This window comes from Bufo gargarizans, chromosome 6, assembly GCF_014858855.1.
Source record: "Bufo gargarizans isolate SCDJY-AF-19 chromosome 6, ASM1485885v1, whole genome shotgun sequence".
In the NCBI taxonomy this organism is placed as follows: Eukaryota; Metazoa; Chordata; class Amphibia; order Anura; family Bufonidae; genus Bufo; species Bufo gargarizans.
The window spans coordinates 43,427,945-43,569,096 of record NC_058085.1 but is presented as its reverse complement, the minus strand read 5'-3'; the positions used below and the strand labels follow the sequence as shown (position 1 = coordinate 43,569,096).

The window sequence follows — 141,152 nt, the reverse complement described above, 5'->3', positions numbered from 1 at the left end:
GATCGGAGCCACGCTACTTCACTGTGGGGGCCCAATTGGTAGCCAGAGGGAGCCGCATCCCACTGCCTAACCTTACAGATGCGCCATCTGAGGGGTTAAATGATGGGGTTCAGCGTGATCGCCGTTCCCAGTCATTGCGGCCAGGTGCCTGCTCTGTTATACAGCCAGTACCCGCCGCGTACCGAGTGAACTCAGCGCAGCGTCCCGCTCTATACAATTCTCAGCTCATAATGCCATACATGGACAGCATTATGCATTAAGGGTTTTTCCTATCCTCTGCATAGGTCATCAGTATCTGGTCAGTGGGGTTCCGACTCCCAACACCCCTACCGATCATCTGTTTCAGAAAGCAGCGGCGCTCGCAGTAGCACCACAGCCTTCTCCAGATTTTCCTATGCCACGTGATGTCACATTCATCAGTCCCCTTTGAAGTGAATGGGAATGAGCAGTGATACCAAGCACGACCACTATACAATGGATGGCGCTGTGCTTGCTGAGCTGAGATAAGGCCACAACACTACTGCGAGCACCAGTACCTTCTCAAATAGCTGATGGGCAGGGGGTTCCAGGTAGAAAACCCCTTTAAACATATTCACTAGAGACCTGATAAAGAGACCGGTTTGGTCTGAAAACATGTGGTCATTACTTCAGTGTATCTTTCCTATATCAAGCTGGCACCCAGTGAACTCTTTTGCTCAGTGGTGTACAGTCAGACCACGCACTTGCTATGAGGAGAGATGGGCCTGGCCGTATATTGCATGGGCAGCCTAAAACTTTTCCATTAGCTGAAAGGATACATATAATTAAATCAATTACAATGCATGAGAAAAGAAAAAACATCTCATAAAAGCGTCGCTGAATATAATAATGACGGTAATGACTTGTATCTCGTGAAATTCTCTGTACTGCATACGGAAATGATTATATAATGCCGTACATTTTGTAGCACGGTTGCAATTTGTGAACACAAAGTAATCTTACAGGTAAAGTAAAAACACAGAATATATTTAGTAAACACAAAGTATGCGGGCAGGGAATGCAAAAAGCACAAAATACATTTTGTTAACCTAGAGTTACAGGCAAAAAAATATAAATAAATATGTTTTGTAATCACAATATACTGTACATTATGGGAACACAAAGTAAGCACACAGGTTTTTGACTGAAAATACTTTAGAATCAGTCGTCGTAAACATGAATACGAAGTACTGTGACGCAGTACATTCCAAGAAGCAGCACCTAATAAAAAAAAACACATTCGCCATACTTAGCACGACAGCACAATATGCATTGCAGGCTGACCTACGCTATACATCACACCGTGTGCTACAGTAACATCCCTAATCACTCAAAAATAAACACAATCCAACAACAAAGCGATGCAGACCATTGATAGGGGATTGGGGTGTGGAGAGAAGGGGTTGGGATGGGAAGTCACATACCCAAAGCTTTATTGAGGACAGACACAAAAAAGGGGAGAGGGGAAGGAGAGGGGGTAAGTCTTCTTCTTCAGCAACGTCCAGGCTGTCCAAGATGGAATAGTCTCTAAGCAGGCTGTGTCATAAGCCTACAGCAGTCCAGGACAAACCTGCTCTCCATCTTCAAAATGAGACGATTCCTGGCTAGCCAGATAGTATCCTTAAAACAGTTTATAAGGCGCCAGGCCACCTAGATTGCCCCAACGGTATAGTAAAAAGTCTAAAGGGCATGGAACTATGCACTCCTAAAACAGGTAAAAAGATTTTTTATCCATGAATGGGCACCTAGGGCAGTAGTGGGTTTACACAGGTTGTAGGTGTACATGAATGACCTGAGGGGCAGGCCCCACTGGATAGCCATTCATGACAAGTTCTTGTGACTGTTGGTCAACCTGTCTGAGGACACATTAGTCCATACAGTCTCTGACGTGTCATCAGGGAGCACTGGAATAGATTATACCAAGTTCTTTGCTCTGTTTAGCTTGTGAAACGACCTGGCTTCATGTCCCAGTTTGCAGGGCGGCGCAGGACACCACTCTCGAAGTAACACCAGTGCAACCAGGTGGTCAGTTGGATTGAAGCAGATAATGCTTCCAGTAGGTTAAGCACCACCCTGTCTTCCACAAAGTCCAGTCTCAGTAGCCAAGAGTCTGGTCAACAGAATCCTCACCCTGATACTCCTTCCACCCACCATGGAGAGTCTTGGCAAACAAGTGATCCCACACTCGGATAGTCCGAGGAGCTGTTTTCATCGCCATTCCTTAATTTGGGTCTCTCGCCTAGCCCGCTTGAAGAAGGACATGAGAAGATCTTGTGCCTTGATTCCCAAACTCTGGAGCATCCACAGTCAGAAGAAGATGACGGTGGGGAATGGCAATTAGTGTTTTACGAGGTGGATGATGAGGATGAGACACAATTGTCAATAACTGAGGTTGTTGTTAGGTCAACAAGTCAGGAGGTTGACCAGAGTGAGGAAGTGGAAGAGGAGGTGCTGGACAATGAAGTCACTGACCCAACCTGGGAAGGTGGCAAGCCGAGCGAGGACAGCAGTACAGAGGGGGAGGGGTCCGCAGCACCACAACAGAGTGGAAGAGACAGTGGGGTGGCAAAAGGGAGAAGGCGAGCCACACCAAACAGGCCCACAACTGTTCCCCAGAGAACGCCCTTGCGGCAATCTCCCTTGCCAAGGGGTAGGTGTTCCGCAGTCTGGCGCTTTTTTAAGGAAAGTGCGGACGATAAAAGAATTGTCATTTGCAACCTGTGCCGTACCAAAATGAGCAGGGGCATGAACACTAGCAACCTCACCACCAGCATGATCCGCCACATGGAATCAAAGCACCCTGATAGGTGGGCCGAACGCCTGGGTCCACAAAAAATGTCTGCTGGTCACACCACTGCCTCATCTTCCCCTGTGTTATGTGCTGGCCAATCCCCTGTCCAAGACGCAGGCCCGGATGCCTCCCGCCCTGCACCTGGACCTTCGCGAACACCATCAGCTAGCACATCCACTTCTGTGTCCCAGCGCAGCGTACAGATGTCTATACCCCAGGCCTTTGAACGAAAGCGCAAATACCCAGCCACCCACAGGCCATAGCACTAAATGAGCACCTTTCCAAATTGCTGGCCCTGGAAATGTTACCATTTAGGCTTGTGGACACTGAGGCTTTCCGCAGCCTGATGGCGGTGGCTGTCCCGCGGTACTCTGTCCCCAGCCGCCAATATTTTTCACGGTGTGCAGTCCCAGCCTTACACCAGCATGTGTCCCGTAACATCACCTGTGCCCTGACCAACGCAGTTATTGTGAAGGTCCACTTAATGACTGACACATAGACAAGTGCTTTTGGCCAGGGACGCTACATTTCCCTGACGGCACACTGGGTGAACGTTGTGGAAGCCGGGAGGGAGTCGTGTCCTGGGATGGCACAGGTGCTACCGACGCCAATGATTGCTGGCTCTACTTCCATCAGGGTTTCCGCCGCCACCTACGTTAGTGGCTATAACCCCCCTTCTCCTCCTCCACTTCCACCTCAGAATTCTCCTCTTGCAGCACCAGTCAGACGTTAGTCAGTAGCTGGAAGCAGTGTAGCACTGCAGTGGGGAAGCGACAACAGGCCGTGCTTAAGCTGATCTGTTTAGGTGACAACCAGCACACCGCCGCAGAGCTGTGACAGGGGATAAGAGACCAGACTGAGCTGTGGCTCTCGCCACCCAACCTACAACTAGGCATGGTTGTGTCTGATAATGTCCTTAACTTGGTGGCGGCTTTGGAGCTCGGTAAGCTCCCACACATACCATGCCTAGTGTTCAACCATCCCACGTGTTCAACCTAGTGGTTCAGCGGTTTCTCAAAATCGACCCCAATTTTCCTGAGCTACTGGTGAAGGTGCCCATTTTCGCAAGTCATCGACAGCTTCTGCCGGTCTGGCAACGCTGCAGCAGCACTTGCAATTGCCAGCTCACCGACTGTTGTGCGACGTGAGCACGCGCTGTAACTCCACGTTCCACATGTTGGCCAGGCTTTGTGAGCAGCAGAGGGAAGTATTGGAATTCTAGCTGCAACATGGTCATCGCCTTTCCAGTCAGCTTCCCCTCTTCACAAGCGACGAGTGGGCATTGATGTCTGACCTCTGTGAGGTTTTAAGCAACTTTGAGGAATCAACACAGATGGTGAGCGGCGATAACACTATTATCAGCGTAACCATCCCCCTTCTTTGTCTACTGAAATGCTCGCTGCTCACAATTAAGGATGACTATTTGCATGTGGAGGAGGTGAAAATGGGGGTTTACAGTACACAGGGTGATAGCCAGACCACCCTCAGTTTATCTTCTCAGCGCAAATTGGATGATGAGGAGGAGAAGGAGGAGGAGGAGCAGTAGATGGTTGCCTCCGCTACAGAGGGTAGTACCCATTGAAGTTTTATACCATCTGTTAAGCGTGGATGGGTAGAAGAGGAGGAAGAGGATGAGGAAATTGAGAGTCATCCTACTGACGAGGACAGCGAAGTCTTGTCTGTTGGGACTCTGGCACACATGGCTGACTTTATGTTAGGCTGCCTTTCCAGTGACCCTCACGTTGTCTGCATTTTGGCCTTCTCAACCCCCGCTACAAAGAGATCTTCTCATCTCTCATTCCTGTGGTTGAGAAGACGAGCAAAATGGTGCAATACCAGAAGGTCCTTGTGGAAAAATTGCTCCAAAAACTTCCAGCTGACAACGCTGGCGGCAGAGTCTGTAGTTCCTTGGCCAATCAAGGAGGGGAGATGAGGGGAACACACAGCAGTTCCAACAGAGGCAGGGCAACACTCTCCAAAGCCTGGGACAGTTTCATGACACCCCGCCAGCACCCTCACCCTGATACACGGCCTAATGTCACAAGGAGGGAAAAATTTTGGAAGATGGTCAAGAAGTATGTAGCAGACCGTGTTAGCATCCTCAGTGATCCCTGTGTGCCTTACAACTATTGGGTGTCCAAGCTGGACACGTGGCACGAACTGGCGCTCTACGCCTTGGAGGTGCTGGCCTGCCCTGCCACCAGCGTTTTGTCAGAGCAGGTATTTAGTGCTGCTGGGGGCATAATAACTGATAAGCGCATCCGACTGTCAACTGAAAATGCTGACCGGTTGACTCATAAAAATTAAAAAGGCCTGGATTGCTGCTGACTTCTCTACTCCACCAGAGGAAAGCAGCTGAACATAAAGGCACTCTTTGGGTCCATTCACGGGTCTGGATCTGTTCTCGACCCATTCATTCTCTATGGGGCAGGAAGAGATGTGGACAGCACACAGTGTGCTGTCCGCATCCGCATTTCTGAAGCGCGGCCCCGATCTTCTGGTCAGCTTGGCAGCAGGCCCTCGCCCACAAATTTTTTTAGATAGTCAGCTCGGCAGCAGGCCCTCAGCCACAAATATTTTTAGGTGGTCAGCTCGGCAGCAGGCCCTCGCCCACAACATGTTTTAGATGGTCAGCTCGGCAGCAGGCCCTCACCCCTAATGTTTTAGACGGTCAGCTCAGCAGTTTCCTAACAATTTTTCCTCTAAAATTTTATTTAGGGTTTAGGATTTTATCTTAGGTTTTGTGCATATTATTGTCAGTCTGTAAAAGTGGTGTACTACTCGGACAATATCGTTCGCAGCAGCGACCTGAGAGTCCAAGATGCATCCAGACATCCTCCCCATACTGTTCCCAAACCATTTCAGTGGTGTTTCCATCAATTTCTGACCTTTTCCTGTAAACTAGACACCATCCCCTCTTGAGAACAGGGGGTGCCTGGTTTACTGCTCGGGTTCTCCCATCGACTTCCATTGTACTCGGGTGCTCAGTAGAGCACCCGAGCATCCCGAGGTGTTCTACTCGAGCACCCGAGCACTTTGGTGCTTGACCAACACTAATAGAGAGAACTTGACCTCAAAATGTCCTAGGTCCTTGTGCGGTGATCCCTCTGATCTCTCCATTCTACTGGATAAACTCAGTAAATTGCTCTATAACACGAACAAAAAGGTGAGGTGAAAGAGGGCAGCCTTGTCTGACCCTGGAGACCAGGGTCAGACATCCTGCCCAGGCCCAGCTTGCGCAAAGTCTTGCCCATTAATTCACAAGAGTCTCAGTCAAAGGCCTTTTCCTGATCGAGGCTGACCAGGGCCACATGTACTTGTGGTCTCTGATGCATTGTACCGTGTCTCTCTTGAGAACAAGAAGACTGTCTGTGATCTTGCAGCCAGGGTGTCACGGACATATCGAGACATATAGACATTCCCGCGACAGGTGGCAGGAGATCTGTGAGACTGGCAACACGTGGTTTGATCTGGCATGTTTTCCTTTTGGATCAAATGACATCTGTGTTGTTTATGGTGCTTGCCACACCTTCTATCCCCAGGTGTTGCCATTGTGGTCATTTAACCTTCCCAGTTTATTGTTGTTTCTCCCACAATGCTGTGCGGTTTATAGCTTCTGTTGGACTTGTGGTTAGCTTGTGTTTGGTTCTCGGCTGAGTTCCTGGTGCTACCAAAGCAGGGTCCTATAGGGTGAGATAGGATTCTAGGTATGCGGTGTATGAACCTGCACCCGCACCCTGGAAAAAGTCTATGGTGTACCAATATGCCTTAGACTTTTCCTGCCATTCATCAGCGCACTATGAACAGCACAGGCAGTGCACTGAATGCAGGCAGGCTATTATAGTATTATAGCTAAATGATAAAGCACATGTAAGATATACTATATTGGTATTCAGGTTAAATTGCCGTGTTGGCACTTTGCGATAAATAAGTGGGTTTTGGGTTGCAATTTGGGCACTTGGTCTCTAAAAGGTTCGCCATCACTGCACTATCTCCTGACGAAGCTGCACCATGAAGTGAAAGGGAGGGTTACACAAGTCCCGATTTTAGGCTAGCTGACTTAACATAGTAACATAGTATATAAGGCCGAAAAAAGACATCTGTCCATCCAGTTCGGCCTGTCATCCTGCAAGTTGATCCAGAGGAAGGGAAAAAAAAATGTGAGGTAGAAGCCAATTTTCCTCACTTAAGGAGAAAAAAATTCCTTCCCGACTCCAATCAGGCAATCGGAATAACTCCCTGGATCAACGACCCCTCTCTAGTAGCTATAGCCTGTAATATTATTACGCTCCAGAAATACATCCAGGCCCCTCTTGAATTCCTTTATTGTACTCCCCATCACCACCTCCTCAGGCAGAGAGCTCCATAGTCTCACTGCTCTTACCGTAAAGAATCCTCTTCTATGTTTGTGTACAAACCTTCTTTCCTCCAGACGTAGAGGATGTCCCCTCGTCACAGTCACAGTCCTGGGGATAAATAGCTGATGGGAGAGATCTCTGTACTGCTCCCTGATATATTTATACATAGTAATCAGATCTCCCCTCAGTCGACTTTTTTCTAAAGAGAATAACCTGAATTTTGATAATCTTTCAGGGTACTGTAGTTGCCCCATTCCAGTTATTACTTATTACTTTAGTTGCCCTCCTCTGGACCCTCTCCAGCTCTGCTATGTCTGCCTTGTTTACAGGAGCTCAGAACTGTACACAGTACTCCATGCAGGGCCGTCTTTACCAAGGGGCAAAAGGGGCAGCTGCCCTGGGCCCAGTTGCTCCTGGGGGGCCCAAGGCAGCTGCCTCTTGAGCCCTGCTAGCTACTGCCCCGGGTGTCAGGCTGTCGGCTACACAGGCATCATGATCGTACTGTGTTAATGATCTTAATTCTAGGACCTTAATGAGTTTTGCTCTAGGACCTTAATGACATCATCACCATGTGACCAGTAACCTAGCAATTACTGGTCACATGGCTATGAGGTCATCACATGTCCTGTGGAGTGTTGCAGAAGTTAACTGTGGAGCTTTTTTGTGTAAAGATTACATCAGAAAAAGGTGACAGGGGCTGTTATGTTAATATACTGTAAACTACTGTATAGTGGGGTGCTGTATACTGTGTGGTGGGCCTGTATACTGTGTGGGGGCCTGTATACTGTGTGGGACTGTATACTATGTGGGGGCTGTATACTGTGTGGTGGGCTGTATACTGTGTGGTGGGCTGTATATTGTGTGGTGGGCTGTATACTGTGTGGTGGGCTGTATACTGTGTGGTGGGCTATATATTGTGTAATGGGCTGTATATTGTGTGGTGGGCTGTATATTGTGTGGTGGGCTGTATACTGTGTGGGGGCCTGTATACTGTGTGGTGGGCTGTATACTGTGTGGTGGGCTGTATACTGTGGGGGGCCTGTATAGTGGGGGGGACTGCTATACTGCTGTACTGTATAGTGTGGGGGGCTGTATCGTGTATAGTTTGGGGTGCTGTATACAGTGAGGTGTTGTATACCGTGAGGTGCTGTATACTGTGGGCTGCTATACTGCTCTACTATATACTGTGGGGTACTGTATAGTGTGGGGTGCTAAACTGCATACTGTGTGGTGCTGTATACTATAGGGTGCTATACTGCATACTGTGGGTTGCTGTATACTATAGGGTGCTATACTGCATACTGTGGGGTGCTGGGGTGCACTGTAACACTAGGGTGAGCCGAGCCCTGGTCTCCTTCCTGCAGAGCGGTGCCCACTTCCAGCCCAGAGCACTGATCCTGAGCCGCTGGAGTCTTCAGAACTGGAAGTATTTACAGTCATTCACTGGACTCTACCAGATGTGTGGATTTTTTGTGTGTGTGTTGTGGTGGAGGGCGTGATTGCATGCTAAGGTGTGGAAGGCGGGATCCAGGGGGCCCAAGTAAATTTTTGCCCAGGGTCCAATCAATATTAAAGACGGCCCTGACTCCATGTGTGGTCTGACTAGTGATTTGTAAAGTGGTAGGACTATGTTCTCATCACGGGCATCTATGCCCCTTCTGATGCAACCCATTATCTTATTGGCCTTGGCAGCAGCTGCCTGACACTGGTTTTAGTTTGCTGTTCACCAAAATTCCTAGGTCCTTTTCCATGTCAGTGTTAGGCTACATGCACACGACCATTGTGTGTTTTGCAGTCTGCAAATTGCAGATCCGCAAAACATGGATGGCGTCCGGCACGGACAGCCATTAATATAACTGCCTATTCTTGTTCTCAAAACAGACAAGAATAGGACAAGTTATATTTTTTTTTTGGAAAACCACGGAACAGAGCAACTTCGGCTCGGATGCAGGCCAAAACAACGGTCGTGTGCCTGTAGCCTTATCCAGTGTTTTACCATTTAGTATGTACGGGTGACTTGCATTATTCTTTCCCATGTGCATAACCTTACTTTTGTCAGTGTTAAACCCCATCTGCCACTTATCTGCCCAAGCCTCCAATCTATCCAGATCGCTCTGTAGTAGTATACTGTCCTCTTCAGTGTTACTTTACGCAGTTTATTGTCATCTGCAAAAATTGATACTTTACTATGCAAGCCTTCTACAAGATCATTAATAAATATATTGAAGAGAATAGGGCCCAATACTGACCCCTGAGGCACTCCGCTAGGGACAGTGACCCAATCTGAGTGTGCACCGTTAATACCCACTGAAAGAATATCATCCTTCTCTCTATGCACCGTGATTCCTTTCTGTGTCCCCGAAGAAAAGTATCTGTGTGACCTGGCCAGGAGTCTATTTTCAGTCTATCTTCCCTAAAGACAGACACTATCATTTTTCATTCTATCTTCCCTAAAGACAGATTCTAATATTCTATCTTCCCTAAAGACAGATTCTAATCATTCTATCTTCCCTAAAGACAGATTCTAATATTCTATCTTCCCTAAAGACAGATTCTAATATTCTATCTTCCCTAAAGACAGATTCTAATATTCTACCTTCCCTAAAGGTAGCTGACAATATTCTATCTTTCAGAGTGTCTAAAGCGGATTCAAAATAGAAGTAACAGAAAATTTTACGGAAAGCATCGGAATGTCCCCAGTCTTTAGACAGGAATGTTCCGTTACTTACCAAATTCCTGTATTTCTATTACACGGACGAGCTCCCAACTGAAAGAATATCATCCTTCTCTCTATGCACCGTGATTCCTTTCTGTGTCCCCGAAGACAGACGTCTGGAGAACGTGTCAATGACAGATGCAGAATTAGGTCAGAAACAGTTCTATTTATTGTTGTCGTACAGGGCCTTATATACTTTCAAACATACATACAAGAATAGCTTGAGTTCTTATTACAATAGTACCAGTCCCTTATTGAGAGAGAGAGGCATCTCTCATTATAATAAATGCTGACTAGAAACTTTCCTTATAAAGACAGAAGGTAATTGTATACATAGTCACCCTTCAATATGATGTCACCCAACCTCTTGTCCTTCATACAGATCACACAGCTAATTCTGTTTAACCCTTCAACCACCCTCTGTTTTCTATCCCTCAGCCAGTTACTTACCCACATACAGACGTTTTCCCCCAGTCCGAGCATTCTCATTTTATATACTAACCTTTTATGTGGTACAGTGTCAAATGCTTTGGAGAAGTCCAGATATATGACATCCATTGATTCGCCGCGGTCAAGTCTAGAACTTACCTCCTCATCAGGGGTGTAACGATCGCGGTCGCAGAAGGTGCGACTGCGACCGGCGGGGGGAGGGGGCCCGCTACACTCACATGTAATAGGAGCGCTCTGGCGGGGCCCGGCATGAAGTACTGTGAGAATGTCAGACCCCGTCAGAGCGCTCTTCAAACATGAGGGGCCGCAGGAGGCAGGGGGAGCGCAGAGGCAAGGAGGGGTGGCGCACTCACCCAGCAGTTCTTGTCACTGCCGGGCTGTTTGTTTTCAAAGTGAAGCAGGGAGACCTCTCCACTCCCTGATTCACATTTCTTTTGAGCTCCGGTGCTCCCCCTGCTGGGCGCTGCTGGCTGATGTGGGAGCACATCATCAAGGAAGAGGTTTTTTCCCCCCATAAAGCTGCAGACTGGAGGCAAAAGGGGGGCAACAACTAGAGTGAGGGGGCACAAATGTGGGCATCTTTACTGAGGGGGCGGCTGTGAGGGGGCACATATCTGGCCATAACTTCTGTGAGGGGACACATATCTGGTCATAACTGCTGTAAGGGGGCACATATCTGGCATAACTACTGTAATGGGCACATATCTTCCTATAAATACTGTGAGGGAGTACATATCTGACCATAACTACTGTGAGGGGACACATATCTGGCCATAACTGCTGTTAGGGGGCACATATCTGGCATAACTACTGTAAGGGGGACATATCTGGACATAACTACTGTGAGGGGACACATATCTGGCCATAACTGCTGTTAGGGGGCACATATCTGGACATAACTACTGTGAGGGGGCATATATCTGGCATAACTACTGTGAGGGGGCACAAAAGTGGGAATAACTACTGTGACAGGAAAAAAGTGGGACATAACTGCTGTGAGGGGCCACAAGGAGGACATAACTATTCTGAAGGGACCACAAGGTGGGCTTAATTACTGTGAGGGGCCACAAGGTGGGCATTAGTTCTGTGAGGGGCCACAAGGTGGGCATTAGCACTGTGTGGTAGCACTTAGGGGAAATGTCCTAGATTACCCTGCTATACATTGGCACGGCTCAGTGTTACAGGACCAGCACGGCTCCCCCTGCTGGTGATTTCACAGAGGCAGTCACCATCCCTTCCTTATGTGATTATTCTTTTTAATCCCCTTAGTGTTGACACGTGGTAGGCAAAAAACAAACACACAGATCAACAATGGACCCTTCACAGACATTGTCACAGATGAAACACTGACCGTCTTATCACGGACGTCATTATGGACATGGACGTGTAAGGCATAAGCTGTACACAATTTTTCTGTACAGTGTCTCCATTTCGAAACTACCATTTTGAATTTTTCATTTCAAAATGAAGTACCAAAAAAAAAAGCTTTATCTCCCACAAATATCAAAATTATATTTTGCCTCTCAAACATTTTTTTTTTGCATCACAAATGAAACTGCATTTTATATCAGAGAAAGGAATTTTATGTTGTATTTTTATGAATTTTGTGTTTAAATTATTTTGATGTTTTGTGTTACAAAATGGTCATTTGGTAGGTGTTTGAATTATACAAAAATAAAAAACAGCTTTCTTCTAGAAACAGGCGCTGTTCTTGTGCTTTACTGCACAGCTCCATTGAAATGAATGGGACTGATTGCTATGCCACATACAACCTGTGGACAGGTGCGGCGCTGTTTCTGGTAGGAAGAAGACATGTTTTACAAATCTGGCATAATCCCTTTAACTGTGGACTTTCTCACTAATGATGCATCATATATGGTTTATCAATGATCTTGAGTTGGAATATGGGTGATATTTGGCTGATACTGCAACGGGGGTGCCTCCCCCTAGGGCCCTTTATGTCGCGTGTCCCAGGTGTAGGAATTGCCAAGTGGTATGTTAAAGGGGTTGTCCAGGTTCAGAGCTGAACCTGGACATCCCTCCATTTTCACCCCGGCAGCCCCCCTGACATGAGCATCGGAGCAGTTCATGCTCCGATGCTCTCCTTTGCCCTGCGCTAAATCGCGCAGGGCAAAGGCATTTTTCTGAGTTCCGGTGACGTACCGGGGCTCTCTATGGGGCTGACAGGAACCCCGGTGACGTCACCGGCACTGATGGGCGGGATTTGGCTCTGCCCTAGCCAGTAAAACGGCTAGGGCAGAGCTAAAGCCCGCCCCTCAGAGCCGGTGACGTCACCGAACACACTGCTGGGCGGAAGTTACCGCCCGGCAGTGTGTTATTGTAAACACAAGAGCCTGTGCCCTGCGCGATCTAGCGCAGGGCACGGGAGCGCATCGGAGCATGAGCTGCTCCGATGCCAGGCTCAGGAGGGCTGCCGGGGTGAAAATAAGGGTATGTCCGGGTTCAGCTCTGAACCCGGACAACCCCTTTAAGGCCTAAAATGTCTCTTTATGTGTGTCACGATGCTCCTACCTGGATACCGCTTGAACCCAGATTTTGGCTCCGAAACAATAAATAAAGGGAATAATTGAGGGATTAAGGAAGAACTTGAGTCCAGACCTCGAGATGAAGTTCAATGGCAGCTTTACTAGAGTAAACATTTTTCCAAAACAGATTTCAGGCTTTATCTTGGTTACAGCAGGCGTTAGCATTAAAATGGCAGGCAAACTCAACTCTGCTCTCTTTCTCTCAATCTGCTGTACTGACAGCTTCTTCTGTATGCTGCGCTTTCTCTCTGTAGTCTGTCTCTAGATTATGCCAGGGAACTTTCCTCCTGGCTCCTAAGGCTTCAAGCTTTGGCCTCCATGGCCATCTTGGAATATGCCCGTGCCATCAGGGAAGAACAAACCCATTGATGGAATAACCTGGTCATTCAGTATGTTCAGGTAGTCGCTGACCTCATTCTTGGAGCACATACTGTTGCTGAACCTAGACCTGACAAACTGCAGCAACCCCAGATCATAGCACTTGCCCCCACAGGCTTGTACAGGAGGCACTAGGCATGATCGGGGCATCACCTCATCTGCCTCTCTTCTTACCCTGATGCGTCCAATAGCTCTGGAACAGGGTAAATCTGGACTCATCAGACTACATCACCTTCTTCCATTGCTCCAGAGTCCAATCGTTATGCTCCCTAGCAAATTGTAGCCTTTTTTCTGGTTTGCTTCACTGATTAGTGGTTTTCTTATGGCTACACAGCTGTTCAGTCCCGATCCCTTGAGTTCCCTTTGTATTGTGCGTGTGGAAATGCTCTTACTTTCACTATTAAACATAGCCCTGAGTTCTACTGGTGTTTTTCTTCAATTTGATTTCACCAAACATTTACGTGTTCGCCAATCACGATCATTCAGGATTTTTCCCCGCCACATTTCTTCCTCAAATACGATGGGTCCCCACTATCCTTCCAGTTTTTAATAATGCGTTGGACAGTTCTTAACCCAATTTTAGTAGTTTCTGCAATCTCCTTAGATGTTTTCTCTGCTTGATGCCAATGATTTGACCCTTCTCAAACAGACTGACATCTTTTCCACGACCACGAGATGTGTCTTTCGACATCAGAAATGAGAAGCAACTCATTGCACCAGTTGGGGTTAAATAACTTATTGCCAGCTGAAAGATAATCGCCCTGCAGTAATGATCCAGTAGGAGGCTCATAACTATTTGCTTAGTTAAATCCAGGTGGCGACAATTTATTTTGGAAAGGCAGTGTAAAATACAAGGCAGTCCCCGGGTTATGTACAAGATATGGACTGTAGGTTTGATCATAAGTCGAATTTGTTCATTAATCGAATCAGGCACTTTATTTAAGCCTTAACCACTAGCCAAAGGACATGATATTAGATATTAGGTTACAGAAAGCAGTAAAACCTCAAGTGTCTCTACAATCATTCCATACTCATTAAAACTAAATTGCATGGTGTCCTATATAAGAAATGCAACTTGGACACGTTTGTCTTAACGTATTTATTTTTTCTGGACATGTAAATGCTTCAAATATTGTACTGTAGACTCTTGTACGGTGTAGAGTACAACCTTATTATCTCGACTTTATCTTCCAAGGTGATTGTATTTCTTTTCTTGGCTGTATCACCAGCACTTGCATCAGATTTTTGTTTTGGAGGCTTTGTTGCAGGGTGAAAATACACTGTATGTACAGAGATGGACACGAGAGTCAGAGGACAGGGTACAGTTGTCAGAGAACCCTGTGATGGTTCCTTTAATGAATAATTAAACTGTTGCTCAGGCTAATAAAACTTGTCCCTAAAGCAGTCTGATTGTCTGCTCTGGAATGTTTTTTGCTCTATAAAGGGATTCAGAGCTGAACCCGGACATACCCTTATTTTCACCCAGGCAGCCCCCCTGAGGCTAGCATCGGAGCATCTCATGCTCCGATGCGCTCCCTTGCCCTGAGCTAGATCGCACAGGGCACGGGCTCTTTTGTTTATCATAAGCTTCCGCCCGGCAATGTGTTCAGTGACATCACCGTCTCTGATGGGCGGGCAGTAAAACGGCTAGGGCAGCGCTAAAGCCCGCCCATCAGTGTCGGTGACGCCACTGGGCTTCCTGGCAGCCCCATGGAGAGCCCAGGTACGTCACCGAGACTCCAGAAAATGCCTTTGCCCTGCGCGATTTAGCGCAGGGTAAAGGAGAGCATCGGAGCATGAACTGCTCCGATGCTCAAGTCAGGGGGGCTGCCTGGGTGAAAATGGAGGGATGTCCGGGTTCAGCTCTGAGATATGCCCCCATTGTCTGAGATGATACAACCCCTTTAATTATATGGCACTGTATTTTTTTTAATAATGTACCATAGCCTTCCAAAAGGCTGCCATTATATATATATATACATATATATATATATATATATATATATATATATAAACAGGGGCGTAGCTAAAAGCTCATGGGCCCTGGTGCAAGAGTACTGCTTGGGCCCCCTGTCCCTCAGTGCTTGTTGGCAAGGGGCAGGGGAGCACATATCCTTCCTGCTGCCTGAGGCAAACATTGAAACGGCACCCCCTCATGCCAAATTCTTAACCTAACCCCTTCCCTCCAGCCAGAGGTGTAAATTGACCAGTATGCACTTTCCATAATGCCAGTGTCTTATGTGGCACAAGGGTATTTGGGCCATCTCAGGCTCCTGGGCCCGGTAGCGACTGCTACCTCTGCACCCCCTATAGCTACGCCCCTGTGTATATATATATATATATATATATATATATGCAGTATTGTGCAGCCTTCTGTTGCCGACTGCCATGATGTGTTTCACCAGCACCTCACCTGCACATTACCTATATCTCTCCACTGTCTTGTAAACGGACCCATTAAAGTCGTGGAGGGCACACCGCACATGCACAGCCGCCCGCCATTCATTTCTATTGAGCTGGCGAAAATGAATGGAGGGCGACTTTCATGGCCCTGGGGCCCATAGACCTCTAGTTGCGCCACTGCTAGTGAGCCCTTCCATAATGTAAGTGCTCACTAGCCTGCAGGAGGAGGGGGAGTGAAGCGCTGTGAGCACTGTCCAGTACTTACCCCTCCTCCTGCTCGCTCTTCTCAGGGCCCGCGCTGCTGTGTCCTGGCTGCCTGCAGTGTCAGGACGTACAGAGCGCACTCTGACGCTGCTGAGGTCAGGTGACTGCGATGCTGTCCCTAAGAAGAGAAGACAGCCAGGACAGAGAGAGTGGCGACAGGAGAGGTAAGTGACTATTATTTTACAGTCTGATCTGAGGTCTGATATTGAGGTCTAATGGGGGGTCTGGAGAGGTCTAATGGGGGTCTGGACGTCTGACGGGGGGCTGGAGGTCTGACTGGGGGGTCAGGAGGTCTGACTGGGAAGGTATGATTGGGGGGTCTGGAGGTCTAATGGGGAGTCTGGAGGTCTAATAGGGGTCTTATATTGGGGTCTGGAGGTATAATGGGGGTCTTAGCTGAGGTCTGATATTGGGTTGGGGTCTTACATGGAGGTCTAATGGGGGTCTGATCTGAGGTTTAAAACTGGGGTCTTATATGGGGTATGACAAAAGGGGGTTTGGTCTGAGGTGGGGGGGATTTCATTTAAGGTTTTATAAGGGGGTCTGATCTGAAAGGAAGGGGGTATTTTTTATTACTCGCGCACAATATAAAGGGGTGTTTGTGCAGGATAACATTGGGGAGCACAGTAGACACAGTATTGGGGGTGGCAGAATGGGGTGTTGAGAAGGTGGGAGGATGATGGAAAAGTAGGAAAAGAAGATGTCTGTTAAACTCTGCAGAGACGAGGCGCGGCTGAATGAAGTCACCATGGTGGTCTGGTCTGAGAGGAGAAGAAGAGGAAAGAGAATATCTACATCAGAGCAGAGAAGTCACTGGATGGAAGAGGTACATATGTGGCGCTGTATGACCCTGTATGTCCTGTAGCGCTGTATGTAATGTTTTCCAAGTATGTCTGAGGGGTTGTCCGCTTTTTTTTGTATGAGCGCTGCCTTCTCTGCTCTGTCTACCTGCTCATCACTGCAAATGCTACGGCGAGCAGGTGAACAGAGCAGAGAAAGCAGCTCTCATATGAGCGCTGCCCTCTCTTCAAACAACTGGAGGCACAGAGGGCATTACTACTATTCAGGGGGCACATAGGGCATTACTAATGTGAGAGGGCACAATGGCCATTTCTACTATGGAGGGGGCACAGTGGGCATTATTACTGTGAAGGGGGGCACAATGGGGATTATTACTGTGAAGCGGGCACAGAGAGGGCATTACAACTGTGAAAGGGGCACAGAGAGGGCATAACTACTCTGAGGGTGCACAATGGGCATTACTACTATGGAGAGGGCACAGAGCTAAGAGGACATTACTACAATGAAGGGGGCACAGTGGGCATTATTACTGTGAAGGGGCACAGTGGGCATTATTACTGTGAAGGGGGCACAGTGGACATTATTACTGTGAAGGGGAAACAGTGGGCATTATTACTGTGAAGGGGCACAATGGGGATTTCTACTATGGAGGGGGCACAGAGGACATTACTAGCACAGTGGGCACAATGGGCATTATTACTGTGAAGGGGGCAAAATGGGCATTATTACTATGAAGGAGGCACAGTGGGGATTATTACTGTGAAAGAGGCACAGAGAGTGCATAACTACTGTGAGGGGGCACAATGTGGGCATAACTACTATGAGGGGGCACACATCTGTACAAAACTACTGTGAAGGTTGTACAATGAGGGCAATATTACTGTGAGGGGGTACAATTTTTTTTAAAGTATTGGGGGGGCAGAAAAAGGACCCACCCTGGGTGCCAAACACCCTAGGCACCCCACAGTTCCTACCCCAAATATTAATGGGATGGAATAGATTGCAGCATTGGTTTACAGGTTTTGTTTTTATGACGTTTATTGTGCAGTTAAAGATAAATACTTGGCAGTACATTTATGTTTAGTTAAATTTTTTGTTACACATTTTATTAGAAAAATGGTGAAATCGGTGATTTGAAATTTTGTTATTGTTTTTGACTCTCTTTACATTGTAAAACGTTTTTTATTTTACTTTTTTGTACCCCCTATGGGGTTTAAACATGTGCCCCTTGGATCTCACATACCATAGACTGCAATAAAATAGTATTGCACTATATGGCAATAGCTCTATGTTCCTATTAAGCCCTGCCAAATATAAGGCTTAAAGGGGTTGTATCATCTCAGACATTGGGGGCATATCACAAGGATATGCCCCCAATGTCTGATAGGTGCGAGTCCCACCTCTGGTGTGGCTTAGGTGCAGGTCCAACCTCTGGCTCAGCTATTTCCATCAGCCCCATAGAAGTGAATGCGTGGTGTGCTTCCCATTCATTTCAATGGGGCTGCTAAAAATAGCCTAATATGCCGCTTGCTCCCATAGGAATGAATGGAGAAAAGCTTTCTCCGGGACTTTGCTGACTCTGTTCTAAGTATAGGTGCAGGTCCCAGAGATGGGACCCACACCTATCAGATATTGGGGGCATATCCTAGCAATATGCCCCCAATGTCTGAGATGGTACACCCCCTTTAATAGCAGGTTAGGGAGCCTTCACAAGGCTCTAGGCTGTCATACTAACCAAACGGCTCGTTGTAGGATGGGTTGGAGGGCATTTGTCATCAGAGGGAGCTGCCTCCCTGTAAATTACCTCTCAGATTTCATGGTTGCACTTGACCATAGCATCTGAGAGGTTAAATGTCCTTGATCGGAGTTGTCACCCACTGCCTGGCACCATCTATGGTGCCCGCTCAGCTCTGGAACTTTTGCCAGATTTAAACACCTGACATCTGATGTACATATATATACAGCCGATGTCTGCAGGGGTTTAAGAACACATGCACCCTCGGCCAAAGGCAGCATGTATGCGTACTGGGGGGGGGGGGGGGGCAATGTAAGGCCAGATTAATGGTATTTTTCTTAAATAGACTGCTGTAATTATGGCCTCTCTCTGTATGATACCCTACAATAAATCCAGCCTTATACATCTGCAGGCTGAACACTCATTTGCGAATGGGAGCAAGCAGAAAGTGACTGGTAGATGGCCTGCACTAGTTGTTGTCCAGCTGAATCTCGGCACTGATGCCGGAAACTCCCGAAGATCCCCATAGGGTTCCATTATAGTCAATGGGCTCCGGCGGTGAATAGAAGTATCGGGCAGGCGGTGTCAGCAGAGAATTGGATTGACAGATATGTGAAACTAGCCTTAGCTACCAAAAATAAAAGGATTGGGCCTGTTGAAATCCAGCTGCCATCAAGGGTGATTGGGGAGACCACCATACACATTAGATGGTCGCCCGATCCCGCCGACATCGGCCAAAATGCATTTAATGTCTATGGTCAGGTTTATACTGAAGGACTAGAGGGATGGGATGGATTATAAAACACTCAAAAAATGTAATGTTATTTTTGTAGACACAAAATAGTTTTTTGTGTAATTATATAGTATTTTGTACCTGCAAGTCCAAGGGTCTGTGGTATAACAATGCTGGTCATAATATATATATAAAAAAAACACCATCAATTTCTGTTATTCAAAAATAATTTTATTCTGTATCACAGTCATTTTTAATTATTACATTGACTTTTGCGCACTGTCTATAGCAGCTTGACAATTGCAGTGCAGAAGAAATTAGTGAATAAAGATGTGAAAACATATATCAATAAGTTATTTTAATTCTTAATGCACTTTTTTGGGAGTGTTCAGCTCTTTTTCAAAACTTTTTCACATTGTAAAAATCTTTTCTTACCGTGGTGCACTGAAATGACTGATAGTAAAAGAAGAAGCAGGGACCTTGGTTGGACTCTCTCCCCCCCCCCCCCCCCCTCCAATAAATATCCTCTTGTTTTCCTTGATATCATGTGCAATGATGATGAACTTCAAAATGGTCGCTCTTTCTGAGGGGTGTTCCTATCCTCTGGGTACATCATCAGTATCTGATCGGTGGAGGTCTGACACCCGGGACCCCTCACCGATCAGCTGTTTGTGAAAGGGATTGAGCTGCGCCTACACCATGTGACCGATGAACGTGATGTCACATGGACTAGATTAGGGGTGTCCAACCCGTGGGTCTTGAGCCACATGTGGCTCTTTGCTCCTTCAAGTGAGTCTCTAGCTGTGGAGTCAGGAAGCAGTCAGACGGCTCACTCTCCACCCTATGCTCAAATCTCTTTTCCTGATCGGGCACTGTTACTGCTTTGCAGCTCCAGCTCACCCTCCGCTATGTCCTGATGCACACAGTGTGAGAACATAGTACGTGGAGACCAGCACTATGACCTGACGTTGTGCTCATCAGGTCACAGTGGAGAGCGTGTCAGACCTGCAGAATGGCAGGAGCCCAGTGCCTGATCAGGAGAGGGAAGAGATTTTTTTTAAATGATAGAACTGAGCATGGGGGTCTGATCTAAGCATGGGGGTCCTGATCTGGGCATGGGGGGGTCCTGATCTGAGGGGGTCAGATCTGAGCATGTGGTTCAGATTTGAGCATGGGGGGAAGATCTGAGCATGGGGGTTCAGAATTGAGCATGGGGGGCAGATCTGAGCATTAAAACCTAAGTGCATCTTGTAGGGCGAAAAATACGGTGACTCGTGTGTAAATGTATAGCTTGTGGCTCCTGGTAGTCATTGTTTTTTTGGCTCTATGCGTCTGTAAGGTTGGCCACCCCTGATTAAGCTGCAAGAAGGCTGCAGTGCTGCTGTAGGCAGTGGTGCCTCCTCAAACAGCTGATCGGTGGGGGACCCCCACTGATCAGATACTGATGACCTATCCTGAGCACAGATCATCAGTAAAAATATCCTTTAACGGTTCGAGGACATGGCGTTTTTCTGTTTTTGCATTTTCATTTTTTACTCCGTGCTCTCCCAGAGCCATAACATAGATCATAATCAGACAGGGGTGCCTAGGGCCCAGCAGTAAAATTCATTCTGGGGGCCCACTGTACAGCTATATGCAAATATTACCAGTACTGTTGAGCGAATCAAGCTTCAGATCCAAGATCCAAAGCCAATTTGTTCAAAAAGGTTGTTTTAATGGTGTACGGAGACCTGCCTCTGTACAGCATTAAAATGTATTGGCTTTGGCAAGACAAACTTCGTTAAGTCCGAAGTCGTGCGAGACTTTGGTGAATAACTTCAGGCCTCAATTGTACAACTTTAAAAACATTTTAAAACAGGAATCCAAAGTCGGCTTCGGTACCGGCAGATACCTCGATCTTTATAAGGTTCCAAACCAGGTTCAGTGACCACATATTAAAGCTGACACAACTCTGTAATTACCCCATAATTTCTGGATTCCCTTCTTGACAGTATAAAATCACATCACTCACCACTTTGGCCACAGAAAAGGTGGCACCACCCTTTCTGAGTTATACCCATCTTGTAAATCAAGTCCAGACAAGCTCGCCACATTTGCACACAATGTGGTATTTATATATGGACTATATTCAGGACTAAGAGCCAGTTTTCTACTGCATGATGCACCCAGGAGTACAGAATGGAGAAATAGGAAGGGGACAAATAGAATGCCACATATATTAATATGCATGTACACTGGCCGCTCTTAGTCATCCATGGAAGAGGTTGAGGTGTCAATACACGACTCTTAAGAAGCAGGATTCTCTGTTGACCTTAAGGTCTTATGAATCTTAAAAGGCCACACCTGTGCTTGGGTTCCATTTTTTGAATAGGGCTGAGTTGCACACACATCCTATGAACAGGTGTGGCAATGTTTATGAAAGAATGGTTCATTTTTACAGCATAGTTTCAAGAGTCCCAGAGTCTTTTACGCAAACCTACCATTATGAAGAAAATATTTTCAAAAATTTAAATTCTACTTGTATAGATATGCGAGATACCGTAGCCCCTCTCCATATTTTTACATACATGTTTAAATAATCCACATTTGAAAGGCCTTCGTTATTGGTGCAAATCGTGCAGTCTCAAGCAAACAAAAATAGGTCAGTGGTAAGCTATCTAATAGAACAGACCTGCCATCGTTGACCTGTTTCAAGGCTTAGAAGGATCTTCTTTTGACTAAAAACTGAACCCAGAAGGTGCCATTGTTTAGTGAACCGTCTTATAGCCCAACACAGACTTGTTGTATCCACTCACCATCTTTGCAAATGGCAAATTCCAGTCTAGGTTTATTCAACATACTCTGACATGCATCTCCTGCAATCTCTGGATGAGGCAGGACAAGACTTCTTGCTGTGATGGTCATCTCAAATTAGATGTTTTCTCCTGGCCCAAAACCTTTGAAGGAAGGCAAACTTCTCTTCATGTTTTTTTGACCAACAATATCCATGGAAGAACTGCTGCCAAGACAGCCACAAGAAATATCAATAACAATATCATTATTAAAGATGGAGAGCGGCAACAGTTCGCCCTGGCATCTATGTGATGCGTTTCGTTACTGGTCACCACTTCATCGCTGCATTCCATTGGTTGTCCTTGATCACTGATGATGAAGACTTGAGAGCTACACGAATTACCTATTAGATCTGGGCTAGTATCAACAGAACATGTGCACCTGCAAAGGTCTTGTGGACTATGTGACCCGCTTGTCTCAGGAATGGGTATGACCAAGGTGTTGGGGTTCCCTACTACAGTGGAATGGGTTAGACAGGAAGGACTGTGAGGAACCTCTAGAATCTGATTGAGTTCTCCAGCATTTGGCGGCAAAATAAGTCCCCTCTTGCTGAGGAATGTCACATAGCGGCACAGTGGACATATGATATTCTTCTTTATGGAACCCTCTTTCTTGGCCGTCATGAGATACTTTACCAGGCAATCATGACAGAAGGAATGACCACAGCTCAACCTCCGCTCAGAGATGTTCGGATTCTGTAGACGCTCGTAACATACAGGACACTCATTTGTAGGGTTGTCCTTACCACTGTCTTCACCCGACATGGCTTTCAATTTTTTCCTACAAAGCAAAAAAAGAAATGGCCTATGAGATGATAGAGTGTTGGCATAAAATCATGTCATTATAATATGGCTGTATTACTGTATTATGTTATACCATAGTCTACTTTCAGACATATACTAAAGGTATCCAGCCCAGCCAGATATTGCCATGCACTGCCGGACATCATTAACTATAACTGTATCCGGTATGCATTTTGTCCAGTAGATACCCGGCGTTCATGCAGGAAACCATCTGAATCCCTGTTGGATTGTATTATAGTCAATAGGGTCCAGTGGTGCATAGCCATAACTGGCTAGGCCGGATATGGTGAACTTTGGCAGAATGGTCATCTGCTGGTATAGCCTACCGGATACCTTTAGCTAATGTGTGAAATTAGCCTTACTTGTATTGTGGTTTGCACTATATGGGGTCATGTTTGACTGGCAATGTTATGAGGTGGCCAACACTGTTTTGGGGATTACTGAGTAGACACTGCCTGGTCCAGAGTAGAAGAAAATTCTGCTATTATGGGATAATATGGGGTGAAACATTAAAGGTGTTGTCCAGTACATCACGAGGACAGGCCATCACCTTCTGATTGGGGGAGGTCTGACAGCCGTCATCCCTGCCAATCAGCTTTTTTTAGAGTAGCTCTATCACTGAAAGTAAGACCAGAAGTATACAGCTGTGTACATTGTGTAGTGAAATGAGCTGGCTTCTGCTTCCATTCACTTCAACTGAAGCAGCTCTGCATTTACCAGCTCTGTTCACTACACTATCGACAGAGCTGTGTGGTTCCAGAACCTACTTTTGGCACTGGACTTCCTGCGTGGTGTTGGATCCCTGCTAAACAGATATTGATGGCCTATCCTGAAAATAGACTATCAATATCAATCCAGGGAGTTATCTGATTGCCTGAATGGAGTCGAGAAGGAATTTTTTTCCCCTTAAGTGGGGAAAATTGGCTTCTACCTCACAGTTTTTTTTTACCTTCCTCTGGATCAACTTGCAGGATAACAGGTCCGAACTGGATGGACAGATGTCTTTTTTTGGCCTTATATACTATGTTACTACTATCTTACTAATATACTTTATAAGTGCTGGACATCCCCTTTAAGGGGTATTGTGGCTGGTGCTGTTATGACATCACTATTAAGGCAGTGTTTGGGGGGCACCGTGGCTGGCACTGGTATGGCAGTATTTAGGGGTCCTTCAGCTGGCACTGTTTGGGTATTTTGTGTTTGGCACTATATAATGCTGACACACCGTAATACAAGTCTCAGCTGCTGAGTGATTGGGCCTCAGCTTGGCAACTGAGGTTCAAGGGGGATAAATGTAAAGTTATGCATCTGTGTAGTAATAATATGTGTGTATCATATGTCCTAGGGCAGTGATGGCTAACCTCCGGTACTCCAGCTGTGGTGAAACTACAACTCCCTGCATGCCACATTCATTTCTATGAAGTTCTGAGAACAGCCAAGCAAGTGTGCATCTTGGGAGTTGTAGTTTTATCGCCGGAGTGCCAGGAGGTTAACCATCACAGTCCTAGGGGATGTAACACTGGAGAGTCACTTGTAGAGGAGGATTTGCGTGTACCTGTAGATCATAGCCTAAATAACAGCATACAATGTCAACCAGCTGCTTCTAAGGCCACCAGGATATTCTCATGTATTAACTGAGGCATGGACTCGCAAGACAGGCATGTAATATTACCACTTTACAAAGCTTTGGTGCAGCCTCATCTGGGATATGCAGCTCAGTTCTGGGCACCAGTCCATAGAAAGGATGCTCTGGAGCTGGAAGAAGTACAAAGGAAAGCGACCAAACCGATAAGGGGCATGGGGGGTCTTAAGGCAGGTTTACACTGGCTAAGCTAAAGCCAATTGTTGGGAAGGAAGCGCTCCCTCCCAACAGTCGGCTGCTTGTTCAGTGAAGTAGACTGCGGCATTTACATGCAGCTATCTCCTTTACAGTATGAGAAGAAGGGATCACTATTGCGATCGCTTGTCCTCATAAAGCTGCACTGTTTCTGGGCAGCAGAAATGATAACTGATGTGCCTGCACGAACTACAGGATCATCCGATAAACAAGCATTTCACTCATTCATCGGGTGATCGGCAGCACATTTAGACGGGCAGATTATTGGGATTCAGTATTCTTAGGAACGTTCCTTCTTGATAATCTGCCCGAATATCAGGCCGTGTAAATCCACCTTTAGTTATGAGGAAAGATTAAAATAATTACATTTATTTAATCTGGGGGGGGGGGGGGGACATGATTAACCTATACAAATACAAACCGGATTCCCAAAAAGTTGGGACACTATACAAATCGTGAATAAAAACTGAATGCAATGATGTGGAGGTGCCAACTTCTAATATTTTATTCAGAATAGAACATAAATCACGGAACAAAAGTTTAAACTGAGAAAATGTACCATTTTAAGGGAAAAATATGTTGAATCAGAATTTCATGGTGTCAACAAATCCCCCAAAAGTTGGGACAAGGCCATTTTTTCACCACTGTGTTGCATCTCCCTTTCTTCTTACAACAGTCAACAGACGTCTGGGGACCGAGGAGACCAGTTTCTCAAGTTTAGAAATAGGAATGCTCTCCCATTCTTGTCTAATACAGGCCTCTAACTGTTCAATCGTCTTGGGCCTTCTTTGTTGCACCTTCCTCTTTATGATGCGCCAAATGTTCTCTATAGGTGAAGGATCTGGACTGCAGACTGGCCATTTCAGTACCCGGATCCTTCTCCTACGCAGCCATGATGTTGTGATTGATGCAGAATGTGGTCTGGCATTATCTTGTTGAAAAATGCAGGGTCTTCCCTGAAAGAGATGACGTCTGGATGGGAGCATATGTTGTTCTAGAACCTGAATATATTTTTCTGCATTGATGGTGCCTTTCCAGACATGCAAGCTGCCCATGCCACACGTACTCATGCAACCCCATACCATCAGAGATGCAGGCTTCTGAACTGAGCGTTGATAACAACTTGGGTTGTCCTTGTCCTCTTTGGTCCGGATGACATGGCGTCCCAGATTTCCAAAAAGAACTTCAAATCGTGACTCGTCTGACCACAGAACAGTCTTCCATTTTGCCACACTCCATTTTAAATGCTCCCTGGCCCAGTGAAAACGCCTGAGCTTGTGGATCTTGCTTAGAAATGGCTTCTTCTTTGCACTGTAGAGTTTCAGCTGGCAACGGCGGATGGCACGGTGGATTGTGTTCACTGACAATGGTTTCTGGAAGTATTCCTGAGCCCATTCTGTGATTTCCTTTACAGTAGCATTCCTGTTTGTGGTGCAGTGTCGTTTAAGGGCCCGGAGATCACGGGCATCCAGTATGGTTTTACGGCCTTGACCCTTACACACAGAGATTGTTCCAGATTCTCTGAATCTTCGGATGATGTTATGCACAGTGGATGATGATAGATGCAAAGTCTTTGCAATTTTTCGCTGGGTAACACCTTTCTGATATTGCTCCACTATCTTTCTGCGCAACATTGTGGGAATTGGTGATCCTCTACCCATCTTGGCTTCTGAGAGACACTGCCACTCTGAGAAGCTCTTTTTATACCCAATCATGTTGCCAATTGACCTATCTAGTGTTAATTGGTCTTCCAGCTCTTCGTTATGCTCAAATTTACTTTTTCCAGCCTCTTATTGCTACTTGTCCCAACTTTTTTGGGATTTTTTGACACCGTGGAAATTTGAATCAACGTATTTTTCCTTTAAAATTATACATTTACTCGTATTAAACACTTGATCTGTCATCTACATTCTATTACAAATAAAATATTGACATTTGCCATCTCCACATCATTGCATTCAGTTTTTATTCACAATTTGTTTAGTGTCCCAACTTTTTTGGAATCCGGTTTGTATAATGCTTATGAAAATGTGTAGAAATCTAGGACCTCTCCACTCCCCTTTTTCTAAAGTTCACATCCCCACCTATCCTTTGGTTGAACTTGATGGATCAAGGGATGGAACAAGATTTAAACTTATCCCCTATCCACAGGATAGGGGTTAAGTGTCTGATCACTGGTCCGACTGCTGGAACCCCTGCCAAACACCGGAATGAAGGTCCTGTGCCCACCTGCAGGAATAGATCGATGGTTGATCATGTGCGCTGCCGCTACACTCATCTCTATGTCGCTGGCAGAGATAGCCTTGCGCTGTAGTCAGCTTCTCTTTGGTAGGCCAATAGAGATGAATGGAGCAGCAGAAAACATGGTCAACCTTCGGTCTAGTCATGCAGGGCCTCCATTCTCATGGTCCCCGACTGCTGGGACCTCCACTGATCAATTACTTATCACCTATCTCATGGATAGAAAATACATTTAAATCATGGCACAAACCCTTTAATATCTGTCTGTCAAATCATACAACACCATATTCGCTATAAAAAACAAAACAAAAAAAACTGCTGCTAAACTCGTGAATTTAATCCTATCATATTTGTTACTGTCTGCTGAGCTATGTATCTAAACCTATCATGTGTGATACTGTCTGCCAAATTATAATATATCTAAACCTATCATGTGTGATACTGTCTGCCAAATTATAATATATCTAAACCTATCATGTGTGATACTGTCTGCCAAATTATAATATATCTAAACCTATCATGTGTTATACTGTCTGTTGAGCTGGTGTATCTAAGCAGTACTGCAGAACACCGAACAGGGTTCCTGCAAGTTCTTCTTGTTATATAATATTATGCAATGTTATTTAATGCTATTTTATATGTTCATACTTTAATAATGTACCCAGCATAGCTTTTGTATGGATGAGATGGAGTTAATTACCCTGACTGAGCCCATGCAAGAAGTTAGGTGTGGATTCTGGATCCACCCCTAGCTCGGTCTAGAGTTAGAGGAGGAAGTGAGAGGCAACTCCATGTGCTCCACTCCTCACAGGACAAGACCAAAGTTCTGCAGAATCACCTCCTCTGAGGATTATCTACCTAAATGAAAGACTTCACCATTTCTACAGTACTCCAGAAAGAGAGAGATAAAGCAAAGAACCAAAAAGGTCCAGAATCTGCATGGCTGAGCACTGGAGTCAGTAAGGTATTTTGCCGATAAAGGCTGGTATAGGCTTTACTGTTGTGAGAGGAACATTGCTTATCTTTAACCCTGTATACCTCAGTTGGAAATTACAGCCACCATTGCAACAGTAATATTGCTGGTCACAGATTCTGCAGAGAGAGACTCTGGGAAGACAGAGAGGAAAGAGTACTACAATTCCCATTTTACTCATTTCTATACATTGCTATCTGGGAGGATTTACAATGTGAATTATTTGTGATTGTGTATGCCGTTGGATGTAGTACAACTCCCATTATGCATGTTAGTAAACATAGACATTTACTTTCTACAACTGGCCTGGTTACTGACTCCTGCACCATACGCCGGCCATTGCTCCCTACACCTCCTGCCTTGCACCGACACCAAACCACAAAACCAAACTACTATCAGGCCGGAGTCCCAACATCTGGATGTGCCCTGAGGTAATAAAACTGCCCTGGCCCTTTGGAGCATCGGTGTGATGATGGCCACTGTGATTGCAGCATGCTTGCAGCATATTTTCTGGCATCACAAACAGTATCCAAAATTCTCTGTGTCCTACCAAGCAAGTGGCCTTACTACTATGTTACTGACCCTTTTTGTGCTACCAAAGGGTGTTTTGTGGAGTTCAGACTTATCGTGGGTATCCTCACTCACCACAGCTCACAGGACAGCCATAGTGACGTGCTACTGGCTGCACATTGGATATTCGCCATCCAGGTCTAGCTCCACCCATCCAAGCGTGGAAATCAGCAAGAGTACCCCCTGCAGGCAGCGGGAAAATCAACAGCCTGCCTACTGATAAGAAATCACAGCCCAGCAAGGTGAACCTAAGTATCTACAACAAGTTCCCAAGGACAGAAAAAGAAACCATACCGTGTCATAAGTTGAAGGCTGTTGCCATCTTGAAAACAGGCGGGCAGAACAACTACAAATATCCTGCAATGCAGGACTGAAAAACAGAGTGCCAGCTGATCTGAGTAAGTACCACTGGGGCAAATCATTATAGAAACTATTTGGGACCATCGCTAACCTTCTTGCAAGAGGCCCTGAGGGCTGTCATCCATGTAGACCCCCGAGAAGCTGAGAACCAAGACTAAACCTTAAGGGAACAGTTCAAGGAAGGTGCTGCAGCACCTAGACACCCCTTTTTTAGACTTCAAGGAACTAGCTATAAACATCCTAGGGATCGACCACAAGCCTGAAGCTGCCAATGACACCAATCCATTGCCTTCTCTTGTGCCTGCAGAAACCAGCCATGCCATCAACAAAGGGCCCAAGTTCCTATTCCAGATGCATTCGCTGCCCTGAGTGACCAAGTGTCCTTTCTAGCAGAAAGCTAAGAGAAAATTTCGGAAGCAACTAGGCCAATTAGAACAGCATACACCGACAAAGAGAGGCCCTCCACAGCCTAAGAAAATCCAATGAAAATGCTGATGCCTTATCCAGATTGACAACGAAGATGGATTTAATTAACTCATGATGGCTAGGAAGAATCAAAATTCCTCCATTCTACTCTAGGTTCCCCCAAGAGAACACCAATCAGGTCGAGGGCAAAACAAGGAAAGCCTTTAAGGCTGGGTTCACATCTGCGTTTGTGTTGTTTCGTCTTTCAGCTGGACAAAAATTTCTACACAAACCATTTTATGTCCAGCTGAAAGCCGACATATATGCCAGAAAGCAGCCAGATCCCTGTTGGATCCCGTTATAGTGAATGGGGATCAGGCGGTGCGCAGTGGTTTCTGGCTATTCCGGATATGGTATCACCTGGCAGTCTGTTCCTTCACCGGAACTACTGAAGTTCACAGAGCGGATGTGAACCTGGCCTCATTCTTAGCAGTAAGTCGCTCCTGAACTGTCAACTAAAAAAAAAAACTCTGTATTAGGCTCCAGTCCGAGAGCCATGTTATAGGAGAGATACAAGACTATTTCTCAAGTGGAAGAATGTCTGAGAGAATCCAGTGAAAAAGAGCAAACCCAGACATTTCCTGGTGACAAAAGAAATGTCTGTTTATCTAAAAAAGATCTACTGCTTTGAAGAACCCTTGACCCTACCACCAATGACCAACTACATCAAGTGGTAGTACCTCGGAGGGATGTCAAGATTGTCTTAGAAATGTACCACAACAGATCCGGACACTTTGGCACTCAGAAAACTGAAGCTACCATCAGACATTTATTCTTTTGGATTAGAATGCAGCAAGACATTGCAACTTGTTGCTGTAATTGTCCAACATGTGCTTTGAGCAGGGGAGAGAAAAAAGATAAGCGAGCACCATTACATCCAATCATGAGTAAAAAAAAAACATTTGAAATTGTGGCCAATAACCATGTCAAAGTTAAGCCAAGTAAATCTGGGTACACCTATGCCATGGCCATCATTGACTACTACACAAAATTCGTAGTTGTCGTACCCATTAAAGACTTAACAGCCCAAACCACAGTAGCAGCTCTTTGGAAAATCTTCCTATTACCATATGGCTGTCCAGAGAAGATTCTCTCGGGTCAAGGATCTGCCTTTGAATCTCAATTGTTCCAAAAGTTATGCACACTCTGCAAATGTAATACCACTATCTCCTACTGTGGATTCTGTGTCATCTTGTGCATTTATTGCCAGATCCTGCATAATATGTAGCTGTATTTCTGATTTTGTAACTGTTAAAGGGTAATGTACCTGGTCTACCAGCAGATGGAATGGAACCTGCTTTCCATTCTAGCCCTCTCTAGAGAGGGAGGAGTTTAGTTAGTTAGTGTCAGTCTGACCTACCCCTTCTAGGGGATAGGTCTGGAGTTGAGAGTACCCCCTGTAAGGGGAAGGCAGTAGGCCCCTCATCCCTGTTGGACAGGCCAGTGGAGCACCATCAGCTCTGCTGGAACAAGAGAGATAAAAAGGTTCCCTGGACAAAGACAAAAGATCAAAGATACAGATCAAGATAAAGACAGAGTCAGACCACCCCAAGCTAAGTACAGCAGAAAGAAAAGAAAAGTTTCTATTTAATCCAGTTAACACAGCATAGCTAGAGAAAGTGACAGATGTATCAGAGCCTAATGCAGGCATCCTTAAACTGCGGCCCTCCAGCTGTTGCAAAACTACAACTCCCAGCATGCCCGAACAGCCTACAGGTATCAGCCTACAGCAGGGCATTGTGGGAGTTGTAGTTTTACAACAGCTGGAGGGCCGCAGCTTGAGGATGCCTGGCCTAATGTGTTTGCCTGCCAGAATTTAATGCAATAGCTTGCTGGTGATCAAGATAAAGTTGGAAGATTGTTTCCTGATGCAAGCTTATTCAAGTAAAGCTGCTATTTTCAACATTAATACAAGTCTCGACTCAATTCATTCCTACTAATCCCTTCTACAACTACCCCTTGCTCTGCAGCAGGTTTGGGTGACCACGTCTGTGGTTCCAGGATATTGAGGTGGGAGCACCGTGACACGTGCACCGCCACAACACCCAAAGAGACATTATAGGCAACCCTTACACCACTCTGGCATTCCTGCACCTGGGTATCACCAACACCATTTATTTAGGGGGACCCAGTCCCTCGTTGCTGAAATGCAACTGACGTCATGACAAAAAAACACTTAAACATCTTAAAGGGACCCCTGGCCTATGGTCCTTCATACCCGCCACATTTGGCGCCTCGAACAGGATCTGAATACGTTAAAACTGTGTGCCATTGAACTCTATAGCCTATTGGAGTTACAAGACTGCCTTTAAAAATGACTTAGATTTGTTTATTGCGGAGCGGCAAGCACAAAACCAAGCGCGCCAGCATCCGAAGGGTTAATCAGCCATCTTTGACTTTGATGGCGCAGCTTCTTCTTGCCAAAACAGACCAGGAAAATTCAGGAACACCCCCAGTTAAAGCGGGAAAGCCTAGCCCTGCCCACCGGGAGCGATGTTACTGTGCTAAGAGAGGAAGTGGAAGCCCCTCCCAGGAAGCCCCTCCTTCACTTCCAGTCCCAGCCTGTGCTAAAGATGGCAAAATGGTGCGTCAACGACAGCAGGAATGGGGCAGCATGTCCTGCGGTGATGAAGACCCCAAAACAAAGGCAGCGCCGGAAGAGATTTTCCTCTCAAGTCCAGCGACCCCCTATAGAGGTACCTCGGGCATTCCCCGAGCCAGATGGCATGGCGGAGGCGGTCGGAGATTCTCCACTCCACCGCCCAGAAAGCATGGTTCATTTGAAGGACTGAACCCAATGGTCCCCAGAGAGATTACTGCCCGGGCCTGCAACATGTGGGAATATAGAAAGGCCATGGAATATTTGGCCGTTAACGTGTGGGACCGGCCTCAGCCCTGGGACCCTATATTTGAGAGGAGAACCGGGAGTATTATGTGGTTCTCGGTAGAACGGGGGTCCGGGTTCGTGCAGGACAGTAAAACAGCACGGGAACTTTATTTAAATAGGTGTGCTTGGTGAAGCGGCCTTATCTGCCGCAAGCCCGTCATAACCTTTACAAGGGGGACATGGTCGAGTACACCCCCATGGAGTAACTGCAGGGCCTATTCGTGGTGGCAATGGTCTGCTTACCAAAACCAATGGTACCCCTGACTGCACCCGAAGAGTAGCCGGATGATCCTCATATCACCGGTAGGGTGCGTTGCTTGCAGGAAACCAGCAATGGAGTGCTCCTCTTCAGGGAGAGACCCCAGCCAGAGCCGGAGTTGCTCATGCCGGGCCTACCAGCGCCCCCCAACATCTCTTCCACAGCAAGCATGTGTGGCTATAGAGTCGGTAACTATCAGCCCGACAGTCATCAATTGTCAGATGCCGAGGAAGATGGAGGCAGCGCAAGATTCTCCTACGAGAGAGGAAGATTATTTGCCGGAGCCTCTACAGCTGGAGATACTGGACCCCTTCGGGATGGCCAGAGCAGCTACTGCGATGAAGCAGAGGATGGCCACTACTGTGAAGAAGGTGACCACCCGGTCTTTACCCAGCACTGCCACAGGAGGGCAGTGGTGCTCCACCACTAAAGCTCGCCTGGATTACCAGAGGCAGAACCAACCTCTTATGTCCTTTTACAGCAGCTCCAGTAGTGAAGAGGACCTGAGGCCCTTCCCATAGGGAACCTCTCGCCAACATCAGTCTGCCACTGAAAGAATACTGACTTTTGGGAGCCACCCCGTGGACAGCGTATGAAGTGTGAGGGCCTGTTGGCATGTTTTATCTGTTTTATGTTTTTAGGTTGCCCTGGTTCAGCCCTCACCTGGATTATCATGAGAGTCAGGACTCTCCCCATCATCAGTATTTACATCCCCGTTGCGCATGAATTGCGCCAATTTTTCCTTTTTCCCCCTCTTTTCAGGTTGTTTGGGAGCCCTTTTACTAAATGGTTCTCATGACCTGTGCTTCTATTCCATTGTTACCCATGTGAATTACAAATTACTTTGTGCCTTATGTGGATTACAAATATTACCTCATTTGGATTACAAATAAGGACATTGCTGTTCCCATGGATTACAAAAGACTTTGCTGCACTAAAAGTTCTAGTTCGGAGCACTTTACCCTCAAGCACAGAAGAAAATGGACTCTGATGTAATTTTATTGCCGTATTGCAGTAGTTTACTAGCTTTTATATATGCATTGTGATTTGCACAATTTTTTTCTATTTCAGCAACGTTCAAGTATATTGCTCATTGTGTGTATTCTTTTTCAGGTGCCGCAAATTGATTTTATATGCATTTTGTATGGATTATGGTCCTTGCACTTTATTCAGGTCACCAGTAAGCACTTTATGTCTTTGCTTAGTTTTATGGACTGCCTCTGAGGACGTCTGGTACGTCACAAGCAGATCTAACATCGCCGTTGCTTATTATGGACTGCCTCTGAGGACGCAGAATACTAATGGTTCCTGAGTGACATAGCCTATTGCTACACCAGAGAAACCAAGAGGTAGAACGTCACAACCAGGTCTAACATCGTGTAGGGTAACCCGCTGCTATTATGTATGGAGAGATTGGAGTGCTTAGCCTCATCCTCGTTGTGTATATGTTTGAGAGCCTTGTGTTTAGCCAAGGTTATTTTAGTCCTAAGGCCTTGTGCACCACCTTAAGGAAAAAATGTTTGGTTAGCTACCTGTTTAATCATCAAGGTGACCGTGCGAAAAGCTATTTATACACCTTGGTGCTTGGAAGGGATTACAGGATGAAGCCACGCTTCTGTTTGTGGGCGTATCATGCCATGTGGAGGGATTACAGTACGCGACACCCCCACGCTCCATATGCGACTATGGCCGAATCGTGGAGTATTGAGCACTTTGTACAGTAAGAGTTGAGTAGTACTTAATAAAGTGAAGTACACTTATTGAGTGGTAGCCGTCTTATATGTCAGTCTTTGTAAGTCTGTTCTTTATGCAGCACTTTGTATTTGTTCAGGTACCCGGAGAGCATATATATTTACCCTAAGCACAAGCCGAGGGCAGCTTAGTTATTAAGTGCCGGGGAATGTAATACCCCAAATGGTATTACCACCCTTTCTCGCCCCCACTATGTCCTACTGTGGATTCTGTGTCATCTTGTGTATTTATTGCCAGATCCCTGCATAATGTAAAGCTGTATTTCTGATTTTGTAACTGTTAGGCCTCCTGCACACGACCGTATGGTTTTGCGGTCCGTAAAAAACGGATCCGCAGAAAATATGGATGACATCCATGTGAATTACGTATTTTGCGGACCGAAACAGCTGGCCCCTAATGAAACAGTACTTTCCTTGTCAGTAATGCAGACAAGAATAAGACATGTTCTATGTTTGAACGGAACAAAAATACTGAAATGCGGAAACGAAAAGCATACAGAGTGACTTCCATTTTTTTTGTGTGGATCTATTGAAATGAATGGTTCTGTATACAGTCCGTATACGGAACGCAAAAAAAGGAACGTAAACGGAAAAAAAAACGTTTGTGTGCAGGAGGCCTTAAAGTGTAATGTACCGGATATACCAGCAGATGGCGGCAACAATGGCAGAGCTAGTTTACCTACAATAGAACCTTCTTTCCATTCTAGCCCTCTCTAGAGAGGGAGGAGTTTGGATAGTGAAAGTCAGTCTGACCTACCCCTTCTAAGGGAGAGGTCTGGAGTTGAGAGTACCTCATCCCTGTTAGACGGGCCTCGCCAAGGCCAGTGGAGCACCATCAGCTCTGCTGGAACAAGAGAGAAAAGAGCTAAGAGCCTCAGAAGCCAGGATGAAAGGTTCCCTGGACAAAGACAAAAGATAAAAGATACAGATCAAGATAAAGACAGAGTAAGACCACTCCAAGCTAAGTACAGCAGAAAGAAAAGAAAAGTTTCTATTTAATCCAGTTAGCACAGCAGAGCTAGAGAAAGTGACAGATGTAGCAGATCCGAATGTGTTTGCCTGCCAGAATTTAATGCCAAAGCTTGCTGGTGATTAAGATAAAGTTGAAAGATTGTTTCCTGATGCAAGCCTATTCAAGTAAAGCTGCTGTTTTCAACATTAATACAAGTCTGGACTCAATTCATTCCTACCAATCTCCTCTACATCTTCCCCTTGCTCTGCAGCGGGTTCGGGCGACCACGTCTGGGGTTCCAGAATATCCAGGTAGGAGCACCGTGACACATGCACCGCCACAACACCCAAAGGGACATTATAGGCAACCCTTACACCACTCTGGGATTTCTACACTTGGGTACCACCAACACCATTTATTTAGTCCCTCGTTGCTGAAATGCAACTGGCAACAAAAAAAAACCACTTAGAACATTTTAAAGACACCCCTGGCCTATGGTGCTTCCTGCCCGTCGCACAACTGTATACCATCCAAAAGGTAATGGATTGTTTGAGAAAATAAAACTTAGCATGTGGAAAGCTGTTCCACCACAAAAGAGAATTAATTGCCCGCTTCTATTACCTGAGTTAGGGCTGAATTACACTAGCTGAGGATCATCTACGGCCAATTGCTAACAAGCCTTTGTAGGAACGCTTGCTAGCGATGATCTTCCAGTGTAAAGGTGCCACCGATTACCCAATAAATTAGCATTTTGCTCATTCATCAGGTAATCACATCTTTTATGTGGTCACAATAATCACTGTTGCCGGCAGCAGATCATTCTGCCTAATTATGCTCTGCTGCCGGGAAATAATGAACCTGTATGGGGACGAGCGATGGCATTGCACGTAAATGAGCGGTCTCCTTCACTGACAAGTAGGTGATTGTCGGAAAGTAATGCTTCCTTCCCGACAATCGTCTGCTAAATCTACAACAATACCGTCTATTGTTCCTCTGGTTACACACCATATTACCTGACGTTCGCTCAACAAGGAAAATTACCTGATGACATTCCCCTAGATGCAGCCGTACCAGACGTAGTCAACCACCTGCCTGAAACAGAATGGGTGAAGGAACACCAACGCTGTCTAGAAGATGCTAGGCAATTGTTGACACTAGAACTAAGAAAGTCTATCGGAAACAAATGCTAACCTCAGGGGGCTGCCTGGATAATATTATGGGTATGTCCGGGTTCAGCTCTGAACCCGGACAACCCCTTTAAGTGAAAGACCTCACCATTTAGAGTACTCTAGAAAGAGAGACAAACAGAAAAGAACCAAAAAGGTCCAGAAACTGCATGACTGAGCATTTAAAGTCAGACAATAAGGCATTTTGCTGTTAAAGGCTACTATAGACTTTACTGCTGTGAAAGGAACATTGCTGATGCATATTTCGTACATGGTCTGACCTCAGTTGGAAATTACAGCCACCATTGCAAGAGTGCTATTGCCAGCTATAGATTCTGCAGAGAGAGACTCTGGGAGGATAGAGAGGAATGAGTACTACAATTCCCTTTCTTACTCATATCTATACATTGCTATCTGGGAGGTAATAATGTTGGATATACTACAATTCCCATTCTGCACATTAGTAAAGAGAGACATTGACTTTCTACAACTGGCCTGGTTAGAGTGGGTTCAGATCACGTTTTTGTCATCAGTTTAACATATATGTTGGGGGGAAAAAAAGGATAAAAAAGCGCAGTCGTAGTACACCACACTGTAGTATCCTGCAGAGTCTGGCAAAAAAACATATACGTTAACCAATCCAGTTTTTTTTTACAATGGAGCTCTATGGTGATGGAGGATGCCACTGTATGGCATCAGTCTGAGGCATCCTTTAACGTATATATGTTTTTTGCATACATTAAACGGATGGCAAAAACGTGATGTGAACCTAACCTTACTGACTCCTAATCCATGCGCCGGCCAATGCAGCCTACACCTCCTGCCACGCACCCGCACTAAACCATAACACCAAGGGCTTTCGAACTACCATTAGGCAGGAGCGCCAACATCAGGGAGTGCTCCAAGTAAGAAAAAAAAAGGGGTTCACCAAGGGCGTAACTAGAAGTGCCTGGGCCCCACAGCAAATTTTTGTATGGGCTCCCCCAGCCCCCCGCCCAATTTTTTATATACTATTTTTACCCCCACCTGTCCTTTTTATTTTTTATAAAAATCTTTTTTATTTATATGCAAATTACCTTCCTAACGTGCCCAAAGGGCTGTCCCTCCGACCGAGCTGCGTCCATTATCGCCAAGCCCAGCGCCGTCCCGCTATTAATTATTCACTGCTGTCCTCGTCTTTTCTAGTTTTTTCTAAGTGTGCCGTAGTCTTGCGCATGCGCCGATGTTACTCACGTGCGGGCCCATGCGGTGTCCTGGCAGCAGCCCTTAAGTAATGTAATCGCGCATGTGCCAGAAAGCGGAGAAAGCTGACGCATGCATGATTACACTACTTGAGGCTGCTGCCAGGACACCGCATGGGCCTGCACGTGAGTAACATCGGCGCATGCGCAAGACTACGGCGCACTTAGAAGAAAAAAAAGATGAGGACAGCAGTGAATAATTAACAGCGGGGCGGTGGTGGGCTTGGCGATAATGGGCGCGGCTGGGCACAAACGGCTGGAGGGACAACCTCTTGGGCACGTTAGGAAGGTAATTTGCATATAAATAAAAAAGATTAAACTTGACTGACACGCTGTCGGGCGCCGGGCCCCTTGTCAGCCCGGGCCCCGAAGCAGCCACTTCCCCGGTAGTTACGCCACTGAGGTGCACCCTCCTAACACTGCCCTGGCCCTAGGGGGCATGAGTGTGAAGACTGCGATTGACTGTTAGGCCCCTTGCAGACGAGCGTGTCCGGATTAGGTCTGGATGCGTTGCAAATGCATTCAGTAAAAAATGCATGATTTCGCAGGCAAAGCCATTCAGTTTTGCCTGTGATCGCGTTCAGTCGTTCAGTTTTTATCACGCGGGGTGCAATGCAATTTAATGCGTTTTGCACGCGCGTGATAAAAAACTGAATGTTTACAAACATCTCTTAGCAACCATGCGTGAAATACGCATCACATCCGCACTTGCTTGCGGATGCGATGCAATTTTCACGCAGCTCCATTCACTTCTATAGGGCCAGCGTGGCGTGAAAATCGCAGAATATAGAACATGCTGCGATTTTCACGCAACGTAAGAGTGATGCGTGAAAACCAACACACATGTACACAACCCTATTGAAATGAATGGGTCCGGATTCCATGCGGGCGCAATGCGTTCGCATCACACATTGCACCCGCGCGGAATACACGCTCGTGTGAAAGGAGCCTTACAGCAAGAGCAACTACTACTCCCATCCTCTGCTCCATTCCTCCAGGATTTGCGGCACTATCATGTACAATACTGTGTTCTGAGCCATGTGTCTAAGTCTATAATGTGTGATACTCTTTGCTGAACCATGTGAGTACCTAAACTAAACCTACCAGGTGTGATACTTTCTGCTAAACTGCTATATCTAAGCCTATCATGTGTGATACTTTCTGCTGAGCTGTGTATCTAAGCCTATCATGTGTGATACTTTATGTTGAGCCTGTATATCTAAGCCTATCATGTGTGATACTTTCTGCTGAGCCATGTATCTAAGCCTATCATGTGTGATACTTTCTCCTAAACTGGTATATCTAAGCCTATCATGTGTGATACTTTCTTCTGAGCCATGCATCTAAGCCTATCATGTGTGATACTTTCTCCTAAACTGGTATATCTAAGCCTATCATGTGTGATACTTTCTGCTGAGCCATGTATCTAAGCCTATCATGTGTGATACTTTCTTCTGAGCCGGTATATATAAGCCTATCATGTGTGATACTTTCTGCTGAGCTATGTATCTAAGCCTATCATGTGTGATACTTTCTTCTGAGCCGGTATATCTAAGCTTATCATGTGTGATACTTTCTGCTGAACTATGTATCTAAGCCTATCATGTGTGATACTTTCTTCTGAGTCGGTATATCTAAGCCTATCATGTGTGATACTTTCTGCTGAACTATGTATCTAAGCCTATCATGTGTGATACTTTCTGCTGAGCTATGTATCTAAGCCTATCATGTGTGATACTTTCTTCTGAGTCGGTATATCTAAGCCTATCATGTGTGATACTTTCTGCTGAACTATGTATCTAAGCCTATCATGTGTGATACTTTCTGCTGAGCTATGTATCTAAGCCTATCATGTGTGATACCTTCTGCTGAGCTGGTATATCTTAGCCTATCATGTGTAATACTTTCTGCTGAGCTATATATCTAAGCCTATCATGTGTGATACTTTCTGCTGAGCTATGTATCTAAGCCTATCATGTGTGATACTTTCTGCTGAGCTATGTATCTAAGCCTATCATGTGTGATACATTCTGCTGAGCTGGTATATATAAGCCTATCATGTGTGATACTTTCTGCTGAGCCATGTATCTAAGCCTATCATGTGTGATACCTTCTGCTGAGCTGGTATATCTAAGCTTATCATGTGTGATACTTTCTTCTGAGCCATGTATCTAGACTTGTCACATGTTATACAATTTTAGAGGACCACACAGAAGTGCAGCCCCCCATCATGTGATGCTGAGCTAATATCTCCAAGGCTATCATGTGCCATACAGTTGATAAGTGACCAGATCCTATGAACACAATATAATACAAGCTACATAGCAAACATAAAACTAGATCAAACATCACAAAGTAGAGTAAACTACATTGGTCTTTGATAATAATACATATTAGATCATGGTTTAAACCGAGTTTCTTCAGCACAGCCAAAATATCAGGGCGACTGTCAATCATTAATAGTCGGGACTTACTGGTTGTGGCCCTGGAGAGTCAAAGGTCTGTCCTCCTCCCGAACTTCTTCTCCGTCAGGAAAATCTGAAAGCAGAAGACAACTAAAAGTAAAACAGGGAGTTTTCAATGTTGTGCGAAAGGCATTTTCCTAGTCATCCCATGCAGCGATTCCAGGTACTGACGTGAATAATCACTGAATGCTGCTTAACCAGTTTTTTTACCTACTGACTTTGGCATGGAGCTGGCTGTCTATCCATCTTTAAGTAGTAACGTGGCTCCTCTACCATCACTTAAATTTGCCCTGGTCACTCATTATTATTTTTTTCCCTCCGGACTGGCGTCGTGCCCATCATTGTCTGAAGAATTACAAGCATAGTCAAAGAACATATAACTTACAAGGTTCCGTCATGTACAAGCGATGGACTGAAGATAAGAAATTCATGGCAAAGACACGTTAAGGCTTCCTACACTCTGGGAGATGTTTGAGGAATCTTCAAAAGAAGATTATAAAGTAGGTGGAGCAGGGAATTTGTCGAGTGACTTTTTAACCAGATCGTTGGCGATTCTTGACGTGACCCATGCTTTCATGATGTTATGGCACAGCAGTACAGATAGGCCCATACCTCCACAAGGTCTTGAATAATAGACTGAGCTTTGGTGTAGCAGTAGGGGTGACTGGTGAAGGGTATAGCACTGATCATGCCTCCCAAGTGTCCCACTTTTGGAGGGACAGTTCCTCTTTTGACCCAAGTACGTCTGTCCCTCTTTGATCCTTAAATGTCCCTCTTTTTGACTTGGGGAATTAATAAAGAAATGTGCATTAATAAATTTACTAAATTGTTCCTTACTAAAGTGTCTGTATGGTTTCTACCTGTATATTAGACCAGAACTTCATTATTTGGTGCAATTTGGACTTTAAAATATCTATAATCTGATGATTTAATGTGCTAATAGTCAAATAGATATTAAAGTGCAAAAAATACCCCCTTTTAATGCCCCCAGTTGAGCTATTGTCTCCATAGTGCCCCCATAATGTGCCAGTATAAAATACCCCTAGTAAATGCCCTCATAGTGTTCCTCTCCCCCTTCTTCCTAGTGCCCCCCATAATGTACCAGTATAAAATACCCCATATATAGTACCCCAGTAGATGCCCTCAGTGTCCCCATAATTTGCAAGTATAAAATACCCCTTCTTAGTGCCCCCCATAGATGAGCCCATACTACTTCTCTCTCCCCTTCCCCATAGTACCCACCATAATGTGCCCCAGTATAAAATACCCCTATACAGATCCCCCCCATATAAAATACCCCTTCTTTGTGGCCTCAGTAGAAGCCCCCATAGTGTTCCTCTCCTCCCTTCCCCCATATAAAATACTCCTTCTTTGTGGCCTCAGTAGATGCCCCCATAGTGCCCCTAATAATGTGCCAGCAAGAAGTGCCCCCATAGATGCCCCCATAGTGCCACCCAATAATGTGCCAGTAAAAAGTGCCACCAATAATGTGCCAGTAAGAAGTGCCCCCATAGATGCCCCCACAGTGCCCCCCAATAATGTGCCAGTAAGATGTGCCCAATAAATGCCCCCCAATAATGTGCCAGTAACAAGTGCCCCATAGATGCCCCCAATCAAATGGCAGTAACAAGTGCCCCCATAGATACCCCCAACCATGTGCCAGTAACAAGTACTCCCATAGATGCCCCCCAATCATGTGCCAGTAGCAAGTACCCCATAGATGCCCCCCCAATCATGTGCCAGTAACTAGTGCCCCAAAGATGCCCCCCAATCATGTGCCAGTAACAAGTGTCCCCATTGATGCCCCCAATCATGTGCCAGTAACAAATGCCCTCATAGATGCCCCCCAATCATGTGCCAGTAAGTAGTACCATATAAAAAAATAAACACTTATACTTACCTCCATCAGGCCTAGTGCCTGCAGCCTATCAGAGGAACGGGGTAGGGAGACAACTCTCCCTCCCCTGCCCCACCGCAGCACATCTATCTGTATCGCTGCCCCCCCCCCCCCCCCATGCTACGCCACTGGCCAGCGTGGCTTAAAGATCCAGCTGCCTTGGGCCCTCCAGGAGCAACTTGCCCCGCATAAAAGACACCCCTGGGCCTAGTATGAAAAAAACTGCCATGATGCGTGCCGCACATATTGTCTCTCTTTGTGATTTTCAAAAGTTGGGAGGTATGCACTGATGGTTAACAAGTTACCTAGCCCTAAAGACTAGCTGATATTAGCCGGTTTGCCCAATGATTTTCTAATATGTAAGTAAGCCTTAAAGGGTTTGTACACCTTTAGGGAGCTCCTGGGCAGACCTACAAAGGGAAGAATACTCCCTGCTCCTGCTCTCCCCAATTTTGGCTTCTCTGCTTCACTCCCAGGATGTATAATTCCGTTTCGATGCTGCTGAAGCCAATCGCTAGCCGCAGCAGTGACCTGCTCCTCTTGCATCATGTGACCATGTGATATAACATAAGGGGAGCAGGTCACCACTGCAGCCAGTTGCTGCATCAAAACAGAAGTTTACATACTGGGAGTGCAGCAGAGCAGCCGAGGCCAGGGAGAGAAAGAGCGGGGAACCACCGCCGGCAAACAAGTAAGTATGCTTGCCTTCGCAGGTCTGCCCAGGAGCTCCCTAAAGACAGCCCCTTTAAGACTTACAAGCATATTAAATAATCATTGAGCAAACCCGCTAATATCGGCTAGTCTTTAGGACTAGTTAAATTGTTAACCATCAGTGCCATAACCTTCACCCAACACCCATAAATTACAGTGTCAAAATCCGAAGCTGAACTTGGTTTTGTGCCTCATTAACGTTAATGCACATAACCAAAGTGTCACTTCATTGACGCGAAACAGAGCAAGTCTCTCAATATATGCAGCAAGATGGCAAGACCACTGCGGAGCCCATACATTTTATGGTAATACAGAGGCTTATTGTTAGGCCTCATGCACACGGCCGTTGTTTTGGTCCACATCCAAGCCTCAGTTTTGGCGGCTCGGATGCAGACCCAGTCACTTCAGTGTGCTGTCTGCATCCGTTGCTCCGTTTCGTGGCCCCGCAAAAAAAATATAACATGTCCTATTCTTGTCTGCGCTTTGCGGACAAGAATAGGCAGTTATATTAAAGGCTGTCCGTGCTGTTCTGCAAATTACGGACCACAAAAACAGGAATGGTCGTGTGCATGTAGCCTTATGAAGATTTCAAACTAATTAGTTTTAGGATACAGCAGTCCAAACCCGATTCAGTCTTTAGTAACAATATGGAATCCTTTTTTTCTGTACAGAGCTGACATGCTCTACTAGTGTCACGGATGTAGTAGGGGTGAAAACCAAAAGACAACAAGACGGAAGGGAAAAGACACTAGGCCTCACCGCTAGGCAAGGAAAAGGGTCACCACCTATAAAACCCTGCTCCTGGCCCTAACTTCTATCCGTACGGGCACCTCTCGATGGTAAAGATGCCCATACACAGGAACCTAGAAAACCCTGGTGGCCCTCGGATGCCCTAATGGTAATGACAGGGCAGAGACAACCCGCTCCTTCCCTGGTGAAGGAACCAGCGTCTCGCTGAGGCCTAGTAAACAGCAAAGGTGGGGGGGGGGATACAAAATACAACAAGCGGAACACTTTACTTCTGAGGCTGATGGATGATGGATGAACAGGACTTTAACTAGAACCACACTCCACCTCTTCCAAAAATCAAATGAAGCTATCCAGAGCAAGGAGTGATGGGTAAAGTCAGACTAAATAGGGGGAGGTAAAGGTCACATGATCCAAATCTGAACAGAAGGTGTGGACATACAAGCAACACACAGACAAAGTGAAACCAAAACCAAAAGAGGCTGTCAGATCACTAATGTGCAGATAATCTTTCAGACCTTCTAAAACCTGTCACCGGTGTGACAACTAGCTGCCTGTGGATTTCTTGTCCTTTCCGTCATCTGAGGAGCAGAGGGGCTCCTTATCTCTGCTCTCTCACATCATAAACACTCATTACATCTCAATCCTTATCTTACTGATAAGAATGTGGCTTAAAAAAGTGTTTATGACCTCTCAGTAGTTTAGGGATAAGGGTAATTAGATGACCAGCACAAAGTGAAAGTGAAAGTACCAGTCACCCAGTTAGAAAAATTATTTGTGACTAAACAGCTCAATATTTTTGATAAAGGCTAATTGAAAATATGATTTTTAGCCCAAAAATAAGTTAAATGCAATCATAAAAAAATTGACTCCAAATGTGTACATAGCCTGTAACTTTTTAACACTTTGTCCTTTTTAGGTCTAACATTCTGTGCTGATTAATTTCTTAATACATCTTTATAGGGTGTGGAGCTACCGCATAGTGTTAACGTTAAATAATAAAATGTTGGTTTCCTGCAGTCACCACTAGAGGGAGCTCAGGAGTTTGCTGTATACTGCATGACCACTGACTTAAATTTATAAATCGTATTCATTAAGCTCCTAAGCTCCCACTGGTTGGTGCTGAATTTTATCTTTATGGGGCTGTCCAGAAATTAATTTTGTAAAAACGTATACTCATCTGGTAAATCCTCTCCAGCGCCATGGCTCTAGTCCTCTAGACCTAGTTGACATCGGTAATGGAGGCTCTGTTCCAGGCCTTAGTCACAGATTCCGTCAAAAAGACAGGACAAAAAAAGTCTTCCATGCTGAACTTTTTGGTCCGGTAAAAAAAACTGGTTCCCATATAGAAAATGTACAAATTCCAATGTAGTCATTGGAATCTGTTCAGTGCCGTTCATGTCAGCTATGTGCCGAATCTGGCACTTCCTTTATTTCCGTTACAGGAGCAGAACAGAAATTACTAGCAGTGATGTCAACAGGTCCTCCACTTGTCCTGTAGTAAAGACATGCTGATGTGAACAATCACTGGCCTCAGTGTTCTTGTGTTGTACATGTTAGCCTCTAGTCTCACTACTGAGATCAGTGATTGGCTGCAGTGGTCATGTACACATGTATGGCATGTAATCGCTGGGACCCACTGGAGTAGCAGCACTGGACTGGAGGGAGATTTACCCGGTGAGCACAATTTTTAAAATTTTTCCAAATGCTTTTAATCTCGGACAATCCCTTTAAGTTATAAAATTCTGCTCACCATTAGAGGGGGCTTAGGAGTTCTGTCTTTTAGTTTTTTTTTGTTTTGTTTTAATGTCTTTTTTATGTGTAGTACTTCACACATGCAATTTTCTAGAGTTTTTCAAGTACTATGGAGAAGCCTATTGGGAAAATGACATAACTCATGCTGGACCTAGAGCATGCTGTGTTTTGCAAAAATGATAAAAATGCTCAACAGCAAGGCAGTTGTCCATACTTCAGTGGGTGTCCACATGCAGATTAAGGCCTCATGCACATGACTGTATGAATTTTGCGGTCCACAAAACACGGATCCGCAAAAAATACAGATGACGTCCGTGTGCATTCCGTATTTTGTGGAACGGAACAGCTGGCCCCTGATAGAACAGTCCTATCCTTGTCCGTAATGCGGACAATAATAGGAGCAGTTCTATTTTTTTTTTTTTTACGAAAGGGACATATGGAAATGGAATGCATATGGAGTAACTTCCGGGTTTTTTTGCGGACCCATTGTAATGAATGGTTCCGCATACGGTCTGCAAAAAAAAACAGAACGGACACGGAAAGAAAATATGTTTGTGTGCATGATCCCTAAGGGTCCATTCAGACATCCGTAGTTCTGGGTCCGCATCTGTTCCACAATTTTGCGGAATGGGTGGAGACCCATTAATTTCAATGGAGCCGCAAAAGATGCCGACAGCACACCGTGTGCTGTCCACATCCGTAGTTCCGTTCCACAGCCCCGCAAAAAAGGTCCTATTCTTTTCTGGTATCCGTGTTTTGCGGATCCGCAATTTGCGGACTGCAAAACACTTACGTACGTGTGAATGGACCCTTACTCCGTGGCAAATACGCGTTGGATTTTTCTGCTATGGGGGTGTAAGGTATATCCATGCCGGATGGAGTCTCTGAAGATTTTCAGCACTGTTTCACTCTTTAGAATTCATTGAGTGAAATTTGCGTTAAATCCACAATGTCCAAATTTGCGTTAAATCCAAAGTCTGCTCTAAAACCCGCCTGTAAAACAATGTCCGTGGCAAATCTGCAGCTGATATTACCCCTAAAGTTGATATTCCCATTCACCTATACACACTGACGCTACCTACTGGGGCACACCTAGAGCTTGTATTGCGGCAATAGCCAATAGAATATGATAGAGGAATTTGTTATTTAAGCAATTTTCTAGCATTTTCTGTATGTTACCTGCCTTTCAATGCCGCAGTGTTTTGCCAAGAGCTCACACTCCCTAAACAATTAGATTTATGTAAAAACATGAAGAGGAAGCCACAAGTCTATTATATTTGTAAAGCGATGGGTGCCCAGGCGAGGGCCGGTGACCCATGTCCGGGTAAATGTAATAATCTCCAGATCTTTGTATAGTGTTGTTGACCTGAACTAAGCTTATAGACAGGGCGGAAGTATTCGGTTTACTTTCTCCTTAATTTGCCAGCTGCAGATTCTAGACTGCAGCTGATCCCTATCGACGACGCTACTGCTCAAAAAGCATAATTTTTTTTTCAAAAATTACAAAAAATTGCAGGTCTTTAAGCCATCTTCTTCTGACAAAGCTTTCCTGTAGTCTATTTTGTAATATTTTTTCCTGGGAAGACTGGGTGGCAAACCCTGTAGCATCTGTAATGGCAGCCATATTAATTGGGACAATATGGTAAAAAGGGGTTGTCCAGTTTGGACAGCTGACTTAATTTTTGCAGTCACCCAGGGATAAACTGATTGTGGAATGATCCTTCACAGGACCTCTCAGTCCTTTGGAGCTGAAATCCCTGCCTGCACTGGACCTCGATAAAGGAAAATCTTCCTTTACGTAAAGCCACTGTCACGACGAGGTGTGGGAGGGAACACCACACCAAACACAAGAGGGGGGGGGGGGTATCTGGCCTAGAAACTAGGGAGAGGAAAAGGTCACCACCTAATGAATCCTAACCCTAGCCCTGACTGCTAACCGAATGAACGGACCTCAGTGGTAGGACCGTTCACTCACTGGAACCTAAAGCCTGACTTACCCTGTAATGCCCTGAGGTAGTGATAGGGCCCAAAAACTACCCGTTCCTTAAGCAGAAGGAACAGGGGTCTTGACTCAGACTAGATACCAGAAGGCAGGGGAAACAACACAAAACAAATACAAAGGAATAAGACACTTAACTGCTGAAGTAGAAGAAAGGAACACCAGAGGAGACAACACACACCAGCTCTTCCACTTGCAAATAAAGCAATTCACCGCAAGGAGTAAAGGTAGTAGCCAGACTTAAATAGTAATGACCACTATGCTGCACCTGACTGGTCAATACCATCAACAACAAAGTGAAAATTAAAGAGGCTGTCAGATGACATCACGTGCAGACAGCCTCTCCGACCTTCTAACACCTAGCCTGGGACTGACAGTGACAGCCACCCTAATAAGCAGAGCCATAGCTAGACTGTCCTTCCCACAGGGCAAATGTTCCTCTCTCCATTAGGACTGTCACCCACTGGTGGTGGTAAGCAATAGCCTGAACATATGGAGGCCAAAAAGTGATTTCTTAGAAAGTACTGTGAAGGACTATCCAAGGATAGAGTACAGTGGAAGTATCACCAGTTTTCACCAGTATTTCCCTGTAAAGACAGCCCTGTTCCTAGGAGCATATTCTGGCTCTGTCTATTTTGGCACTGACTCAAAAATCCTAATAATAACACAAGGATCTTTTAATGTTTTTTCACGTGAGTATTTCCTTGATACTCACTAAAGCCACACCTGCAGTTACTGCTTAATCATGTACCGTACATTATATGATTACAAACTTTAAAGAGAAGCTCCAGAAGAAAAGCTCTCTGAGACCTATCTGGGAAAAATGGGGAACTTAGCCAATGCTAAGCTGCTGTACTTTTCTTAAGGACACATAATTTCCCAATAGCTTTGGATTCCAGATATAAGACCCGCACCTATCAGATATTTGTGGCAAATTTGGGTATGTGCCATAAAAACTTTACATGTGAACAGCTCTTTAAGGATTCTTGTAGACTAAGAAGTGACCTAGACTTAATCAAAGTACTCCTGGGTATGGAATCCCAAGTGGAAAAGAAGTACAAGATCCGATACTGGATCGTGGTCCGTCTTTTTATTATTTGGGACCATTTTGCAGTGTACTAAAGTACCAAAAAATCCTCTAGCTTTGATGGCACTTCCACTTGTTCTAGAATACCTTATTTACCTTCTGCATCCATGGATGCTCTATAGAGAAAACGGCATAAACCCCCTCTCTTCTACCTGTCAACTTTCTCTAAAGCCATGTCCTCTGAGACCCAATAATAGGGACAAGGTTTTCAGAGAGTTTTTTTTTTTTTTTGTGATAAACTATCCTCTTAAACAGCTGATCGCTACGGTTCTGGAAGTAGGAACCCCACTGATCAGATAATGATGAGGAGGATAAGTCATCAGTAAAAAAAACTCTTGGAAAAGTCCTTAAAACCTCCCTATACAATGCATACAAAGTAGACCATAGCTGAACAGAAGATTCTGCAACTTATTTGTCTCTCTAGAGAACCCCCTTGAGTTTGGAATGGTCTAATATGTATTTGCGCAGGGGCAAAAAGTTATATTAGGTGGATATGTCTTGTGGCTGCCTGAAAAAGAGTATCTAGCCCAAAGGGATTAACATACTTTTTTGGTAAACATCACTTTGACCTCACAGCTCAGAGGCAGTCCACAATGAAAATGACCAATATACCTGAGAACAAACCAGGAGAATTCCATTATTGAAGTACATTGTGTGACTCTCATTTACACATCAATCACGTAGATGTGTACATAATGTATCGGTGTTGCGAGATTCTGAATACCTGTGGTGTCTTCTCTTTCCCCAGCTTTACCTCTTCAGCCCATGATACTGCTATACTCTATAGAGAGACACTTCTATTGTCCAAAGCAAGAGGTGGGTGACTCTTGGAGACAATACAAAAAATTGTAAATTGTAGTGAAGACTCACAGGGTGTAGAAGTGCTCCTAAAATCCCTGCGAGTGAGATTGCACTGATTGATGCCACGTTTGGACACCTAGCACTTCACTTCATCTGATGGCCTGGAAAAATATAAAAGTCCAGTCAGATTTCCAGGCTATGATCTCACAGGTCTCATTATTTATAGTCACTTTGTGCTCACCTTGTTTGTCATAATGACTTTTGAGGGTTCAGTGCTCTTATGGGGGTTCTCTACTGATGGTCTAGGGATGTGTATTTGATAATTAAACTAGCCCTACCAATGGGTTCCCAGATTTTCTAATGTGCCTCATATCTGTTTAAAAAGTGGTGTAAATTGGTGCTATTTTGTGTGAGGGCAGAGTCTCATGGGAAAGAACGTGGTCTAAGATGCAAAATTTTTCTTCAAAAAAAAAAAGCTAAATTTTCCCACCATTCTGGCACAAAATTCTGTCTCAAAGTAAGCCAACCAATAGTTGGTATATAGCTAGACAAAATGTCTATCCTTGAAACATAGAATGTGTCGGCAGATAAGAACCATTTGGCCCATCTAGTCTGCCCAATATACTAAATACTATGGATAGCCCCTGGCCCTATCTTATATGAAGGATGGTCCTATGCCTATCCCATGCATGCTTAAACTCCTCCACTGTATTTGCAGCTACCACTTCTGCAGGAAGGCTATTCCATCCATCCACTACTCTCTCAGTAAAGTAATACTTCCTGATATTACTTTTAAACCTTTGCCCCTCTAATTTAAAACTATGTCCTATTGTAGCAGTTTTTCTTCTTTTAAATATTCTCTCCTCTTTTACCTTGTTGATTCCCTTTATGTATTTAAAAGTTTCTATCATATCCCCTCTGTCTCGTCTTTCTTCCAAGCTATACATGTTAAGGTCCTTTAATCTTTCCTGGTAAGTTTTATCCTGCAATCCATGTACCAGCCTGAGCCACTGTGATAAATCGGGTGCAGGTCTAGACAGCCTAAGTAGTAAATCTGAGCCCTAGTATGTAGCCCAAACTGGCAAGTTTTGATGACACCGGCCTACCATCTAATGTAAATAGGGGCCTCCCGACTCTCCCCTGACAGCAGATGTTGGGAGAGATAAGGATCAGGCATGTTGGACTTCAACAGCCCAATCCTTTTGCTCTTGGGGGAAATAATCCACTGCCTGAAGTCTAGCAGTAGCTTCCTCTCCTCTTCCTACTGAGAATACATACATGCTTGGATATGCTGAGCCTGCACGTGTATGGAGTAATCGGGATTTATAGCTATCTAATGTGTATGGCTGGCCTTGGGCCAACCTAAGATGAGCCTTCTAGAATCTAGTCACCAGTGCACAAACCAGTTGCCCTAACCTCTGGCAAGGAGTGGCTATTTGTCCTCCACCCTTGTATAACCATCTGGGATTGGAGTGTATTAGAATAGTGGGGACTTTTTATTGTGTTTGAGTATGTACTTTGAACCTTCTAGGCCCTTGTGGGTACCAAGAAAAAACATCTTAAGTGATGAGGAGCAAAGTCATCAACTTATGCATAGAATATCAGGGTGAGTGTTACAACCTAGTGCCCTTGTCTTCAGATTTGGACAGCTGAGCTGGAGCATCAGTGGTCTTAGAAAGAGCCATCATTTTCAGACATTTCAACATGTATGGAAATAGGGTACAGATGGAGAACCAGGTAGATGGAGAGATTGAGACCTATACGGAGAAGATTAATAACATGGCAAGACATCTCAGTGAGACATCATCACATTCACAGAGACCCTATCCCTCTGGCAGCCGAGACTCCATCACAGTGGGAGATCAGTCATACTCTGTGGCTACTTTTGTAGAATTTAGATTGACCACCACAGGGGATAAATTACTGGAGGAGAAATGACTACAAAGCAAAATTAAGGGTTCAGGAATACTTTTTGTATTTTGCCCAAGACATCCTAGAGATTTCCATCCAGACCATTGAGGTCATGTTATCTGAGCCAAGAGCATGCGGGAACTGAAACTATCATTCTCCACTTTGTACAAGTACTTTCCATTTACTCTAAGTCATAGAGGGGTCCCCGACAAATGAGAACCTTCCTTTAAAGGGGTTGTCCGGGTTCAGAGCTGAACCCAGAAATCCCTCCATTTCACCCCGGCAGCCCCCCTGACAGGAGCATCGGAGCAGTTCATGCTCCGATGCTCTCCTTTGCCCTGAGCTAAATCGCGCAGGGCAAAGGCATTTTTTGGAGTTCCGGTGACGTACCGGGGCTCTCCATGGGGCTGCCAGGAACCCCGGTGACATCACCGGCACTGATGGGTGGGATTTAGCGCCGCCCTAGCCAGTAAAACGGCTAGGGCAGTGCTAAAGGGCGCCCATCAGAGCCGGTGACGTCACCGAACACACTGGCGGGGGCGTTATTGAAAACAAAAGAGCCCTCGCCCTGCGTGATTTAGCGCAGGGCAAGGGAGCGCATTGGATCATGAGATGCTCTGATGCTAGCCTCAGGGGGGCTGCCTGGGTGAAAATAAGGGTTTGTCCGGGTTCAACTCTGAACCCGGACAACCCCTTTAAGTCAATTCAGAGAATCATTGCAAAGAGTGTCTCTCATTTTAGAGGACCTTGGACTGGTGTCCAAGATTAGAAAAATATGGCTAAGAAAGCTAAGGGCTGTATTAGATTAAACAAATGCTCGTTAACAATGAACTGGCCCACAATTGGCCAGTGTAATATAGGCTTAAGAGTAACTTCAACTGATACTGGAGATAGTAAAGTAAACTATGTTGTGACAAATCTAATGAATCCTGCATGTGTAGTAAGTGATATGTATATAATTAGAATTAGGCAACATTCCAAAACCATTACTCTAATATTTATCCAAAATATCCATTTGCCTGTGAATCATCACTTTAGAAATAATTTGGGTTACATGTCTAAGGTCCTCATACAGTAATAGTACTAAGAATCTAGAGTGTAATTTTAACCTAAATGAGATCATGATGCTGAGGAACATGGATGAAGTTCTTCTGTGGGACTTCAGAGAACTTCCATGTTCTTTGCCTTTGATGGTGGCCACTGGATAATATTAATAATAACATACTGAGTAACAATGTGCTCCTCATGATAAGAGTGGACGTAGTATAAACAGAGCAATATAAAAGATATCTGCAGGAAACGGCTCCTAACAACTCACAATAGTACAGTCTCCAATCCTGGACTTCTCTATTAACCTCTCACAAGGACAATTTAGCAACACCCTGAGAGTAAGCCTAAATTAACATCACAAAGATGGCTGGTTTCTGTCTTCTGGAGGAGGAAACTACATTATGTAATCAAGGATTAGCATTATACTGTAAAGAATGTCCATAGATTGAAGTCAGGCTTCTGTACAGTCCATACCCAGGGTGGCCACCAGATGTGCCATGGAGCCTGACGCCATTGAGATGCTTGTCTCAACCGCCCGTAGTTTCTCAAGCTAGGGGTCAAATAATTTGGAGTTCTACCTTGTTGATACTTTGAAGATAATATTAGAAAATGTAGCACCTTTCACAGCATCTTGCCTTCAGGAAAGCACCTGTGCTGTTTATGGCAGCCTGTATTCTGTCAAAGAACTTATTATAACTTGCTGTCAGTACCACTTGAACAAACCATGGACATATTAAGCTCCGTTTTCCTCTCTGTTTTTCGTAGATTCCACCATGAGTGGTACCTTACAGACCAGTTATAAGTCAATGAGGTCCTTCAGGAGCCACTGGTGCCTGTAAAGGATTTGGAACGCTGTCTATTTAATTGTTCTGCAGAACAACGGAATTGATGAATGCAGATGTGAATAGAGCCTTACAGGCTACAATAAACAGCACCTGCAAGGCAGCAACAGGGGACAATCTATTTTCATACTGGTCATCTTGCCTGATATAGTGTAAAAGTAATATTAGCAAAAATCTGTAAATGTCAGTATTATTTACCTCATTATCAGACTGTAAGATATATTATCTGTATGTATATATTTCTTATTTCTACTATTAATATAATTCTACTATTAATTAATCTTTACCTTTTGTGTCACCTTCATCTCCTCATAGACTGTAAGCACTTACGAGCAGGGCCCTAACGCCTCGTTTTAATTGTTGACCTGTTTGCTGCTATGTTATTTATGACTCTGTTTGTACTTGAACGCCCTGATTGTAAAACGCTGCAGAATATGTTGGCGCTAAATATACACATTATTAATTATAATAATGATAATAAAAAAATAATACTATTAATAATGAATTATAATTAAATTAAAATCCAATTATTAAGTTATATATACTATAATTATGTGTATTAATTAAGAACTATTATTATTTCCCTTATTACTAGATATTTCCATTAAAAATGTTTGATGATAAATTATTATTTTTGCAATGGTAATAAAATAAAGATAAATTATATGGACTATAACTATAATAAAAAATAGCAACATTTAGAATTCTAATAATTACAATTAGAAGAAATAATTTTATTATTTTATTATTTTTTCTATGCAAATCAAAGAAAATAAGGCCAAAAATGATACAGAATATAACTATAATAAAAATTATATTAATTTATTAATTAATTAGTACTAAGGCAGGTAGCTTCCCTGTCCATTCATTGACTGCTTCTTTTACATTAAAATATAATTCTTAAAATAATAATAATAACAGTATCACATAACATAATAATACTGGTAATTATCCTGCTTAGATAATAATTGCCTCCTTTAATATAAATTAGTATAATAGATTACAGTCATTGTGAGTGTTTGTAGGAAAAAAGACAAAAATATGAATAAATACAATAATAAAATAATAAAACTAGTACAAAATACATTTTACTTATAGAGTATAAAAAATAAAACTATATATATATATATATAGAATAATAAATAAAATGATTCATAATTATACATATATATAAAACCTAGGCACAAACATATAATGAACTGCTATATACTGTACCTGAGCTTTGACTCCTGTCTGAGTTTCCTCTGATAGACTCTTTGCAAGTCCTGAGATTTTTGTCAGTCCTCGGGCTCCACCTCTCTCCTGGATTATAGGGGTGCGGCCTGTATTGTCAGAGATATTTCCTACTCACATGTGTACTGACAATGGTTACACATGTCATCTTACCATAAGCACTTCTGTCTGATGTGTAGTTAGCACTCAGGTGAAACCCAAGGGAATAAAAAAAAAAAAGTGATCTTCGATTGTGAAGGGGTTTTAGATTTTAAAACAATAAAAAATTGGATAAGAAATATGGGATGAAAATGCAAAATAAATCATATAATGAGGCGAAAAGCAGGGCTGGCCTTAGGGGTGTGCGACCTGTGCATCAAATGCCCTTGCTGTAGGGGACCCCTAAGATGATCAGGCTCCTGAGGCTTATAACTACCATGAATCATAAAATGAATTGCATAGTAGTTTTATAATTGGATAGGTCATCCTGGGACCATCGCTGACCAGACGTTTGCGGAATCCGATGAGTGCTGCGGCCTTCTCGCACCTCAACAAGCACAGGGCCATTCATGATATAGTAGTTGTGCTTGGTATTGCTGCTCAGCCCCATTCACTTGAATGGGACTGAGCTGCACCTAGGCCACGTGACCAATGAACATGATGTCACTGGCCTAGGAGGAGGCCTCTTCAAATAGCTGATTGGCAGGGGACCCGTGTGAAAGACCCCCAATCTAATATTGATGACCCATCTTGTGGATAAGCCATCAGTATCAAAATCCTACCAAATATTTTGGCACTGTTACTTGGGTACCACACTGTAAGTACTATTTGGTGGTGGTAGGGTACTGCATAGGGCACCATCCAACATTAGGCCAACCCTTATGAAAGGGAACAGGAGGTCACATACTGGCAGTGGTAAGAGCAATATTCCAGAGCAGTACAGAACATTTCTAAGATGGATGTTGTGATGTATCCAACTGGTGTGAGAAAACTGTGATTGTTTATTTTTTATGCAATTTTATTTAATACTACATTTTTCCATTAAAATGACTCTATCTCGTTCAGATCCCACAAAGACGGGTTCAAACAAGACTTTACGATACTCTCCGATTTGACCTTCATTGGAAACAAACTAATAAAGCAGTAAAATGTTTCCACATTGTGATATGTGTATTAAACATAAAATCCCCAAGTGATGTTACAGTCCTAGTTACAAGTTTAACGAGTCATATTGAATCAGGTCTATCTGATGTCACATCAACTCTGCTATGTTTTATGTTTGGTTACATTACAGATGGAATGAAAGATTAGAGCCATTGCCAAATGTAGGAGATAACAATGTTATGCAAGTTGGAAACTGCATCATGACATCTTTTTACAAGTATAACTTGGAGTCTTCATCTACAGATTAGATCAGGGGTCAAAAGCCAACTCACGGGACCATGAGGAAGCACAAAATGGTGTGATGGGGAACGGTAGGCTCTATCAGGGTTCCCTGGGACTGGATTGTGGACACTGACTCACCAGGGACTGGAAACTTTTCCACTAGTTGTCAAAGGAATGGAAAGCACTCCACTAGGTCACCAAAGAGTGACCCATATCCCAAGTTCACATGCAGTCTGAGTCATTGGAGAGTCATTGCTTTTCCACTAATTTAACTCTGGGGTTGATGCTATCCTACTGAATCACAAGCAAAGACTTTTCCCACTGAGCCAATATGGAATGGTTGAAATTTCACTGGAAGGAATTGTAAACCATCTCACTGAGAGTGGACATTATTTCACAAGGTCACCTTCGAGAAGAAATCATCCTATTGACCCATCAGAGTGAGGGCAGTATTCCATAGTTATTTGGGAGTAAACATAATCCCATTGAGCTACCAGAAAGTGGACACTATTCCATAGAGTCACTTGGGAGTAAAAATCATCCGACTGAGCCACCAGAATGTGGGCAACATTCTATAGGGTCTGTAGGTAGACTTCATCCCGCGGAGCAATGAAAGTGTGGACATTATTCCATGGAGTCATCTGGCAGTAGACATCATCTCAATGAACCACCACAAAGTGAGCAGTATTCCACAGGGTCACCTGAGAGTAGACATAATCCTTTTGTGCCATTAGAGAATAGACAGTTTCAGTGGGTCACTTGGGAGCTGGTAGCTTTTTTTATAGCTACCAGAGAGTGGACACTATTCTATAGGGTTAAGTGGGAGTAGACATTATCCTACAGAGCCACCAGAGAGTAGACACTATCTTACTAATCCACCACAAAGTGGGCAGTATTTCATAGTGTCACTTGGAAGTAGACATCATCCCATTGTGGCATCTGAGAATGGGTACAGTTTTAATGGGTTGATTGGGAGTTGGTATCATTTTATAAAGCTACCATAGAGTGGACACTATTGTTATACGTCACCTGGGAGTAGACATCATCCCACTGATGTCATGCCTTGCCCTGTGAATGTGCGGAGATCTGCCAGGCTGTCTGCACAGGTTGGACTCGTCTCTTTGTTTTGGTTTGAGTTGAGCTGGATCCACCTTCCCTCAGGTGTACTGGGTTGATTGTTAGCGAGGCTATTTATTCCTCCTTCTCCCAGTGGCCTGTGCGGGTTATAGTTCATTCCTGTGGGCTTTGCATGTGTTGTGGATTGTCTGCTCCAGCTCAGCTCAAGATAAGTCCTCTCTGTTTCTTCCCTTGTTGTCTTTTGTCTAGGCCTCTAGTGAGACGCTTGCTTCCGCCTGCTTGAGGAAGCAGGTCACCTTTTCCCCTTTCCCTTCTGCTCAGGGTTGTCCCAGGGTATATAGACGTAGGCACGAGGGCATGTGCATATCCACCATATGCACATGTGCACAGCAGTATAGGGAAAGCTTCAGGGATCGCTAGGAGGTGACCCTTTCTCCCTAGCTTTTGGGCCTAGTATATTGTTCTGTTTACTTTACTGTGTTTGGTTATTTCCCTGCTGATATACCTTCCGTGACAACTGAGCCTTCAACAAGAGGACACTATTCCATTTAGCCACCACAGAATGGACACCATTTTAATGGGTCACCTGTGAATGGTCGTCATACTATTGAACCACATAGGGTGAACCTAAATGAGTCACCAGTGGATGATCATCATACTAGTTAGCCAAGGAGGGCAAACACTGTTCTAGTGGGTAACTTAGGTAAGTGACACCATCCTATTGAGCTAAGAGAAAGTAAAAACCCGGGAGCAGGTATCATAACATACCATGCACCTAGGAACAGACACTATCCTACTGAGCCACCAAATTGTGAACATTTGGTTGGCACAGGGTGGAACTAATCCCATTAAGGCATTACAGAGAAGATGCTATGACACACGGTCATTGCTGAGTGAATATGTAGGAGCAGATGACTCTGGACTTCACCCTCCATGGGATTCATAGCACTGCCAGTGGTTACGTGGTGGAAGTTTTATCACTGCCCATGATATCTGAAATTGAAAATATAGAAAGATTCCATTGCCTACACCCAACTGGATCATGGATCACTCTGAACTTAATATAGTTGTCTAGGGTATATTTTTTTATATGGTTATAAATATAAATGTAATATCATGTTACAGAACTTTAAATACTTTGGAAGGACAATAAAAGTATTATTTTATTAAAGGTCAGTACTCATTATTAATTCCATTAGTTTTGGGGTTCTCAACTTCATATCAGAAATTATGATTGCTGGTCTTGATCTGGGACAACCAGATGATTGGGGAACTTGAAACTCTGCAACATAGTACTGCCATACTGACATAGTACTACCTACTGTATTGTATGTAGGGAATGGCATCCTGAATTTGTTTCACTGCTGGTGTCCACAAAAGTAACGTTTCCTGAGAATTTCCTGTAGTCATTTTTTTGTCTTCAGAGTTCTCCTTGGTGAGTTCTTGATTTCTTTTAGATCTTTTTAACTTTTATTGACAAATCCATCAAGTTTAGGCAAAGACTCAATCTTTCCAGTATTAAACCTTCTTAATCAAGACTTCTGCAATTCACCCTGGAATGCTGAATATCAGATGTCTGAAACGCGTAGGTTTAGTTTGGCTCTTTGTGCAACCACTTGTTATGTCTGAAAATCCTTGATTAAAGCCCCCATTTATGGATCCTGAGATGCTAGAGTACTAGCTTAGTTTTCCACGTTCACAAGTGGAGTCTGTGCAGCACAGATCCTGGAAGCACAAAGAAGGGGGGGGGGGGGAGCGACAAACTCTTATTTATATAATCTATTCTCACTGCACTGTAACCATGCATGTATTTTCACTGCACTATAACCATACAGAAGACATGCATGTATCCTCACTGAACTGCAACCGTATACGAGGCATGCAAGTATTCTCACTGCACTACAACCATGTACGAGACATGCATGTATTCTTACTGTACTGCAACCAAAAACAAGACACGAAGACAAAAAACAAGACACTCACTACACTGCAATCTTATATGTCATGCATGTATTCTCACTGCACTGCAACAAAATACAGACATGCATGTGTCCTCACTGCACTGAAACCATATACAAGACAGGCATGTATTCCTGGAAATAACTGTAAAAGTAGAAGATGTTAACTAGGAAAATGTTTAATAAACAGGGATCTCTAGTTTCTGATAATAAAACGCATTAGCTATGTTTAGATTCAACAGCCATAAGTTACAGGGAGGTCAGCGGCAGGCAGCAAGGACGGGGAGGTCCATGGAAGAAAACCGAGGTCTATTATTAGTCTTTCTAATCTCCCCATTATCTTATAACACAGCATGTTATATTACAGCAGAAGACTGGCTGCAGACTGGTTACTGCCTGACAAGCTCCGACTCTGAACTGGAGAAACCCCAACTCACTCATGATGACAAACCAAAACAATCCGAGGCACAAAATACCAACCAACTTCACAGCAAAAGCAACAATTCAGAGAATTTTAGGTTACATATGCACTCACCTAAAGAATTATTAGGAACACCTGTTCTATTTCTCATTAATGCAATTATCTAGTCAACCAATCACATGGCAGTTGCTTCAATGCATGTAGGGTTGTGGTCCTGGTCAAGACAATCTCCTGAGCTCCAAACTGAATGTCAGAATGGGAAAGAAAGGTGGGCTACAACAGCAGAAGACCGCACCGGGTACCACTCATCTCCACTACAAATTGGAAAAAGAGGCTACAATTTGCACGAGCTCACCAAAATTGGACTGTTGAAGACTTGAAAAATGTTGCCTGGTCTGATGAGTCTCGATTTCTGTTGAGACCTTCAAATGGTAGAGTCCGAATTTGGCGTAAACAGAATAAGAACATGTATCCATCATGCCTTGTTACCACTGTGCAGGCTGGTGGTGGTGGTGTAATGGTGTGGGGGATGTTTTCTGGGCACACTTTAGGCCCCATGGTGCCAATTGGCCATCGTTTAAATGCCACGAGCTACCTGAGCATTGTTTCTGACCATGTCCATCCCTTCATGACCACCATGTACCCATCCTCTGATGGCTACTTCCAGCAGGATAATGCACCATGTCACGAAGCTCGAATCATTTCAAATTGGTTTCTTGAACATGACAATGAGTTCACTGTACTAAAATGGCCCCCACAGTCACCAGATCTCAACCCAATAGAGCATCTTTAGGATGTGGTGGAACGGGAGCTTCGTGCCCTGGATGTGCATCCCTCAAATCTCCATCAACTGCAAGATGCTATCCTATCAATATTGGCCAACATTTCTTTCACAATATTTTTATTCAGTTTTGAACAAAATAACACAGGCAGCTAGCAATAGCATTTTATACAGATAACGCTTCCGACATTGATTGCCCGTATCAAGTTAAGGGGAGGAAAGGGGGGAACAAATGGGTGGGGCAGGAGGGACATAGGGAATATAACAAACACAAACATCAATAACCCGGCCATGGTCCAAAAATTATACCCTCTGCTCAGTTATGTGTTATGCATGACTAGAAGTTACAAAACGCTCACTGGTGACTCAAAGGTCTCTTGATGACCTTCAGCTCATTTGCGCTTTGGCGCCACCCAACATGACACATACAGATCACCTACTCCCAAAGATTTCCCCGACACTCTCCTTTACCCATTGGTAGTGGGGAATTTCACTCTCCACTCCCCCCAGTTATTCAAATAGTGTTTAAACCTGCCCTGACACGAAGCCAGGGTGCCTTCCATTTCACAATGGAAGCTAACCCGATTGATTACCTCTGAGATGCACGGAACTTTATCAGATTTCCAGTACTTAGCTATAAGAATTTTAGCTGACGTTAAAATATGAAAAACTATCGTACGATAGGCCTTTGGCACTAAATGCAACCCATTAAGTAATAAGACCAAATCTGGGGTAAAGGGGAGAATTGAGTTAGAAAGCAAGAGAAGCATGCTGGACACTTCCTTCCAAAAGGATTTCAATTTTGCGCATTCCCAGAAAATGTGCATCATACCTCCCCCTTGTTTCCCACATCTCCAGCACACGTTTAACACTTCCGGGTATATATTGGCCAACATTTCTAAAGAATGCTATCAGCACCTTGTTGAATCAATGCCAAGTAGAATTAAGGCAGTTCTGAAGGCAAAAGGGGGTCCAACACTGTATTAGTATGGTGTTCCTAATAATTCTTTAGGTGAGTGTATATAGTAGGGATCTGTTGACTCGCAGTGGGGTCGGCAATGATAGACTCTAAGACTTCTAAGATAAAAAATCCAAATGGTGCTTTATTTATCGTCCAGCACAACACATACAAGTTAACCATCACGAGTGAAGCCACAGTACATAATGCATAACACAAAACATCAAATAAACACCTGTCCATCTGGGCTCTAACTATACAGAGACTTCTCTCTACAGTATGCCTTTAGCATGTCAAGAGGATCTGGCTTGGCACGGTCACCATGCTGTGATCCTGACTGAGGTTCTGAGGCCTTTATTGGGATCTCCTCAGGCTAGGGGGAATAGCTGTGCTGCTGTGCTGAAGTACGGGTGTGGACTGGTAGGTCCCACTGCCAAAGCTACACACCAGTACAAAAAAAATCCAGTCCACAACAGAGTCTGAACAAAACAGCTCCAGCAAACTATCCTTTGCTGAAGAAAAAATAGCCTTCTGCATTCTTATTCTCTAACCCAGCTGAAGACTCTAGGTCAGTGGTGGCGAACCTATGGCACGGGTGCCAGAGGTGGCACTCACAGCCCTCTCTGTGGGCACCAGCACCCTGGAAAAAGTCTATGGTGCACCAGTAGCCTTAGACTTTTCCCACCATTCATCAGCGTAGGGCATGCTATGATCGGCACGAGCAGTGAACTGAATGTAGACAGACTATTATAGCTAAATGATAGTACACGGAAGATACACTATATTGGACTGTACTATTCAGGTTAAATTGCCGTTGCAATAAATAAGTGGGATTTGGGTTGCAGTTTGGGCACTCGGTCTCTAAAAGGCTTGCCATCACTGCTCTAGGTGAATTACACACCCAGCACATTTTCACACATCTTGTTATAATATAAAAATATAAATGTTGAACACAGGGGTCATTATTATAGTAGTTATATTCTTGTACATAGGAGCAGTATTATAGTAGTTATACTCTTGTACATAGGAGGCAGTATTATAGTAGTTATATTCTTGTACATAGGAGCAGTATTATGCAGTGTCCCAGGGGGTCAGTAGTGTATGCTGGGCTTTGTAGTGCAGATCGACTCACTAACCTGGGATCCACTGTCGTCTTCAATTGGGGCAAATACTGGAACAGGCAGGTATTTAACAGTTCGTGACGCCAGTGTCAATTAAACGGTGACACGCCGTGTATGGTATTGTAGAAGAATGAAGCAAGCATAGGATAGCCAACAAAAACTGGAACATTTACTGAATATCAGTGAATACAGCTGGTTCTTGAAAGTACAGAATGGCCGGTCTTAGCAAGGCATTATACAGAGTGTTGATTACAGGAGATGCAGTACAGGCGGCTTGCTCACTATTCCTGACTGGTCCTGCTACATGTGACTTTCTCTCCAAGGTCTAATGCCCTTTATCTGGCGTACCCTTGAAGCTGTCCTTATCTAGTACCTCCTCTGTTATCTTGAGTACCTCTTGCTTTATCTGATCGGCTTCTGTGGTATTCTGTGTCTTCAGGCTGATTAGCTATGCCCTTCTGACTTCTATGCATGGACTCAGGAGGGAATCCTCTCTGCACTGAGTCTGGAAACTTCTCCCTTCCTGAGCTAGGCCCTAGCCTATTTATACTGAACTGGGGGCTCCCTCTGCTGGCTGTGATAAGGATTGCCGGTAACCGGCCTGACTGGCTTAAAGGGAACTACACACTCAAATCTAGCAGTGTCGGGTAGCCTACCCGTATGCTGCAATTATAGTAGTTATATTCTTGTACATAGGAGCAGTAGTATAGTAGTTATATCCTTGTACATAGGAGAAGTATTATAGTAGTTATATTCTTGTATATAGGAGCAGTATTATAGTAGTTATATTCTTGTACATAGGAGGCAGTATTATAGTAGTTATATTCTTGTACATAGGATCAGTATTATAGTAGTTGTATTCTTGTACAGAGGAGGCAGTATTATAGTAGTTATATTCTTGTACATAGGAGCAGTATTATAGTAGTTATATTCTTGTACATAGGAGCAGTATTATAGTAGTTATACTCTTGTACATAGGAGGCAGTATTATGGTAGTTATATTCTTGTACATAGGAGGCAGTATTATAGTAGCTATATTCTTGTACATAGGAGCAGTATTATAGTAGTTAAATTCTTGTACATAGGAGGCAGTATTATAGTAGTAGTTATATTCTTGTACATAGGAGCAGTATTATAGTAGATATATTCTTGTATATAGGAGCAGTATTATAGTAGTTATATTCTTGTACATAGGAGGCAGTATTATAGTAGTTTTTTTCTTAACCAAATCTCTTTTTATTGAGATAGCAAATAGTTAGAAAGTGCCACAGTACAGCATACGCCATACGCAGATGGCATCCGATTAGTGCAATCAAATATAACAATAGTCAAACAAATGAGGGGGGGAATAAACACATATAGACAAACAGGACAACGGACAGGAATAAAGAAAACACATACAAGAAGAAGGGAGGAAGGGAGGAAGGTAGAGGGAGGGGGGAGGGAGGTGGGTACAATAATGGCAGTGTCGGTCAGATCGTGATATGGTTGTTCAAGACGCCGGGAGGCGATAGGCTTTCCAGGGACTCCATATGTCCAGAAAACGTGTGAGATTCCCAGTGAGCCAGTTCTTCAAAACAACATATCGGATCCACTTTCTCTTGCCACATCAGCAGCGTAGGTGCAGAGTCGTTCTTCCACAGCAGAGGGACCAGCAGGCGGGCAGCAGTTAGAAGTAACATTGACAGGTTGTTCTTAGAAGGGGTGAGGGACATATTGGGGCACCAAAGCAGGACTAATTGCGCATCTAGACTTATAGGGGAGCCACAAATGTGCCCGATTCGGCTCTCAATATGTGTCCAGAAGGGACGGATAAGACTGCAGGACCACCATATGTGAGATAGGGACCCCTTCTCTGTTCCACACCTCCAGCACTGATCGGGTATTTCGTGATTAAGATTATGGAGGAATTCAGGTGTTTTGTACCAACGTGTAAGTAGCTTAAAGAAATTTTCCTGTATTTTGATACAACGACTGAATCCGTGAGAATTGGAGAGGATAAACGCCTTTTCGGGTTCTGAGAGGCGGTACGAGAGCTCCCTCTCCCAGGCCACCAGAAAGGATAGTACTGGGGGTGTGGAAGAGAGTAACTCCTTGTAGAGAGTTGACAAGGGCTTCTTCGGGGGGATCGGCATATCTAGTTTCTTTTCCAGCCAGGTGGGTTCTTCCGTGCAGAAGGGAGGGAGTTTCAAATTCGCAATATCTTTGCGAAAGGCAGCAAGAGCCAGGAAGGATTGCTTTTGAACCTCAGGTAAGGCACGAATCGTGTCCCATGCCAAGTCCCCAGCTGTAGATACAACTTCCTGTAGTGTGTGGTTAGACAACTGATACCAAACACCTGAAGGGGCAGTGGTCTCAGGGTGAACTAAGTTTTGTAATAAGGGAGGTGGGGGCTTGGGAATCTCAGATCTTTAGATCTATAGAGTTTAGCCCATTCAACGAGCATGCCCTTCCAAATGGGGGAGACAAAGGAATGTGAGGGCGTACAGCTACGGACCCCCCACAGGACGAGATAGTCCTTATATGTAACTAGGCCTCGCTCTAGAGCTGTGCATAGGTTTGGGGGGCTTCGGGAAAGAAGAGAGAAGCACCTATTCAGGTGCATGGCAGTGTAATACAGGTGGACATCGGGAAGGCCGAAGCCACCAATCCTCTTTTCCCTCGTCAATGTGGAATAAGCTATCCTAGATGGTTTGTTAGTCCATAGGAAAAGGGAGAATCTCCGACGCAACTCTGTAAAATACGAACGCGGGAGCCATATGGGTAACGTCTGCAGCAGGTATAAGAGTTTGGGAACAATGAAGGTCTTGAGATAATTCTTCCTGCCTATCCATGAGATGAAGGGAAGTTTAACCAACTGTAGATGGGATTTAATTGAGTTAAGCATAGGGGTGTAATTAAGGCCGTAAAGGTCATTCAGATTCGCAGAGATGTGAATCCCCAAAAATGTGATGTCCCGAGCGGCCCAAGTGAAGGGGGTGGAGCGTTTAAGCGACGCAACAAGAGCGGGTTTACAGGTGACATTCAGGGCAAGGGATTTGCTATAGTTGATCTTGAAATTGGAGACCCATCCGAATTCTTCAAATATAGAGTGTAGCCGGGGGAAGGATTTCTCAGGGTTGGTGGTCATAATAAGGAGGTCGTCTGCAAATGCAGCCGTGAGGTGAGTGTGGGAGGCTCTCTGGAGACCTTCAATATCGGGATCTTGCCTGATTTTGCACAGGAGAGTTTCCATGACTATCACGAATAGCGAGGGGGAGAGAGGGCAACCCTGCCTAGTGCCATTAGTAATGGCAAAGGCGGGTGAAAGAGTGCCGTTGACTTTGACCCTGGCAGAGGGGGCTGAGTATAGAGAGAGAATAGCTGAAATAAGTTGGTCAGGAAAGCCAAATTTCGACAAAGCCAGTGACATATACTGCCAGCTCACTCTGTCAAAAGCTTTCTCTGCATCAGTGCTCAGCAGAGCTAGCGGAGTAGAAGTAGACTGTGCCCAGTTCATAGGATGAAGGAGGCGGACAGTATTCTCATTGCCCTGTCTGCCAGAGACAAAGCCAACTTGTTCTTTGTCAATAACATCCGGGAGAACTTTTTGAATCCGTTGAGCCAGGATCTTAGCCCACCAATTAATGTCCGTATTTAGTAGGGAGATAGGGCGGTAGCTGCCACATTGCAACGGGTCTTTATTCTCCTTATGAATAATGGTGATGTGGGCTGTAAGTGACTGGGGAGGGAGGTTGCCACCACCCAGGAGATAATTACACGGTTCCATTCCCGTGTAGGGAGAGTGGACAGCTAGACTGTCAGAAAGACGGGGGCCATGGTCCGACAACATGATGTTGCCTATTCGGGTGTTCACAATTTGTTTGACATGCTCAGAGGAGAGAAAGACATAGTAGTTTTATTCTTGTACATAGGAGCAGTATTATACTAGTTATATTCTTGTACATAGGAGCAGTATTATACTAGTTATATTTTTGTATATAGGAGCAGTATTATAGTAGTTATATTCTTGTACATAGGAGCAGTATTATAGTAGTTATATTCTTGTACATAGGAGCAGTATTATAGTAGTTATAATCTTGTACATAGGAGGCAGTATTATAGTAGTTATATTCTTGTACATAGGAGCAGTATTATAGTAGCTATATTCTTGTACATAGGAGGCAGTATTATAGTAGTTATATTCTTGTACATAGGAGGAAGTTTTATAGTAGTTATATTCTTGTACATAGGAGCAGTATTATAGTAGCTATAATCTTGTACATAGGAGGAAGTTTTATAGTAGTTATATTCTTGTACATAGGAACAGTATTATAGTCACTGGCATACATACAGGAGTCGCAGTTGCAACCAGGCCTGGCACTCCAGGGGGTCCGGCCGCCTGTGGACCCCTGGCCCCTGCAGTAGTGCTATACCTGGGGCCCAGTGCTCCTTGTTTCTGCATGGCCCGCCCCTTTAATATACTTACCCTCCCCGGCCAGCGCTTCACTGTCCTGAGTGCATACAGCGTCAGGATGTAGTGCGCACACTATAACCTGACGCTGCAAGCTGAGAAGAGCGACTTCTGCCGGAGAGGAAGAGTAGCCGCGGTGCAGAACAGGTAAGTATGTTGTGGCCTGGGGATCACTCTGTGGGCTGCTGCTGATTTATCTGAGATGATGGGGGCTGAGTGGGGGGCTGATGGGGGTCTTTGGGCTGATCTGAGGTCTGATGGGGGCTGACTGGGGTCTTTGGGCTGATCTGAGGTCTGATAGGGGCTGAGTGGGGTCTGATGGGGGTCTTTGGGCTGATCCGAGGTCTGATGGGGGCTTGTATATAGTGATATGGACCATGCTGGTATAACCTGGGCATCTCCTGTATATAATTATATATGTACAGCTGGTATAAGTTATACATCTTCTTGTATATAGTGATATGGACCATGCTGGTATAACCTGGGCATCTCCTGTATATAGTTATATATGTACAGCTGGTATAAGTTATACATCTTCTTGTATATAGTGATATGGACCATGCTGGTATAACCTTGGCATCTCCTGTATATAATTATATATGTACAGCTTGTATAAGTTATACATCTTCTTGTATACAGTGATATGGACCATGCTGGTATAACCTGGGTATCTCCTGTATATAATTATATATGTACAGCTGGTATAAGTTATACATCTTCTTGTATATAGTGATATGGACCATGCTGGTATAACCTGGGCATCTCCTGTATATAATTATATATGTACAGCTGGTATAAGTTATACATCTTCTTGTATATAGTGATATGGAGCATGCTGGTATAACCTGGGTATCTCCTGTATATAATTATATATGTACAGCTGGTATAAGTTATACATCTTCTTGTATATAGTGATATGGACCATGCTGGTATAACCTGGGCATCTCCTGTATATAATTATATATGTACAGCTGGTATAAGTTATACATCTGCTACATACAGAGTTCTAGCATCAGACACATCTCTAGAAAAACTGTTAAGAGGAGACTGTGTGAATCAGGCCTTCATGGTAGAATATCTGCTAGGAAACCACTGCTAAGGACAGGCAACAAGCAGAAGAAACATGTTTGGGCTAAAGAACACAAGGAATGGACATTAGACCAGTGGAAATCTGTGCTTTGGTCTGATGAGTCCAAATTTGAGATCTTTGGTTCCAACCACCGTGTCTTTGTGCGATGCAGAAAAGGTGAACGGATGGACTCTACATGCCTGGTTCCCACCGTGAAGCATGGAGGAGGAGGTGTGATGGTGTGGGGGTGCTTTGCTGGTGACACTGTTGGGGATTTATTCAAAATTGAAGGCATACTGAACCAGCATGGCTACCACAGCATCTTGCAGCAGCATGCTATTCCATCTGGTTTGCGTTTAGTTGGACCACCATTTATTTTTCAACAGGACAATGACCCCAAACACACCTCCAGGCTGTGTAAGGGTTATTTGACCATGAAGGGCAGTGATGGGGTTCTGCGCCAGATGACCTGGCCTCCACAGTCACCGGACCTGAACCCAATCGAGATGGTTTGGGGTGAGCTGGACCGCAGAGTGAAGGCAAAAGGGCCAACAAGTGCTAAGCATCTCTGGGAACTCCTTCAAGACTGTTGGAAGACCATTTCAGGTGACTACCTCTTGAAGCTCATCAAAAGAATGCCAAGAGTGTGCAAAGCAGTAATCAAAGCAAAAGGTGGCTACTTTGAAGAACCTAGAATATGACATATTTTCAGTTGTTTCACACTTTTTTGTTATGTATATAATTCCACATGTGTTAATTCATAGTTTTGATGCCTTCAGTTTGAATCTACAATTTTCATAGTCATTAAAATAAAGAAAACTCTTTGAATGAAAAGGTCTGTCCAAACTTTTGGTCTGTACTGTATATATATATACATACACATGTGCGCGCGGCGTGTGTGTTTGTGCTTTAGGGTGCACACCCTAATGCAATAGGCTGCACACGCCTATGGTTAAGTCCCTGACCCCTGACTTTCAGTCCCACCCTCCTCTGACCCTCCACTCACCAATCAGGCGCTGCTGCTGCTCCCCCCCCCCCCCACGCCACCTGACACGCTACGTCGTGCATAATGCTACGTCGTGCATACGTTTATGGAGCCCCAGCCTGCCCTGGAGGACCTCACCCGTACCACGCTAAGCCCACCTGCCGTCGATCGGCTAGCTGCCCACTGTATAATATGCCCTGCTCAGGGCTCATGCTGCCACTGTTACTGCCGCATTGCCACAGTGTCCCAGGCCTTTGCACATTGCTATACACATGGGGGTATGTGCAGTGCATTGCACCCTAGTGTCTGTAGTATAGAATCTGTACTACAGACACTATGATGCAATGCTCTTCCCAGTCTGCACATACCCCCATGTGTATAGTAGGAGTGTACATACTAGGGTATACAGACTAGTTTTATTAAAATGTAAATAAGCCCCTCCCTCAATAAAAATGAGTCCCCGTTTTCCTACAATTTTTATAATTATGTAACTCTTAAAATTGTTTTAATATGGCCTTTGTACATAATTTTTCAAGTAAAGTCATATAAACCCCTTTTTTTGTCATTTTGGTGATTTTCCCAATTCATCGATAAAATTATGGACAACTTATCGATTATTCAAATAATCGTTAGCTGCAGCCCTAACCGTGTGTGGTCTCTTTAGAACTTACAATGGTGGGCACGGCCGCGCCGCTGCCAGGCCCCATTGGACTAATGCCACAGTCAGTGCACGAGGGGGGGGGGGCGGAGCATGTGTTGCCTAGGGGCGGGATGGGGTGGAGCATATGTTGCCTGGGGGAGGGCCTGCCCATGTGTTGCGTGGCCTATGTGTTGCCTGGGGGATTCCCCACCCCCCAGCCCCTAGCAGGAAGTTGCAGGAACCTTTTTGCTGGTGGCGGTGACGGCAGTCGACAGCAGGAAACCTCCCAGAAGTGCGCGCCATTCCGTGTGGGTCCGGAATTGTCTCTCCTCTCTGACCCAGCAACAAGGTAAGCCAAAGGGAGGGGGGCATCAAATAAAAGTATTTGATGTATGTATTCCCCATGTGTTGCCCGCCTGCTCCTTACCCCCTCTCTGTGAAAGCCCCTCTGCCCACTATACATCCCCTTCACCCCCCTGTGTGCAGCCCCTTCACCCTCCCTGTGTGCAGCCCCTTCACCCTCCCTGTGTGCAGCCCCTTCACCCTCCCTGTGTGCAGCCCCTTGACCCCCTTTGTGTGCAGCCCCTTCACCCCCTGTGTGCAGCCCCTTCACCCCCCCCCCCCCCCGTGTGCATCCCCTTCACCTCCCCTGTGTGCAGCCACTTCACCCCCTGTGTGCAGCCCCTTCACCCCCCCTGTGTGCACCCCCTTCACCCCCCTGTGTGCAGCCGCTTCATCCCCTCTGTGTGCAGCCCCTTCACCTCCCCTGTGTGCAGCCACTTCACCCCCCTGTGTGCAGCCCCTTTACCCCCTCTGTGTGCAGCCGCTTCATCCCCTCTGTGTGCAGCCCCTTCACCCCCTCTGTGTGCAGCCCCTTCACCCCCCCTGTGTGCACCCCCTTCACCCCTCCTGTGTGCACCCCCTTCACCTCCCATGTGTGCAGCCACTTCACCCCCCTGTGTGCACCCCCTTCACCCCCCCTGTGTGCAGCCACTTTACCCCCCTGTGTGCAGCCCCTTCATCCCCCCTGTGTGCACCCCTTCACCCCCCATGTGTGCAGTCCCTTCATTCCCCCCTGTGTGAAGCAATTGCCCTGTTGCCCCCTCCTGGATCCACCACTGGAGTCCCTTTAAATACACCGTCTGTTCATAGCTATTTCATTTACAGTGTATTTATCTGTACACAGTGGTGGAACTACCACAGTCGCTGTCCCGTCAACCCCTGCTGATGCACAGGGCCAGATTGGCACGGGAAATCCTGGTAGGCCTGAATAACTTCAGGGCCGGTGCACAGCCGCAACAGGTGGGGATGAGCAGTTAGTAGGTGACCGACAGTAGGGGACCACACGGCACAATGCTCCCCTCTTGCGAATCACTGCATGTAGATTGGCAAAGTAGAACGTGGTCTGACAGGAAGGAACGTGGTCTGACAAGCACTTCCTTTTAGACCGCATATATCAGTCTGCTCGGCCATGCTACAAAGAGTTGGAGGTGAGGGTGGAGAGACACATGGAGGAGCTGGGGACGCGTATTCAGGGCTGCAGTTTATGGTGGAATTATGAGAATAATTATCATGTAATATTAGGTTAAGTTTTATTGTACTTTATTTACAAAAAACTAGTTTTTCCAAGTATGTCATCCTATCAACATGAGTGGTGCTCAGAAACGTAAACAGAAAAGGGAAGAGAATTTGAGAACTGGGAAACTTCCAAAAATAAGCAGCTACTTTTCCACTCCAACAGCTGCTAGTGTTCCTCCTGTACAGAGTAACACTGAAAGTGAAATGTCTGTGGAAAGTGCTGTTGATGTCACAGAGGTGGAAATCAGCGAGTGCACTTACTCCAGTTCTTCAGATATAGCGAGCGATGATATCCCAGATGAAGGTAGTAGCACAAGTCTACCAACTAAAGAAATAGTGCAGACAACCGAAAGCACCAAATCAGGTGATGATTTTGAATTGTTGAAACCTACAGAGGCTTCTATAGAAAGTATTGTTGTGGGAGAGAAACATGTTACTGATAGGGGACATTACCCTATTACAATAATGGATTCAAATATCAAAAGATTTATAATAGCTCATGGCCCGTGCCGACCTCCAGGACTTTTTCCACGAGATGATGAGAGAAGGTGCTTTTCTGAAAGCTATTATGTACGAGTTACGATGTGGCAATGCTACTCACCTAAACTTAACGTAGCCTACTGTGAACCATGCTGGCTGTTTGGGGACCGTAAAAAGACAGGATTTGAACCTGCATGGGCAAAAACAATACAGAAATGGCAAAGGCTTTCTGCAAGAATTCAGGCTCATGAGTCTTCCAAAACTCATATAGAAGCCTGTGTAGTGTATAGTGGAGGAAGAACAAAACAATTGATGAGGAAAATGAAAAGCAAATTAGACAGGAAAAAACTATTGGAGGCAAGTATTACATAGAATTGTTAATGTTACATCGACAATGTAGCTAATCTTGCCTTCTGGGGTCATAGAGAAAAAATTGGCGAGGTCAACAATGGGAATTTTCTCTCCATTATAGAGCTGCTCGCGGAGTATGACCCTGTTCTAAAGCAACTCCTACAGTTACCCAAAAATCTGTCAAATACTTAAGTCCTAGAATACAAAATTAAATTATACAAATACTTTCAAATAAGGTCCGGAACATCATTGTGTCGGAAATATAATGGATACTACACAGAATATATCAAAAGTTGACCAAATGAGTCAAATATTCAGATATGTTTGTGTGGAAAGAGATGAAAGCCAGAGAGCAACTAGTGTTGAGACCAAAGAGTTTTTCCTAGGGTTTCATGCCGTTGAGGACCAGAGTGCTGCAGGCCTTGAACATGATATTGTCTCTTGCATAGAGAGCAACGGCCTCAATATAACAAAATGCCGTGGCCAGGGGTATGAGGGTGCAGCGACAATGAGTATTCAGGTGTTCAGGTTCGAATTGCACAGAGACAAAAAAATGCCTTGTATGTACATTGTGCAGCTCACAATCTGAACCTGGTACTTCATGATTCTGTTGAGAACATACCAGAAATTTCTAGTTTTTTTTTTAAGTCATGCAAGAATTGTATATTTTTTTGGGGGAAAGCATAAGCAGATGGAACATTCTTTCATCATTCTCTACAGAGTCCGCACTTACATTGAAAAAACTTTGCCCCACTCGATGGTCATCTCGCCATGATTCACTGCTTGCTCTACTCTTTCGTTTTGTAGACATTATGCAAGCTTTAACAAAAATAAACTTGATGTCACCCAAGCCTAAAGAAAGAGATGATGCTGCTCGCCTTGGGACAAAACTAGGATCTTTTCAATTTGTTTGTCTCGTTGTCCTGCAAAGCAAGATTTTGGACACCATAAATGTGGTTTCTAAATTGTTGCAGTCAGAAAATATGGATTTATCCAGTGCAGCACATCTAATACGAAAGGCAGCTCAAGTCCTTTCGAAATATAGGGATCATTTTGATGGAACAAAACAAACCGCGGTAGAACTGGCAGAAAAGTAGGGCATCCAGACGCAGTTCGAAAACAAGAGAGTAAGAAAAGTGAAGCGTCACTTTGATGAACTTTCAATAGATGAAAGGTTGCAGGATCCAGAACAATACTTTAAAACGGGTGTGTTTTATAGGTGTTTAGACATTGTGACCAACCAGCTGCCTAACCGATTTGCTGGAATAAGCAATGTCATGCAGAGATTTAATATACTTCAGCCCACAGTCCTTGCCTCTGAAACTGATGATGATTTGTTCAAAGCTGCTTCACAGCTACAGGAATGCTACCCAGAGGACATGTCACCAGCTTTCCCAGAACAGCTTCTGAGCTTCCATTCAACATTTCAGGAAGAGATTCGAAGATGCTCCACTGTAAAGGACCTGTCTCATCTTCTATTTGTTGAAAATTGTGCCTTGTCATCCAATCTACAAGATGTGTGCATAGCGTTGCTACTGTTCCTCACCATTTCAGTTATAGTTGAAAGTGCAGAAAGGTCCTTTTCAAAATTTAAGTTAATAAAAAATTACTTGAGAAGCACCATGTCACTACAGAGACTTTCTGGCCTAGCTCTGTTAAGTATTGAAAATGAGAGAGCTAGAAAACTTTACATTGAAACCATTGTGGACAACTTTGCTAAAATGAAAGCACGTCAGAGTCCATTTTAAAGGGATTCGTAAGTTATCAGTTGTGCCTTGCGTTCTGCCTTCAGTTCGGCCTTTAGTTTGGCTTGCAGTTTTGAGTTTATACTACCCTTTGTTGCATGGTTTTAAATTGTTGTACTAACTAAGTGATTTAACAGTTTATTCTTTCTATCTTGCTTTATTGTTACTAAAAAGTGCTAATGCATGGTTGTTCTTTATTTACTTTACAAATCGCTAGTCAGACCACACATGGAGTACTGTGTACAGTTCTGGGCTCCTGTGAACAAGGCAGACATAGCAGAGCTGGAGAGGATCCAGAGGAGGGCAACTAAAGTAATAACTGGAATGGGGCAACTACAGTACCCTGAAAGATTATTAAAATTAGGGTTATTTACTTTAGAAAAAAGACGACTGAGGGGAGATCTAATTACTATGTATAAATATATCAGGGGTCAGTACAGAGATCTCTCCCATCATCTATTTATCCCCAGGACTGTGACGAGGGGACATCCTCTGCGTCTGGAGGAAAGAAGGTTTGTACACAAACATAGAAGAGGATTCTTTACGGTAAGAGCAGTGAGACTATGGAACTCTCTGCCTGAGGAGGTGGTGATGGTGAGTACAATAAAGGAATTCAAGAGGGGCCTGGATGTATTTCTGGAGCGTAATAATATTACAGGCTATAGCTTCTAGAGAGGGGTCGTTGATCCAGGGAGTTATTCTGATTGGAGTCGGGAAGGAATTTTTTATTCCCCTAAAGTGAGGAAAATTGGCTTCTACCTCACAGTTTTTTTTGCCTTCCTCTGGATCAACTTGCGGGATAACAGGCCGAACTGGATGGACAAATGTCTTTTTTGGCCTTATGTACTATGTTACTTTCTGCAGATAGGTCTTTTCGTTGTGTCGTGGTTGTTTATTTAAAAGTTTAATTCAAGAAGAATTTTACATTACGGAGTTGGAAGGCATCACGTTTGAATTGACCAAATTGGAAGTTAACATTGTTTGTCTTGCAATCCTGTTTCATGAATAAGATTCCTCGTTATCGAAGATTTGAGTAAGTTTCTTCTGTTACGTGGCTGAACTACATAGGAATTGTTTAAAATATACAGTGAAATGCAATATTTAGAATAAAGTGGTAAGTTATTGCTGTTTCTTATTTCTGCAGGTTCAAAATTCATCCATCTCGCAGTAGCAAATAAAATATTGTTTTGAATCAGTGGAGAATTTCAGTAAGTGGAAAGTATTTTTTTTTTCTTGGTCCAATTGTACAATAATTGTTACGGTAGAGGCAAAGGAAAAAGGATAGCAAATAAAAATCTCTTTTAGGCTCCTTTCACACTAGCGTTCGCTGGTCCGCTCGTGAGCTCCGTTTGAAGGAGCTCACGAGCGGACCCGAACGCAGCCGTCCAGCCCTGATGCAGTCTGAATGGAGCGGATCCGCTCAGACTGCATCAGTCTGGCGGCGTTCAGCCTCCGCTCCGCTCGCCTCCGCACGGACAGGCGGACAGCTGAACGCTGCTTGCAGCGTTCGGGTGTCCGCCTGGCCGTGCGGAGCCGTGCGGATCCGTGCGGATCCGTCCAGACTTACAATGTAAGTCAATGGGGACGGATCCGTTTGAAGATGCCACAATATGGCTCAATCTTCAAGCGGATCCGTCCCCCATTGACTTTACATTGAAAGTCTGGACGGATCCGTCCGAGGCTATTTTCACACTTAGCTTTTTTTAGCTAATATAATGCAGACGGATCCGTTCTGAACGGAGCCTCCGTCTGCATTATTACGATCGGATCCGTTCAGAACGGATCCGATCGAACGCTAGTGTGAAAGTAGCCTTAAATTGATCGTTGAATGAAAATAAGCTTCATAGACTAGTTCATCACACCAAAACTTCCTGTATAAATGTGTCTGCCTTTTCTTATTTTGTAGGTCTGTCTCCAGTTCAAGAAGGATGAGGAAAGTTTTTGGAAAATAAACTTTTCTTTCTTTATTATTTATTTGACTATTGTTGGTCTACACCAAACTGTTAATGTCCCTAATAAAGTTGTTTTTGGTGGAGTATGTATGCATCATTTTTTTCATTCTGCATGCTTATAATGACATATAATGTACATACCTCCCAACTCTTGCCCCTGGCAAATCACGCAGAGGTAGAGCTTGGCAGGACAGCAGGATTGCCATCCAAAAACGGCCTGTCCCGCACAAAGCGGTACTGTTAGGAGGCATGTTGGGTGAATGATAGGGGAGGTAGTGGGGGAGGTGGTGGAGGCAGGTTAGTGGGGGGCAGCGGTGGGTTGGGGGGGGGGGTGGCAATGGGGATTGGGCCCCACGGATCAGTTTTGCATCAGAGCCCCAAGGATTGTGTGTACGCCACTGATTATACTAGTTATATTCTTGTACATAGAAGCAGTATTATAGTAGTTATATTCTTAACCAAATTTATTTTTATTCAAAGAGTAAGGCATATCAATCGATCACAAACCATCGTAGCATCACTGGTAAGGCATAGTCACAAATCGGCCCTGGACGTGATCACAAATGCATGTCAGTGCAACACATGTTGTACAAAATGATACATCAAATGTGACAGACAATAAAAATCTAATATAACACAAATAACAGGAAAAGAGAGGGAAAGAAGGGAAAGGAAGGGGGGGGGGGGGTAGGGGAGTTTTCCCCAACTCCGTCAGGGGAACTTCCTATATGTCTTCCAGGGCGACCAGATTTTCAGAAAGCGGGAACGCGTGCCAGATTCCCAGTGGGCCAGCTCTTCAAACCTGTAGATCTGATCCACCTTATCCCTCCACATCGAAACAGTGGGAGGTTCAGTATCCTTCCAAAGCAGCGGGATGAGCAGTCTCACCGCCGTGATGAGCATAGTAGGAAGATCAGATCTACAGGGGGAAAGCGAGTCATTAGGGCACCAAAGCAGGATCAGTTTAGGATCCAGCTTAACCTGCTTAGCACACACCTCATTTATCAGAGCTTCTATACTGGTCCAGAAAGCTCTAATATTTTCACAGTGCCACCAAATGTGTGACAGAGAGCCTACGTCTTTTTTACACCTCCAGCACTCACTTGGGAAATCTGCATTAAGCCTATGCAAGAACTCCGGGGACTTGTACCATCTCGTAAGCAGCTTATACGAGTTTTCTTGTACCTTAATACACACTGTGAGAGTGTGTAAGGACAAAAGCCCTTTCCGGGTCTGTAAGGTGGATGGACAATTCCCTTTCCCATGAAGAAAGGAAATGTAGCTCAGGAGGAGAGGCTGAGAGTAACTTCTTATATATGGTAGACAGCGGTTTAGGGATCCTACGGGCATCTGATAGTCTCCTAGACAGCCAAGAGGGGGTTCCAGAGGTGGTGGGGGGTGGTAGCTTAATCATCTTAACCACTTCAGCCCCGCTAGGTGAAACCCCCTTCATGACCAGGCCACTTTTTACACTTCGGCACTACACTACTTTCACAGTTTATCGCTCGGTCATGCAACTTACCACCCAAATGAATTTTACCTCCTTTTCTTCTCACTAATGGAGCTTTCATTTGGTGGTATTTTATTGCTGCTGACATTTTTACTTTTTTTGTTATTAATCAAAATATAACGATTTTTTTGCAAAAAAATGACATTTTTCACTTTCAGCTGTGAAATTTTGCAAAAAAAACGACATCCATATATAAATTTTTCGCTAAATTTATAGTTCTACATGTCTTTGATAAAAAAAAAATGTTTGGGCAAAAAAAAAAAATGGTTTGGGTAAAAGTTATAGCATTTACAAACTATGGTACAAAAATGTGAATTTCCGCTTTTTGAAACGGCTCTGATTTTCTGAGCACCTGTCATGTTTCCTGAGGTTCTACAATGCCCAAACAGTAGAAAACCCCCACAAATGACCCCATTTCGGAAAGTAGACACCCTAAGGTATTCGCTGATGGGCATAGTGAGTTCATAGAACTTTTTATTTTTTGTCACAAGTTAGCGGAAAATGATGATGATTTTTATTTTTATTTTTTTTCTTACAAAGTCTCATATTCCACTAACTTGCGACAAAAAATAAAAAATTCTAGGAACTCGCCATGCCCCTCACGGAATACCTTGGGGTGTCTTCTTTCCAAAATGGGGTCACTTGTGGCGTAGTTATACTGCCCTGGCAATTTAGGGGCCCAAATGTGTGAGAAGAACTTTGCAATCAAAATGTGTAAGAAATGGTGAAATCCGAAAGGTGCACTTTGGAATATGCGCCCCTTTGCCCACCTTGGCAGCAAAAAAGTGTCACACATGTGGTATCGCCGTACTCAGGAGAAGTTGGGGAATGTGTTTTGGGGTGTCATTTTACATATACCCATGCTGGGTGAGAGAAATATCTTGGCAAAAGACAACTTTTCCCATTTTTTTATGCAAAGTTGGCATTTGACCAAGATATTTTTCTCACCCAGCATGGGTATATGTAAAATGACACCCCAAAACACATTCCCCAACTTCTCCTGAGTACGGCAATACCAGATGTGTCACACTTTTTTGCTGCCAAGGTGGGCAAAGGGGCACATATTCCAAAGTGCACCTTTCGGATTTTGCAGGGCATTTTTTACACATTTTGATTGCAAGGAACTTCTCACACATTTGGGCCCCTAAATTGCCAGGGCAGTATAACTACGCCACAAGTGACCCCATTTTGGAAAGAAGACACCCCAAGGTATTCCGTGAAGGGCACGGCGAGTTCCTAGAATTTTTTATTTTTTGTCACAAGTTAGCGGAAAATGATGATTTTTTTTTTTTCTCTTTTTTCCTTACAAAGTCTCATATTCCACTAACTTGCGACAAAAAATAAAAAATTCTAGGAACTCGCCATGCCTCTCACGGAATACCTTGGGGTGTCTTCTTTCCAAAATGGGGTCACTTGTGGCGTAGTTATACTGCCCTGGCAATTTAGGGGCCCATATGTGTGAGAAGTACTTTGCAATCAAAATCTGTAAAAAATGACCGGTGAAATACGAAAGGTGCACTTTGGAATATGCGCCCCTTTGCCCACCTTGGCATCAAAAAAGTGTCACACATCTGGTATCGCCGTACTCAGGAGAAGTTGGGGAATGTGTTTTGGGGTGTCATTTTACATATACCCATGCTGGGTGAGAGAAATATCTTGGCAAACGACAACTTTTCCCATTTTTTTATACAAAGTTGGCATTTGACCAAGATATTTTTCTCACCCAGCATGGGTATATGCAAAACGACACCAAAACACATTCCCCAACTTCTTCTGAGTACGGCGATACCAGATGTGTCACACTTTTTTGCAGCCTAGATGCGCAAAGGGGCCCAAATTCCTTTTAGGAGGGCATTTTTAGACATTTGGATCCCAGACTTCTTCTCACGCTTTAGGGCCCCTAAAAAGCCAGGGCAGTATAAATACCCCACATGTGACCCCACTTTGGAAAGAAGACACCCCAAGGTATCCAATGAGGGGCCTGGCAAGTTCATAGAATTTTTATTTTTTTTCGCATAAGTTAGCGGAAATTGATTTTTTTTTGTTTTTTCTCACAAAGTCTCCCTTTCCGCTAACTTAGGACAAAAATTTAAATCTTTCATGGACTCAATATGCCCCTCAGCAAATACCTTGGGGTGTCTTCTTTCCAAAATGGGGTCAGTTGTGGGGTGTTTGTACTGCCCTGGCATTTGAGGGTCTCCGCAATCATTACATGTATGGCCAGCATTAGGAGTTTCTGCTATTCTCCTTATATTGAGCATACAGGTAATGAGATTTTTTTTTCCGTTCAGCCTCTGGGCTGAAAGAAAAAAGTGAACGGCACAGATTTCTTCATTCGCATCGATCAATGTGGATGAAAAAATCTCTGCCAAAAAAAAAAAATGGAGGGGAAAGGCGTCTGCCAGGACATAGGAGCTCCGCCCTACATCCATACCCACTTAGCTCGTATGCCCTGGCAAACCAGATTTCTCCATTCGCATCAATCGATGTGGATGAATAAATCATTGCCGGGATTTTTTTTTTTAATATATATATATATACAAAGTGCTTGCCAAAGCATAGGAACGCCGCCTCCTCCTCAGCTCGTATGCCTTGGCAAACGTATCTGTCACTGCAGAGGAGAAAATCCCGTCTTGCAGCGCCGCATACACCGACTTGCGTGTAATCTGACAGCAGCGCAATGCTTCTGTCAGAATGCACATCGGTGCTGCAGCTAGTAGATCGGTTGGTCCACCTGGAAGGTAAAAAGACAAAAAAAAAAAAAAAAACCAGGCCACAACGCAATAATTTTATTAACTTTGGAACAGAACATGTAACTTTAACTTTTGGAACTAAACATTAACCTGTTTGCTTACCTGTTTTTTTTTTTTTGTTTTTTTTTTTACCTTTATAGAACAAACCTCTCCTTCCCCATGGGTCAATGTGCAAAGCGCAAATCGCCCAAAGATGTGGCGAAGTGCGTTATGCACTTTGTCCCATGTGAAAGGAGACGTTTGCAGCAGCTGTGAGTGAATGGGCCCTAATAGCCCTGTGTGCCTATCCTGGTGAGATGTGATCCCTATGCTAGGTGTACCTGTGTGTGGTACTTTCGGAAACACTCCCCTAAGCATAGGGCAGGGTGGTCGGGACAGTCAGGACAGAAATAACGGGTGTCACGCCTTATTCCACTCCTGCTACAGACACGACATTTTTTCCGGGGTGGCGGTCGGTTTGAGGTACCAGCAACGACACTGGGGAAGTGTCGCTCGTGTAGACGGCTAACTACACTGGTGGATGGGGCCACGGAACCTCCTGGATACAGGAGGTTCGCGATGATCTCTTCCTGAAATTTGAGGAAGGATCCAGTTCTCCCAGCCTTACTGTAGAGAACAAAACTATTGTACAGAGCCAATTGAATTAAATATACAGACACCTTCTTATACCAGCGTCTGGTGCGTCGGGAAACTAAATACGGAGCCAACATCTGGTCATTGAAGTCGACCCCTCCCATGTGGAGGTTATAGTCGTGGACTGAGAGGGGCTTTTCAATGACACGGGTTGCTCGCTCAATTTGGATTGTCGTGTCTGCGTGAATGGAGGAGAGCATGTAAACGTCACGCTTGTCTCTCCATTTCACCGCGAGCAGTTCTTCGTTACACAGTGCGGCCCTCTGCCCCCTTGCAAGACGGGTGGTAACGAGCCGTTGGGGGAAGCCCGCGCGACTAGTTCGCGCGGTACCACAGGCGCCAATCCGTTCTAGAAACAAATGCCTAAAGAGGGCCACACTTGTGTAAAAATTGTCCACATAAAGATGGTACCCCTTGCCGAATAAGGGTGACACCAAGTCCCAAACTGTCTTCCCACTGCTCCCCAGGTAGTCAGGGCAACCGACCGGCTCCAGGGTCTGATCTTTTCCCTCATAGACCCGAAATTTGTGGGTATAGCCTGTGGCCCTTTCACAGAGCTTATACAATTTGACCCCATACCGGGCGCGCTTGCTTGGGATGTATTGTTTGAAGCCAAGGCGCCCGGTAAAATGTATTAGGGACTCGTCTATGCAGATGTTTTGCTCAGGGGTATACAAATCTGCAAATTTCTGGTTGAAATGGTCTATGAGGGGCCGAATTTTGTGGAGCCGGTCAAAAGCAGGGTGGCCCCTGGGACGGGAGGCGGTGTTGTCGCTAAAGTGCAGGAAACGCAGGATGACCTCAAATCGTGTCCTGGACATAGCAGCAGAGAACATGGGCATGTGATGAATTGGGTTCGTGGACCAATATGACCGCAATTCATGTTTTTTTGTCAGGCCCATGTTGAGGAGGAGGCCCAGAAAAGTTTTAAATTCGGAAACTTGGACTGGTTTCCACCGGAAAGGCTGGGCATAAAAGCTTTCCGGGTTAGCGGTGATAAATTGTGTGGCATACCGGTTTGTCTCTGCCACGACTAAGTCTAAAAGCTCCGCAGTCAAGAACAGCTCAAAAAATCCCAGGGCCGAACCGATCTGAGCCGTCTCAACCCGAACTCCAGACTGGGCGGTGAAAGGGAAAACTACGGGTGCGGCTGAAGTTGGGGACTGCCAATCAGGGTTTGCCAGCACCTCTGGGATTCTAGGGGCTCTACGGGCACGTCTTTGCGGTGGCTGCGACGGGGTCACTACTGCACGTGCCACCGTACCAGCTTCAACTGCCCTTCTGGTGCTCGCTACTTCACCAGGTTGTACGGCAGTGCTGGTACTAGGTCCAGGAAGGGCTGGGCTGCTGGTGTATGCCTCACCACGTAATCCGACAGCACCAGCCCCACTCTGCTGCTCTTGAAGCGGATCCTGCGCAACCTGCGGTCTAGCGACACGGGGCCGGGTACGCCTGGTGCTATCAGGGACCTCAGCCTCCTCGTCCGAACTTTGGGTCAGAGAGCCACTGCTTTCTACAGGTTCGTATTCTGACCCGCTGGATTCATCAGATGAGGGTTCCCACTCCTCATCCGACTGGGTCAGAAGCCTGTAGGCCTCTTCAGAGGAATACCCCCTGTTTGACATGTGGGCAACTAAATGTAGGGGTATTCCCTGAGACTACCCAAGAAAAAAAAAGCAAGCCTGTCTTACAAAGTGGAGGCTAGCGAAGTACCGGAGGCTGCTGCGGTTGATAAAAAATATCAAAACTGATTTTTTTATCGCCGCAGTGCGTGTAAAGTGAATGTGCAGTGATCAAAAAAAAATAATTTTTTTGTCACTGCGGTGGGGCGGGTGTGGGCGAACGCACGTGTGGGCGACCGATCAGGCCTGATCGGGCAAACACTGCGTTTTGGGTGGAGGGCGAACTAAAGTGACACTAGTACTATTATAGATCTGACCGTGATCAGTTTTGATCACTTTCAGATACTATAAAAGTACAAATGCTGATTAGCGATACGCTAATCAGCGAATAACGGACTGCGGTGCGGTGGGCTGGGCGCTAACTGATCGCTAACTACCTAACCAAGGGACCTAAACTATACCTAAAACCTAACGGTCAATAACAGTGAAAAAAAAAAGTGACGGTTTGCACTGATCACTTTTTTCCTTTCACTAGTGATTGACAGGGGGGGATAAAAGGGGTGATCAAAGGGTTAATTGGGGTGATCTGGGGGCTAAATGTGGTGTGGTGGGTACTCACAGTAAAGATGTGCTCCTCTGCTCCTCTGCTGGAACCAACCGACCAAAAGAAGGAGCAGAGGAGCACAGCAGCCATATAACCCCATCATATTTACTAATATGTGGGGTTATATGCCTGCTGATTGGATTTTTTAAAAATCAGCAGCCTGCCAGCCAATGATCGTGGCCGGCAGGCTGCTGACGAAATAGTCTTCTGCGAAATGCCGGCCCGCGATGCGCATGCGCAGGCCGGCTGTGACGTAATCTCGCGTCTCGCGAGAGGACGCGCCGATGCGTCCAGGAGGAACTAAACAACCACCTCCCGGACGCATCGGTGCGTACAGCGGTCGGGAGGTGGTTAATCTCCTTCTGCAGGGCAAAACGCTGTAGGAAGGAAGCTTTTTTGACTTTAGGGTCATTCAAGACCGTGGACCAATCCAGGGACCCATCCGGGGACCTAATCTCACTTAAAGGGGTCTCGGCCAAAAGAGGCCAGATACCTGAGGGCTTCTCAGCTTCCGGATGGACATAAAACTGTAAAGAGGAAAGCGGAGTACCCGGTATGGGAAACTCAAGTGTTCTATCCTTAAACTGCTTGGCCCACTCAACAAACATACCCTTCCATAGGAGTGGCAAAGAGGAACTACCCGGAGAACAAGGGGACAACCCCCAGAGAATCCGCTTCATTCTAGTGGAGAGCAGGGAGCGATCAAGACACACATATGGAGCACTATAAGTGCTATTGAGGAGGGATAGACCTCTAAATAGTTGAAAGGCCACATAGTAGGAACGTATGTCGGGCAAACCAAAGCCACCAAACCTCCTCTCTCTGGTCAGCACCGAATAAGCAATTCTGGAGGGTTTACTTCCCCACAAAAAGAGGGAGAAAACTCTGCGGATGTCTACAAAAAATGAGTGCAGCAGCCAGATAGGCAACACCTGCAGAAGGTACAAAAATTTAGGAGCTATAAAGGTCTTGAGGTAGTTCCTCTTGCCACACCAGGAAATAAACGGCAGTTTAATAGAGTGCAGCTGCTTCCTAACTGAGGACAATAAGGGGGCATAATTCAGAGCAAATAAGTCCTTCGCCTGAGCCGGGACGTGCACACCCAAAAATACTATGTCTTTTGTAGCCCAGTGAAAGGGGGTAGTATTCTGAAGGGCCTCTTTAACCGATTCTGGACAAGTAACGTTAAGGGCTATTGACTTGCTATAGTTGATTTTAAAATTTGACACATAGCCAAACTCCTCAAAAAGAGACAAAAGCCTAGGGAAGGATGTTTCGGGATTGGAGGTCATGATAAGTAGATCATCTGCAAATGCGGCTGTCAAGTGGGTCCGAGAATCAATGGTCAAGCCCCTAACCGCAGGATCCTGCCGGATCTTACACAGCAGAGTCTCCATCACTATGACAAACAGAGATGGGGAGAGGGGACATCCCTGTCTTGTCCCATTGGATATGGAAAAGGAGGGAGAAAGCGTACCATTTATTTTGAGTTTGGCAGACGGGGCTGAGTTCAGAGTGAAGATCGCAGATATAAACGAATCTGGGAAACCAAACCTCGACAGGGCCCGTGACATATAATGCCAACTGACCCTGTCGAAGGCCTTCTCCGCGTCCGTGCTCAGCAAAGCCAGAGGCGTAGAGGAGCTTCTAGCCCAATCCATAAGATGGAGCAAACGTATCGTGTTTTCACAGCCCTGTCTGCCACGCACAAACCCCACTTGCTCGCTATCAATAAGATCCGGCAGGATCAGCTGTATGCGCTGCGTCAGTATCTTGGCCCACCACTTGACATCCGCATTTAGCAGTGAAATCGGGCGATAACTGCCACAGTGGAGGGGGTCTTTGTTTTCCTTATGGATTATAGTTATGTGGGCCTCTAACGTTTGGGGGGGTAGAGAGCCTCCAGACAGGAGGAAATTACAGAGTGCCTGAAAATGAGGAGTCAAAACGTCCTTGAAGGTCTTGTAATATGATATAGGGAGTCCATCCGGGCCTGGACTTTTACCTGAAGGAATGGAGGAAAGGACCTTGCCAATTTCCTCTCTTGATACAGGGGCGACTAGTTGGGAAGCTTGTAGGGGACTAACAGAGGGCAGCTTCAGAGTGGACAGGAACTCATCTGTGGCTTGCTCAATAGAGGCTGAACCAGGACGGTCTGGAGTGGGGAGGTTATATAGATCCGCATAAAAAGCACTAAACGATTTTGCTATATCGCGAGTCGACTTGTGCTTATTGCCTTTCGCATCTAGAATAGCAGGAATGAATGAATCCATGTGGGGTTGCTTAGCCATGGCAGACATCAGTTTATTCCCTTTGTTCCCATGAGCATAAGCTTTAAACCTGGAGCGGAATATAAGTTTCGCTGATTTGGCGTTGAGCAAGTTTTTCAGTCCCGTCCTGGCCTCCACCAATTCAGCAGCCACAGCCTGAGCCTGGGTTTGCTTATGAGTCAGTTCAAGAATCGCTATGCGGGACAGCAGGTCATCTACAGCCTTGGAGCGCAACTTTTTAACATGCGAGCCCAGGGAAATTAATTCTCCTCTGACCACCGCCTTATGAGTCTCCCACAAGATGGAGGGGGAGGGAGGAGGGTCGCCCACTGCATTAAGAGAGAAGAATTCAGACATAATCCGGGAGATTCTAACTGCATTGGTAGGGTCGGAAATCAATGTGTCATTAAGACGCCATATTCTCTCACGTTTAGGAAGAGCTGTCATAGACACTCTGAGAAATACTGGGGCGTGATCAGAAAGCGTAATGTTCCCAATCCTCGTGTCTACCACCTGAGAAATATGGGGGGAGGATAAAAACAAGTAGTCCAACCTATGGAAGGATTTTTTTGCGTTTGAATAAAACGTATAATCCCTACCAGAGGGATGCATAGTGCGCCACACATCAATAACCCGCAACTTCTTCAGCGCAGTCTTCAGACGTCGCAGAAGTTTGTGGGACAACTCAGACCTCTGGGAGGACGAGTCAAGGCCTGGCTCCATAGTTACATTAAAGTCACCTCCTAATATTAGCATGCCCTCACTAAAAGCCTGTAATTGCTCAAGAGTCCGATCTGACCCCTATTAGGGGCATATAAATTAGCCAGGGTAACAGGCGCGTCAGCGATGTGCCCCTTAACAAATAAGAAGCAACCATCAGTGTCCGCAAGGACAGCGGAGTGTTTGAAGGGTAGGCGCTTGTGGACGGCCACGCTGACGCCCCTGCTAGCCGAGGCAAAAGAGCTATGAAACCATTGTGGGAATGCGTTTTGGGACAATTTCGGGATCTTCCCTGATTTAAAATGAGTTTCTTGGAGGAATACAACGGAGACCTCATCTTTCAGTAACAAAGAGAGCACCTGAGACCGCTTACATGGCTCGTTCAGACCCTTGGCATTCAGTGAGGCAACTACAACAGAGGCCATAGTAGAGACAGAGGAGGCCTGTCGGCCCAGAGCAAGAGAACATCCAGTCTGGAAAGCCACGGACGGAGTAAGGAGAAGGAGGGAACAGGGAAAGTCAAAATAAAAATAAACAGAACAAATGAGACAGTAACACAACCCAAATAACAAAGAATGTCTCCCCATGGACAGGGAGCACGTGACCCCACCCAGCATCTGACAAGATGGAGATCCTTTTTCATAGCGGCAAACAGCCGGGATCTATCAGAGGGGGGCTCCTGTGGGGCCACCGGGGGTGGAAAGGTAGGGGGTGAGGGAGAGGACATAATCAGTAACATAACTGACAACAATGCAGACATATAACCCCCGCATAACTAACAGTGCAGTCAGTGTTCTAGTGCACAGCTCGTAACCTGCGTCTCATGCAGGCAAGGTAGTAAAGCATAGGGTCAGGCCCAAAACCCATGAGAACGGGGCAGTGGGCCAAGACCTAAAATAAGTCCAAATGGACAAACGATTAAACTTCAGCTCAGGCAGAGCCAGACGGAGTTCCTACGTCTTGGGACCCAGCAAAGTCACAGAACATTGAACTCAGTGAAGAGTGAACAAAAGCGCCTTCAGCGCTTCCCGGAACAAAGTCAGGTAACAGGTGCTTGCGACCGTCCTTTTCCTTGTTTCCCAGCTCTGGAAGGTGAAACCTGCTGCCACAAATCTATACCCGGAGGGGTAGGCAGGGGGTCCCCTTGATCAGCCGGCATCCACTAGGGAACTGTGATGGGTTCAATCCCAAGAGGGCCCCAAATAGCTTTCAGGTCACCCGGGGTCCGCACCGTATACTGCCTCCCGTTTTTCAAGATGGCCAGACTGAAGGGATAGTGCCATCTGAATGGCGTAGCTGTGGCTTTAAGGGCCTCTAGGAGCGGCTTCACGATGCGTCTTTTGGCTAAGGTGGAGGGGGCCAGGTCCTGGAAGAAAAGGACTGGGGTCTCACCGTACATGATGCGGTCGGCCTCCCTTCCCGCCTTGAGCAGTGCAGCAGTGTCCACATAGCTTAGGATGCCGCATACTACATCCCGCGGCGGCTCACCAGGTTTTGGCTTGGGCCTTAAGGCTCTGTGGATGCGCTCAATCACAATCAGAGCTGCTCTCTCAGCTCCCAGCAGGGAGGAGAAAATTTCACATGCGACTGAATGAAGCGCGTCAATCGCAATATTTTCGGGTAGGCCGCGGATGCGAATATTTCGCCGCCGGCTCCGGTTCTCCTGATCCTCTATGCGCATCAGCGCATCATTTAGCAAGTCTCTGTGGGTTTGCAGGGCTGCGCTGGTCTTACCCTCATGCACCAGGATGGCTTCCTGTGCTAGCTCCAGGGACTCCACACGATTCCCAATATGTCGCAGATCTCCTTTTATCTCCTCCAAGTCCTTTTTAAGAGGTGCAAGAGCAGACTCCAGGATGTCCCTGAGGGCTGCTTTGGAGAGTGAGGAGCTCTTTCGCAGTGGTCTGCAATCAGAAACATCAGAAGTGCTTCCTGCCTCAGAGCCTTCCTCTGCTTCAGAGAGCTGCCGCGCCTTCTTGTATGTTTTCACAGCAGCTGGAGTCCTGGGCTGTTTCTTAAGGTATTTATCCATCTCCGGTTGCCTGGAACGGGCCCCAGTCGGCTCTGGTGTCTCAGGGTGACGGTCCTTGCCTGGTTTCCCCATTGTCACCGAGAAAATAGCTAATAAAAGGGGCTATAATAGCTGCCAGGGAGAGGAGCTCAGGAACAAGCAGCCATTCAGCTCCAAGGTCAAGCTCCGCCCCCATAGTAGTTATATTCTTGTACATAGGAGCAGTATTATAGTAGTTATATTCTTGTACATAGGAGGCAGTATTATAGTAGTTATATTCTTGTATATAGGAGCAGTATTATAGTAGTTATATTCTTGTACATAGGAGGCAGTATTATAGTAGTTATATTCTTGTACATAGGAGGCAGTATTATAGTAGTTATATTCTTGTACATAGGAGCAGTATTATAGTAGTTATATTCTTGTACATAGGAGCAGTATTATAGTAGTTATATTCTTGTACATAGGAGCAGTATTACAGTAGTTATATTATTGTACATAGGAGCAGTATTATAGTAGTTATATTCTTGTACATAGGAGGCAGTATTATAGTAGTTATATTCTTGTACATAGGGGGCAGTATTATAGTAGTTATATTTTTGTACATAGGAGGCAGTATTATAGTAGTTATATTCTTGTGCATAGGAGCAATATTATAGTAGTTATATTCTTGTACATGGGAGCAGTATTACAGTAGTTATATTCTTGTACATGGGAGCAGTATTATAGTAGTTATATTCTTGTACATAGGAGGCAGTATTATAGTAGTTATATTCTTGTATATAGGAGCAGTATTATAGTAGTTATATTCTTGTACATAGGAGGCAGTATTATAGTAGTTATATTCTTGTATATAGGAGCAGTATTATAGTAGTTATATTCTTGTACATAGGAGGCAGTATTATAGTAGTTATATTCTTGTACATAGGGGCAGTATTATAGTAGTTATATTTTTGTACATAGGAGGCAGTATTATAGTAGTTATATTCTTGTACATAGGAGGCAGTAATATAGTAGTTATATTCTTGTACATAGGAGCAGTATTATAGTAGTTATATTCTTGTACATAGGAGGCAGTATTAAAGTAGTTATATTCTTGTACATAGGAGCAGTATTATAGTAGTTATATTCTTGTACATAGGAGGCAATTTTTATTAGTATAAACAAACATAACAATACATTCAATCTCAATGAACAGAAACAATGGTCATTTACCAGAAATCATACATATCCAACAGTATAAATAATAATAATAATGATGATAACTTTAACTTAACAATAGTCCATTGCTGTTAAAGGAAAATATAGTAAATAAATCAGTAATAAACACAATTCCATTATAATGACAAGTCCACATCCACCATATGTACATTCCTCCATAACACCCTGTTTCTCTCTTTTTTCCTACATTCTAAGTTTTTTATCCACCTCAGCTCTGACAGGACCAGGTTCACCGCTTGCCTCTGATGGAACGGCTCGCTATGTACGGACACTTTCGTTCTAGTATGCCAGTGGTAGTATTTAATGACTGTAATAATCAGGTACATGGTCCCCCGGTCAATGTCAGATATACTGGTTGGTACCCCATAGATGATGTCTGGGTATGTAAGATGCCGCAGTCTAGGGATCTTTAACCTAGAGGATACTTCCTGCCATATTTTCTGCCCCTCCTCGCATTCAGATATAAAATGTGCCATTGTCTCCTCCTGTTGACATCCTAAGGGACACTTACACTCTGACACACTCAGATGTTTTAGATTCCCCTTAACATAAAGCTTTCCCTGCAAGGACAGCCAGGCTATGTCAAAAAAAATTGCGGGGAGCCTGACTCCATTAAGAAACCTCAGACTTTCTTTTAAGGTTACCGTTGTACAGTCTTTTAACCACTTAAGGACCACAGGTTTATACCCCCCTAGTGACCAGGCCCTTTTTTACAAATCGGCACTCCACAACTTTAGCGGTTTATTGCTCGGTCATGCAACTTACCACCCAAATGAATTTTACCTCCTTTTCTTCTCACTAATAGAGCTTTCATTTGGTGGTATTTTATTGCCGCTGACATTTTTACTTTTTTTGTTATTAATCGAAATTTAACTATTTTTTTGCAAAAAAATGACATTTTTCACTTTCAGCTGTAAAATTTTGCAAAAAAAACGACATCCATATATACATTTTTCGCCAAATTTATTGTTCTACATGTCTTTGATAAAAAAAAAATGTTTGGGCAAAAAAAAAAATGGTTTGGGTAAAAGTTATAGCATTTACAAACTATGGTACAAAAATGTGAATTTCCGCTTTTTGAAGCAGCTCTGACTTTCTGAGCACCTGTCATGATTCCTGAGGTTCTACAATGCCCAAACAGTAGAAAACCCCCACAAATGACCCCATTTCGGAAAGTAGACACCCTAAGGTATTCGCTGATGGGCATAGTGAGTTCATAGAACTTTTTATTTTTTGTCACAAGTTAGCGGAAAATGATGATGATTTTATTTTTTTATTTTTTCTTACAAAGTCTCATATTCCACTAACTTGCGACAAAAAATAAAAAATTCTAAAAACTTGCCATGCCCCTCACGGAATACCTTGGGGTGTCTTCTTTCCAAAATGGGGTCACTTGTGGGGTAGTTATACTGCCCTGGCAATTTAGGGGCCCAAATGTGTGAGAAGAACTTTGCAATCAAAATGTGTAAAAAATGACCGGTGAAATCCGAAAGGTGCACTTTGGAATATGTGCCCCTTTGCCCACCTTGGCAGCAAAAAAGTGTGACACATCTGGTATCGCCGTACTCAGGAGAAGTTGGGGAATGTGTTTTGGGGTGTCATTTTACATATACCCATGCTGGGTGAGAAAAATATCTTGGTCAAATGCCAACTTTGTATAAAAAAATGGGAAAAGTTGTCTTTTGCCAAGATATTTCTCTCACCCAGCATGGGTATATGTAAAATGACACCCCAAAACACATTCCCCAACTTCTCCTGAGTACGGCGATACCAGATGTGTCACACTTTTTTGCTGCCAAGGTGGGCAAAGGGGCACATATTCCAAAGTGCACCTTTCAGATTTTGCAGGCCATTTTTTACACATTTTGATTGCAAGGTACTTCTCACACATTTGGGCCCCTAAATTGCCAGGGCAGTATAACTACGCCACAAGTGACCCCATTTTGGAAAGAAGACACCCCAAGGTATTCCGTGAGGGGCATGGCGAGTTCCTAGAATTTTTTATTTTTTGTCACAAGTTAGCGGAAAATGATGATTTTTTTTTTTTTCTCTTTTTTCCTTACAAAGTCTCATATTCCACTAACTTGCGACAAAAAATAAAAAATTCTAGGAACTCGCCATGCCCCTCACGGAATACCTTGGGGTGTCTTCTTTCCAAAATGGGGTCACTTGTGGCGTAGTTATACTGCCCTGGCAATTTAGGGGCCCAAATGTGTGAGAAGTACCTTGCAATCAAAATGTGTAAAAAAATGACCGGTGAAATCCGAAAGGTGCACTTTGGAATATGTGCCCCTTTGCCCACCTTGGCATCAAAAAAGTGTCACACATCTGGTATCGCCGTACTCAGGAGAAGTTGGGGAATGTGTTTTGGGGTGTCATTTTACATATACCCATGCTGGGTGAGAGAAATATCTTGGCAAAAGACAACTTTTCCCATTTTTTTATACAAATTTGGCATTTGACCAAGATATTTTTCTCACCCAGCATGGGTATATGTAAAATGACACCCCAAAACACATTCCCCAACTTCTCCTGAGTACGGCGATACCACATGTGTCACACTTTTTTGCTGCCAAGGTGGGCAAAGGGGCACATATTCCAAAGTGCACCTTTCAGATTTTGCAGGGCATTTTTTACAGATTTTGATTGCAAAGTACTTCTCACACATTTGGGCCCCTAAATTGCCAGGGCAGTATAACTACGCCACAAGTGACCCCATTTTGGAAAGAAGACACCCCAAGGTATTCTGTGAGGGGCATGGCGAGTTCCTAGAATTTTTTATTTTTTGTCGCAAGTTAGTGGAATATGAGACTTTGTAAGGAAAAAAGAAAAAAAAAGAAAAATCATCATTTTCCGCTAACTTGTGACAAAAAATAAAACATTCTAGGAACTCGCCGTGCCCCTCACGGAATACCTTGGGGTGTCTTCTTTCCAAAATGGGGTCACTTGTGGCGTAGTTATACTGCCCTGGCAATTTAGGGGCCCAAATGTGTAAGAAGTACCTTGCAATCAAAATGTGTAAAAAATGGCCGGGGAAATCCGAAAGGTGCACTTTGGAATATGTGCCCCTTTGCCCACCTTGGCTGCAAAAAAGTGTCACACATCTGGTATCGCCGTACTCAGGAGAAGTTGGGGAATGTGTTTTGGGGTGTCATTTTACATATACCCATGCTGGATGAGAGAAATATCTTGGCAAAAGACAACTTTTCCCATTTTTTTATACAAAGTTGGCATTTGACCAAGATATTTCTCACCCAGCATGGGTATATGTAAAATGACACCCCAAAACACATTCCCCAACTTCTCCTGAGTACGGCGATACCACATGTGTGACACTTTTTTGCAGCCTAGATGCGCAAAGGGGCCCAAATTCCTTTTAGGAGGGCATTTTTAGACATTTGGATCCCAGACTTCTTCTCACACTTTCGGGCCCCTAAAAAGCCAGGGCAGTATAAATACCCCACATGTGACCCCACTTTGGAAAGAAGACACCCCAAGGTATTCAATGAGGGGCCTGGCAAGTTCCTAGAATTTTTTTTTTTTTTGCATAAGTTAGCGGATATTGATTTTTTTTTGTTTTTTTCTCACAAAGTCTCACTTTCCGCTAACTTAGGACAAAAATTTCAATCTTTCATGGACTCAATTCGCCCCTCACGGAATACCTTGGGGGTGTCTTCTTTCCGAAATGGGGTCACATTTGGGGTATTTATACTGCCCTGGCTTTTTAGGGGCCCTAAAGCGTGAGAAGAAGTCTGGAAAATAAATGTCTAAAAATGTTTACGCATTTGGATTCCGTGAGGGGTATGGCGAGTTCATGTGAGATTTTATTTTTTGACACAAGTTAGTGGAATATGAGACTTAGTAAGAAAAAACAAAAACAAACAAAAAATCTCCGCTAACTTGTGCCAAAAAAAATGTCTGAATGGAGCCTTACCAGGGGGGGGGGGGTGATCAATGACAGGGGGGTGATCAATGACAGGGGGGTGATCACCCATATAGACTCCCTGATCACCCCCCTGTCATTGATCACCCCCCCTGTAAGGCTCCATTCAGACATCCGCATGATTTTTTACGGATCCATGGATACATGGATCGGATCCACAGAACGCATGCGGACGTCTGAATGGAGCCTTACAGGGGGGTTATCAATGACAGGGGGTGATCAGGGTAATCACCCCCCTGTCACTGATCACCCCCCCTGTAAGGCTCCATTCAGACATCCGCATGATTTTTTACGGATCCATGGATACATGTATCGGATCCACAAAACGCATGCGGACGTCTGAATGGAGCCTTACAGGGGGGTTATCAATGACAGGGGGTGATCAGGGTAATCACCCCCCTGTCACTGATCACCCCCCCTGTAAGGCTCCATTCAGACATCCGCATGATTTTTTACGGATCCATGGATACATGTATCGGATCCACAAAACGCATGCGGACGTCTGAATGGAGCCTTACAGGGGGGTTATCAATGACAGGGGGTGATCAGGGTGATCACCCCCCTGTCACTGATCACCCCCCCTGTAAGGCTCCATTCAGACATCCGCATGATTTTTTACGGATCCATGGATCGGATCCACAAAACGCATGCGGACGTCTGAATGGAGCCTTACAGGGGGGTTATCAATGACAGGGGGTGATCAGGGTAATCAGGGTGATCACCCCCCTGTCACTGATCACCCCCCCTGTAAGGCTCCATTCAGACATCCGCATGATTTTTTACGGATCCATGGATACATGTATCGGATCCACAAAACGCATGCGGACGTCTGAATGGAGCCTTACAGGGGGGTTATCAATGACAGGGGGTGATCAGGGTAATCAGGGTGATCACCCCCCTGTCACTGATCACCCCCCCTGTAAGGCTCCATTCAGACATCCGCATGATTTTTTACGGATCCATGGATACATGGATCGGATCCACAAAACGCATGCGGACGTCTGAATGGAGCCTTACAGGGGGGTTATCAATGACAGGGGTGATCAGGGTAATCAGGGTGATCACCCCCCTGTCACTGATCACCCCCCCCTGTAAGGCTCCATTCAGACATCCGCATGATTTTTTACGGATCCATGGATACATGGATCGGATCCACAAAACGCATGCTGACGTCTGAATGGAGGCTTACAGGGGGGTTATCAATGACAGGGGGGTGATCAGGGAGTGTATATGGGTGATCACCCGCCTGTCATTGATCACCCCCTGTAAGGCTCCATTCAGACGTCCGCATGTGTTTTGCGGATCCGATCCATGTATCCATAAAAATCATGCGGACGTCTGAATGGAGCCTTACAGGGGAGTGATCAATGACAGGGGGTGATCAGGGAGTGTATATGGGTGATCACCCGCCTGTCATTGATCACCCCCCTGTAAGGCTCCATTCAGACGTCCGTATGATTTTTTACGGATCCATGGATACATGGATCGGATCCACAAAACGCATGCGGACGTCTGAATGGACCCTTACAGGGGGGGTGATCAGTGACAGGGGGGTGATTACCCTGATCACCCCCTGTCATTGATAACCCCCCTGTAAGGGTCCATTCAGACGTCCGCATGCGTTTTGTGGATCCGATCCATGTATCCATGGATCCGTAAAAAATCATTCGGACGTCTGAATGGAGCCTTACAGGGGGGTGATCAATGACAGGCGGGTGATCACCCATATACACTCCCTGATCACCCCCTGTCATTGATCACTCCCCTGTAAGGCTCCATTCAGACGTCCGCATGATTTTTATGGATACATGGATCGGATCCGCAAAACACATGCGGACGTCTGAATGGAGCCTTACAGGGGGTGATCAATGACAGGCGGGTGATCACCCATATACACTCCCTGATCACCCCCCTGTCATTGATAACCCCCCTGTAAGCCTCCATTCAGACGTCAGCATGCGTTTTGTGGATCCGATCCATGTATCCATGGATCCGTAAAAAATCATGCGGATGTCTGAATGGAGCCTTACAGGGGGGGGTGATCAGTGACAGGGGGGTGATCACCCTGATTACCCTGATCACCCCTGTCATTGATAACCCCCCTGTAAGGCTCCATTCAGACGTCCGCATGCGTTTTGTGGATCCGATCCATGTATCCATGGATCCGTAAAAAATCATGCGGATGTCTGAATGGAGCCTTACAGGGGGGGTGATCAGTGACAGGGGGGTGATCACCCTGATTACCCTGATCACCCCCTGTCATTGATAACCCCCCTGTAAGGCTCCATTCAGACGTCCGCATGCGTTTTGTGGATCCGATACATGTATCCATGGATCCGTAAAAAATCATGCGGATGTCTGAATGGAGCCTTACAGGGGGGGTGATCAGTGACAGGGGGGTGATCACCCTGATTACCCTGATCACCCCCTGTCATTGATAACCCCCCTGTAAGGCTCCATTCAGACGTCCGCATGCGTTTTGTGGATCCGATCCATGGATCCGTAAAAAATCATGCGGATGTCTGAATGGAGCCTTACAGGGGGGGTGATCAGTGACAGGGGGGTGATCACCCTGATCACCCCCTGTCATTGATAACCCCCCTGTAAGGCTCCATTCAGACGTCCGCATGTGTTTTGCGGATCCGATCCATGTATCCATAAAAATCATGCGGACGTCTGAATGGAGCCTTACAGGGGAGTGATCAATGACAGGGGGTGATCAGGGAGTGTATATGGGTGATCACCCGCCTGTCATTGATCACCCCCCTGTAAGGCTCCATTCAGACGTCCGTATGATTTTTTACGGATCCATGGATACATGGATCGGATCCACAAAACGCATGCGGACGTCTGAATGGACCCTTACAGGGGGGTTATCAATGACAGGGGGTGATCAGGGTAATCACCCCCCTGTCACTGATCACCCCCCCTGTAAGGCTCCATTCAGACATCCGCATGATTTTTTACGGATCCATGGATACATGGATCGGATCCACAAAACGCATGCGGATGTCTGAATGGAGCCTTACAGGGGGGTTATCAATGACAGGGGTGATCAGGGTAATCACCCCCCTGTCACTGATCACCCCCCTGTAAGGCTCCATTCAGACATCCGCATGATTTTTTACGGATCCATGGATACATGGATCGGATCCACAAAACGCATGCTGACGTCTGAATGGAGCCTTACAGGGGGGTTATCAATGACAGGGGGGTGATCAGGGAGTGTATATGGGTGATCACCCGCCTGTCATTGATCACCCCCCTGTAAGGCTCCATTCAGACGTCCGTATGCTTTTTGCGGATCCGATCCATGTATCCGTGGATCCGTAAAAATCATACGGACGTCTGAACGGAGCCTGACAGGGGGGTGATCAATGACAGGGCGGTGATCAATGACAGGGGGGTGATCAGGGAGTTTATATGGGGTGATCATGGGTGATCAGGGGTTTATAAGGGGTTAATAAGTGACGGGGGGGTGTAGTGTAGTGTAGTGTGGTGTTTGGTGCGACTGTACTGACCTACCTGAGTCCTCTGGTGGTCGATCCTAACAAAAGGGACCACCAGAGGACCAGGTAGGAGGTATATTAGACGCTGTTATGAAAACAGCGTCTAATATACCTGTTAGGGGTTAAAAAATTCGGATCTCCAGCCTGCCAGCGAGCGATCGCCGCTGGCAGGCTGGAGATCCACTCTCTTACCTTCCGTTCCTGTGAGCGCGCGCGCCTATGTGCGCGCGTTCACAGGAAATCTCGGCTCACGCGAGATGACGCCAATCGGCGTTAGCGTAGCCTGGGAGCGCCGCGGAGATGACGCCTTTCGGCGTTAGCGTGGCGCCAAGTGGTTAATGCAGGCTGTATATAAAAGAAAGTCCTACATATGGTCAGGTACAGCTCTTTCCTGGTCTTACTCTCAATACACCCTTTATCCATCCGCCAGTTTCTCAAGCACCTAAGACCATATTCCAGGTACTGGGGGAGGAAGCCCCGAGTCAACCGACCCCTCTTGAGACTGCCGCCTCGCACCCAAGACTCTGCAAAAGGCAATATCCAGTCCCTGACACTGTTCACCCACAGGGAGCTGTTCTCTGAGTCCAGGTCACCAAAATTGACTTTTAGGAACAAGGAGTCAAAGAACACTCTTGGATTTAACATATCCAGCCCACCCTCTCTCCTCTGTAGGTAGGTGATCCCTCTTTTTACTGGGTTTAACCTGTTCCCCCAAAGAAGCTGGAAGAACAGGCTAAAGAGCCTAGCTGAGAAAGATTCTGGCAAAGGAAAAATGACAGAGATGTACAAGAAGACAGGGACCAGGTAAGTCTTCAGCATTTTAATCCTTTCTCTATAGGTCAGCCTCCAGTTCTTCCATCGCTGAACCTTTGCATTTCCAGCTTCCAACTTCTCCTCCCAATTTATCCTGGCGTTATCGTCCCTCCCAAATTTAACCCCTAAGATCTTAATATAGGTGGAGGCTTTCGCAAATTGTGGCAGGTCAAAGTCTGGATCAGAATCCAGTGTCCAGAAAGCTTGACTCTTCTCAAGGTTGACCAGAGACCCTGAGGCCTCCGAGTAGCTTCTGATGGCTGTCGACAACATCTGCACCTCACGAGGCTCAGATATCACCACAGTCACATCATCCGCGTAGGCAACAACACTCAGAGGCAAGCAGTGGGGGACCGGTACCCCCCGAAAATCACACTCCTGCAGCGACCTCAGGAACGGGTCTAAGGCAAACACATACAGCAGTGGACTCAACGGGCAACCCTGTCTCAACCCTGAACGTGCCACCCTGCCAACCATTGACCAGAGGAAAGCTCTCTGCCTCTCTATATAAGGTTTTCAGCCAATCAATAAATTGTCCCGGAATACCGTACTTTGACAAAGTGGCCCATAGATACTCGTGGTCTACTCTGTCGAAGGCTTTAGCCTGGTCAAGACCAACAACATATCTCCCACACCTCAGAGCTTTACATCTCTCAAACATCTCCCTTATCGAGATGACTGCTCCAGAGATGTTCCGCCCTTTTACTGTGCCAAACTGACAGCCTGCCAACAGTGCCCGGGACAAACAGACTAATCTAGAGAAAAGGATCTTTGCCAGAATTTTCCTGTCGACATTCAAGAGGGCAATCGGCCTCCAGTTCTTGATGTCGCTAGGCTCCTTACCTTTAGAAAGCAGAATTAGCGATGACACCCTCATGGACGGAGGCATCAGGTGATTTTCTAGACAATTTTTATACACGTCCACGAGGATTGGAGCCAAGTGGTCTCTGAATTTCTTATAGAATTCTGCGGTAATACCGTCCGGACCTGGTGCCTTCTTCAGATGTAATTTATCAATGGCCACTTTAACCTCCTCCACCGTTAATTCTGCTGTTAAAGGAGAGAAGTCCAAATCATTAGTATCAGGGCCTGGAGTTGCCTCCAAGAATTGTGTCATCTTCTCTTTATCCAAAACCTTCTTCTGAAATAAGTCAGTATAGTAAGATCTCACCACCCCCAGGATACCCTCCCGAGATTCCTGCAAAACACCCTGGGAGTCAGTGAGACCTGTGACCACCTTGTTTACTACACGCTCCCGGCAGTTCTCAAAGGGATCAGGTGACCCTAAGGAACCATAATCTCGTTCCAGAACCAGGGAGGTGTACCTGCTGTACTGATACTGCCTTATCTCAGATTTCAGTCGGTTTATCTTTGCTGGTCCCCCCCATCTGCCGAATACAGTGACTCCAATTCTTTCCGCAGCTTGAGATACTGGCTGTACTTACTCTTCCCCTTCTTAAATGACAGTCTCCTCAAGAGGGATCTGATCTCCTCCTTGACGTCCTCCCACCAGTCAGCCATGCTATCATAAAAGTCCACTCTCTCTAGTTGTTGCTGAAAAAGAAAGTGGACACAATCCTGGGCATAAGGATCCTCCAGGAGACTGGAGTTAAGTCTCCATAGCCCTCTACCAACATCTGGACGCTTCATGGATCCCAAACAGAATGACAAGGCCAAGTGATCAGAGAAAGGGACAATTTTCTCACACATCCCACTAACCACTTCTGTAGGGTTTACAAAAGCCATATCAATGCGACTTCTTCTGTCAGCACAGGAGTATGTAAATTTTGGCTTCCTACCACCCTGTGTGAACACATCGCTGAGGCCTGCCTGCTGGATCATGCTATTTAGGACCTTGGAGTCCCTGGTCACTGCTCGGCCAGAGGATCTGTCACCCGATGTCCTAGTGACATTGAAATCTCCAGCCAACACCACTGGGACAGAGGTAAAAAGATACGGCTTAACCTCGTTAAATAACTGGACCCTTTCCGCCACTGACTGTGGACCATAGATATTAATGAGCCGGAGTCGTCTACCATGGATTGTGACCTCCAGGACCAGACATCGACCCATAATAACTTCTGTCAGTCTATGTACAGTCACATCATTGGTGGTGAACAATATAGCAACCCCGGCATAAGGCTCCACAGCCAGTGACCAGAAAGAAGGACCAGACCTCCATTCCCCCTCAGCCTCACGTAGAAGTCCTGATGTGGTCAGACGCGTCTCCTGTAAGAAGATGACATCTGCATCAATAGATCTCAGGTGGTCATACACTATGTGCCTTGTCTTTCTTACTTTAATACTGTTGACATTGCTGGAAAGCACTTTTAAAGAGAACCCGGCCATCATTACACAACACAAAAGGAAGAGCAGCGAGGTAATACCCATCATCATAGGTCGGAGTCGGAGTTGCCCTGCTTACCACCTGTCTCCATGTCTGATTCTACCTGGGACTCTACAGCATAGGGTTTCCTTTTGGTCGGGGGATCCTCAGTGTCCCCTTCACATTCATCATCTATTTTCTTCAGTTCTTTCTCATAATCTCCCTCAGATTCTGACAGTACTTCATACCTGTTGGATATGGCCATAACCTCTGACCCCTTATGGACTTTCTTCTTGACACTCTCGGCCATGCTGTACTCACCCTCAGGCTTACGGGAGGACTTGTCTTTTTTCCTCCTCTTGTTGCTCTTATTTTCCTCAAATACTGCTGGTGATGAAGAAGAGGCTACCTCTGACTGTTGCTGGCCCTCAGGGACAACCTCCATACTCCCCTGTGCAGTATCTGGGACCTCATGTTCTGGAGCTGCAGTACCTGATCCCTGCTGGACTTCTTGTCTGGTCAGAATGACCCTGACATTAAGGCCTCCTCCTCTACAGCATCTGCCTCTAACAATTCCTCATCAGGAAGCTCCTTACAGACTATTGTGCCATGCGTCCGGACAATCTCTGTGAGGGTGACCCATCGCACCACATAGATTACATCTGATGTTCTGACAGTTTGCACTTATGTGGCCGACCTCACTGCACAGATTGCACTTGACCACAGTGCACACACTCGCGACATGACCGGCTCTGCCACATTTAAAACACTTCCTGGGCTGACCTGGGTAGAAGCAGACGCCTTTCTCTCTCCCAATGAAGAAGGAGTTTGGTAGATGCCACGTGACATTATTATGCTGGCGCAGCTTCACCAAGACCTTCCACCCTCCAGTCCAGATACCATCATCATCTCGGTTCTTGGTGAGATCAGAGACCATGTCACAGTGCCTCCTGAGCCACACAACAATGTCCTGGGGAGGGACGGCTTCATTCCAGAAGATGATATTAACCGTGACGGTATCTGGCTTGGATATTGGAATAAAAATAAATTTACTCCAATCGTCAGTGTCTCTGAACCTAGGGAAATTAGCCCAAAATCTATCCAGATTAGACATGACCTTAAAGCTGACGTCATAGCCCTGTCTATCTGGTAGATTAATGACTGCCAAGATGTCCGCTGGCACAAACCCCATCTGGCGACACAGGAGTTCTCGGACCACAAGCCTCCGATCTGGGAGGTCTTCTTTGGCGCCTCGATGTTTAAACCTCACTACATTCTCCTTTTAAAGGCCTGACCTGTATAGTGAGCGCCGGAGGAAAAAGATGGAGCACCACGGCTCCAGGCATTACTGGGGGGGACCTGGCGGGGTTCAGGGCCCTGACTTATTGGGGGGGTGTCTGCACTAGGGGGGCCACTCACACCTTCTGTGCTTGAGGGTAAAGGTGGAAAATCGCCCTCATTACTCTGTGGAGATTCCTCCAGCCCGTCCACCTCTATGCCATCATCAGATATCTCCCATACAGACTGTACATTCCCCCCAGACACTGACCCCTCAGGTACATGTCCACCATCACCCCCAGTCTCTGCCCCAGCAGTAGAGATCTGCTCTGCCACCCCATCACCTGGATGTACGGATAGATGTCCATTGTCCTGCTGCACTGTGCCTCCTGGGACTTGTAGTGCTGGTGTCTGAGGTCCATGTGTCTCCTCAGGGATAGCTGCAGATCCTTGTGGCCGCTGTTGCAAACTGTCCTGTTTATAAATCTCTCCTTTTTGAAAGGAAAACTTTGCGGCTTGCAGCACAGGTCTTGTCGCTTGCTGGGCCTCCTCAGGGGTAACACTGGAATCCAGTTCAGCATTAGAAAAAACAGATTCAAGGTTCAGGCCTTGGCTGGCAAAACGCTCCTGGTTCCTATAGGACTCAGCAAGTGGTCCCATCCTGTCCAGGACAATGTCCATCTGCTTTACCAGGTCACCAAGTTCCAAGCTGAGTGAGTGTAGCTTACGGTCGTACACGGCTGCACAGTTTGGATTTGCAGTCTTCAGCTTGTATACACAGTCAATCTCCATTTGCAGCATTTGTTTGTGTCCCTTCAGCTCCTCCATGTTCCTCACCAGGGCAGGGATCTCCTCTGCTAGCTGCAGCTCAGGTGCACGGGTCTCTCTCGTTTGGGATCCAGTCTTGGGCAGCTTCTCAGGCTGTTTGAACTCAGCAGACCTGGAGCCTCCATCAGATTTCTCTGCAGATCTCTCTTGTGCCACATCCATAGATCTTTCAGCATTTTTGCTGCTGCCACCTCCAGACTGAGACCTGGTGCGGCCTAAGCGTGCCATGGTCACCACCTCACACTGCTGCAGGTTCTGCTGTAATGTCAGCCTCTCCAGAGATGTCCTCCGCTGCCTGTGTGCTGGAGGGGTGAGCTGCACACCTGATGCATGTGCTGCGCCCTGTCTCACCTCCTGTGCAGCCTGCAGGTTGGGATTTACACTCACAGAAGATACCTTTTGGGGGTCACTATGCTGTACTGGACGCTGCATGGCTGGGCTGGAGGTCTGCTTCACATCACATCTCTTAGCTGTACTCACTGCTGCTGAATCCTTCTTTCTTTCTGGAACCACAACTGTTACTCCATCTTTCTTACTTGCACTTAATGCACTGGTGTTTCTTCCATTTTGGCCATTCCTTGTCACAGGATTCACTTTTGGACTTGTATCCATACTAGAAAGAGCCTGGGAGTTTCCTCCCAGTGGAGGCCTGGAAGCCTGGGCCTTGCTTGGGGAAGTTCCCCGCCCAGGGAGGCCCTTCCCTGGGCTAGCTCCAGACATGAGGAGAACCACCTACACACGTCCTCACAGCTAGGAGGCAGTATTATAGTAGTTATATTCTTGTACATAGGAGCAGTATTATAGTAGTTATATTCTTGTACATAGGAGCAGTATTATAGTAGTTATATTCTTGTACATAGGAGCAGTATTATAGTAGTTATATTCTTGTACATAGGAGGCAGTATTATAGTAGTTATATTCTTGTACATAGGAGGCAGTATTATAGTAGTTATATTCTTGTACATAGGAGGCAGTATTATAGTAGTTATATTCTTGTACATAGGAGCAGTATTATAGTAGTTATATTCTTGTACATAGGAGCAGTATTATAGTAGTTATATTCTTGTACATAGGAGCAGTATTATAGTAGTTATATTCTTGTACATAGGAGCAGTATTATAGTAGTTATATTCTTGTACATAGGAGCAGTATTATAGTAGTTATATTCTTGTACATAGGAGCAGTATTATAGTAGTTATATTCTTGTACATAGGAGCAGTATTATAGTAGTTATATTCTTGTACATAGGAGCAGTATTATAGTAGTTATATTCTTGTACATAGGAGCAGTATTATAGTAGTTATATTCTTGTACATAGGAGGCAGTATTATAGTAGTTATATTCTTGTACATAGGAGCAGTATTATAGTAGTTATATTCTTGTACATAGGAGGCAGTATTATAGTAGTTATATTCTTGTACATAGGAGCAGTATTATAGTAGTTATATTCTTGTACATAGGAGCAGTATTATAGTAGTTATATTCTTGTACATAGGAGGCAGTATTATAGTAGTTATATTCTTGTACATAGGAGCAGTATTATAGTAGTTATATTCTTGTACATAGGAGCAGTATTATAGTAGTTATATTCTTGTACATAGGAGCAGTATTATAGTAGTTATATTCTTGTACATAGGAGCAGTATTATAGTAGTTATATTCTTGTACATAGGAGCAGTATTATAGTAGTTATATTCTTGTACATAGGAGCAGTATTATAGTAGTTATATTCTTGTACATAGGAGGCAGTATTATAGTAGTTATATTCTTGTACATAGGAGGCAGTATTATAGTAGTTATATTCTTGTACATAGGAGCAGTATTATAGTAGTTATATTCTTGTACATAGGAGCAGTATTATAGTAGTTATATTCTTGTACATAGGAGCAGTATTATAGTAGTTATATTCTTGTACATAGGAGCAGTATTATAGTAGTTATATTCCTTGTACATAGGAGGCAGTATTATAGTAGTTATATTCTTGTACATAGGAGCAGTATTATAGTAGTTATATTCTTGTACATAGGAGGCAGTATTATAGTAGTTATATTCTTGTACATAGGAGCAGTATTATAGTAGTTATATTCTTGTACATAGGAGCAGTATTATAGTAGTTATATTCTTGTACATAGGAGCAGTATTATAGTAGTTATATTCTTGTACATAGGAGGCAGTATTATAGTAGTTATATTCTTGTACATAGGAGCAGTATTATAGTAGTTATATTCTTGTACATAGGAGGCAGTATTATAGTAGTTATATTCTTGTACATAGGAGCAGTATTATAGTAGTTATATTCTTGTACATAGGAGCAGTATTATAGTAGTTATATTCTTGTACATAGGAGGCAGTATTATAGTAGTTATATTCTTGTACATAGGAGCGGTATTATAGTAGTTATATTCTTGTACATAGGAGCAGTATTATAGTAGTTATATTCTTGTACATAGGAGCAGTATTATAGTAGTTATATTCTTGTACATAGGAGCAGTATTATAGTAGTTATATTCTTGTACATAGGAGGCAGTATTATAGTAGTTATATTCTTGTACATAGGAGCAGTATTATAGTAGTTATATTCTTGTACATAGGAGCAGTATTATAGTAGATATATTCTTGTATATAGGAGGCAGTATTATAGTAGTTATATTCTAGTACATAGAAGCAGTATTATAGTAGTTATATTCATGCACATAGGAAGCGGTATTATAGTAGTTATTTTCTTGTATGTAGGAGCAGTATTATAGTAGTTATATTCTTGTACATAGGAGGCAGTATTATAGTAGTTATATTCTTGTACATAGGAGGCAGTATTATACTAGTTATATTCTTGTACATAGGAGCAGTATTATAATAGTTATATTCTTGTACATGGGGGGCAGTATTATAGTAGTTATATTCTTGTACATAGGAAGCAGTATTATAGTAGTTATATTCTTGTACATAGGAGCACTATTATAGTAGTTATATTCTTGTACATAGGAGCAGTATTATAGTAGTTACATTTTTGTACATAGGAGGCAGTATTATAACAGTTATAGTCTTGTACATAGGAGCCAGTATTAAAGCAGATATATTTTTGCCATTTCAGAAGTTTGTATCCTACATTGCTATTATGAAATGGCTGATATCAGGGAACAAAAGATTGCATTTATCTCTACATCAAATGGGGGTAAAATAGTGGCACTAAATAAGTCTTCTTTATAGCTTTCCACGCAAATGGTTTCATCTTATGTATACACTAGTTTCTATAGGCAAGAAACTGGTCTGACTTGATCTTAGGTCATATTAAGCGCTGTTTCTGTTGACCCAGCCAAGGTTGGCACGTGTACAATTTGTATTCAGATAAAGAGGAGCATGGCTGAACGTTACTCAACCTCCACTAAGAAGTCACCACTCAGTGATGAAGACGGTAAATGACAGCGATTGGAGAGAAAGAAGAGTCATGTTGCCATTTCTTTTGGGTTGTGTCATCTACTGGCTGATTTTCACCTAGGCAAATGGAGGAAGTGGGTGAAAAATTTATATTGGCAGCAAATCAGGACATGTTTGTGCCATGAATTTATTAATTCGCGTTCTTCCTTATATCCTCCTTACCTGCGGTTCTCTAGTTGCTGTGAATCTACAGCTCAGGTCGAAGTCATCCTAGGCATTGTAGTTTTCGAACGCTAGAGAGCCACAGCATAAAAGCTTCCCCAGCAAACTCCTGATTAAGGCTGACACTATCCAATCGGTGCTCCCAGTATCGGACTGCCCCCAACTGGTAACACCCAGCTGGACCTTTATTGCAAACTGGTAGAAATTCAATCATAAACTTCTAGCAGGAATACTACAGGAATGGCACATAACAGAATCATAAGAATAGATGCTTCAGAATTCATATTACATGAGGAATGACAGTAGTTACTAAAACAGAGCTCCCCTTCAATAAATTGCCCCGTGAGCTGCAACATTTAAACACTGTCCACCTGCTATTGTTCCACATCATCAACCTTCCTGTGTGATCTCACCTCTGGCTGACAACACCAACGGTGGAGACTTGCCTGATCATCTGGGAATGTAGAAGGTCCACCATTTCGACGCTGTGGAAGTGCTTCACAGTTTACCAGTACGAGCGCCATATTTTTTGGTAGCGGCTCTGCCAGGTATTTATAGCTCAGCCCCATTTGAGTATAGAGAACTGAGCTGCAATACCAAGCACAACCACTAACACAGGTATGGCGCTGTGCCTGGTAAACAATGAAGGGGGCATAGCACTTTCGCTAAGTGCTCATGCACATGACCGTATGGATTTTGTGGTCCGCCCATAAACGGATGCACAAAAAATACGGATGACGTCTGTGTGCATTCATTATTTTGCAGAATGGAACAGCTGGCCCCTAATAGAAGAGTCCTATCCTTGTCCGCAATCCGTTGCAGAACGGACATACGGAAACGGAATGCACACTGAGTAACTTCCGTTATTTTTGAGGAGCCATTGAAATGAATGGTTCCCCAATGCTTACCAGGAAAGATTAAAGGGCCTTAACATGTATAGCTTGGAAGAAAGACGAGACAGAGGGGATATGATAGAAACTGCTAAATACATAAAGGGAATCAACAAGGTAAAAGAGGAAAGAATATTTAAAAGAAGAAATACTGCTACAAGAGGACATAGTTTTAAATTAGAGGGGCAAAGGTTTAAAAGTAATATCAGGAAGTATTACTTTACTGAGAGAGTAGTGGATGCATGGAATAGCCTTCCTGCAGAAGTGGTAGCTGCAAATACAGTGGAGGAGTTTAAGCATGCATGGGATAGGCATAAGGCCATCCTTCATATAAGATAGGGCCAGGGACTATCCATAGTATTCAGTATATTGGGCAGACTAGATGGGCCAAATGGTTCTTATCTGCCGACACATTCTAGGTTTCTATGGTACGCTAAAAAACGGACATGTAAAGAAAATACGTTCGTGTGCATGAGCCCTAATTGTCAGGGTGTTAAATCCCCAGCTTTGCCTTTCAGGAGTCAGGAAAAGCTGGATGACACCACAGTGAGGAGTCGGCAGCGGTTGTCACCCAGCATTCTCAGAAGCAGATAGAATTCACAGTCAAGTAGAATTTTTGCAGCGCTTTGCCAGTAGAGGGCGACAGTGACTTCTGCTAGACCTGAGAAGTGAGGAGATGAATACAACTCTGAAGGATGGGGCCAAAAATGAGAGAAACCTAAACTACTGTGGAATTTTCCTTTAAAGAGTTCTCAAGACATGTAAAAGTAAATCTTTGCATGGTGCCACCCCTCAATTATTTTTCCTGGAAATGTATTAAAGAAAAAAACTTTACAAATTTGGCAGACTGCAAATGGTAATATACAGTTGTCATTTTATACAAACATTTCCAGGAGGAGTAATGGAGGAACGACACAACAGCAGGTTCTAAGAACATATACTGCAGAATTATTATTTTGTTGGAAACACAAATATTTTGTAAAAATAGACACGTCAGGAGAGCGGACAGGTAGCCTTTACTAAAAATAAGTGAGTGCAGCCTATGGCCACAAGATGGCAGCACTGAGCACTTCACTTCTAGGAGGCTGCAGGTTTTACACAGTTTGTCCACTATGTGGCACTGGAGAGTTATACAACATCATAGATACAGAAGCTATTGGAAGTTTTGTGCCATCTGTGGGGCCCGGCTATGTCCGGTAAAGACCCCTGCCGTGTCATTTACTATGTTTATAGTATGGCAGATCATTTATTGAAGCTTTCTCTACGTGAAAAATGTACAATATAGAACATGCTGCGATTTTTCTTGATAGCAGAGCTGATAAGTGGTAAACAACGCTCATGTGCACAGAACCACTGAAATGGATGGGTCAGGATTCAGTCCGGATCCTTATGTGTACAGAACCACTGAAATGGATGGGTCAGGATTCAGTCCGGATGCTCATGTGCACAGAACCACTGAAATGGATGGGTTAGGATTCAGTCCGGATCCTCATGTGCACAGAACCACTGAAATGTATGGGTCAGGATTCAGTCCGGATCCTCGTGTGCACAGAACCACTGAAATGGATGGGTCAGGATTCAGTCCGGATCCTCATGTGCACAGAACCACTGAAATGGATGGGTCAGGATTCAGTCCGGATCCTCATGTGCACAGAACCACTGAAATGTATGGGTCAGGATTCAGTCCAGATCCTCCTGTGCACAGAACCACTGAAATGGATGGGTCAGGATTCAGTCCGGATCCTCGTGTGCACAGAACCACTGAAATGGATGGGTCAGGATTCAGTCCGGATCCTCGTGTGCACAGAACCACTGAAATGGATGGGTCAGGATTCAGTCCGGATCCTCATGTGCACAGAACCACTGAAATGTATGGGTCAGGATTCAGTCCAGATCCTCCTGTGCACAGAACCACTGAAATGGATGGGTCAGGATTCAGTCCGGATCCTCATGTGTACAGAACCACTGAAATAGATGGGTCAGGATTCAGTCCGGATCCTCATGTGCACAGAACCACTGAAATGGATGGGTCAGGATTCAGTCCGGACGCTCATGTGCACAGAACCACTGAAATGGATGGGTCAGGATTCAGTCCGGATCCTCATGTGCACAGAACCACTGAAATGTATGGGTCAGGATTCAGTCCGGATCCTCATGTGTACAGAACCACTGAAATGGATGGGTCAGGATTCAGTCCGGATCCTCATGTGCACAGAACCACTGAAATGTATGGGTCAGGATTCAGTCTGGATCCTCATGTGTACAGAACCACTGAAATGGATGGGTCAGGATTCAGTCCGGATCCTCATGTGTACAGAACCACTGAAATAGATGGGTCAGGATTCAGTCCGGATCCTCATGTGCACAGAACCACTGAAATGGATGGGTCAGGATTCAGTCCGGACGCTCATGTGTACAGAACCACTGAAATGGATGGGTCAGGATTCAGTCCGGATCCTCATGTGCACAGAACCACTGAAATGTATGGGTCAGGATTCAGTCCGGATCCTCATGTGCACAGAACCACTGAAATGTATGGGTCAGGATTCAGTCCGGATACTATGCGGTCAATAAGCGCAAGGAATACGGACGGAAAGCTCACACGTGTGAAAGAGGCCTAAACCTATCATGTGTGATACCGTCTTCTGAGCTCAGAAATCAGTATCACGCATCAGATACATTCTTATAAGGGTCTGAAGCATCTTGTGTTCCTCCTGGTACGCAGTTTGTGCTTTAGCAGAGCAGAGCTGTGTCGGCTGCGCTGCACATTTTCAGGCGTAATAACTACAATTAGGGAGTCTGTCTGCTCCTCCCTCCGCATAATGAGCCGGTGTCTCTATTCTCTTCCAAGATTATTCCAAATTATTTTAATAAGACCCTCAGAGCTGATAGTCCAGAGTATTCCTGCTCTAGAAGTCAGCACCACATACACTGCAGTATTCCCGTTTTTTTTCTATAATTAAGGCCTCTTTTACACGGGCGAGTATTCCGCGCGGATGTGATGCGTGAGGTGAACGCATTGCACCCGCACTGAATCCGGACCCATTCATTTCTATGGGGCTGTGCACATGAGCGGTAATTTTCACGCATCACTTGTGCGTTGCGTGAAAATCGCAGCATGCTCTATAGCAGGGGTGCCCAACCTTTTCTGGTTGGGGGCCACATTGTCAGCCTGAACCAATTCCAAGGGCCGAAAATATAAATTAAAGGAGGTATTACCAACTGAAATACTGTATTTATGGCATATTAAACATACAGTATATATCATTAATGTCTGGTTACACTTCTAGTACTCCCATCTAATAGGAAAATACATGAAAGATACATGTGAGCAGACACTAGACATAGGCATACAAATCTGTTACCAGATGGTTGGGGGCCTCAAAGAATGGTATCGAGGGCCGCATGTGGCCCCCGGGCCGCAGGTTGTGCACCCCTGCTCTATATTGTGCGTTTTTCACACAACGCAGGCCCCATAGAAGTGAATTGGGCTGCGTGAAAATCGCAAGCATCCGCAAGCAAGTGCGGTGCGATTTTCACGCACGGTTGCTAGGAGACGATCGGGATGGAGACCCGATCATTATTATTTTCCCTTATAACATGGTTATAAGGGAAAATAATAGCATTCTGAATACAGAATGCATAGTACAATAGCGCTGGAGGGGTTAAAAATAAATAAATAATTTAACTCACCTTAATCCACTTGCTCGCGCAGCCCGGCTTCTCTTCCGTCTCTTTCTTTGCTGATTGCAGTCAAAGGACCTGTGGTGACGTCACTCTGGTCATCACATGGTCCATCACATGATCCATCACCATGGTAAAAGATCATGTGATGGATCATGTGATGACCGGAGTGACGTCACTACAGGTCCTTTCACTGCAATCAGCAAAGAAAGAAGACAGAAGAGATGCCGGCTGCGCGAGCAAGTGGATTAAGGTGAGTTAAATTATTTTTATTTTATTTTTAACCCCTCCAGCGCTATTGTACTATGCATTCTGTATTCAGAATGCTGATATTTTCCCTTATAACCATGTTATAAGGGAAAATAATACAATCTTCACAACCCCGATCCCAAACCTGAACTTCTGTGAAGAAGTTCGGGTTTGGGTACCAAACATGACGATTTTTCTCACGTGCGTGCAAAACGCATTACAATGTTTTGCACTCGCGCAGAAAAATTGTGCATGTTCCCGCAACGCACCCGCCCCTTTTCCTGCAACGCCCGTGTGAAACCAGCCTAAGGCCCCTTTCACACGGGCGACTTTTCCGTGCGGGTGCGATCCGTGCGGCGAACGTATGGCACCCGCACTAAATCCTGACCCATTCATTTCTATGGGGCTGTGCACATGAGCGATGTTTTTAACGCATCACTTGTGCGTTCAGTTGAAATCGCAGCATGCTCTATATTTTCCGATTTTGACGTGACGCAGGCCCCATAGAAGTGAATGGGGTGTGTGAAAATCGGATGGCATCCGCAAGCAAGTACGGATGCCGTGCGATTTGCACGCATGGTTGCTAGGAGACCATCGGGATGGAGACCCGATCATTATTATTTTCCCTTATAACATGGTTATAAGGGGAAATAATAGCATTCTGAATACAGAATGCATAGTAAACCAGCGCTAGAGGGGTTAAAAAAAAATAAAAAAAATTTAACTCACCTTAGTCCACTTGCTCGCGAAGCCGGCATCTCCTTGTGTCTCCGCTGCTGATGAACAGGACCTGGGGTGAGCTGCTGCATTAAATATCGGTTAAGGACCTTCGATGACGTCACTCCGGTCATCACATGGTCTTTTACCATGGTGAATCACCATGGTAAAAGATCATGTGACGTACCTTGTGATGACCGGAGTGACGTCATGAAAGGTCCTTAACCGATATTTAATGGAGCAGCTCACCCCAGGTCCTGTTCATCAGCAGCGGAGACACAAGGAGATGCCGGCTTCGCGAGCAAGTGGACTAAGGTGAGTTAAATTATTTATTTATTTTTTTAACCCCTCTAGCGCTGGTTTACTATGCATTCTGTATTCAGAATGCTATTATTTTCCCTTATAACCATGTTATAAGGGAAAATAATACAATCTTTAGAACATCAATCCCAAGGCCGAACTTCTATGAAGAAGTTCGGGTTTGGGTACCAAACATGCGCGATTTTTCTCACGCGAGTGCAACGCATGACAATGTTTTGCACTTGCGCAGAAAAAATCGTGCATTTTCCCGCAACGCACCCGGCTCTTATCCGGGCAAAAAAAATGACGCCCGTGTGAAAGAGGCCTAAGGCTTCTTTCACACAAGTGAGTTTTTGGTCCGGATGCGTTGCGTGTTGTGGATACATAGCATCCGGACTGAATCCTGACCCATCCATTTCAGTGGTTCTGTGCACATGAGGATCCGGACTGAATCCTGACCCATCCATTTCAGTGGTTCTGTGCACATGAGGATCCGGACTGAATCCTGACCCATCCATTTCAGTGGTTCTGTGCACATGAGGATCCGGACTGAATCCTGACCCATCCATTTCAGTGGTTCTGTGCACATGAGGATCCGGACTGAATCCTGACCCATCCATTTCAGTGGTTCTGTACACATGAGGATCCGGACTGAATGCTGACCCATCCATTTCAGTGGTTCTGTGCACATGAGGATCCGGACTGAATCCTGACCCATCCATTTCAGAGGTTCTGTGCACATGAGGATCCGGACTTAATCCTGACCCATCCATTTCAGTGGTTCTGTACACATGAGGATCCGGACTGAATCCTGACCCATCCATTTCAGTGGTTCTGTGCACATGAGGATCCGGACTGAATCCTGACCCATCCATTTCAGTGGTTCTGTGCACATGAGGATCCAGACTGAATCCTGACCCATCCATTTCAGTGGTTCTGTACACATGAGGATCCGGACTGAATCCTGACCCATCCATTTCAGTGGTTCTGTGCACATAAGGATCCAGACTGAATCCTGACCCATACATTTCAGTGGTTCTGTGCACATGAGGATCCAGACTGAATCCTGACCCATCCATTTCAGTGGTTCTGTACATATGAGGATCCGGACTGAATCCTGACCCATCCATTTCAGTGGTTCTGTGCACATGAGGATCCAGACTGAATCCTGACCCATCCATTTCAGTGGTTCTGTACACATGAGGATCCGGACTGAATCCTGACCCATACATTTCAGTGGTTCTGTACACACGAGTAACCGGATTGAATCCTGACCGAATTATTTCAGTGGTTCTGTGCACATGAGGATCCGGACTGAATCCTGACCCATCCATTTCAGTGGTTCTGTGCACAGGAGGATCCGGACTGAATCCTGACCCATCCATTTCAGTGGTTCTGTGCACATGAGGATCTGGACTGAATCCTGACCCTTCCATTTCAGTGGTTCTGTACACATGAGGATCCGGACTGAATCCTGATCCATCCATTTCAGTGGTTCTGTGCACATGAAAATCCGGACTGAATCCTGACCCATACATTTCAGTGGTTCTGTGCACATGAGGATCCGGACTGAATCCTGACCCATTCATTTCAGTGGTTCTGTGCACATGAGGATCCGGACTGAATCCTGACCCATCCATTTCAGTGGTTCTGTGCACAGGAGGATCCGGACTGAATCCTGACCCATTCATTTCAGTGGTTCTGTGCACAAGAGGATCCGGACTGAATCCTGACCCATTCATGGATTCCGCTACCACGGAACATAAGTTATATCCGTAACAGAATTCTTAGATAAACCCGAACCTTGTACGCCGAAGTGGAAACAGAAGTTTGCTCATCCCTAATCCTGACACAATCCGTACTGCTGGTGTGAAAAATCCTGTGTGATACTGTCTGCTGAGCTGTGTATCTAATCCTATCCGGTGTGATACTGTCTGCTGAGCTGTGTATCTAATCCTATCCGGTGTGATACTGTCTGCTGAGCTGTGTATCTAATCCTATCCTGTGTGATACTGTCCGCTGAGCTGTGTATCTAATCCTATCCGGTGTGATACTGTCCGCTGAGCTGTGTATCTAATCCTATCCTGTGTGATACAGTCTGCTGAGCGGTGTATCTAATCCTATCATGTGTGATACAGTCTGCTGAGCTGTGTATCTAATCCTATCCTGTGTGATACTGTCTGCTGAGCTGTGTATCTAATCCTATCCGGTGTGATACTGTCTGCTGAGCTGTGTATCTAATCCTATCCGGTGTGATACTGTCTGCTGAGCTGTGTATCTAATCCTATCCTGTGTGATACTGTCCGCTGAGCTGTGTATCTAATCCTATCCGGTGTGATACTGTCCGCTGAGCTGTGTATCTAATCCTATCCTGTGTGATACAGTCTGCTGAGCGGTGTATCTAATCCTATCATGTGTGATACAGTCTGCTGAGCTGTGTATCTAATCCTATCCTGTGTGATACTGTCTGCTGAGCTGTGTATCTAATCCTATCATGTGTGATACTGTCTGCTGAGCTGTGTATCTAATCCTATCATGTGTGATACTGTCTGCTGAGCTGTGTATCTAATCCTATCATGTGTGATACTGTCTGCTGAGCTGTGTATCTAATCCTATCATGTGTGATACAGTCTGCTGAGCTGCCATATATAAGCGTACCATGTGTGATACTGCCGCTTTTCCACTGTATTTAAACTATGTCTGATACTGTCTGCTGAGCTGCTGTATCTAAGCCTGCGGTGTGTGTGATACTTTCTGCTCAGCTGGTATATCTAAGGGCTCATGCACATGGCTGCAATACACAGGCACCGGCCGTGTGCACCCGCATCACGGATGTAGACCCATTCACTTGAATGGGTCCGAAATCCACGAGATGCTGTGCGGAACGGAGGCACGGATCGGAAGCACTACCTTTTTGCGGTGCAGACAGTCGAATGCGAATCGCGGACCCCATTCAAGTGAATAGGTCCGTGATCCGCATACAGTGGTCCCACATTCGGTGCCTGTCCATTGCGGACAGCAATTTGCGGTTCGTAGCACGGGCCTGGTCGGCACACGTTTGTTTGCATGAGGCCTAAGCCTGCTATATGAGATATAGTCTGCTGAGCTGTGTATCTAATCCTATGGTGTGTGATACTGTCTATTGAGCTGGTGTATCTAAGCGTGTCAAGTGTAATACTGTCTGCTAAGCTTGTGTATCTAATCCTCTCATGTATAATACTGTCTGCTGAGCTGCTGTATCTAAGCCTGCCATGTGTGATATTGTCTGCTGAGCTGCTGTATCTAAGCCTGCTATGTGTGATATTGTCTGCTGAGCTGCTGTATCTAAGCCTGCTATGTGAGATATAGTCTGCTGAGCTGTGTATCTAATCCTATCTTGTGTGATAGTCTGCTGACATAGTGTATCTAGGTCTGCAGTGTGTGATACTGTCTGCTGACATGGTGTATCTAAGCCTGCAGTGTGTGATACTGTCTGCTGACATTGTGTATCTAAGCCTGCAGTGTGTGATACTGTCTGCAGACATGGTGTATCTAAGCCTGCAGTGTGTGATACTGTCTGCTGACATGGTGTATCTAAGCCTGCAGTGTGTGATACAGTCTGCTGAGCTGCTGTGTGAACCCCTCTCACCCTGATGCGGGCGTTCACTGCTCTGTTATACAGGATGTATATGGCGGTGGACGACGTATCTGGGGGAAGGTTTGCGGATACCGCGGGGGGATTCTGCTCGGATAAACTCCCGCTAGGTTTAACTATTTTGCTACCTTATTGTGTGTCCTTAAAGGGGTGCCATGCCTGCAGACATCACCTGGGCGTCAGCGGTGACGAGCAGGGCGGCAGCACATCACACATTCACCAGGCGGCAATGGCTGGAGCAGCAGACAAAGCCACGGGAATCGGGACAACCACGCATCATGTGCAACTTTTCTTCAGGGACTCAGACATTCCCATTAAACAGGACCGGTCACTTCTCCTGACATGTCTCTTTTATTAACTACTTCCATTCCCTGTGTAATAACAATTCTAGAGCATTTATACATTTTCTTTTCAATTTTCTTTTTATTAATGTTTAACATTTTAAAGTGGTAAGACAATATAATACAATATACAGGTAAGACAATATAATACAATATACAGGTAAGACAATGTAAGACATTATACAGGTAAGACAATATAATACAATATATAGGTAAGACAATATATGACATTATACAGGTAAGACAATATAATACATTATACAGGTAAGACAATATATGACATTATACAGGTAAGACAATATATGACATTATACAGGTAAGACAATATATGACATTATACAGGTAAGACAATATAATACAATATACAGGTAAGACAATATATGACATTATACAGGTAAGACAATATAATACAATATACAGGTAAGACAATATATGACATTATACAGGTAAGACAATATAATACAATATACAGGTAAGACAATGTAAGACATTATACAGGTAAGACAATATAATACAATATACAGGTAAGACAATATAATACAATATACAGGTAAGATAATATAATACATTATACAGGTAAGACAATATAATACAATATACAGGTAAGACAATATATGACATTATACAGGTAAGACAATATAATACAATATACAGGTAAGACAATGTAAGACATTATACAGGTAAGACAATATAATACAATATACAGGTAAGACAATATAATACAATATACAGGTAAGATAATATAATACATTATACAGGTAAGACAATATAATACAATATACAGGTAAGACAATATATGACATTATACAGGTAAGACAATATATCACATTATACAGGTAAGATAATATAATACATTATACAGGTAAGACAATATAATACAATATACAGGTAAGACAATATATGACATTATACAGGTAAGACAATATAATACAATATACAGGTAAGACAATATATGACATTATACAGGTAAGACAATATAATACAATATACAGGTAAGACAATATATGACATTATACAGGTAAGACAATATAATACAATATACAGGTAAGACAATATATGAAATTATACAGGTAAGACAATATAATACATTATACAGGTAAGACAATATAATAAAATATACAGGTAAGACAATATAAGACATTATACAGGTAAGACAATATAAGACATTATACAGGTAAGATAATATAATACAATATACAGGTAAGACAATATAAGACATTATACAGGTAAGACAATATAATACATTATACAGGTAAGATAATATAATACAATATACAGGTAAGACAATATAAGACAATATACAGGTAAGACAATATAAGACATTATACAGGTAAGACAATATAATACAATATACAGGTAAGACAATATAAGAAATTATACAGGTAAGACAATATAATACAATATACAGGTAAGACAATATTAGACATTATACAGGTAAGATAATATAATACAATATACAGGTAAGACAATATAAGACATTATACAGGTAAGACAATATAATACAATATACAGGTAAGACAATATAAGACATTATACAGGTAAGATAATATAATACAATATACAGGTAAGACAATATAAGACATTATACAGGTAAGACAATATAAGACATTATACAGGTAAGACAATATAATACAATATACAGGTAAGACAATATAAGACATTATACAGGTAAGATAATATAATACAATATACAGGTAAGACAATATAAGACATTATACAGGTAAGACAATATAAGACATTATACAGGTAAGACAATATAATACAATATACAGGTAAGACAATATAAGAAATTATACAGGTAAGATAATATAATACAATATACAGGTAAGACAATATAAGACATTATACAGGTAAGACACTATAATACAATATACAGGTAAGACAATATAAGACATTATACAGGTAAGACAATATAAGAAATTATACAGGTAAGACAATATAATACAATATACAGGTAAGACAATATAAGACATTGTACAGGTAAGACAATATAAGACATTATACAGGTAAGACAATATAATACAATATACAGGTAAGACAATATAAGAAATTATACAGGTAAGATAATATAATACAATATACAGGTAAGACAATATAAGACATTATACAGGTAAGACACTATAATACAATATACAGGTAAGACAATATAAGACATTATACAGGTAAGACAATATAATACAATATACAGGTAAGACAATATAAGAAATTATACAGGTAAGACAATATAATACAATATACAGGTAAGACAATATAAGACATTGTACAGGTAAGACAATATAAGAAATTATACAGGTAAGACAATATAAGACATTATACAGGTAAGACAATATAATACAATATACAGGTAAGACAATATAAGAAATTATACAGGTAAGACAATATAATACAATATACAGGTAAGACAATATAAGACATTATACAGGTAAGACAATATAAGAAATTATACAGGTAAGACAATATAAGACAATATACATTGTTTGGATAGGTATTGCAGAGTGATCAGTCAAACCATGAACATCGGTAGATGTTAAGTAGAATATTGCAGTCCCGGATATGATGTTAAGGGCTCATGTACACAAACGTATTTTCTTTCCGCTTTCGTTCAGTTTTTTTTTGCGAGACATATGCTAACTAATCATTTCAATGGGTCCGCAAAAACAACGGTACTCCGTGTGCATTCCGTTTCCGTATTTCCGTTCAGCAAAAAAGTAGTGCCTATTATTGTCCACAAATCACGGTCCGAGACCCTATTCAAGTCAATGGGTCCACAAAAAATACAAAATGCACACGGAACACATCCGTATTTTACAGGATCCATACAGTAGAAATGCTATGCCCAGCCCATATTGCTCATGTGTTTGGTGGTTAATAAGTTACTGTTTCCGATCTGCAAAAAACAAATTGCATACGGAAACCATGCAGATATGTTTCGTGGAATAACGGAACGGAAGAGGACTTAAATCAGAAAAAAAATAACTCAGATACGGAACAACGGATCCGTGAAAAACTGACCGCAAAACAACAACGGTTGTGTGCATGAGCCCTAACTCTCAGTGGACGTGGACTTGTGCAATGTGGGACATTCCTTGTTTTGAAGTGTTTGTATTAGCAATCTTCAGAGGAGCAAAGCTATGAACTGCCTTGTATGCAGAAGAGAACAAGTAAAAGAACCTGTATAGTAACTATATGATATGTATATGGGGGATCACTATCTAATATTCACAGAGGTGCAGGAAGTGATAATGGTGCCATGATTGGTGATTTCGTCTCATATGCCTCTACAGGTGAAACTCGAAAAATTAGAATATTGTGCAAAGTTCATTTATTTCAGTTATGGGAGAGGCTTAACTGTGATGAGTGGGTGAAGCGCTTCCCCTGACCTAGCTGGCTGTGTTGTGCCGGAAGCCAGGAGCGAGGGTAAGCCTAGTAGTGGGCATACCCTAAAAGGGAGTGTTTGAGAACAGGGGGGGTGGGTGGGTGTGAACAGAAGCGCCCTGAGGAGCTGGGGGCTGGGGCTTAAGAAGGTAATATGCCCCTCCCACAAATTCAGGCTGACTTTTCAGCCTTCCACTTATGGGAGAGGCTTAACTGTGATGAGTGGGTGAAGCGCTTCCCCTGACCTAGCTGGCTGTGTTGTGCCGGAAGCCAGGAGCGAGGGTAAGCCTAGTAGTGGGCAAAATAAACGAGGAGAGCAGAGTAGTGACCAAAAGCCTTCAAAACCACCCAGAGAGCAAGATTACAAAATGCCTGGGAAATCTCAACATGCGGGTTCGGGATGTATCTCGTGAAGCACGAAGAGCGCCACCTACCCATGCATCTAAAACGTGCGCCGGGACCCCGTTTTTGATGCTGAGGACGCGGCTCCGGTTCGGAGCTAGTGTCCCGAGATGGCCAGCGGGTTACGACCGAGACCTGAGGCCAGCATTCTGATGTGGGACACAAAACTGGATTGACGACAGGGGCCCCCCACGCCAAGGAAGCAGCGGGGCCTCTGGGGAGGCCCTTGCAACGGGGCCAGCAATTGACGGGGGACCATGACTGGGCACCAATCGTTGGAGGCTTTAAAACCTGACCTCCGAGGATGGTCCATGCTGATTGGCCTTCGTGGAAGGGAGCCAGAGGCCACAATGGTCATGGGCCCGGGGCAACTGTCGCACCTGCGACCCCTGACGTTTAGGGGAGGTGCTGGTGAACTCACCTGGCCCGAGGAACCCGCAAAACCCGAGATACACGGCTGCCCTAACAATCAAACTAGGAGAGTGGCCAAAAAGGAAATCCATCCAGCGCGGACGAGAGTCGCCCAAACATCTCACCGGAGACAGGCTGCGCGCCACCTACCCGCATGGCGCAGTGCTGTCTCCCCGCTAGGTACAGCTTGATGGGGTTGAATGACAGCCTGAGATTGCGGTGACAGTGGGCTATAAACGCCAGGGTGTAGGAGACATCATCCAAGCCACCCAGCGGGTGGGACCTGGCGAAACCCTCGTAAACCCTGACACCAGCTTGGTAGCTCCTGATGGTATTGGAGGAGGGTTCCTGGCGTGAGCAAGGAGGGATACGGGATCGGAACGTAGTACGACTGGTGCCTACGAGAAGGCTTGAGTCGGTCTGGGCAACGTACCTGGCTTAGAGGCTACTACCTGTATCGATGTGTTGGGTCACCTGACCTTGATCCGAATGTCGCATAAGTGAACGAACAGGACACGTTCCTGAGGGAGCAAATCCTAAGGTTCGGAGGAAAAAGAGAACATAACTGGGGAGGGTGACGGGACTGGGTGAACCAGGAGACAGAGGTAGGTGCGTGCCTGGGCGATCCAGGAGGCAGAGGTAGGTATGAGCCTGGACGAACCAGGAGACAGAAGAAGGTGCGTGCCTGGGCGATCCAGGAGGCAGAGGTAGGTATGAGCCTGGACGAACCAGGAGACAGAGGTAGGTGCGTGCCTGGGCGATCCAGGAGGCAGAGGTAGGTGCGTGCCTGGGCGATCCAGGAGGCAGAGGTAGGTATAAGCCTGGGCGAACCAGGAGACAGAGGTAGGTGCGTGCCTGGGCGATCCAGGAGGCAGAGGTAGGTGCGTGCCTGGGCGATCCAGGAGGCAGAGGTAGGTGCGTGCCTGGGCGATCCAGGAGGCAGAGGTAGGTGCGTGCCTGGGCGATCCAGGAGGCAGAGGTAGGTATGAGCCTGGGCGATCCAGGAGACAGAAGTAGGTATGAGCCTGGGCGATCCAGGAGACAGAAGTAGGTGTGAGCCTGGGTGATCCAGGAGACAGAAGTAGGTGTGAGCCTGGGTGATCCAGGAGACAGAAGTAGGTGTGAGCCTGGCGAACCAGTAGATGAGACAGCAGCATATAACGTGAAGTACATACATATAACCCATGGCACTGTTGCCACCATAGAATAGACGACTGCGGTGAGCGATTAGTGACCGCTGAATGGGTATGGCGTGCAATGATGACCTGGCCTACTCGTGGTGAGACCCCGGTTTCTTTGAACGCCGTGCTGAAACTAGGTCCCTTCCACCCAGCAGGGACCCCGGGGCCCTCCCCCTAAATGAGGAACCGAGGATGACTTGCCTTCCTCCTGCTGCGGAACGGCGGGAGTGCGTATGAAATGGCTGGTGATTGGAACCTACCGATTTCATTATATGTATATATATATATATATATATATATATCTTTTTTTTTTATTCTTTTTTTTTTTTTTTTTTGTTTGTGGACATGGGCCGTCGTTGCCCAGGGGCTAGATACCCCTGCTTGCCGCGTGTGGCCTGTTTCGACGGGGGTGCCAGTCTGGGGGCCGTAGACCTAATAGTAAAACCGACAGATAATTGCAGTGAACGTTTAGTGACAGATGATCGCGTATGGGGTGTGATAAAGACCTAACCTACACCTGGTGAGACCCCCAGCTCTCTTTGGCCTCAGAACTAAGGCTAGTGCCCTACCAGACCTAACGGGGACCCAGGAGCCCTCCCCCTGGTCCCCTAAGAGTGGGGACAGAGGATAACTTTTTTTTTTATCCCACCGCGGTACGGCGGGTGTGCGCTTCTGACCGTTTTGGTTGCTGGGTAACCCTGCTGAGTTTTTTTTTTTTTTTTTGTGCCCACAATTTATAAAATGGCCGCTTAAAGACATGAACAGTTGTTGCTCAGGAGCTAGACACCCCTGCCTACTTCGTATATGGACTTGTTTGACGTGCGTTCCACGCCAAACAAGTCCAGCCAGAGGACGGGACGGGTGAAGCCCTGTGGAGGGGGAGACCCAGATGTGGGAGCAGCTATCGGCGTGCGTTCCACGCTGGAACGCACGCTAACTCGATCAACAGAAGCCTGGGACATGGGGCCCGGAGGCTCCTGTAAGGGGGAACCCAGTGGGAACAGAGCCTACCTGCCTTGGAGCCGCCTGGCCGATTAGAGCTGCAGGGCCTGAGAGAGGATTCCGGCGTGCGCTCCACGCTGGAACGCCCGCTGGTCATGTGACCGGAAGCCTAGGCCTGGACGAGGGTTCCGGCGTGCGCTCCACGCTGGAACGCACGGCGGCCTTGCGACTGCGCCTAAGCCAGAGGACGGGACGGGAGAAGCCCTGTGGAGGGGGTGACCAGCAAGCCGTACCCTGCCCATCCCGCCGCCGCATGAGCGAGGCGAAGCGCTCGGATCTGGAGCAAATATTGACGTGCGGACAACCCTACCTATACCATGTGTGGGGTAGTGGTTTATCTGACGTGCGTTCCATGCTGGAACGCACGCGCCGGCCTCCCCCAGAGCAGGGAGACATGTGAAGATGGCTTGGGGGGGGTTATGTGGTGCTGTGACATGAGTGGTGGGCTTGTAGTAGTTGGTTGCGTTATGGTTGGGGGTGAACTGCGGGACGAGCCGTGTGTGGGTAGCGGGGACCGGGTCTGAGAGCAGATATCGGCGTGCGTTCCACGCTGGAAAATGGGGGCCCGGGTCGGAGGGCTCCTGAGGGGGGGAAATAGCTTGTGGGGACAGCGCTTACCTGTCCTGGAGCCGCCTGACCGTGGAGAGACTGCCGGGCCTAGAGTGAATTCCGGCGTGCGCTCCACGCTGGAACACACGCCGACCTCGTGACCGGAAGCCGGAGCCTGTGCCGCTGCTCGGGGAGCCCAGTGTAGGGAACAAGAAGTGCCTGCATACGATACCTTCCCTGGGGAGAAAACTGCGACGTACGAGGCGGCAGCAGCTATGGTACTTCTTATCCAGCGTGTGAACAGAAGCGCCCTGAGGAGCTGGGGGCTGGGGCTTAAGAAGGTAATATGCCCCTCCCACAAATTCAGGCTGACTTTTCAGCCTTCCACTAATACAACGTAAAAAGTGAAACTAATACATGAGAGACTCATTACAGGCAAAGTGAGATATTTCAAGCCTTTATTTGTTATAAATTGGATGATTATGGCTTACAGCTTATGAAACCCCAAAGTCACAATTTTGAGGTCCCCTTTGCTCAGGGGATATGGATTAATTAGCTGACTAGAGGGCGACACTTGGAGCCTAGAATATTGAACCTTTTCACAAAATTCTAATTTTAAGCTGCATTAATGCAATTCCTTTTAATTTGCATTACTGAAATAAATGGACTTTTGCACAATATTCAAAATTTTCGAGTTTCACCTGTATAGGCAACCGTCTGTGGGTGAATAATGAAAGAGGTTGATTTGCGATAAGTAACCCACGGGGTCCAAAGTGTTACAAATCTACTATGGGTATGTTGAGTTAACGCGACAATCTCCTCAATACCATATATTGAGGAGATTGAGGAGGTTGATGTTCTCCACGTTTAGCGGCTGCTAGCAGCAATGAAAGAAGGGATTTGCTTTGCACATTTTGTCGCTCTTCATTCCAACCTAAGAATATCAAGGTAGGTGAAGGTATTGTTTTCAAAGAACAGATGGTCTTGGCAGTCTCTAAAACAGAGGTCCAGTATGGTGCCAGTTTAGAGCATGACCACCAGATATGCAAGTACGTCCCTCTTTCTGAGTTACACCTTCAGCAAGTGTCAGGGATAGAGGGATACCAAATATTACGGTAGTTTTAACCGGGGTTACATACCAGCGGGACAGTATCTTGTATGAGTTTTCTTGCATTCGTATACAAGAGGATGGTCAGTTGGAGCGTTTGTAAATGTTGGAGATTGCGGTGGGCGATAAGTTAAGTCCTAAGTCTCTTTCCCAGCGGCCTATATAAGCCCCCTTTATTTGGGACAGAACTAATGAGACTAAGGTTATAGTTTTGATAGCACCTTGACAGGTGTTTTATGTTGTGCCATTAGGGTTTCGAGTTGTGTCAGTTGTCTATCTAATGTTCCATGTGATATATAGTGGAGTGCCATCTTGAGTTTATTGTATTCTAGAAAGTTTAGAGGTTTCTCACCCATTAAGTTATTTATGTCGGCAAGAGATTTCATTGTTCCATTTTCCATTATGTTTTCTAGTGGTATGTCTATAGTATGTAGTCAGTCTGGGGAATGAAGATGCTGTTGTGTAATGTATAGCTTCAACAGGTCTCTCACTGTAGCTAAGGCTGTAGTGCTCCCATAGGCATATTGCGGGCCGCATACAGCGGTTCCGCTATACACGGGGTACCGGACGTGTGCATTCCACATCACAGATGCGGACCCATTCACTTGAATGGGTCCGCAAATCCCGAGATGCGGAATGGAAGCACGGAACTGAACCCCAAGGATGCGCTATGGAGTGCTTCTGTGGGGTTCCGATCCGTGCTTCTGTTCCGCATAAAATAGAACTTGTGCTATCTTTTTGCGGAACGGACGGATCACGGACCCATTCAAGTTGAATGGGTCTGGATCCATCCCGGCCGCCACATGGACGTTGCCCATGCATTGGGGACCGCGAATTGCACTGAATGGAACCAATGTGTTCGTTTGAAAGAGTACTAACGGGGAGTGGGCCGGTAGTAGGTGTGCTGCATGTACTTTCCATAAGTGTGCTACCCAGTGGCGTACCAAGGGGGGGGCGGGGGGGCCGGGGGGGGCGGGCCGCCCCGGGTGCCACTCACAAGGGGGGTGCCAGCCAGGCCGCCTGTCTTTAAAAAAAAATAATGATATTTTTTATTCTTCAGGGCCGCACCGCCGATCGCCACAGGCGGCGCGGCCCTGGATGTAATTGCGGCCGCTGTGTGCTGTGGGGCAGGGGAGGGAGAGGCGTGTCCCTCCCCTGTTCCTCTGATAGGCCGCAGGCACTAATGCCTGCAGCCTATCAGAGGCCGGCTCAGGCAGCGCGATGATGTCATTATCATCGCGACGCCTGAGACCGGCAGCACACAGCAGGGACACAGGCCGGAAAAGGCTTGCATCGCTGCTGAGCTGATGGAGGTAAGTATTCGTTTTTTGTTTTTTTCCCCTCTTTGGGGGGGGGGGGGGGGGGAGCTGGCACTATGGGGGAACTAGCACTATGGGGGGTCACTATAGGGGGGAGATCTGGCACTATAGGGGGGAGATCTGGCACTATAGGGGGGAGATCTGGCACTATAGGGGGAGATCTGGCACTATAGGGGGGAGATCTGGCACTATAGGGGGGAGATCTGGCACTATGGGGGGAGATCTGGCACTATGGGGGGAGATCTGGCACTATGGGGGAACTGGCACTATGGGGGAACTAGCACTATAGGGGGAGCTGACACTATAGGGGGGGGGGCTGGCACTATAGGGGGGGGCTGGCACTATAGGGGGGGGCTGGCACTATGGGGGGGGAGCTGGCACTATAGGGGGGAGATCTGGCACTATAGGGGGGAGATCTGGCACTATAGGGGGGAGATCTGGCACTATAGGGGGGAGATCTGTCACTATAGGGGGAGATCTGGCACTATGGGGGGAGATCTGGCACTATGGGGGGGAGATCTGGCACTATGGGGGGGGAGATCTGGCACTATGGGGGGGAGATCTGGCACTATGGGGGGGAGATCTGGCACTATGGGGGGGGAGATCTGGCACTATGGGGGGGAGATCTGGCACTATGGGGGGGAGATCTGGCACTATGGGGGGGAGATCTGGCACTATGGGGGGAGATCTGGCACTATGGGGGGAGATCTGGCACTATGGGGGGAGATCTGACACTATGGGGGGGGCACTATAGGGACAGCTGGCACTATAGGGGGGAGATCTGGCACTATAGGGGGGAGATCTGGCACTATAGGGGGGAGATCTGGTACTATGGGGGGAGATCTGGCACTATGGGGGGAGATCTGGCACTATGGGGGGGGCACTATAGGGACAGCTGGCACTATAGGGGGGAGATCTGGCACTATAGGGGGGAGATCTGGCACTATAGGGGGGAGATCTGGCACTATAGGGGGAGATCTGGCACTATGGGGGGAGATCTGGCACTATGGGGGGAGATCTGGCACTATGGGGGGGCACTATAGGGACAGCTGGCACTATAGGGGGGAGATCTGGCACTATAGGGGGGAGATCTGGCACTATAGGGGGGAGATCTGGCACTATGGGGGGAGATCTGGCACTATTGGGGAACTGGCACTATGGGGGAACTAGCACTATGGGGGGGGCACTATAGGGGGGGAGCTGGCACTATAGGGGGGGAGCTGGCACTATGGGGGGGGAGCTGGCACTATGGGGGGAGATCTGGCACTATTGGGGAACTGGCACTATGGGGGAACTAGCACTATGGGGGGGGCACTATAGGGGGGGAGCTGGCACTATAGGGGGGGAGCTGGCACTATGGGGGGGGAGCTGGCACTATAGGGGGGGAGCTGGCACTATGGGGGGGAGCTGGCACTATGGGGGGGGGAGCTGGCACTGTGGGGGGGGAGCTGGCACTATGGGGGGGGGAGCTGGCACTATGGGGACATTTCTTACTGGCACATTATGGGGGGGCACTATAGGGGAGAGCAGCACTATGGGGCATCTGGTGTTACTATAGGGGCATTATTTGGGGGCACTATGGGGAAGTGGGGGCTCTAAAGTGGTCTTTTGTATTGGAACATTATGGGGGGCACTGGCATTTGGTGGCACTAAGGGGGCATTTTTTTACTGGCACATTATGGGAGGCACTATAGGGGAGTGGAGCACTATTGCGGCATATGGTGGCACTAAGAAGGGTCATTTTTTTACTGACACATTGTGGGGGAGGAGCACTATAGGGGCATCTGCTGGGGGCACTAAGGGGCATTTTTTTACTGACATATTATGGGGACACTATGGGGAAGGGGGAGAGGAGCAGTATGAGGGCATTTACTGGGGCACTATATAGGGGTATTTTATACTGGCATACATTATGGGGACATTAGCTCAACTGTGGGCACTAAGCGGGGGTATTTCATGTACTGTCATATTATAGGGAAAATTAGTACTACTAGGGGGTATCATGGGGAGCTATACTACTACTGGGGGCTATGAGGAACATGATTACTAGGGCACTATAGTAGTATTTCCAGGGGGACTGTTTCTGCAGTATAGTATTGGGGGTGGCAGGAAACTAATGTCTGTTTCTCAATCTCTGCAGAGACGGGAGATGGCAGAAAAATCATCATGGCGGTCTGGTCTGAATGGAGAAGATGAGGAAAGAGAACGTCTACATCAAAGGTGACATCACTGGATGTAAGAGGTATGTGGCGCTATGTAGGAGAGGAGATGCCCCTTATGAACCACTGATCACCCCTGATCACCCCATATAGACTCCCTGATCACCCCCCTGTCATTGATCACCCCCCTGTAAGGCTCCATTCAGAGGTCCATATGATTTTTACGGATCCACTGATACATGGATCGGATCCGCAAAACACATGCGGATGTCTGAATGGAGCCTTACAGGGGGGTGATCAATGACAGAGGGGTGATCACCCATATAGACTCCCTGATCACCTCCGTCATTGATCACCCCCCCTGTAAGGCTCCATTCAGACGTCCGTATGATTTTTACGGATCCACTGATACATGGATCGGATCCGCAAAACACATGCGGATGTCTGAATGTTTTGTAATAAATATTGAAAACATTGAAAAAAGTTTGTGCATGTTTTCTTAACTTTCTTGGGGGGGAAGGGGGGGTGCCAAACAAAGGGTTCGCCCCGGGTGCCAAATGCTCTAGGTACGCCCCTGGTGCTACCCCATGAATTAGGGCATTCTTGAAAGTTATTGTGTCTAAGTAGTCAATTGGTGCTACTAGTAAGGTCCTAAGAGGTATCGGAGAGGAGAATTCCTCTAGTGCTACATGTAATTTGTCTGCCCAATGTATTACTCTAGAGAGGACTGCTTTGGGGAGTGTTGGTGTCGAAAAATCTAGTCTGGGTCGTTTGTTTTTCAAGATATATTTTGAGAAGAGTGATCTGACTTTTATAAAATAGGACTTAGGTACCTTGATGAGCAGCATCTGGAACAGATAAATTAATTTAGGTAGAATGAGTCCATTTAGTAGGTTTTTTCTTCCTATCCAGGATAGATGTTTTTTTTTTTTCGTTTTCGTTGTGCGCTCCCTGCCTTCCCAAAGCCATAACTTTTTAATTTTTCTGTTCATATAGCCATATGAGGGCTTGTGTTTTGCAGGACAAGTACTTTCCAATGCCACCATTTAATATCGCATATGATGTAGTGGGAAGCGGGAACAAAATTCCAAATGGGGTGAAATTGCAAAGAAATGTGGATGTAAGGCTGTGTTTAAATCTCCGCCTAAAAGAAAGATTCCCTCTATAAATTGTTTGCATTCTCTCATGGTGCGTGCACTCCAGGTGTCTTGATTCTTGTTCAGAGCATAGAGGTCTCCTATTGTTGCTAACGTGTTGGCTATTTTACCTTTGATAAAAATATAACGACCCTGGTCATCATCAAGGGTATCTTGATGTTGGAAGGGCACATGTTTGTTAGGAGCAATGGCAACTCCCCTAGACTTCCTAGACGTTGAGTATGAATTGTGCCATTTGTGGAAAGTGGGGGATTTGGATTTGGTTAAGTGTGTTTCTTGTAATAGTAAGATATCCGCTTTTAGTTTTTTAAGGTGTGCTAAGATCTGAGATCTTTTAACGGGTGAGTTGAGGCCTCTCATATTATGAGATAAAAGTCATCGCTTGTATGTCAGTGGCCATCTGGGAGTGTAGTTATTGATAGCCTGAGCATGAGACATGATCTTGGGTGAGGAGGTTCGTGTGGTAGGGGAGGCAGAAGTTGGGAAGGAAAATGTAAAGGTGGGGTTTGTACTACCTTTGGAGTGACCAATAGTGGTATTATGTGTACTATGTCTAAGAACACAAAATTTAACATCTTGTGGTATTTGTAATATAGTAAGGGGGACGCACCTGTAGAACTGAGGAACATCAACCAGTGAAAACCTGTAAAAGAAGGTTAAAAAAAATACTCAGCAGATTAGTAGCAGTCTCTCAGGAGATGTGTCTCAGCAGCTAACGCGGGTTCCAGACGTCTTAGTGAAGTCGAAGCTCTTTGGGACTTCTTCTTGGCTCTTTGATTCTTGTGCTTATCAACTGTTTCCCATGGCAACAGCACACGTAGAGGTGGTATGTCGATGGTTGAATGTGCCATTTCTAGTACTGGTGGTGGATCCAGTGGGATGTCCAGCTCCGCCGACACTGCAATCACTTCTTCTGACGTGTGAGCTGTGTAGAGGTTTCCATTGGCCAAGATGGGGATGCCAAATGGGAATAGCCAGCGAAACACATATTGTCTCTGGCGTAGGACATCTGTGAGTGGCTTGAGCAATCGTCGCTTTGCAAGCGGGGATGGTGCCAGATCTTGGAATATGGCTATTTGGCTGTTATTCTAGATAAGAGAGTCAGAGGATCTAGCATTCTGTAGGATTTTTTCTTTTATGGGAAAGTCTAGTAGTTTGCAGACGATATCCCTAAGGGGTTCAGCGGGTTTGTTTTTTTGTCTCAAAGCTCTGTGTGCCCTTTCAATGACCAGAGACTGTTTTTCGAAGTTCTCAAGTAGACCTGAGAATATACAGTCCTGGTCAAAAGTTTAAGACCACTTGAAAAATGGCAAAAAATCATATTTTACATTGTTGGATCTTAACAAGGTTCCAAGTAGAGCTTCAACATGCAACAAGAAGAAATGAGAGTGAGACAAAACATTTTTTGAGCATTCAATTAATTGAAAATAACAATTAAACTGAAACAGGTTGTTTTTCAGCTGATCCAAATTTTAGGACCACATGCATTTAAAAGGCCAAATATGTGCAAAGATGTGGATTCATTGTCATTTTCTGTCAGGTAGTCACACGTTGTGATGGCAAAGGCAAAAAAACTCTCCCTTTTTGAACGTGGTCGGGTTGTTGAACTACATAAGCAGGGTCTCTCACCGCGCGCCATCGCTGCTGAGGTGGGACGCAGTAAGACAGTCATTTGGAATTTCTTAAATTATCCTGAGGGTTATGGAACGAAAAAGTCAAGTGGAAGACCCCAAAAAAATTTCATCAGCACTGAGCCGGAGACCGAATTGGCTGTCCGTCAAGACACTGGACGATCCTCGACCCAAATTAAGGCCCTTACTGGTGCTGACTGCAGCCCCATAACCATCAGACGGCATCTGAGACTGAAGGGCTTCAAAAACAAAAAAACGTTTTCAATGACCTAGTCTCCTTGAACGCCACAGAACTGCTCGTTTGGACTTTGTAAGAGAGCACCAAACATGGGACATTCAAAGGTGGAAGAAAGTTTTATTCTCTGATGAGAAAAAATGTAACCTTGATGGTCCTGATGGTTTCCAATGTTACTGGCATGACAAGCAGATCCCACCTGAGATGTTTTCTACGCGCCACAGTGGAGGGGGCGCCATAATGGTCTGGGGGGCTTTTTCCTTCAGTGGAACAATGGAGCTTCAGAAAGTGCAGGGCATCAAACGGCCGCTGGCTATGTCCAGATGTTGCAGAGAGCATTCCTTATGACTGAGGGCCCTCGTCTGTGTGGTAACGACTGGGTTTTTCAACAGGACAACGCTGCAGTACACAATACCCGCAGGACAAGGGACTTCTTCCAGGAGAATAACATCACTCTTTTGGCCCATCCTGCGTGTTCCCCTGATCTAAATCCAATTGAGAACCTTTGGGGATGGATGGTAAGGGAAGTTTACAAAAATGGACAACCGTTCCAGACAGTAGATGGCCTTCGTGCGGCCGTCTTCACCACTTGGAGAAATGTTCCCACTCACCTCATGGAAACGCCGAAACAAATTTTTGAAGTGATAAACAATAACGGCGGAGCTACTCATTACTGAGTTCATGTTTGAAAGTTCGATTTCTGTTTTGGGGGGTTTAGTTTTTTTTGGAGGTGTGGTCCTAATATTTTGATCAGCTGAAAAACAGCCAGTGTTAATTTATTCGTTGTTTTCATTAAATTGAATGCTCAAAAAATGTTTTGTCTCATTCCCATTTATTCTTGTTTCATGTTTAAGCTCTACTTGGAACCTTGTTAAGATCCAGCCATGCTAAATATGATTTTATAACAAGACACGGAGGCGAGTATTACTTTCTTTACTGGATCTACCATAGCAGCAAAGAAAAAGCATAACAATGTGGAAACCATGGTAACAGCTCCTCCCCTTATCCCAGTATATCAGTCCTCATCTTCCTGGGATCCTCCTCTTTCTTTGCTGCTAACAGGCAGATAAGTACACCTCCAGCTCTGTAGCTCTGCTCGGGGACTGAAATATCTATCATTTGTCTAGATTGTTAATCTATCACTTCCTTGGTGATTATTGTAATATATATCTGTATACTGTATTCTTTTACTATATATATTTTTCTTCGTGGGACTTTTTCTTTCAGGCCCTTCCTTATCTATTACACGTTTGCCCCTTTTACAGTTCCTCTGCCCCTCCAGGCGTTTTTCTTGCCCCCCCCCCCCCTCTTTTGTCCCTGTCCCGGCTTCCTCTTCTATTACCTCGGGTCGCGTCCGCCATTTTCCGCTTCCCGCGCTCCCGGGCCCTTCTTCTCCTCATTCGCCCGAAGTCTCGCGATTCCTAGACTTCGGGCGCCATTTCCTGCGCTTCGCCCCGGCCTTGAAGTCTCGGGAGACGGGACTTCGGTCGTTTCCTTTATTCCGGCACCGAGATCTCGCGAGATTTCGGTCGCCACCAGGAGAACTCGGACGCCATTGCTCTGGGCACACCGGACATCACTGCTACACATCTTCCTGCCGAATAGCCTCCAGTTTCCATCATATACCCAAATGTGAGTTGGCCAGTTCCCTGGGACCATTTATATATCTCTTATATATAACCTCCCATTCTCTTGGACTACATTGGTGTTTTTTCTCTTCTTTTCCAGTGTGAAGTCCTGCTTGCTGCCTTTCCTTGGCTGGGATGACTAACTCCTACCATCCTTTTCTCTGCAAGAATGTCAGTCAGAAGTAATTCTGTTGTTTCTATGGCCCCTACTGATCCTCCCCCTTCTGGTCAGGGTTCCCCTACTCAGGATAGGAGATCCGAGGTGCTGCACCTGGTTGCTCATAATTTGGCACTGCAACAATCGATCTCTAACGCCATAATTGCTGCCATGGGTTCCATGTCATCTGCATTAACCCATTCCATTTCTCAGTCCCTCATAGCTCACCCTAGCACCGCTAACCAGGGCCCAGCTCTCCCGCCAGTATCTATAGCTACTGCCTCCAGAACACTTCAGACTGATGGGCCTACCCCATCCCAGGATTACGCGCTTCGTCTGCGTAAAAGAGCTTGCACCCGCCAGGCGGAAAAAACACGGGCATGGAAGACAGCCAGGTCTTTACCTGAGCCAGTGTCAGACTCTGATAGAGAGTCAGAGGAGGAGGCGCATGATGATTTGATTTATGATTTAGAGGAGGAATTGGCAGATGTGGCTGTGGACCCTGCGGGGTCAGGTGTTACAACACTTAATTTATGCCCTCCTGAGACCGCATTAGAGCACCAGGGGACATCGGTGGATCTCTTAAAAGATCCTTCCGGAGAACCGTTATTTAATCCAGATGAACTGCACCATCCCCGCTCTGCGGAATGGATGCCCGCCACTCATTGGGCGCAATATCTAGAAGCACGTATACGCAATCCTCTAAGCAAGGAGTCGCGTAATAAACTGCGGGCGGAGTGCCCTCGACCCTTAATTCCACACAAGGTGTGTGAAACCCCCTCGGTGGACCCTAAAATGGTCCAATTTTTAGCAAAAATGGGCTTTAACCCCCGCAAAGGGCTGGACTCTGCTCTAAAGGCAGTCCAGGATAAATTACTTGACATTACAGGTCCCTTAGCCAAAATATTTGACATGGCTGAGTCCGCTAAGGCGGCAGGTAGCCAAGTGGACCCGGAGGAGCTTAGGGGTTGGGCCCAAAGGGCCATTTGTGTGGCTGGAAATGTAAATGCCTCACTCGCCATAGAATGACGCAAAGCAATTTTGATGAAAATCGAACCAAAGTTATCTAACTTGGCTTTGACCGAAGCGGGCAAGGATGCCCAAGGATTACTCTTTGGCGACTCTTTTATCAAACAGTTGAGCAAATATGTGGGAGCCTTTACTGCACTTGATAAAGCACAGACATCAATGCGGAAGGTCTTCCAGGGTCGTTTCTCCAGCAGTGCCAGCAGTTTTAGGGGCCGACTGTTCGGCCGTTCCAACGTTCATGCCGGGGCACCGGCAGAGGCTCCTTTGCTTACAGAGCATCCCTCCAGGATCAGAGGCACCAGCCTTCCTTCTTCCTGTCGCGGGGCGCCCCATACCGATCACGTGGTTTCAGAGGAAATCCGAACTCTAGACGCCCATTCGCTGAGTCCTGTTCTTCCTCCTTTACCTTTTTTGGACCAATGTGTCGGAGGCAGACTCCGGAGGCGAGTATTGCCCTCCCTGGACCCACCCTAGAGTTAAGGCCTAGGTGAGTATGTAAGGTCTGTTTACACTATAGTCAAGATAATTGAGATTATTAGTGGTCTTCTACAGGTGAGCCCTATGATGTATGGTACAATGTCTTTGTTATAGAATGTTTTCTTTATATCCTTCTTCCTAGGTTGAGAGGCTGACGCTTCAATCACTTACGTTCGACAGTTCATGAATGGTCGGGTATCCGGTTGTTGCTCCGCGATCCAAGCCGACAGGTTCAAGATGTGTTTTCGTTACTTTGTTCCCTTCGGAGGATGTTCGAGCTCAGAAGTTCCGGTTTGATCAGCGCTGGTTGAGGCGCAAAGAAAGAGGAGGATCCCAGGCAGATGAGGACTGATATACTGGGATAAGGGGAGGAGCTGTTACCATGGTTTCCACATTGTTATGCTTTTTCTTTGCTGCTATGGTAGATCCAGTAAAGAAAGTAATACTCGCCTCCATGTCTTTAATAAAATCATGACTTTACGTCATATTTTAGGAAAATCATGCAATTTTTTGCCATTTTTTAAGTGGTCTTAAACTTTTGATCAGGACTGTATCTGTTAAGGTAGTCGCAATGTCTGTGGCTTTAACAGATTCTGGGACCCCTCTAACTCTCAAATTATTGCGTCTGTTTTCTAGATCTTCCATAGTGGCATACAACTTGTTGATGTGTGCCTCTTGTATTTGGAGATTTGAAGCGACTGCTGCCGAGTGGTTTATGACAGATGTCTGTGTTTGTTAAAGCGTATCAATCCTATGGCCTAGATGTTGGAGGTCTTGATCTCAGAGATGTCTTTAGCAATGGGGGCCAGAGAGGATCTTAGTAGACGGGTAATGCTCTAGAGATTGGTTCGTTATTTTCAGAGTGTTCACCACCATCATCACTTGCTTGGTTTGAGTCTGATGCAGAGGTGTCTTTGGGAGACAGTGTTTTGGATGCCGCCATAGTGTTTTGTTTAGTCAGGAACTTATCCAGAGATGGTAGATGCTATAGTTATCTCTTGTTCTATTCTAGGTGTTTTGCATCCTGTAGGCTAGTAGTATGCCTCAGGTCCCCCGCTGGAATGATTGGTCACATTATATTGAGCCCTTAAGGTTCAAGAAGAAAGGGCTTTTGACTAGTCTCTTCGCTAAGTGCAGTAGGGGTCAGATGGGGGGAGTGGGGTAGTGGGTAGCAAAAGAGGCTATTTAATGGCGCGTAGATCCTGTGAGCGATCTGAAAAATTGGAGCAATGCTCCTTGTTGGTGGGTCTGTTGCAATAGTCCTCGTTAAGCCTCCTGCAGTGATAAGGGCAGATGGGCCTCTTTAGCTTGATTTGTACCCAGAATCTATTTGGCTATTGGGCCTGGTGAGTAGTGTAATTCTCAGCATTGTGATCAGGCTGGGAGTCTCTCCCGATGCGTGGGAATCACAGAGGCACTGCTCCAGGGGATCCCTCTTGCACTCAAGCGCCGTGATATTTGGCTAGCACAGCGGTCTATGACTCAATATGTCCCCCAGCGCTCAGTCCACTGATTGCTGTTGGAGTGGTGGGGGTGAAGATGGTGGCTGAGCACAAACTTCAGTACCCCGTGCGGCTGGCGTTTCCCCCTCCAGATTAGGCAGACCTGATAATGAGTTTGTGGGAGACTGCGTCGCAGTCTGGGCCTCTTCTCCTCATCTCTTCTTCTGTGGACGGCTTCTGGACTACCTGTCCCAGCTCTGTTCTTCGGCGGGTCTTTCGGATGAAAACGGGTCCGGACTTAGGAGGCTGTCCCCTCAGGGTGAGTGTGTCCGGGCTCCAGTGGGGGTGCAGTATGTTTCCGGTACTTGAGGTCGGGGCTTCGGCCGGATAGTAGGCCAGAACTCAGATATGTGCTTGAACCACTCCCAGAGAGGGTGGAAAGCAGCTAGGTTAGTCTCGGCTGGTGTGTTGAGGCTTTTTAGTGTAGGATGTTTTTTTTTTTGAGTCATCGGATGGCAGTAGATTAGTATTTGCTCGGAGGAGCCGAGTTTCCTGCGTCCATTCACAAGCGCGCCAGTCCAAGCCCCCTAGAGCAGTGATTGCGAATCTATGGCACGGGTGCCAGAGGCGGCACTCAGAGCCCTCTCTGTGGGCACTTGCACCCTGGAAAAGTCTATGGTGTACCAATATGCCTTAGGCCTCCTGCACACGAACCCCGTGGCCGTGCTGCGGGCCGCAATGCAAGAACACTGACCATGGGGCAGCCGCAGTGGATCACGGACCCATTCACTTTAATGGGTCCACGATCTGCAAAAAGATAGGACATGTTCTATCTTTTTTCGGAACGGAAGTACGGGATGAAACCCCATGGAACCTCTCTATAGGGTTCCGTTCTGTGCTTCCGTTCCGCACCATTCCGCATCTCCGGATTTGGCGGACCCATTAAAGTGAAAGCGTCCGCATCCGTGATGCGGAATGCACGTGGAGCGGTGCCCAATATGGCAACGGGACACCTACAGTCATGTGCAGGAGGCCTTAGACTTTTCCTGCCATTCATCAGCGCAGGCGTACTATGAACACCACAGGCAGCGCACTGAGTGTAAACAGGCTTTTATAGCGAAAAGTACATGGAAGATATACTATACTGGACTGTAGTATTCAGGGGAAATTCCCATGTTGGCACTTTGTGATAAATATGTGGGTTTTGGGGTGCAGTTTGGGCACTCGGTCTCTAAAAGGTTTGCCATCACTGCCCTAGAGCATTTATACCTATGACTCTATGTTGTGACCTTCCTCCATTACTCCTGCTAGAAGTTATGAATGAATTCCTAGCAGTCGACAATAAAGGTCCTGATGGGGGGGTGTCCCTGCACAGTCTGATACCTGCGTACCTGCGACACTGATTAGTGTCAGATTGTGCAGGGACACATCCAACATTAATGGACCTTTACTGCAGACTGCTGGTAATGCCCCATACATTTCTAGTAGGAATAAAAGAGGAAACGCACAACATACAGTTATGAGAAGAGATGCTCCAGAATTGTTATTACATGGGGAATGCAAGTAGTTACTAAATCAGATATGTCAGGGGAGGGGAGGGGACAGGGACTATTAAGGAGAACGTATGCCGAGCTGGTGTATCTAAGCCCTTCATGTGTAATACAGCTCCACGTCAACAGCGGTGTCAGTGTCTGGAAGGCGATCTGATGCGGTGACATCACACAGCGCTCTGCCACTCAGCACATTCCTTATTACGGCAATCGAGAGTTCAGTTACCATGGAAACAAACACAGACTCTCCCGCAGTAAAAGCAGGGCGTGGGTTTATTTTCATGGCGAGGGTGTGACTGTAGTCAGGGTGATGATGTCACCGTCATTACATCCCAGTAACTAAAAAGAATTTCTACCTATATCATGGTATGATAATTATGTGTACTGACAAAACAAGGACATCAGCTGAGATACACGTCACCGGGAACACCCGCAGATACAGAGCAGACAGAGCAATATGTAGTTATTATGGCACTTCTATGGGGCAGTATTATAGTAGTTATATTCTTGTACATAGGAGCAGTTTTATAGTAGTTATATTCTTGTACATAGGAGGCAGTATTATAGTAGTTATATTCTTGTACATAGGAGGCAGTATTATAGTAGTTATATTCTTGTATATAGGAGCAGTATTACAGTAGTTATATTCATGTACATATGAGGCAGTATTACAGTAGTTATATTCATGTACATATGAGGCAGTATTATAGTAGTTATATTCATGTACATATGAGGCAGTATTATAGTAGTTATATTCTTGTACATAGGAGGCAGTATTATAGTAGTTATATTCTTGTACATAGGAGGCAGTATTATAGTAGTTATATTCTTGTACATAGAAGGCAGTATTATAGTAGTTATATTCTTGTATATAGGAGGCAGTATTATAGTAGTTATATTCTTGTACATAGGAGCAGTTTTATAGTAGTTATATTCTTGTATATAGGAGGCAGTATTATAGTAGTTATATTCTTGTATATATTGGAGCAGTATTATAGTAGTTATATTCTTGTAGATAGGAGGCAGTATTATAGTAGTTATATTCTTGTAGATAGGAGGCAGTATTATAGTAGTTATATTCTTGTACATAGGAGGCAGTATTATAGTAGTTATATTCTTGTACATAGGGGGCAGTATTATAGTAGTTATATTCTTGTACATAGGACAGTATTATAGTAGTTATATTCTTGTACATAGGAGCAGTATTATAGTAGTTATATACTTGTACATAGGAGCAGTATTATAGTAGTTATATTCTTGTAGATAGGAGGCAGTATTATAGTAGTTATATTCTTGTAGATAGGAGCAGTATTATAGTAGTTATATTCTTGTACATAGGAGCATTATTATAGTAGTTATATTCTTGTACATAGGAGCAGTATTACAGTAGTTATATTCTTGTACATAGGAGCAGTATTATAGTAGTTATATTCTTGTACATAGGAGCAGTAGTATAGTAGTTATATCCTTGTACATAGGAGCAGTATTACAGTAGTTATATTCTTGTACATAGGAGCAGTATTACAGTAGTTATATTCTTGTACATAGGAGCAGTATTACAGTAGTTATATTCTTGTACATAGGAGCAGTATTACAGTAGTTATATTCTTGTACATAGGAGCAGTATTATAGTAGTTATATTCTTGTACATAGGAGCAGTATTATAGTAGTTATATTCTTGTACATAGGAGCTGTATTATAGTAGTTATATTCTTGTAGATAGGAGGCAGTATTATAGTAGTTATATCCTTGTACATAGGAGGCAGTATTATAGTAGTTATATTCTTGTACATAGGAGCAGTATTACAGTAGTTATATTCTTGCACATAGGAGCAGTATTACAGTAGTTATATTCTTGTACATAGGAGCAGTATTATAGTAGTTATACAGGGAGTGCAGAATTATTAGGCAAGTTGTATTTTCGAGGATTAATTTTATTATTGAACAACAACCATGTTCTCAATGAACCAAAAAAACTCATTAATATCAAAGCTGAATATTTTTGGAAGTAGTTTTTAGTTTGTTTTTTGTTTTAGGTATTTTAGGGGGAAATCTGTGTGTGCAGGTGACTATTACTGTGCATAATTATTAGGCAACTTAACAAAAAACAAATATATACCCATTTCAATTATTTATTTTTACCAGTGAAACCAATATAACATCTCAACATTCACAAATATACATTTCTGACATTCAAAAACAAAACAAAAACAAATCAGTGACCAATATAGCCACCTTTCTTTGCAAGGACACTCAAAAGCCTGCCATCCATGGATTCTGTCAGTGTTTTGATCTGTTCACCATCAACATTGCAGGCAGCAGCAACCACAGCCTCCCAGACACTGTTCAGAGAGGTGTACTGTTTTCCCTCCTTGTAAATCTCACATTTGATGATGGACCACAGGTTCTCAATGGGGTTCAGATCAGGTGAACAAGGAGGCCATGTCATTAGATTTTCTTCTTTTATACCCTTTCTTGCCAGCCACGTTGTGGAGTACTTGGACGCGTGTGATGGAGCATTGTCCTGCATGAAAATCATGTTTTTCTTACCTTGCAGACTTCTTCCTGTACCACTGCTTGAAGGTGTCTTCCAGAAACTAGCAGTAGGACTGGGAGTTGAGCTTGACTCCATCCTCAACCCAAAAAGGCCCCACAAGCTCATCTTTGATGATACCAGCCCAAACCAGTACTCCACCTCCACCTTGCTGGCGTCTGAGTCGGACTGGAGCTCTCTGCCCTTTACCAATCCAGCCATCTGGCCCATCAAGACTCACTCTCATTTCGTCAGTCCATAAAACCTTAGAAAAATCAGTCTTGAGATATTTCTTGGCCCAGTCTTGACGTTTCAGCTTGTGTGTCTTGTTCAGTGGTGGTCGTCTTTCAGCCTTTCTTACCTTGGCCATGTCTCTGAGTATTGCACACCTTGTGCTTTTGGGCACTCCAGTGATGTTGCAGCTCTGAAATATGGCCAAACTGGTGGCAAGTGGCATCTTGGCAGCTGCACGCTTGACTTTTCTCAGTTCATGGGCAGTTATTTTGCGCCTTGGTTTTTCCACACGCTTCTTGCGACCCTGTTGACTATTTTGAATGAAACGCTTGATTGTTCGATGATCACGCTTCAGAAGCTTTGCAATTTTAAGAGTGCTGCATCCCTCTGCAAGATATCTCACTATTTTTGACTTTTCTGAGCCTGTCCTTCTTTTGACCCATTTTGCCAAAGGAAAGGAAGTTGCCTAATAATTATGCACACCTGATATAGGGTGTTGATGTCATTAGACCACACCCCTTCTCTTTACAGAGATGCACATCACCTAATATGCTTAATTGGTAGTAGGCTTTCGAGCCTATACAGCTTGGAGTAAGACAACATGCATAAAGAGGATGATGTGGTCAAAATACTCATTTGCCTAATAATTCTGCACGTAGTGTATTCTTGTACATAGGAGGCAGTATTATAGTAGTAGTTATATTCTTGTACATAGGAGCAGTATTATAGTAGTTATATTCTTGTACATAGGAGGCAGTATTATAGTAGTAGTTATATTCTTGTACATAGGAGCAGTATTATAGTAGTTATATTCTTGTACATAGGAGGCAGTATTATAGTAGTAGTTATATTCTTGTACATAGGAGCAGTATTATAGTAGTTATATTCTTGTACATAGGAGGCAGTATTATAGTAGTTATATTCTTGTACATAAGAGCAGTATTATAGTAGTTATATTCTTGTACATAGGAGGCAGTATTATAGTAGTAGTTATATTCTTGTACATAGGAGCAGTATTATAGTAGTTATATTCTTGTACATAGGAGGCAGTATTATAGTAGTAGTTATATTCTTGTACATAGGAGCAGTATTATAGTAGTTATATTCTTATACAAAGGAGCAGTATTATAGTAGTTATATTCTTGTACATAGGAGCAGTATTATAGTAGTTATATTCTTGTACACAGGAGCACTATTATGGTATTTATATTCTTCTACATAGAAGCAGTATTATAGTAGTTATATTCTTCTACATAGAAGCAGTATTATAGTAGTTATATTCTTGTACACAGGAGCACTATTATGGTAATTATATATATGGTATTTTCCTTCATAAAGAAATTGTGGTAGGGAGTGATTTGCTAGAGGAATTCAGCTGTGGGGGACCTACAAACACATGTATCAATCAGATTACAACATCAGTATTGGATAACATGGTGGATGATGGGAGACCTAGGGCGTTAAAACAAACAAGTCCACACAAATCCCTTGAAATGAAGTCTTTACAGTGACTCGAGGCCTTCCAGAGGTTTTTTGAAGGTCCGGTTCTTTCCTCCGAGCTTCAGGAACGTCCCATTATTTCACAAGAGTTTCACTCTGAAACATGAGGCTCCACACAATAGATGGTAATTCCCCCATAGAATGCAAACTGATCTGTGACCCGAATGAATGGTGGTGAATGAGAGAGCGTCGGGTGGTTAATGCAAACACATGGGGGGCCGGGAGCTGCTCTTTTGGGAAGACTTGCCATTGAATAATGAACACATGAATATCTCAGCCTTCTTTTTCTGATCTTGTGTACGTGAGGATTAGGTGAGGCAGCGACAGGCATCTTCCCATGGACAGTCGTGTATGGGGGGCCACTGGGCCCCTTCCAGAGAGATGGTAAAGCAAAGGCTGCTCTTGATATGCTCCCTGAATCCTGGATTAATGTTCACCTTTGACAAATAGGATGGCATATCTGTGGTGAAGGGAGATCAGAGGCTGCAAAACACACTGGCGCCGCTTATCTATCAGGAAAGAAAGCATTAAATAGGCAGATCCTCAGCCTAACTGTTCACTGATTACCTATAGGGACACTGGAGTTTTGATGGACAGGTCACATAAACAAGAAAAAATATCACAGAAATGATCAGAAATTCTGAATTATTAAATTAAAATTATTATTATATTTTTTTTATAGCAAAGGCACACCACTTCTGACGACCTAAATTGGGTCGATTGAGCGTTATTAATCGCCCCCTCCCCTTTGTGTTTTTTGTCCGATTTTTATTACCTATAAACATCCCCCCCAAAAAATTAAAATAAAAAATTGCTAAAAAAATGTGGCCCATATTATGGTTTTCAGGCTTCTGCACTGGTGTGAAAGTCATGTGTGTCCTGGCAGAAATAAACCCCTCCCATGGACTGCGGCCGCTGGGGATAATAGGCTTATGTGTCTGTCCCATGACTGGCCCTTTTTCCCACGCCTGAGCCGGGCAGCTCCAGGACTCTCCCTCCCAGAATGCTTTATTTCCACCTCGGTTCTCAGGGAGCCGACAACAAAAGTGTCATACAGTAATGGAATTCATCCCAGACAGCGCTCTGCACGCCTACAAGGGGAGGGTAAATGGGGCGACTATTAAGGAAGATGTACTACATGTGACATAATAAAGTGGAAGACCTCGCCCGCCCGTTTAACCTCTCCATATGGACTAGAAGAGGATTGCTGTCTGTTTACTCTGAAGATAATTTACACTTTACATATAGAATAGATCTACATAAAAAGTAGAGTCACTGTGTACATACAATATATTATTATCCTGTACTGATCCTGAGTTACATCCTGTATTATACTCCAGAGCTGCACTCACTATTCTGCTGGTGAAGTCACTGTGTACATACATTACATTACTTATCCTGTACTGATCCTGAGTTACATCCTGTATTATACTCCAGAGCTGCACTCACTATTCTGCTGGTGCAGTCACTGTGTACATACATTACATTACTTATCCTGTACTGATCCTGAGTTACATCCTGTATTATACCCCAGAGCTGCACTGACTATTCTGCTGGTGGAGTCACTGTGTACATACATTACATTACTTATCCTGTACTAATCCTCAGTTCCATCCTGTATTATACTCCAGAGCTGCACTCACTATTCTGCTGGTGCAG

The 141,152-nt window shown here is 45.0% G+C and overlaps 2 protein-coding genes and 1 long non-coding RNA gene across 6 annotated transcripts; 2 read left to right on the top strand and 1 right to left on the bottom strand.

Annotated features, from left to right (window-relative positions):
• Positions 1–20,441: 20,441 nt before the first annotated feature.
• Positions 20,442–54,027, bottom strand: RNF222 (ring finger protein 222). 4 transcript variants are annotated; one of them, XM_044299894.1, is made up of 4 exons: positions 54,011–54,027; positions 49,062–49,153; positions 40,005–40,068; positions 20,442–22,805 (listed from the first exon to the last, which is right to left on the bottom strand). In XM_044299894.1, exon 4 carries the CDS (start codon positions 22,787–22,789, stop codon positions 22,154–22,156), a length of 636 nt encoding a protein of 211 aa, XP_044155829.1. In that variant the 5' UTR covers positions 22,790–22,805; positions 40,005–40,068; positions 49,062–49,153; positions 54,011–54,027; the 3' UTR covers positions 20,442–22,153. The 4 variants fall into 4 exon arrangements, with proteins under 4 accessions (XP_044155829.1, XP_044155828.1, XP_044155827.1 ...); XM_044299893.1 differs by lacking the exon at positions 49,062–49,153; XM_044299892.1 differs by lacking the exons at positions 49,062–49,153; positions 54,011–54,027 and adding an exon at positions 40,381–40,739.
• Positions 40,365–75,048, top strand: LOC122942334. The gene is made up of 3 exons (XR_006390541.1): positions 40,365–40,495; positions 74,155–74,218; positions 74,917–75,048. It is a non-coding gene; the product is annotated as an uncharacterized LOC122942334 (long non-coding RNA).
• Positions 75,049–130,899: 55,851 nt separating this feature from the next.
• Positions 130,900–132,600, top strand: LOC122941959. Its single transcript, XM_044299454.1, has 2 exons — positions 130,900–132,244; positions 132,377–132,600. The coding sequence occupies exon 1, from the start codon at positions 130,900–130,902 to the stop codon at positions 131,755–131,757; it is 858 nt and encodes a 285-aa protein (XP_044155389.1). The 3' UTR covers positions 131,758–132,244; positions 132,377–132,600.
• The last annotated feature ends 8,552 nt before the right edge of the window (positions 132,601–141,152 follow it).

Coding starts and splice junctions, on each gene's coding strand:
- RNF222 (XM_044299892.1), bottom strand. CDS start 40,426: ATGAATTTCTTATCTTCAGTCCATCGCTTGTACATGACGGAACCTT. Junction 40,069..40,380: donor CTTGTACATGACGGAACCTT/GTAAGTTATATG, acceptor TTCTGCTTTCAG/ATTTTCCTGACGGAGAAGAA. Junction 22,806..40,004: donor ACTCTCCAGGGCCACAACCA/GTAAGTCCCGAC, acceptor TTTGCTTTGTAG/GAAAAAATTGAAAGCCATGT.
- LOC122941959 (XM_044299454.1), top strand. CDS start 130,900: ATGGGTTCCATGTCATCTGCATTAACCCATTCCATTTCTCAGTCCCTC.